At 60.4% G+C, this 121896-nt stretch overlaps 7 protein-coding genes and 1 non-coding gene across 24 annotated transcripts; 2 read left to right on the top strand and 6 right to left on the bottom strand.

Annotated features, from left to right (window-relative positions):
• The first annotated feature begins 4402 nt into the window (after positions 1-4402).
• On the top strand, positions 4403-11171 carry LOC105486320 (RNA polymerase II, I and III subunit E). Of its 4 annotated transcripts, none has more exons than XM_071086796.1 (8): positions 4403-4558; positions 5747-5921; positions 7920-8035; positions 8813-8893; positions 9342-9400; positions 9491-9569; positions 9899-9978; positions 10688-11171. In XM_071086796.1, the coding sequence occupies exons 1-7, from the start codon at positions 4502-4504 to the stop codon at positions 9962-9964; spliced, it is 633 nt and encodes a 210-aa protein (XP_070942897.1). In that variant the 5' UTR covers positions 4403-4501; the 3' UTR covers positions 9965-9978; positions 10688-11171. The 4 variants fall into 4 exon arrangements, with proteins under 4 accessions (XP_070942897.1, XP_011747458.1, XP_011747452.1 ...); XM_011749156.3 differs by having other exon boundaries at positions 10645-11171; XM_011749150.3 differs by having other exon boundaries at positions 9899-11171.
• A 2239-nt stretch (positions 11172-13410) lies between these two features.
• On the bottom strand, positions 13411-37850 carry LOC105486330 (Rho GTPase activating protein 45). Of its 3 annotated transcripts, none has more exons than XM_011749170.3 (23): positions 37647-37850; positions 35066-35396; positions 30233-30376; positions 29933-30017; positions 29777-29849; positions 29507-29573; positions 29281-29418; positions 29138-29202; positions 28823-28933; positions 28668-28748; positions 25263-25451; positions 23419-23556; positions 23141-23331; positions 22889-23007; positions 22722-22805; positions 22484-22588; positions 22207-22379; positions 21557-21745; positions 21333-21470; positions 20248-20474; positions 19962-20172; positions 18790-18898; positions 13411-14335 (listed from the first exon to the last, which is right to left on the bottom strand). In XM_011749170.3, exons 1-23 carry the CDS (start codon positions 37782-37784, stop codon positions 13995-13997), a joined length of 3447 nt encoding a protein of 1148 aa, XP_011747472.1. In that variant the 5' UTR covers positions 37785-37850; the 3' UTR covers positions 13411-13994. The 3 variants fall into 3 exon arrangements, with proteins under 3 accessions (XP_011747472.1, XP_011747480.1, XP_011747490.2); XM_011749178.3 differs by lacking the exon at positions 37647-37850 and adding an exon at positions 36309-36652; XM_011749188.3 differs by lacking the exon at positions 37647-37850 and adding an exon at positions 36130-36306.
• Positions 37851-38243: 393 nt separating this feature from the next.
• On the bottom strand, positions 38244-63818 carry LOC105487291 (ATP binding cassette subfamily A member 7). Of its 7 annotated transcripts, none has more exons than XM_071086791.1 (48): positions 63707-63818; positions 63173-63303; positions 62478-62680; positions 62302-62395; positions 61934-62075; positions 61730-61842; positions 61509-61591; positions 61081-61161; positions 60658-60868; positions 60436-60575; positions 60136-60252; positions 59533-59700; positions 59039-59268; positions 57871-58047; positions 57277-57499; positions 56923-57144; positions 56647-56848; positions 55345-55455; positions 54910-55081; positions 53409-53540; positions 53167-53306; positions 52884-53021; positions 52344-52528; positions 52184-52256; positions 51212-51414; positions 50903-50951; positions 50630-50734; positions 50393-50547; positions 50040-50164; positions 49856-49954; positions 49384-49638; positions 48802-48834; positions 48499-48676; positions 48242-48411; positions 47670-47847; positions 47325-47440; positions 46422-46566; positions 46211-46334; positions 45417-45546; positions 45224-45344; positions 45079-45141; positions 41872-41978; positions 41451-41592; positions 40118-40252; positions 39933-40036; positions 39541-39633; positions 38633-38873; positions 38244-38534 (listed from the first exon to the last, which is right to left on the bottom strand). In XM_071086791.1, the coding sequence occupies exons 3-48, from the start codon at positions 62541-62543 to the stop codon at positions 38379-38381; spliced, it is 6447 nt and encodes a 2148-aa protein (XP_070942892.1). In that variant the 5' UTR covers positions 62544-62680; positions 63173-63303; positions 63707-63818; the 3' UTR covers positions 38244-38378. The 7 variants fall into 7 exon arrangements, with proteins under 7 accessions (XP_070942892.1, XP_070942891.1, XP_070942894.1 ...); XM_071086790.1 differs by having other exon boundaries at positions 63164-63309; positions 63707-63806; XM_071086793.1 differs by having other exon boundaries at positions 62478-62550; positions 63164-63309; positions 63707-63806.
• A 1353-nt stretch (positions 63819-65171) lies between these two features.
• On the bottom strand, positions 65172-77028 carry LOC105486342 (calponin 2). Of its 2 annotated transcripts, none has more exons than XM_011749204.3 (7): positions 76840-77028; positions 72935-73056; positions 71514-71580; positions 71276-71413; positions 67500-67616; positions 67185-67331; positions 65172-66635 (listed from the first exon to the last, which is right to left on the bottom strand). In XM_011749204.3, the coding sequence occupies exons 1-7, from the start codon at positions 76900-76902 to the stop codon at positions 66360-66362; spliced, it is 930 nt and encodes a 309-aa protein (XP_011747506.2). In that variant the 5' UTR covers positions 76903-77028; the 3' UTR covers positions 65172-66359. The 2 variants fall into 2 exon arrangements, with proteins under 2 accessions (XP_011747506.2, XP_024649966.2); XM_024794198.2 differs by lacking the exon at positions 76840-77028 and adding an exon at positions 75194-75214.
• Positions 77029-81050: 4022 nt separating this feature from the next.
• On the bottom strand, positions 81051-81157 carry LOC112427620 (U6 spliceosomal RNA). Its single transcript, XR_003019316.1, has one exon. It is a non-coding gene; the product is annotated as a U6 spliceosomal RNA (small nuclear RNA).
• A 398-nt stretch (positions 81158-81555) lies between these two features.
• Positions 81556-92822, top strand: LOC105486354 (transmembrane protein 259). 2 transcript variants are annotated; one of them, XM_011749210.2, is made up of 11 exons: positions 81556-81908; positions 88073-88354; positions 89161-89260; positions 89915-90025; positions 90276-90398; positions 90470-90570; positions 90654-90711; positions 90789-90872; positions 90953-91085; positions 91265-91364; positions 91578-92822. In XM_011749210.2, exons 1-11 carry the CDS (start codon positions 81684-81686, stop codon positions 92121-92123), a joined length of 1863 nt encoding a protein of 620 aa, XP_011747512.1. In that variant the 5' UTR covers positions 81556-81683; the 3' UTR covers positions 92124-92822. The 2 variants fall into 2 exon arrangements, with proteins under 2 accessions (XP_011747512.1, XP_011747520.1); XM_011749218.2 differs by having other exon boundaries at positions 81629-81908; positions 90840-90872.
• A 48-nt stretch (positions 92823-92870) lies between these two features.
• LOC105487302 (glutamate ionotropic receptor NMDA type subunit 3B) lies at positions 92871-102958 on the bottom strand. 4 transcript variants are annotated; one of them, XM_071087122.1, is made up of 10 exons: positions 102469-102958; positions 99320-99912; positions 98048-98539; positions 97507-97703; positions 94714-94859; positions 94500-94615; positions 94180-94270; positions 93703-93867; positions 93558-93628; positions 92871-93300 (listed from the first exon to the last, which is right to left on the bottom strand). In XM_071087122.1, the coding sequence occupies exons 1-10, from the start codon at positions 102892-102894 to the stop codon at positions 92871-92873; spliced, it is 2727 nt and encodes a 908-aa protein (XP_070943223.1). In that variant the 5' UTR covers positions 102895-102958. The 4 variants fall into 4 exon arrangements, with proteins under 4 accessions (XP_070943223.1, XP_070943220.1, XP_070943221.1 ...); XM_071087119.1 differs by having other exon boundaries at positions 94180-94331; positions 97507-98539; XM_071087120.1 differs by lacking the exon at positions 93703-93867 and having other exon boundaries at positions 94180-94331; positions 97507-98539.
• A 5802-nt stretch (positions 102959-108760) lies between these two features.
• Positions 108761-118626, bottom strand: LOC105486367 (WD repeat domain 18). Its single transcript, XM_011749228.3, has 10 exons — positions 118384-118626; positions 116691-116801; positions 113119-113252; positions 112664-112805; positions 112051-112194; positions 111898-111962; positions 111698-111822; positions 111143-111309; positions 109252-109320; positions 108761-109105 (listed from the first exon to the last, which is right to left on the bottom strand). Exons 1-10 carry the CDS (start codon positions 118624-118626, stop codon positions 108974-108976), a joined length of 1332 nt encoding a protein of 443 aa, XP_011747530.2. The 3' UTR covers positions 108761-108973.
• Between the last annotated feature and the right edge of the window lie 3270 nt (positions 118627-121896).

Genomic DNA, 121896 nt, shown 5'->3' with positions numbered 1-121896 from the left:
ATGTCTGCTGGGCTAATCCCTGCTCAGTCCTCAGGCTGACTTGGCTGTCTGGTGGCATCACATAGCCACTCCCTCCCTCTGCCCCTAGACACCTTCCTCGCCGGGTTTCCAGGACACCTGGCAACCTCCTGCCCTTTATCCTATTTAAGGAGCACTTATGCAATGCTGGTGCCAGGCGCTGCTCTATGTACACTGCAATTATTAGCCAATGACCCTGAGAAGTGGGTGCTGTTCTTGTCCCTGTTTTTTTTTTTTTTTTTTTTTTTTCTTTTTTTTTGAGACAGAGTCTCACTCTGTCACCCAGGCTGGAGTGCAGTGGCCGGATCTCGGCTAACTGCAAGCTCAGCCTCCCGGGTTTACACCATTCTCCTGCCTCAGCCTCCCAAGTAGCTGGGGCTACAGGCACCCGCCACCACGCCCGGCTAATTTTTTTGTATTTTCAGTAGAGACGGGGTTACACCGTGTTCGCCAGGATGGTCTCGATCTCCTGACCTCGTGATCCGCCCGCCTCGGCCTCCCAAAGTGCTGGGATTACAGGCGTGAGCCACCGCGCCCGACCTCTTGTCTCTGTTTTACAAGGCAAGGGAGAGGGGAGGCACAGAGAGGTTGAGTAACCTGCCTGAGTTCACACAGCCAGGTCTGTAGCTCGGGGGCTGCTCCAGCGTCTGTCCTGAGTCTCCCCTCCTGCTGGTGCCTCCTCTCTTCTCCGGGCTTCTGAACACCAGCGGGGCTGGACTCACTCTCCCGGGCTCTACTCTGTTCCCAGGACGTGGTCCAGGCTCCCGGCTCTAATCTCCACCACGTGGCCACCCTGCCTGTACGTCCATCCCCCCAGACCTTGCCCTGAATTGCAGAGCTCACCTCGACCTCCACGCCTCCACCCTCCCACCCTCTTCCCACTCTGACAGGGACAGCTTTGTCCCCTCTTTGCCCTCTTTTTCTCGCCCTATGGCACCCTCCCCGCTCTGTGCTTGCCCCTACCCTAGTCGGAGCCACCCCAACCTGTGGCCAGTTCGCCTTCCCAGTCCCTCCCAGGTCTCTCGCTTCTGCCCTGGCTCCAGACAGTCATTTCCCAACACAGCAGCTCCAAACATTTTACCCTGACCAGCGAGGCCTCGTGGGACCTGCCCCACCTTGCCCTCTGACCTCCTCTCCTGCCCCTTCCCTGCCAGGAACACTCCAGGAGAGGCGCAGCCTCAGGGCCTCTGACCTGGCTGTGCTGTCTGCCTGATACAGCTATCCCCAGGCACCCCCAGGTTTCCTCCCTCTCCTCCTCTGGTTTTTGTTTTCTGTTTGTTTGTTTGGAGGCAGCGTCTCTGTGACCCAGACCGGAGTGCAGTGGCACAATCACAGCTCAATGCAACCTCGACCGCTGGGCTCTGGTGATCCTAGATCTTCCCACCTCAGCCTCCCGAGTAACTGAGACTACAGGTGCACCCACCATGCCCGGCTAATTTTTACATTTTTTTGTAGAAATAGGGTCTTCCTGGCCAGGTGTGGTGGCTCATGTCTGTTAATCCCAGCACTTTGGGAGGCCGAGGCAAACAGATCATCTGAGGTCAGGAGTTCGAGACCAGCCTGGCTAACACGGTGAAACCCCATCTCTACTAAAAATACAAAAAAATTAGCCAGGTGTGGTGGCTCACGCCTGTAATTCCAGCTACTCGGGAGGCCAACGCAGGAGAATCATTTAAACCCAGGAGGCAGAGGCTGCAGTGAGCCGAGATTATACCACTGTACTCCAACCTGGGTGACAGAGCGAGACTCGATCTCAAAAAAAAAAACAACTAAAAAAGAAATGGGGTCTTCCTATGTTGCCCAGGCTCGTCTCAAACTCCTGGCCTCAAGGTGAGAAAGAAAAGTTAGGTAGTTAGATAAGAAAGTTTGCACAAACCGGCCGGGCGCGGTGGCTCAAGCCTGTAATCCCAGCACTTTGGGAGGCCGAGATGGGCGGATCACGAGGTCAGGAGATCGAGACCATCCTGGCTAACACGGTGAAACCCTGTTCTACTAAAAATACAAAAAACTAGCCGGGCGAGGTGGCGGGCGCCTGTAGTCCCAGCTACTCAGGAGGCTGAGGCAGGAGAATGGCGTGAACCCAGGGGGCGTAGCTTGTAGTGAGCTGAGATCCGGCCACTGCACTCCAGCCTGGGCGACAGAGCGAGACTCCGTCTCAAAAAAAAAAAAAAAACAACAAAAAAAAAAACAAAAAAAAAACTGGAAAACTACAACAAAGGGATCCTTCCCACTCAGCCTCCCAAAGTGCTGGGATTACAGGTGTGAGCCACTGTGCCCAATGGGATTTTTTTTTTTTTTTTTTTTTTCTAGATGGAGACTTGCTCTGTCACCCAGGCTGGAGTGCAGTGGTGTGATCTCAGCTCACTGCAACCTCCGCCTCCTGGGTTCAAGCGATTCTCCTGCCTCAGCCTCCTGATTAGCCGGGACTACAGGTGACCACTGCCAAACCTGGCTAATTTTTGTATTTTTAGTAGAGACGAGGTTTCACCATGTTGGCCAAGCTGGTCTCGAACTCCTGACCTCATGATCTGCTCACCTCAGCCACCCAAAGTGCTGGGATTACAGGCATGAGCCACTACATCTAATGGGACTTTTGCTTGAATCTGTCCTCACTGTATTCCGTGACCTCCCCATTTGATACTACAGGTCTCTCCTTCTCCCCATGTCACTTAGCCTCTCTGCTCTGTCTTATTCCATAGCTTTGTCACTTTCTAACGTTGTTATTTATTTATTTATTATTATATATATTTTTTTTGAGAAAGAGTTTTGCCCTGTTGCCCAGGTTAGAGTGCAGTGATATGATCTTGGCTTACTGCAGACTCTGCCTGCCCGGGTTCAAGCGATTCTCCTGCCTCAGCCTCCCGAGTAGCTGGGATTACAGGTGCTCACCACCGCACCCAGCTAATTTTTGTAGTTTTTTTTTGGGGGGACGGAGTCTCGCTCTGTCGCCCAGGCTGGAGTGCAGTGGCCAGATCTCAGCTCATTGCAAGCTCCGCCTCCCGGGTTCATGCCATTCTCCTGCCTCAGCCTCCTGAGTAGCTGGGACTACAGGCGCCCGCCACCTCGCCCGGCTAGCTTTATGTATTTTTTAGTAGAGACGGGGTTTCACTGTGTTAGCCAGGATGGTCTTGATCTCCTGACCTCATGATCCGCCCATCTCGGCCTCCCAAAGTGCTGGGATTACAGGCTTGAGCCACCGCGCCTGGCCAATTTTTGTAGTTTTTAGTAGAGACAGGGTTTCACCATCTTGGCCAGGCTGGTCTCGAACTCCTGACCTCATGATCCACCCACCTTGGCCTCCCAAAGTGCTGGGATTACAGGCATGAGCCACTGCGCCTGTCCTATTTATTTATTTATTTATTTATTTATTTATTTATTGAGACAGAGTCTCACTCTGTGGCCCAGGCTGGAGTGCAGTGGCGCGATCTCGGCTCACTGCAACCTCCCCCTTCCAGGTTCACGAGATTCTCCTGCGTCAGCCTCCCGAGTAGCTGAGACTACGGGCACCTGGCCCAGCTAATTTTTTGTATTTTTAGTAGAGATCGGGTTTCACCGTGTTAGCCAGGATGGTCTCGATCTCCTGGTCTCGTGATCTGCCCACCTCAGCCTCCCAAAGTGCTCGGATTACAGGCATGAGCCACTGCGCCCAGTAACGTTATTTTACTAAATCCTGTCTCTGAATGCAAGGGATACCTGGCCTGTTTTTATTCACCATCACTGTAGGTTGCTGAGTAAATGCTGAATTAATGAATGCGTCACTGAGTCAGTGACTGATTGCCTTCACACAGCGAGTGCTGGGCTGGGATCCTCCGTGAATCTGGGGAGGTGAGGTTTGCAAAGACAGGACGGATCTGGGGTGGGGCGATACCCAGGCTAGGCTGGCACTCAGGGGAGAGAACAGAGGTGAAGGGACTTAAAAAGCACCTAGAGATATGCCTAGCTCTACCTAAGACTCTCAGTTAACCGCCTAAAGTAGGGACACTTTTTGCCATTGCACAGGTAGGGAAACTGAGGCCCAAGGGCATTAACCCTGACCTGGCCTGGAGCCAACAGAGGAAACCCTGTACAGTTTGATGCACAAATATGTATAGAGTTCCCACTAGGCTCCCCGACCGTCCCTAGGAGCCGAGCTGCCCCTTGACCCATTCCAGGCCTCAGTTTCCCCGCCCACACTTCGCCCCCGCCTCATGGGATTCTAAACTGTCGCCGCAACGTGGGAGTTGAACGGAAACTACAACTCCCAAGAGGCCGTGCAGCCAAAGACACACGAGAACTACGGAGGGAGAGTCTCGCGCAGCAAACTGCCGTTCTCGCAAGGCTCGGGCTGCCCTTGGCGCTGCCGATCCCGGAAGTTGCTGCATTCAGGCGTTCGCCGACGACAGCCCATCGCGGGGCGGGGTTACGTGTAGGGGGCCTGATTGGGAGTCGGCGCAGGCGCAGTCCGCGCGGGTTCTCGCAGGCAAAACGGGTGCGAGTGGCGGCGATGGACGACGAGGAGGAGACGTACCGGCTCTGGAAAATCCGCAAGACCATCATGCAGGTGAGCCGCGCGTGGTGTTGGGGGCGGGGGCGCGAGCAGCAGGTGCAGGGGCCCGAGGCGAGGTCGAGCTCGGCGTCTCCTCGTACTCCCGTCGCAGCAGCAGCGACGGAGGGCCCGGCCGACACGGGAGGCCCCGAGGCCGCCGGGGATCCCAGGCGCTGGGCCCGACCTGAGCCGGCAGCGGGGAAGGGAGGGGGTTTCGAGACGTCTGGGTGCGGGGCTTAGCGGTGGGCGGGCGGCTTGGGCTGGTGCGGCGCACATGGCGGCGAGAGGAGGAAGGTGCGAATGGGGACGGGGGGCGCCCCCAGACCCTGCCCCTCTCTGTGATTCAGCGTCGCCATTTGTCCTTGCGTCCTGAACCCCAGGGCGTCTCTCCGAGGCTGGCGGAGTTGGTGGTTGGGAAGCAGCAGGCGAGCTGGGGCTTTCGATGGGGACGTGGAGCCCGGAACCCGTGCCTCGGGGTCTGAGACAGATGGAGGCCACTGGGCCGACTCCGGTTTGGAAACTGGGCAAAGGTCTGAGGGCCTGCGGTTCAGGGTCCTCCCTCAGCCGTTGGGGCCGTTTGGGAGCTTTTGTTTTGTCTTGCTTCCCCACCCTATGCCCTTGTCTTTAGCGAAGCCCCCCGCAGCCTGATTCTCCTTCCTCCGGGCCGCAAACATTGTCAGCCTGAAGTCACATCTGTTTCGGTCCCTGTCTTTTTTTTTTTTTTTTTTTTTTTTTAAGAGACAAGCTCTCACTCTGTCGCCCAGGCTGCAGCGCAGTGGCGCAGTCATAGCTCACTGCATCCTTGAACTCCTGGCCTCAAGCAGCCCTCCTGCCTCGGCCTCCCTGAGCTCTGGGGTCGCGGACGTGACCCCCCACGCCCCGTCTTTGTCCCTGTCTTTAAGGTAGCTCTGCAAAGTGGTTTGGAGGGCTTTGCCCCCTGCCAGGTTCCTGTGAGGCTGGATAGACGGACGGTCTTGGTCACGGCTGGACACCTCTGCGAGCCTCTCGGGATCACGCTGGTCCCATCCTGTGGTGTGGGGCTGTGGGGGCCAGGATGGCTGTCATGGGGCACACAGCGAGTGTTCATTCCGTTTGCTGTTCACCTCTGTCCTCTGCAGCAGCCGCAGGTCTGACTTCTGGGTCACGAGCTCTGGCCGCCTTCCTGTCTCTGCCCTGGGGTCAGCTGGTTCTTTCTCTCTGCAGTTGTGCCACGACCGTGGCTACCTAGTGACCCAGGACGAGCTTGACCAGACACTGGAGGAGTTCAAAGCCCAATTTGGAGACAAGCCGAGTGAGGGGCGGCCGCGGCGCACTGACCTCACCGTGCTGGTGGCCCACAACGATGACCCCACCGACCAGATGTTTGTGTTCTTTCCAGGTGAGCAGCGCGTCCCTGGGGAGTTCTGGTGGAGCCGCCCGAGCACCTGCTGAGGAGCCGGCCGCTAGCACCCACCCCCTCCCGCCTCGTGCCCAGCGTTTGATCCTCTGCCCAATCTGGGAGGAAAACTTCCCCTCCTCTTCCTTGCTGTGGGCGATGCCGTGGACCTCTGACCCCTCTCATGCACAGCCTCTTTCTGGTTTCCCTCTCATCGGTCCCCTTTCTTCTGCCAACCAGGAGAGTCCCATGGACCTCCCTACTCACCTGCAGCCCCTCATGACCTTTGCCCTACCTGTGTTCCTTGGCTCCCCCATCCTGGCCGTTGGGTGCACTTCCAGCTTCTTGGCCTGGCCCAGGAGGGTCAGCGTGTGGGTCAGCGCAGCCTCCTTGTGAGCTGTGGCCCCTGTCTGCCCCAGCCCATTCCTCTGCACCCCATGCCGCCTCTGCCCTGTCAGCGTCCGCTACTCATCCCTCGAGGTTGTGCTCAGGCCGCTTTTCCCGGGACCCCTGGGACCCTCGGTTTCAGCACCTGCACCGTGGAAGTCTCCCCACCTGTCTGCCCCCCCAGGATGGCTCTAGCGCCCTCAGTGGTTGGGGGACTACCAGCGCCTAGGGACACAGCCGCGTGCCCAGAATTAATCAGTGGGGTGGACGGAGCGTGTCTGCCAAGCGGGTGATGCTACTGCTTTTTTTTTTTTGAAAGTCTCATTCTGTCACCCAGGCTGAAGTGCAGTGGTGCCATTTCGGCTCGCTGCAGCCTCCACCTCCTGAGTTCAAAATTCTCCTGCCTCAGCTTCCTGAGTAGCTGAGACTGCAGGCACCCACCGCCATACCTGGCTATTTTTTTTTTTGTGTATTTTTGGTAGAGATGGGGTTTCACCATGTTGGCCAGGCTGCTTTCAAACTCCTGACTTCAGGTGATCTGCCTGCCTCGGCCTCCCAAAGTGCTGGGATTACAGGCGTGAGCCACTGCGCCCGGTCTTCTTCTTCTTTTTTTTTTTGAGGCTGAGTCTCTCTCTGTCGCCCAGGCTGGAGGGCAGTGGCGCAATCTCGGCTCACTGCAACCTCCACCTCCTGGGTTGAAGCAATCCTCCCACCTCAGCCTCCCACAAAAAGCTAGGTTTACAGGCATACACCATCTCACCTGGCTACTTTTACTTTTTTTAGTAGTGTTTATTTATTTGTTTATTTGGTTTTTTGAGATGGAATCTCGCTCTGTCGCCCAGGTTAGAGTACAATGGCACAATCTTGGCTCACTGCATGCTCCTTCTCCCGGGTTCACGCCATTCTCCTGCCTTAGTCTCCAGAGTAGCTGGGACTACAGGTGCCCGCCACCACGCCCAGCTAATTTTTTGTATTTTTAGTAGAAACGGGGTTTCACCGTGTTAGCCAGGATGGTCTCGATCTCCTTACATTGTGATCCGCCTGCCTCAGCCTCCCAAAGTGCTGGGATTGCAGGTGTGAGCCACCGTGCCTGGCCAATTTTTTGTACTGTTAATAGAGATGGGATTTCACGATGTTGGCCAGGCTGGTTTCGAACTCCTGACCTCAAGCAATCCACCTGCCTCAGCCTCCCAAAGTGCTAGGGTTACCGGTGTGAGCCACTGCACCCGGCCTCAGGTGACGCTTCTTAAAGAGAGCATCCTGGGGTGTGAGATGTGCTTGTTGGACAGGTGGGTGCTGAGTCACCCCCCCCCCCCAGGACTGCCCGGGGTGGGAGCCTCTCAGAGTTGAAGGTCTCTGCCTCTCACTGGTCTCTGGGTGACTGAGGGGTGTCAGGCCCCCGTCCTTGTCTCTAGGTGAATGAGGTTTCAGCCCTTTCTTCCCCTGTCCTGGGATCCTGCAACTCAGGTCTCGTTTTGCAAACGTGGGAGCTGAGGTCTGAGCAGGAGAAGCGCCTGTGTGGAATGGGGCTGGAACCCAGGTGCTCTGTGGTCTGGGTGGGCGAAGGCCGGGAGGGCCCAGGGTGGTGCAGGCCAGCACATCTTCTGTCTGCAGAGGAGCCCAAGGTGGGCATCAAGACCATCAAGGTGTACTGCCAGCGCATGCAGGAGGAGAACATCACGCGTGCCCTCATCGTGGTGCAGCAGGGCATGACGCCCTCCGCCAAGCAGGTGGGCACCCCCCACCCCGCCCTTCCAGCCTCTCGCCCTCCCCAGCCTCCTCCCCCGAGCAGCGCCCACAGGCGGCTCACGTGCCTGGGGCCAGGCCCGTCAGGGTGCCCTGGAGGATGTGGCCCGGATGTCTGACAAGCCCTGCCCACCTCCCTTCCACCCCGTCCATGGCCCCACTGCTGAGCCCCAGCCCCACCCCAGGCACTGCCGTCCTCCCCTGGCGCTCGGGAGGGGCGTAAGGGCGGAGGGCGCTGTGCCTCTCTCGCCAGTGCCTGTGTGCCACCGCCCTCGGCCTGGCGCAGCTTGCGGGAGCCGGAGGTTCTTTGTCCTGAGCCAGTGTCCAGGGGGACATGCAGAGGAGGCCCGGCACGGGGCGTGTTCCCCGTCTGTGTATTGGACGCTCTTGAGCCAGGCTGCCGTGCTGTGATGGGCAGTCAGCAGAGCAGTTTAGTCCCTGGCCCACCGGCTGCGGGGTTCACGCAGTCACACCGAGCGGCACCCCGTGTGGGGAAGTGGCCACCCTGCAGCTCTGAGGGCCGCCCCTGGAGGCGTGTGACGGATGGAAACACGTCCGAGTTTCCACGGCCTCATCACTGCTCATGACAGAGGCCCTTGATGAGCAGAGAGGCTGGGGTGGGGCTGGCAGTGGGGTTTTCTGATTTATGACGTGGGGTGTGTTGGGGCACACGAGTAAGCTCTATGTAGCTTGAGGCAGGAAATGGGAGTTGGGGTTGTCTGGGCCCCTCCGGGCCGTGCCTGAGCGCCACTCTCTTCCAGTCCCTGGTCGACATGGCTCCCAAGTACATCCTGGAGCAGTTTCTGCAGCAGGAGCTGCTCATCAACATCACGGAGCACGAGGTGGGCGCCCGCCGTGGAGCCTGCGTGGGGCCGGCAGAGATGCAGGGTTTGCGGGTGGCCAGGAAGATGTGGGATCTGGGGCCCAGGGTGGGTGCTCCCGTTAGTGCGTGGAGAACAGGGGTTCTCAAAGGGTGGCCCGGGACCTGCAGCAGCCAAACTCGGGAGCTTCCTAGGAATGCAGATCCGCAGGCCCACCCCAGCCTGTAGAACAGGACTGTTGGGGGTGTGGAGGGAGCCTAGTGCTGCCGACATGGCAGGAGGGGTCCCAGCGGGAGGCGGCTGTGCCCTGCCCGTCTGCCTCAGAAGCCTGTGCAGCCGGGGTGCGGGGGTCGGGGGAGGGGGGTTCGGAGCTCTTGTCCATCTGGAGGCACAGGGGCTGTGGTGGCGCCTGGGAGCCGTGGGGTCTGGCCAGCCCTCGGTGATGCCTGGTGGCTTCCTCTCTCGGCAGCTGGTCCCTGAGCACGTCGTCATGACCAAGGAGGAGGTGACAGAGCTGCTGGCCCGATAGTATCCTTTCCAGCCCCTGTCCCTTGAGACTTCCACGTCCCCCTCCCCCTCCACAGCTCCGTCTGGCATTTTCCTGACCCTGCTTCCCAGTAAGCTCCGAGAGAACCAGCTGCCCAGGATCCAGGCGGGGGACCCTGTGGCGCGCTACTTTGGGATAAAGCGTGGGCAGGTGAGCCTTGCAGGAAGAAGGGGCCCTGGGGCTGCTTTGAGCTGACCACTCAGAGAAGGGGCTTCTCTTCCTCCGTGACAGCCCCGCCCCTCAACCCAGGGCCTAGAGGGGACCTCGAGACCACACCCCCAATCCCCCCCTCTTAAAGCCAGGGTTACTAGGCCCAGAGAAGAGCGTGACCCAGGTTCCCGGGGAGCGGGTCCTGCAGCCCAGGGTCAGCATTTTGGGCCCCTGCCGGCCATCCCCAGCCCGTGGGCTGCCCGCCTGCTGTCTGGTGACTGCAGTGAGGCCCCTCAGGCGTTCCCAGCCCCTGCTCTCTGTCTCTGCAGGTGGTGAAGATCATCCGGCCCAGCGAGACGGCGGGCAGGTACATCACCTACCGGCTGGTGCAGTAGCCACCGCCTGACAGGTGAGACAGCCAGAGGGACAGGCACTGAGGCGGGGGTGTCGTCCCCTCCAAGCTGTTCTCGCTTCGTCCAGCAGCAAACCCGTCCTAGCACCAGCCCAGCTGGGCCACCAGGCGCTCCCAGGACATCTCCAGCCCCCACCTGACTACGCGGGGCGTGCATGTCCCCCGCCACTGACCCACCTTAGAAGCGAGACACGGGCGGGTGTGCGGCGGGCCTTTCCAGAAGAGGATTTAGAAACCTGCCCGGAGAGCCCAGCGCTCGGAGAGGGGGGGCGGTTTCAGGCTACCCCTTCCCGGCGTGGGCACCTGGGGAGGGACTGGCCTGAGTCAGGAGCGGGACAGCCTTTGCTCATGTGAGAACCTCGCAGCTCCCCTGGACTCTGGTCCTGGCGAGGTGCTGTCCTGGCAGGCAGCCCCACTTCACACTCAGCCCAGGGGTGGGGCTCGGCCTGGTCTGAGGCTGGCACAGTTCCTTTGAGGTCAGAGCCACTGCCCACACCTGTGTGACTGCTGGGCACAAGTGAGCCGCCCAGCCTCTGCACTGTGGCCTGGGCCTCCTCCCGCCGGGCCTCCTGCACCTCCTTATCGCTCAGTAGTGGACGTTGGGCTGTCCTGGGCCGACTAGATCTGCCCCACTCGTGTGACCACCCTCCACTTCTTTCCCAGCCCCTAGAGGCAGACACATAGACAGTGACCCCCATCCCTGCAGGACGGACGCCCCTGCCCTGCCAGAGTCCAGCCCCCCAGCTCTCACGGCTGCTGCTTCTCTGGACTCCCCAAGGCAGGTGGCCTTCACCCAAGTTCTCCCGTCCTGGGGTGAGGCCCAGCCGGCCCCATTCACCTGTGGATTTGTGCAAGATGCAGCCTCAGAAGAGACAAAGCCCCTGAGGGAGGTCACCTGGGGGCAGTTGGTGCTGGGCCCCCTCTGTTGGGGGTTTGGGGTCCCGGTCTCCCACCAGCCACTGCTTCCTCCCGGGCTCTCAGCCTTCTACCCCTTGTCTTCCTTTCCTCGGGGGCCCTGATGCGTGGTGGCCCCCGCCCAGCCTCGGCTCCTTACTCCATTCATGGCTGTGCACACCCTTGAGCCACCAGGGTGTGAGATTCCAGCTCTGGAGTTTTCGGTTGTTGGAGGAGGTTGGATATTTTCAAACGTTAAAGATGTTTTGAGCAAATAAATTTACTTGATATGAAAACCAGGCCTACTGAAAAGGTATTTAGCAGGTGGCCTTGCGTCTCCCCAAGCACACGAGGTCGGCTTGGCAGGCGGTCCCTCCTGCTGGCATTCTCTGGCCCTGGCTTCGGAGGTCAGCGCCTCCCCAGGCCCTCACCCCGCCCTCCCACTTGTGCTCCTGAATCAGGCGTGAGCGTGTCTCCCTCCCTTCCCGTGAGGGTGTGGAGTTCTCTGGTGTGTGCAGCTGTGGTTTGCGGCCAGTTCCTCGTATAGACGTTTGGGATCTGGCTCTACTTCCCCCTTTGTCTGATTTCAGAAGGCCTCGCCTGCCCAAGTTTCACCCAGCTGCCTGTGTTTATTTCACAAGAGCTTTATGAGGATGTAATTCACCCTTGTGTGATCGGTGGTCTGCAGGGCTCCCGACGCCCAGGCCGGGGATGGCGCCATGCAGTCCCGCAGGGATCTTTAGGTTAAGTCTGATGGTGTGTGAGTGACAGGGACGGTGCTTCCCCTTCTCTCCAAATGTGTTTTCTTTTTTTTTTTTTTTTTTTTTTGAGACGGAGTCTCACGCTGTTGCCCAGGCTGGAGTGCAGTGGCGCGATCTCGGCTCACTGCAAGCTCCGCCTCCCGGGTTCCCTCCATTCTCCTGCCTCAGCCTCCTGAGTAGCTGGGACTACAGGCGCCCGCCACCGCGCCCGGCTGATTTTTTTTTGTATTTTTAGTAGAGACGGGGTTTCACTGTGGTCTCGGATCTCCTGACCTTGTGATCCGCCCGCCTCGGCCTCCCAAAGTGCTGGGATTACAGGCTTGAGCCACCGCGCCCGGCCTCTTTTTTTTTTTTTTGAGACGGAGTCTCGCTGTGTCTCCCAGGCTGGAGTACAGTGGCGTGATCTCGGCTCACTGCAAGCGCCGCCTCCCGGGTTCACGCCATTCTCCCGCCTCAGCCTCCCGAGTAGCTGGGACTACAGGCGCCCGCCGCCTCACCCGGCTAGTTTTTTGTGTTTTTTAGTAGAGACGGGGTTTCACCGTGTTAGCCAGGATGGTCTCGATCTCCTGACCTAGTGATCCGCCTGTCTCGGCCTCCCAAAGTGCTGGGATTACAGGCTTGAGCCACCGCGCCCGGGCCAGTTTTTTGTATTTTTAGTAGAGACGGGGTTTCACCGTGTTAGCCAGGATAGTCTCGATCTCCTGACCTCGTGATCCACCCGCCTTGGCCTCCCAAAGTGCTGGGATTACAGGCTTGAGCCACCGCGCCCGGCCTCCAAATGTGCTTTTTTCAAAATCGTTTCGGCCAAAGCAAGCCAGACACAAAAGGACAAACACTGATTTCACTCCTAGGAGGTCGCTAGAGTCGTCAGAGCCCGGAAGCAGGATGGGGGTGCCCGGGGCTGGGGACGGGGATGGGGACAGCGTGTGTCATGTGCACAGTCATAGTTTGGGAAGATGAGAACATTCTGGAGGCCGGGTGCGGTAGCTCACGCCTGTAATCCCAGCACTTTGGAGGCCGAGGTGGGCAGATCACTGGAGGTCAGGTGTTCTAGACCAGCCTGGCCAACATGGCAAAACCCTGTCTCTACTGAAAATACAAAAATTACCTGGGCGTGGTGGCTCATGCCTGTAATCCCAACTACTTGGGAGCTGAGGCAGGAGAATCTCTTGAACCCAGGAGGTGGAGGTTGCAGTGAGGCTCAAATAGGAGGATCGCTTGAGCTCGGGAGTTAAAAGACCAACCTGGGCAACACAGAGAAACCCCTCCCCTCTGCAAAAAACTTAAAAGATTACCTGGGCACAGTGGCTCACACCTGTAATCCCAACACTTTGGGAGGCTGAGGCGGGAGGATCATTTGAGGCCAGGAAGTCAAGGCTGCAGTGAGCTACGATTGTGCTACCATACTCCAGCTTGGGCCGCAGGGTTACACCCTGTCTCAAACAAAACGCAGTTCCACGGGCGTATGGGCCACGTTTTCAGTGCTTGGTGGCCACGTGGGGCTGGCGTGTGGAACCTCAGAGCTCAAGAACACGTCCGTCATCTGGAACGTTCTCCTGGACTGCCCTGGGCTGCAGGTGGACACGACATGGTCATTCGATGCCTGAGTGTCGGCACAGCCTGTCGTGAAGACCACCTGGGCTCCCACCTCGCGGGGCCCCGTGGCAGGGGGTTTCCCTTCCTCACATCTCCCCTGGGAGGAGGCCCAGGGCCACGCTGCGGGGCTACGTCCCCTCCCTGGCCCCTTCCAGGCTGGCAGCTGCCACAGAAAACACCCGATTAAAACCTTTATTTCAGCAAAATACACGTGCCTGTGAAAAGCTACACGGTGGCTTCCGAGAGGCCCCACCGTGTACCTAAGCCCCAGGTGGCCACACCTGGTGTTCTGGAAAAGGGAGTCTAGGGCCAGTATTGAGGCCCTGCCGTACTGCACCCTGGACACCGAACCAAACCCCAGCCTCCGCCCCCATCCACAGCTCCCAGAATGGTTTCCGGAGTCCCTGCAACAGACCTGTGAGAGGCGGGGCAGGGCCTGCCGTCCCTGTGATGACCGGGGCATGCGGTCAGCTCCCTCCATCCACACAGCCCTGTGGGCACCAGCACGGCCACCGCGACTTCACTAGACAGCAGTGTTCTCAGCTCAGCTGGGCCGGGGCGCGGGGGAGAGCGCAGGGCACACCCCGCGTCCCTTGTGCTCCTGGAAGCTTCCGGGAGGCGGCGCGTGCTGCCAGGACAACCAAGTCCAGGTGCTCTCAGCAGCGACTCCAGGACGGGACCCCAGGACGGCGCACAGAGCCCCCCTGGAGGGACAGGAGCAGGCGAGAGAGAAGCCACCTGTGGTCCCGGCCCCGCCCCAGCTCACACGAACTCAGGCCGCCTCTCCCTGCAGGAGCCCAGCGCGATCCGCCCGCCGCGGAGCCTCATGGTGGGCAGTGGGGCCTGCAGCACGTTGTTGGACTGGTTTGTGTTGAATCCTGAGAGCTGCCGGGCCGGGTCGTCCTCGTCCCCGTCCTCCCGGGCGGTGGCCTCCAGCTGCTCCTCGCTGCCGCTGTGGCTGCCAGAAGCCTCCTCCAGGCTGGCCTCACTCTGCTGCTGCTCCAGGAGGCTGAGGCGGCGCAGGGCACTGGCCTCCGATGACGACAGCAGCTCGGAGGCCTCCTCTAGGTCCGAGTCCGAGTCGTTGGACACAACTCGGGATTCTGAGACAGGGAGACAGAGATGGAGGAGAGGCAGAGATGGGGAGAGACAGATGCAGAAGAGACAGAGGAGAGGTGGGGAGAGAGACAGACAGGGAGAGAGATGGGGAGAGAGATGGAGGAGAGACAGATGGGGAGAGACAGATGGAGGAGAGACAGATGGAGGAGAGACAGATGGAGGAGAGACAGATGGGGAGAGAGATGGAGAGACAGATGGAGGAGAGGTGGGGAGAGACAGACGGGGAGAGACAGATGAAGAGACAGATGGGGAGAGAGATGGAGGAGAGAGATGGAGGAGAGACAGATGGGGAGAGACGGGGGAGAGACGGAGGAGAGACAGATGGAGGAGAGACAGATGGGGAGAGACAGATGGGGGGAGAGAGAGATGGGGAGAGATGGGGAGAGACAGATGGGGAGAGACAGATGGGGAGAGACAGATGGGGAGAGACAGATGGAGGAGAGACATGGAGGAGAGGTGGGGAGAGACAGACGGGGAGAGACAGATGAAGAGACAGATGGGGAGAGACAGGGAGAGAGATGGAGGAGAGAGAGATGGAGGAGAGAGAGATGGGGAGAGACAGATGGAGGAGAGAGAGATGGGGAGAGACAGATGGGGAGAGACAGATGGAGGAGAGAGAGATGGGGAGAGACAGATGGGGGGAGAGAGATGGGGAGAGAGAGATGGAGGAGAGACAGATGAGGAGAGACAGATGGGGAGAGACAGATGGGAAGAGACAGATGGGAAGAGACAGATGGGGAGAGAGAGATGGAGGAGAGAGAGATGGAGGAGAGAGAGATGGGGAGAGAGATGAGGAGAGACAGATGGGGAGAGACAGATGGAGGAGAAACAGATGGGGAGAGACAGGTGGAGGAGAGACAGATGGGGAGAGAGAGATGAGGAGAGAGAGATGGAGGAGAGAGATGGAGGAGAGAGAGATGGGGAGAGACGGAGAGACAGATGGGGGGAGAGAGACGGAGGGGGGAGAGAGACGGAGGGGGGAGAGAGACGGAGGGGGAGAGAGACGGAGGGGGGAGAGAGACGGAGGGGGGAGAGACGGAGGGGGGAGAGAGACGGAGGGGGGAGAGAGACGGGGGGGGAGAGAGACGGGGGGGGAGAGAGACGGGGGGGGAGAGAGACGGAGGGGGGAGAGAGACGGAGGGGGGAGAGAGACGGAGGGGGGAGAGAGACGGAGGGGGGAGAGAGACGGGGGGGGAGAGAGACGGGGGGGGAGAGAGACGGGGGGGGAGAGAGACGGAGGGGGGAGAGAGACGGAGGGGGGAGAGAGACGGAGGGGGGAGAGAGACGGAGGGGGGAGAGAGACGGAGGGGGGAGAGAGACGGAGGGGGGAGAGAGACGGAGGGGGGAGAGAGACGGAGGGGGGAGAGAGACGGAGGGGGGAGAGAGACGGAGGGGGGAGAGAGACGGAGGGGGGAGAGAGACGGAGGGGGGAGAGAGACGGAGGGGGGAGAGAGACGGAGGGGGGAGAGAGACGGAGGGGGGAGAGACGGAGGGGAGAGAGAGACGGGGGAGAGACGGGGAGAGAGAGATGGGGAGAGAGACGGGGAGAGAGACGGGAAAGAGAGAGAGACGTGGAGAGAGAGACGGGGGTGAGAGACGTGGAGAGAGAGACGGGGGTGAGAGATGGGGGGAGAGAGATGGGGAGACACGGAGGAGAGAGAGATGGGGGAGAGAGACGGGGGAGAGAGACGGGGGGGAGAGAGAGAGAGAGATGGGGGGAGAGAGAGATGGGGGGAGAGAGAGATGGGGGGAGAGAGAGATGGGGGGAGAGAGAGATGGGGGAGAGAGAGATGGGAGAGAGACATGGGGGGAGAGAGACATGGGGGGAGAGAGAGATGGGGGAGAGAGAGATGGGGAGAGAGAGAGATGGGGGGAGAGAGATGGGGGGAGAGAGATGGGGGGAGAGAGATGGGGGGAGAGAGATGGGGGAGAGAGAGATGGAGGAGAGAGAGATGGAGGAGAGAGAGATGGGGAGAGAGAGATGGGGAGAGACGGAGGAGAGAGAGATGGGGAGAGAGATGGAGGAGAGAGATGGGGACAGAGAGATGGAGGAGAGAGAGATGAGGAGAGATGGGGAGAGACAGATGGGGAGAGAGAGATGGGGGGAGAGATGGGGAGAGACAGATGGGGAGATGGAGAGAGAGATGTAGGAGAGAGATGGAGGGGAGAGAGACGGGGAGAGAGAGATGGAGGGGAGAGAGACGGGGAGAGAGAGATGGAGGGGAGAGAGAGAGATGGAGGAGAGAGAGAGATGGGGGAGAGAGAGATGGGGGGGAGAGAGATGGGGGGGAGAGAGATGGGGGAGAGAGAGATGGGGGGAGGGAGAGAGATGGGGGAGAGAGGTGGGGGGAGAGAGATGGGGGAGAGAGAGATGGGGGGAGAGAGAGATGGGGGGGAGAGAGAGATGGGGGAGAGAGAGAGATGGGGGAGAGAGAGATGGGGGGGAGAGAGATGGGGGGGAGAGAGATGGGGGAGAGAGAGATGGGGGGAGGGAGAGAGATGGGGGAGAGAGGTGGGGGGAGAGAGATGGGGGAGAGAGAGATGGGGGGAGAGAGAGATGGGGGAGAGAGAGATGGGAGAGAGAGATGGGGGAGAGAGATGGGGGCAGAGAGAGAGATGGGGGCAGAGAGAGAGATGGGGGCAGAGAGAGAGATGGGGGCAGAGAGAGAGATGGGGCGAGAGAGAGAGAGATGGGGCGAGAGAGAGAGAGATGGGGGAGAGAGAGAGAGATGGAGGGGAAGAGAGAGAGAGAGAGATGGAGGGGAAGAGAGAGAGAGAGATGGAGGGGAAGAGAGAGAGAGAGATGGAGGGGGGAGAGAGAGATGGAGGGGGGAGAGAGATGGAGAGGGGAGAGAGAGAGATGGAGGGGGGAGAGAGAGAGATGGAGGGGGGAGAGAGAGAGACGGAGGGGAGAGAGAGAGAGATGGGGGAGAGAGAGAGAGATGGGGGAGAGAGAGAGAGATGGGGAGAGAGAGAGAGATGGGGGGAGAGAGAGAGAGATGGGGGAGAGAGAGAGAGATGGGGGAGAGAGAGAGATGGGGGGAGAGAGAGATGGGGGGAGAGAGGGGGAATAGAGAGATGGGGGAGAGAGGGGGAATAGAGAGATGGAGGAGAGAGAGATGGGGAGAGACAGATGGGGAGAGACGGAGGAGAGAGAGATGGAGGAGAGAGAGATGGGGAGAGAGATGGGGAGAGAGAGATGGGGAGAGACAGATGGAGGAGAGACAGATGGGGGAGACAGATGGGGGAGAGATGAGAGAGACAAGGGGAGGGACAGAGAGAGAGGACAGGGAGTGAGGAGGAGGAGAAGAGAGATGGGGAAGAGACAGAGATGGAGGAGGAAAGGAGAGAGGGGTGTTGACAGAGTCTGGCTCTGTGTCCCCACCTAAACCTCATCTTGTAGCTCCCCTAATTCCCACGTGTTGTGGGAGGGACCTGGCGGGAGATGGCTGAATCGTGGAGGAGAGTCTTTCTGGGCTGCTCTCGTGATAGTGAATGGTTTTCACAAGATCTGATGGTCTAAAAAGTAGAGTTTCCCGACACAAGCTCTCCCTTTGCCTGCCACCACCCATGCAAGACGTGACTCGCTCCTTGTTTTCCGCCACGATTGTGAGGCCTTCCCACCTACATGAACTGTAACTCCACTAAACCTCTTTTGTAAATTGCCCAGCCTCAGGTATTTCTCTCTTTTTGAGACCAGAGTCTCGCTCTGTTGCCCAGGCTGGAACGCAGTGGCACGATCTCAGCTCACCGCAACCTCTGCCTCCCCGGTTCAAGCGATTCTCCTGCCTCAGCCTCCTGAGTAGCTGGGATTCCAGGCACCTGTCACCACACCCGGCTAATTTTTGTATTTTTAGTAGAAACCGGGTTTCACCATGTTGGTCAGGCTGGTCTCAAACTCCTGACCTCAAGTGATCCACCTGCCTCGGCCTCCCGAAGTGCTGGGATTACAGACGTGAGGCACCGCGTCTGGCCTCAGGTGTTGATCAGCAGTGTGAAAACAGACTAATACAGAGGTACCGTAACTAGATGCGGCACTCAGGGCTGGCTGCCTCTGACAGGTGGCGCCAGCCCCACCTGAGTCAAACCCCCAGCCCCGTGCCCTTCTCTAGAAAATGAGGCTGCTGCAGGAAAGGCACTTAGCCTGGCCAGGTGCCTGGTGCACCTGGAGCCTTACACAGCGTCAGCCGCACGTTCACATTACCGGTTTCTGAGTGCGGGGTAGGCGCCTCAAAAGGCACTGCCTTGCCTCTGTTTGCAGCTGGTTAAAAGAAAATGAACGAGTAGCTCACAGGTGTGGTCTCCGTGGCAGACAAAATCCACAGAACGTGCTGCGCCGTGGACCCTGCCACGTGTGCACAACTAGGTCATGGCACCTGCGCCCACGGGTGGCACACGCCGGCCTCCCTTGGGGCTGTTCGGGCAGCCACTCACTCACCTCTGCACCCGTCCTCCGCAGCCTCCTGCAGGGGGTACACCACCCCCTCGCCCGCCTCCAGGTACGGCACCTGGATGACCACCTCAGCTCGCTGGCTGGATGACTCGTCCTGCAAGGGCAGAAAGGAAGTCAGGGAGGGGCCAGGGCTCCATTTTCCATGTTACAAATTAACAAACACACCACACAACCCCTAACAGCTACTGACACCCGCTGCTGCCCAGGCTGTGACCACACTGGCCATTCCCACAAGGAACATGGGATGGGAATTTCTGAAATTCCGCTCCTCTTGCCACCCACGGCTGCTCCTGTCCCCATCTGTGGTTTCTCCCGAGAGCTTCAAGAGCACAGGACGGAAAGGCCATACCCAGCACAGACACCGTCAGAGCTGTGGGCCCCACTGTCCTGAGACCACACCCCAGGCGGTCTGTCCTCAGCCAAGAGCAAACCCGGGAAACTGCACCCACTAAACGCCCAGAGAAGATGGATTGAAAAAATACGAGAGGCCGGGCGCGGTGGCTCACACCTGTAATCCCAGCACTTCAAGAGGCCAAGGCGGGGTGTGGATCACTTGAGGTCAGGAATTCGAGACCAGCCTGGCCAAAAAAGTGAAACCCCATCTCTGTTAAAAATACAAAAATTAGCCGGGCATGGTGGCGGGCGCCTATAGTCTCAGCTACTCGGGAGGCTGAGGCAGGAGAATCGCTTGAACCTGGGCAGCGGAGATTGTGGTGGGCTGAGATCGCCCCATTGCACTCCAGCCTGGGCAACAGAAGCGAAACCACAACTCCTAGACAGAAAACTCTGAAGCAGGGGATTGACCTCGCAGCAGAGTGCAGTGGCAGCTCGGGTGGCTGTGGACACAGGGGCTAGCGTGCTGCTTGTGGCTGCAGGCAGCACCGGGGTGGGAAACGGGGAAGGTGAGGCCCAATGCCAGCCCCAAGGGAGAGTGGAGGGGCCGCCGCAGAGCCTTTGCACCTCTGCCAGATTCAGTGCAGACTTCGCGCAGTTCTTTGCATGAAAGACAAAAAGACACAGGCCTCTCGAAGTACCCCGTCCAAACCAAATTATCTCCCTGTGGTTCCTTGGGCTTCATCCCACAACGACTGTCCCCAGCAGCGCCCCCTGCTCCCCAAGCCCCGAGTGGACAGCCCTGGTCAGGCCCACACCCTCACCTGGTCCCCGGGGGTCTCCTCTGGCTCCTCCTCGAAGACCAGCCCGTAGTGGACGATGAGAGTCTCGATGACGCGGGCCTGGTGGGGGTAATCCACCAGGGAGGAGAGGGACACGGTGGCCTCGGTGGGCCGTGGCCGAAGCAGCGTGGGCCCGAACACGATGCCCAGGTTCCCAGGGGTCATCTTGTTGTCCTGCTCCACCTCCACGATCCTGCGGGGCGGGCAGGGCCAGGTGCTGAGCGGCTCCCGGGACCCCGAGCCCTCCACCCCATATGCCGGGCCTCACCTGCGTAGGTGCCGCAGCAGGTACTGCAGCGAGGCCCGGTTCTCGAGCGGCAGGTCCCGCAGGAGCTCCCGCAGCCGACCTGCCATGGCCACCATCACTGCCTCGCTCTCCGAGCCGTCCTGACGACCCCGGGACGCCGCCTTGGCCTCGGCCTCTGCCTTCAGGCTGTCCTTAGCCAGCCCCACGAGCTCGTGGTAGAGGCGGAAGGAAATGAGCGGCTCGGGAAGCTGTGCGGTATCAAGGGTCAGCAGGTGTTGGGCCTGGCCCAGCCCCCACGCGTGCCTACCACGTGCGCAGCCTCAGCCCCACCCCCACCAAGCACTGGTCACGCCCCACCGAGCTCGGGTTCTACCCAGAGCAGCCTCAGTCCCTTTTCTCGCTCTGGCCACGCCCGCCACGCCCACCCCGCCCTGCAGGTACCCCAAAAAGCTCAGGCTCTACTCAGCAGTCTGACCCCTTCCCCACCACCTGAGAAGTGCTGGTCCTACTCCCATCCCAGCCCAGCTCCGCCCTTCCCCAGACGCGACCACGCCCCTAACCCCAGCCCCGCCCTTCCCCGGCCATGACCACGCCCCTAGCCCCAGCCCCGCCCCTGCCAAGCCCTAGTCACACTCACCCTGCCCCAGCCTCACCCCACCAAGCCCAGGCCCCACCCCCAGCCCTGCACTTGTCTAGCCTCAGCCCCTTCCCTAGCCTCATACGGGTCCCTGCCAAGCACTGGACACGCCCATCCTGCTCTGGCCACGCCCCACCGAGCCCCGGCCCCGCCCCAGTACAGCGTCAGGTGTGCTTCTGCTGTGGCCACACCCCTGCCACGTGCTGACCAAGCCCCACCTGGCCCCTCCTGTCCCTGTCCGTGCCCCGACACAGAACTGCCACGTCCAGCTCCTACCATGACCACGACCCCAGCCTCAGCAGTGCCCCGCCAGGCACTGTCCCGCCCCCCTGTCCCGCCCACCAAGCCCCGCGTTGCGCCAGTCCTGCTCCAGCTCAGTCCTGTTCCAGCTCCAGCACCCCCACCCCACCTCCTCCTGCCTGGCTACGCCCCTTCCAGGCTCCGCTTGGCCACCTCCGGTGGGTCTCACCTGGCGCAGGTAGAGCTTGAGAACGTTGCTGATGTCGTGGGGCGAGGCCTGCGACAGCTCGACCAGCTCCTTGCCGTTCTCGAAGGCCTGGCACAGCTTCTCCACGCGCGTCTTTACCCCATTGACCCGGTAGATGCCCTGCGGGAGCCCAGAGGTGGGGAGGCCTGTCAGCCTCGGCCCACGCCCGCCTCCCCACTGGGAGCCGCCTCCACCCCCCACCTTACCTTGGTGCGCAGCGCCCGCCGCTCGATCTCGCAGACGCACTTCTTGACAATGAAGGGCACGCCGTCGGGGGCGCTGCGGGCCGCCTGGCTGAAGTCCTGGCCGAACAGCTGTAGGCGGCCCTGCAGCTTCTTGTGCCCGCACTGTATGGCCAGCGTCTCCAGACATTTCTTGTGGCAGGCCAGGCAGCACTGGGGGCGGCCAGAGTGAGTGAGCCAAGCCCCGGGACGCCCAGCCCAGGGCAGCCCCCAGCGGCTCCACCCCACCTCCCCGGGGCCGCTCACAGTCCCCCACACGGCAGCTTCTGTAAACACAAGCTGGACAGTGGCTCCTGGCTTCCACCCCAGGGGTGATCCCGCCTGCCTGCCGCTCCAGCCTCCTCTCCTTCCCGCCCCTTGGTTTTCTGGCCACAGCTCCAAGGCCTTTGCCCTCCAGGTCTTCTGGCCACAGCCCCAGGGCTCTTCACACTCCAGGTCTACCCCCTGCAGGCCTCGCTGCCTCAGAGCCAACACTGCCCCCCAAACCTAAAAGGGCCCACCCCACCCCTCCATTCGCCTCCTTCCAAAGGCGCCTGACTGCTCCCTGCTCCGGGCCAGACCTTCCCAAGGGCACCCCAAAGGCTCCCAGCTGTCCGTCGGGGCGTCCCACTCACCTCCTCGCACTCAGCACCCTGGAAGTAGACGTAGCTGTTGCACTCGCGGCACTTGGCGGGTGTACGGAGCTTCCGGAGCCGGTGAGTACGGGCCGCCTTGGACAGCCCCTCGTGGCGGAACGGCCCACTGGGCACGGCCACCGGCAACTCAGGGGTCATGCCGTTGAGGTCAGCTGCGGGCAGCACAGGTGGCCGGTGTCACCAAGGCAGGTCAGGGCCAGGCCCCTGGACTGTGTCCAACCCCCCTCTCTCTCCAGCCCCGTCAGGGGACCCTCACCCTGCTCAAAGGCTGAAGCCCCAGCTCCACCCTCCGGGTCCACCAGCTCCTCTGTGGACGACATAGTGCCACTGGATGATGTCCGCTCGAACTTCTTAAAGTCCCCTGGGCGGGAATCAGGGCCATTCAGACTCCCCGAGCCGGGGGGGGTGCCCTCCATCACCCGTGGTGCGTGAAGCCCTGAGGCCCAGGAGAGGCAGCAGCTCCACCCCCCAGCCCGCCAGAGAGCCTCCGTCACCTGTGCCAGGGCCGGTGTCCAGCCCACTGTCCGAGTCTGAGATTGTGAGCGGCCATGACTTGTGAACCTGGTGTCCTCGCCCGGCTGGAGAAAGAGGCGTCCCTGGTGAAGGGCCAGGGTGGACCGCAGGGAGCCAGCATCCGCCCGGGGCCCGGCCGGACACTCACCCCGGCGCTCCTTGGCAGGTGCGCCCTCAATGCCTTCCTCTGGGGGGCTGCCGGCAGCCTCCGGCCCCGCCACATCACTCACGTTGAAGCTGCTCTTCCGGGCACGCAGGACGGGGGACCTGGTGAAATAAACCCGGAGGAGGGGCGGTGATGGGGGGCAAAGCAGCTTCATCTTCACGCCCCCGATGGAGGGAAGCCCGGCTCCCAGGCAGGGCCCTGTGCGCCGGGGACCGGGCAGCTGGGTGGCCGTACCAGGCGTTGGCGGAGACGTGGGGCTCGAAGTCGTAGTGCACATCGGGCTCCTGGTCCCGCTGCAGCTGGCGCACGTGCGAGGCGTACTGCTGGCCCGGGTCGTACAGCTTGCTGCTCTCACACAGCATCTGGAAGTGCACGGGCAGCGGCGCCGTCTGCATATGCATCATCTGATAGTAGGAGATGGTGGCCTGCGGGTGGCACCCGAGAACAGCGGGGTCAGGAGGAGGCGGCCCGGTCCGCCATCGCCGCCCAGGCGGCCGGAGCACCCCACGCACCGACTTGATGGTCTGGTCGCTCTGCCGGATGACCTCCTGGATTTGCCGCAGCGCTGTCACCTTGGTATCCTCCAGCTCCTGCTTCTGCGTCTTCGCATCCGCCACGCAGGTGCGGTAGGTGGCCATAGCTTCCTCTGCCTGCGGTGGGGGCCGGGCACACAGAGGGAGGCCTCAGCCTGGGGTGCAGGACTCAGAAACCTCAGGGAGGCCGGGCTCAAGCCTGTCACCCCAGCGCCTCCGGAGGCCACAGTAGGAGACTTGAGGCCAGGGGTTCGAGACCAGCCTGAACAACATGGTGAGACCTGCCCCCCACCATCTTTTTTTTTTTTTTTTTTTTTTTGAGACGAAATCTTGGTCTGTAGCCCAGGCTGAAGAGCAGTGGCGTGATCTCAGATCACTGCAACCTCCACCTCCCGGGTTCAAGCGATTCTCCTGCCTCAGCCTCCCGAATAACTGGGATTACCGATGCCCCCTCTCACCCACCATGCCCGGCTAATTTTTTGTGATTTTAGTAGAGAGATGGGGTTTCGCCATTTTGGCCAGGCTGGTCTCGAACTCCTGACCTCATATGATCTGCCCGTCTCAGCCTCCCAAAGGGCTGGGTTTTCAGGTGTGAGCCACCACGCCCAGCCTTAGACCCCATCTCCATAAAAAAATTTTTATTTTTTGAGACGGGGTCTCACTCTGTCACCCAGGCTGGAGTGCAGTGGCACGATCTCGGCTCACTGCAAGCTCCGCCTCCCGGGTTCACGCTATTCTCCTGCCTCAGCCTCCCGAGTAGCTGGGACTACAGGCGCCCACCACTATGCCCGGCTAATTTTTTGTATTTTTAGTAGAGATGGGGTTTCACCGTGTTAGCCAGGATGGTCTCAATCTCCTAACCTCGTGATCCACCCGCCTCGGCCTCCCAAAGTGCTGGGATTACAGGCGTGAGCCACAGTGCCCGGCCCCCAGCTAATTTTTAAAAAATTCTTGGCCAGGTGCAGTGGCTCACGCCTGTAATCCCAGCACTTTGGGAGGCCGAGGCGGGTGGATCACGAGGTCAGGAGATTGAGACCATCCTGGCTAACACGGTGAAACCCCATCTCTACTAAAAATACAAAAACAAATTAGCCGGGCGTGGTGGCGGGCACCTGTAGTCCCAGCTACTTGGGAGGCTGAGGCAGGAGAATGGTGTGAACCTGGGAGACGGAGCTTGCAGTGAGCCGAGATTATGCCACTGCACTCCAGCCTGGGCAACAGAGCGAGACTCCGTCTCAAAAAAAAAAAAAAAAAAAAAAAAAAGTAGCTGGACCTGGTGGCAGGTGCCTGTAATCTCAGCTACTCAGGTGGCTGAGGCAGAAAATTGTGTGAACCTGGGAGGTGGATGTTGCAGTGAGCCGAGATCTCCCCACTGCACTCCAGCCTGGGCAACAGAACGAGACTTTGTCTCAAAAAAGCAAACCAGCTGGGCACAGTGGCTCACACCTGTAATCCCAGCACTTTAGGAGGCCGAGATGGGCGGATCATGAGGTAAGGAGATCGAGACCATCCTAACACAGTGAAACCCCATCTCTACTAAAAATACAAAACAATTAGCCAGGCATGATGGCGGGCACCTGTAGTCCCAGCTACTCGGGAGGCTGAGGCAGGAGAATGGTGTGAACCGGGGAAGCGGAGCTTGCAGTGAGCTGAGATCACGCCGCTGCACTCCAGCCTGGGCAACAGAGTGAGACTCCGTCTCAAAACAACAAACAAAAAAACCCCACAAAACCAAAAGCAAAGGACTGGAAGTGGTAAATGTCACATCAAGCATTGGATCTCCTCCTCCAGGGCCCTCCAGCCCCGCCTCCACCCTCCGTCACCTTGTTCTTGGCCTCCTCCTCCAGCCGCCGCCGCTTGTCCAGCGTTTTGGTGACTGTGCTGCCCGCTCCCAGAGTGGTGCCAGCCTGCTCCTCCTCTGCCTTGGCCACGAGGAAGCGAGCCTTGTCGTGGTCCTCGCAGCGCTGCGTGTAACCCTGCTTGGCCTTGCGCAGGTTAGACTCCGCCTCTTGCTGTGGGTGTGGGAGCCCGGAGGCCAGTTTCAACCCCATCCTCGGATGGGACTCAGTCTCCCCAGCTCCTCTCTTCCTCCCCACCCCCATTTCTCTCACCAAGACCCCATGGCCCAGCTGGGCACGCAGAGGGCCCTGCACAATCGGCAATGGAAGAACAGGAGGAGTGGCCGGGCGCGGTGGCTCACACCTGTAATCCCAGCACTTTGGGAGGCTGAGGCAGGCGGATCACTTGAGGTCAGGAGTTTGAGACCAGCCTGGCCGCCATAGTGAAACCCCATATCTACCCAAAATATAAAAAATTAGCCGGGCGTTGTGGTGCACACCTGTAATCCCAGCTACTCGGGAGGCTGAGGCACAAGAACGGCGAATAGCTTGAACCCAGGAGGCAAGGGTGGCAGTGAGCCGAGATTGCACCACTGCGCTCCAGCCTGGGCAACAGAGATTCCAGCTCAAAAAAAAAAGAACGGGAGGAGGCACCCGCAACAGGACCCTCGGAGAAATGAGTGTCCTGTGTGCCCACTCTGCAGCCTGGGAAGCTGAGGCACAGCTAAGCTCTGAACAGAGGCTCAAATGGCAGCTCTGCAGACGCCGACACCAACCCCCACGGGAACAGGCCAGCGTCTCCAAGCTCTGTTGCTTTCACTTCCCTCCTCACAGATGAGAACAGAGAAGCCGCCCAGGCAGGAAGCCAGGCGCCCACAGGAAGAGTACTTAGTCAAAAACCTGTGGGCTTGGGGGCCACACCTCACAACCTGCACCACCAGATTCACATATAAACAAACGAACTCATCCAATTACTAGGAGAAGGCCAGGTGCTATGGCTCACACCTGTAATGCCACTGCTTTGGGAGGCAGAGGCAGGAGGATCGCTTGAGGCCAGGAGTTCGAGACCAGCCTGGCCAACATAGTGAGACCCCATCTCTACAAAAAAATAAAAAAATTTAGCCAGACGTGGTGGCGCACACCTGTGGTCCTACCCACTCGAGACCAGCCTGGCCAACATGATGAAACCCCGTCTCTACCAAAAATATAAAAATTAGCCGAGCACGATGCCTTACACCTATAATTCCAGCACTTTGGAAGGCCGAGGTGGGCAGAACTCCTGAGGTCAGGAGTTCAAGACCAGCCTGGCCAAGGTAGCGAAACCCCATCTCTACTAAAAACACGCCAGGCGTGGTGGCAGACGCCTGTAATCCCAGGTACTTGGGAGGCTGAGGCAGAAGAATCGCTTGAGCCCGGGAGATGGAGGTTGCAGTGAGCCGAGATCGAGCCACTGCACTCCAGCCTGGGTAACAGAGTGAGACTGTCTCAAAAAAAAAAAAAAAAAAAGGCCGGGCGCGGTGGCTCAAGCCTGTAATCCCAGCACTTTGGGAGGCCGAGACGGGCGGATCACGAGGTCAGGAGATTGAGACCATCCTGGCTAACACAGTGAAACCTCGTCTCTACTAAAAAAAAAAATACAAAAAACTAGCCGGGCGAGGTGGCGGGCGCCTGTAGTCCCAGCTACTTGGGAGGCTGAGGCAGGAGAATGGCGCAAACCCGGGAGGCGGAGCTTGCAGTGAGCTGAGATCCTGCCACTGCACTCCAGCCTGGGCGACAGAGCAAGACTCTGTCTCAACAACAACAACAACAACAACAAAATTCCTGCTACTAACAATCACAGGTTTCTACCTGGCAAAACAGGCCACAAGTAAAAATCAAAAGTCAAATAGTAAATTGTGGGAGGGTAATCGGGGGAGTCTAAAACTCACATGATTAAGGCCTAAGTTCTCTAGTATGTAAAAAGCTCTGACAAATCAATAAGAAGCCACTGTCCAATGCCAAGTAAGCAAAGGATAAGCACTGAGGGTTCATGGAACAGGAAAAGCACTGCTGTGGCCTGAGAGGGCAGCTCATACACGCACGGCCCTTGACCCAGCAGTTCTATTTTGGGCACTGATCCCAGATAAACCCTCAGGCATCCTTGAGACAGGGGCACAAGCTTGTCATAGCAATGGTGTGTGTAACAGCAACAGCTCAGCCACTCCCAAAACGTCCATGGAATAACCTACTCAATCTCCCCAGCTGAGCCCTGCACAGCCAAAAAAAGGGGTTCCAGCTGCTTCATGCTGACTGATATGGGGTGAGCCTCTCTATACGGAGGTGAGGATAAAAACCAGAGGCAGAACAGGGCATGAGGTAAGCTGTCCTCGCGTGTACAAAAGAGGGCAGATCCGTGTTTGCTGGTATGTGCTGGAAGGAGCTAGGAGGCTGCGTCTCACCGCAGACCCTGTTAACACAGCTAAAAAGCAAACAAAACCTGGGCAACATAGTGAGCATACAAAAAATGCAAAAAAATGAACTGGGTGTGATGGCCGCTGCCTATAGACCCAGGAACTTAGGAGGCTGAGGTGGGAGGATCATTGGAGCCCAAGAAGTCAAGTCTGCAGTGAGGTATGATTGCGTCACTGCAGTCCAGCCTGGGTGACAGAGCGAGACCCTATCTCAAAACAAAGAAGGAAAGAAACAAAAAGGCACTGGTGTCTTTGAAATAACCCAAAAGCGAAGTGGGAAGAGAATACAGGCAGGAAGCCGAGTGGGGTGACTCAAGTCTGTAATCCCGGCACTTTGGGAGGCCGACGCGGGTGGATCAACTGACGTCAGTAGTTCGAGACCAGCCTGACCACTATGATGAAACCCCGTCTCTACTAAAAATACAAAAATTAGCCAGGTGTGGTGCTGTGCTTCTGTAATCCCAGCTACTCGGGAGGCTGAGACAGGAGAATCGTTTGAACCAGGGAGATGGAGGTTGCAGCGAAAGCCGAGATGGTGCCACTGCACTCCAGCCTGCAGCCTGGGCGACAGAGCGAGGCTCCGCTAAAAAATAAAAATAAAAAAAAGTACAGGCAGGAGCATGGAGCTTCTCCAGTTCTGAGAGACCATGAGTCTCCCTCCAACCCGGAGACCTGCTGTTTACAACTGAGGTAGGCACGGCTTCTCCCCATTTCTGCAGGGACAGCAGTGAGCGCCGGTCCTTCCAGGCAGAGCTGGGGGTGGTGGGGCTGGAGCATCTCCGACCCGGTTTGGGGCTCAACCTGCAAGGCCGCGCATGCGCAGGAGGCCGGGGTTTGTGCAGCGCTCACCGCAGGGTCCCCGCTATGGGGCTGGGGTTGGGACTGCGCCTGCGCCGAGACCCGCTGCCCGCCCCCGTCCGCCCCCTCCCGCCCGCCTCACCAGCTTCCTCTGGGCGCGGTGCCAGGCCTCCTTGATCTCCTTCCTGCGCTTCTCGTGTTCAAGCCGCCGCAGGGTCAGGGGCTGGGGCGAGACGGGCTGTGAGTGGGTACCCTGGTGACGCCCCGGCCCAGCCTGCCCATCCAGGCACCACGCACCTGCATGAAGGTCTGGGTCTGCAAGGTGCCCACCGCCTGCACCATGCCGTGGCCGAACTCCAGGTCCTGCTCCAGGGCCAGCGAGTAGATGGACAGGAGTGGCATGTGGGGCTGTGGGTGGGGCACCGGGTCACTGGGTGGAGAGGGATGGAGGCAGGGCGGCCCCAGCACCCCCAGCCACCACCTCCCTGTCCCTGCAGCCACCCCCGTTAATGTAGAGGGGAAGCCCTGCTCTTGGTCCCTGGGTCCTTGAAATGGGGCTGAGACTCACACGCGGGCCCAGGGACCCCCGCCCCGTGCCCGCGGGGCCCCCACCTCTTGCATGACGCTCTGTCTGCAGTTGTGACAGATCTTCTGCAGTCCCTTGGCAAACTCCATCTCTGCCGGCCGGGGAGGGGTGTGAGATGCTGGGACAAGGCCTTCCTCCAGACCCACCCTGCAGGGACCCCAGCTCTCACCCAGCGTCGTCCGCTTCTCCAGATAGCTGATGAGGTCCTTCATGTACTTGGCCATGTTCTTGGCATACAGGAGCGCGGCATCCACGCCCCCCTCACAGCGCTGCAGCAGCACGTCCACCTCCTCGGCGGGCAGGCAGCCTGCAGGGAACGCAGGCCTGCTCAGCCTGGCCCGACCCCGGCAATGGCTCACCCCTCAAATGCCTGCCTGTGCTGTGTGAGGGCTTACCGGCATCACAGTCGTCAAGGCCGGGAGGGGTACCCTCACTGCCCGGTCCGTACAGGCTTTCCATGGACTGTAGGATGGAGACGCAGGTGAGACCAGCACCATGCGGGGCCCTGCGCAGTGCCCACCTTTCAGGGGACGGTTGCTGCCCCCCGGACACAGAGGGAAACCGAGGCACACAGGGGCAGCAGGGTGACTGGCTGGGCCCTGCAGACCTGAACCCGGCTGGCCTCCAGAAGCTGGACACAGGTGGCCCCGGCCCACTCCACTCACCTGGCTCGAGTCCCCAGGAGGCACTGCTAGGAGGGTGCTGCTGTCCACTTCACCCATGAGGAACTCGGACACTCTGCAGGACCAGCGGGGTCACCATCGAGAGACACCCGGGCCCCCCACGCTCCCTTGCTCTGACCCACAGGCTCCCGCACTCACGTGCTACTGAAGGCCACAGCAATCGTCTCCAGGGCCTTCTCAAACTCTTGTTTCTCCAGATCATTGTTGCTCTCGTAATGGAAGGCTGGGAAGCAGAGATAAGGGCAAGGAGGTGGGCCCACTCTGGGAGGTGACCATCCCTGCAAGAACTGACCAGAGCCCTCAACCCAGTGGGAACAGCAGGGAGCTGTTGTGCCTGTCAAACTCCTATGCATCCTTCAAAACCCACTTCAAACATGCCCTCCTCCAGGATGCCCTTCCAGGAAGAGAGCCCTCGAAGCCCTGTTCCAGCAGGCTGACCTTTGACCTTGGCAATGAGGGTGCCGGCTGCCGTGAGCGTCTCCACGGTGTTCAGCAGCGGGTACTTGGAGATGATCTGACGCATGACACGCAGGGCCTCACCCAGGCACTCGTGGGCCAGCGGGCGGCGGGCCTCAAGGAGGTCTGCTGGGCAGAGTCGGAGTGAGCAGTGGGGTGGGGCCTGGTCCCGGGGAAAGTCTGTCCACCTCCTCCCTCTTCAGAGTTCCTGTTCCCAGATGGGGAAACTGAGGCAGAGGTGGGAGAGGGCAGATGCCTGGGGCTCATTTCGAGACTGCGGGGAGAGCACTGTCCCTCCCTGGGCTACTGGCCACATCAGCAAAGGCCAGACCTTGGCCTAGGCACTCTGTGCTGCTCAGAACACGCTTTTCCTGTCCCTCCAGAAAGCAAACTGCCTCTTGTCCTTCAAGCTACAGTCCTGCAGCCCCTTCCTCCATGCAGCCCACCAGGCCCCTTCCCTGCCCTAACCCCTCAGGACTGCTAATAGCCCTGTCCAGGTCTCTCTCTGCCCTTGCTACCTGGGTGAGGAAACTGAGGCATAGAGAGGAGAAGTCATTTCTCAACAGTCACACAGCTTTTCCATCTACACTTAGCTCTAAAGGCATGAGAACGCCAGGCAGAGGAATGCTGCCTGGCTTTATCTCCAGGGCAATAGGGAGCCACAGAAGGTGTTAGAGCAGAAGAGGGTGGTGGAACCTGGCTTTAACTGCCCTCCTCAGCCAGGAGCAGTGGCTTACACCTGTGACCCCAGCACTTTGGAAGGCTGAGCCCAGGAATTCAAGACCAGCCTGGGCAATACAGTGAGACCCTATCTCTGTAAGAAATAAAATAAATAACAAGGCCAGACATGGTGGCTCAAGTCTGTAATCCCAGCACTTTGGGAGGCCGAGACGGGTGGATCACGAGGTCAGGAGATTGAGACCATCCTGGCTAACACGGTGAAACCCCGTCTCTACTAAAAATACAAAAAACTAGCCAGGCTAGGTGGTGGGGGCCTGTAGTCCCAGCTACTCAGGAGGCTGAGGCAGTAGAATGGCATAAACCCGGGAGGCGGAGCTTGCAGTAAGCCGAGATCTGGCCACTGCACTCCATCCTGGGGGACAGAATGAGACTCCATCTCAAAAAAAAAAAAAAAAAAAAAAAAAAAAAAAAAAAGAAATAAAATAAATAACAAAAAGGTAAATGCCCTTATCGAACGTTCTCAAACGGAAGAAGAAAAAAGCAGAGAGGGCCAAGCATGGTGGCTCACACCTGTAATCCCAGCACTTAGGGTGGCCGAGACAGGCAGATCACTTGAGGTCAGGAGTTCGAGACCATCCTGGCCAACATGGTGAAACCCCATCTCTACTAAAAATACAAAAATTAGCGGCGTGGTGGTGCGCCCCTGTAATCCTGGCTTACTTGGGAGGCTGAGGCAGGAGAATCGCTTGAACTCGGGAGGTGGAGGTTGCAGTGAACTGAGATCGCGCCACTGCACTCCGGGCCTGGGTGACACTCCTCCATCTCAGAAAAGAAGTAAAGGAAAGGGAAAATAAAGAAAGAAAAGAAGGAAAAAAGCAGAGGGTATAGGCGAAACATGGAGAGCCAGGCACACACCATGTAGTGAAAACAAACCCACGGAATTCGTACGAGGGGAAAGGTGCCAGAGAGGACAGAGACCAGTGGGAGGGGCAGTTTTGACACTTGACTGTACCGCTCAGAGAATGCCCCAAATACAAAGTGAAATCTGAAAAAAATAACTGCCCCGTCTCTTTCGGCACCAAAGACCCCAGGTGAACGTCACCTCCGGGAAGAGACCGCCCGAGTCACCCGCCAGAGATTCCCCACTGGCCGCCGCCGCGCATGAGACCCAGCACCGGAGCACGTCTTCGCTGCTGGATGCGGCGGACTCCGGGAATGGGACTGGGGCTCCAGGAGCTCGGGGAAGCCGCTGGGAGGCCCCGGCCACGCCCCTTCCCGGGATCTTTCTGCCCCGCGCCCGCCACTCCGCGCGCGCGGCCCGGGCCTGCGCCCCCGCTGTCCCCGCGCCGCCCCCACCCAGGAAGCCAGCGGCCGGCACGACCCCTGCGCAGCGCAGGGATGCCCAGGTGCGCACGGCCCGGCCAGGCGCGCGGCAGCCGCTGCTCCCCCACCGCGGGCGGCAAACGGCCCAAGCGCCACGTGCTCCCGTACGTGCTTGGGGACCCCGCACCCCGCACCTGTCCCCTCACCTCGGGGACCCGCCCGGCAGCGCACGGGGCCCTCGTCCAGCGCCGGGTGCGCCGTCCCGCAGATACACATGGCGCAGCCGTCGGGGCGCGGAGACCGCGAGCGCGTGGGGCCTGGCGGCTGACCGATGGGGGTCTCCGGTGGCCAAACCGGCTCCGGCCGGTCCGGTGGCCCCGCCCCCGCGAGAGAAACCCCGCCCTGGCGTCCCCTTCGCCCCAGTCAGGGTCCTTCCTTACCCGCAGAGCTTCGAGGTGGGGAGGGTCGAGGACGGGCAGGGAAACTGAGGCCCAGACCTGAAGCCCGGGAACGAGGAAGCCCGGGAAAAGTCGGGGTGACCCCGGGCCGCCCGCACCGTCCATGTGGGCCCCCTCCTAGCTGCCTGCACGCGGGTTCCCAAGCTGTGGGGTGGACCCCACAACCATCGCTGCAGGCAGGTGGCCCCATTTTATAGACAAGTCACCTGACACCTAGAGAGGGAATGGGCTCGCCAGGGTCTCAGCAGCTGAGAAGCATCGGGACTAGAGCCCACATCCTAGTGGCCAGGGTCTCCTCTGGCCTGGGGCGGCCCCAAGACGCACAGAAGGCGCCCCCAGCCGGGTACGGTGGATCAGGCCTGTTATCCCAGCACTTTGGGAGGCGGAGCCGGGAGAATGGTTTTAACTCTGGAGTTCTAGACCAGCCTGCGCAACATCGGGAGACCCCGCTCTCTACAAAAAGTACAAAAATTGGCCGGGCGCAGTGGCTCACGCCTGTAATCCTGGCACTTTGGGAGGCCGAGGTGGGTGGATCACTTGAGGTCAGGAGTTCAAGACCAGCGTGGTCAACATGGTGAAACCCCCTCTCTACTAAAAAAAAAAAAAAAAAAAAAGCTGGGCATGGTGGCACTCGCCTGTAATCCCAGCTACTCGGGAGGCTGAGGCAGAAGAATCACTTGAACCCAGGAGGTGGAGGTTGCATTGAGCTGAGATCTCACCACTGCACTCCAGCCTGAGTGACAAAGTGAGACTCTGTCTCACACACACACACACAAAAATCCAGGCGCGGTGGCTCATGCCTGCTGTAATCCCAGCATTCTGGGAGGCTGAGGCGGGCGGATCATGAGGTCAGGAGTTAGAGACCAATCTGGCCAATATGGTGAAACCCCGTCTCTACTAAAAATACAAAAATTAGCTGGGTGTGGTGGCGCACACCTGTAGCCCCAGCTACTTGGGATCCTGAGGCAGAAGAGTCACTTGAACCCAGGAGGCAGAGGTTGCAGTGAGCCAAGATTAACGCCACTGCACTCCAGCCTGGGCAACAGAGTAAGACTCCATCTCACCATCTCAAAAACAATAAAATAAAATAAGCCAGGTACAGTGGCTCATGCCTGTAGTCTCAAGTACTCAGGAGGCAGAGGTGGGAGGTTGGCTTGAGCCCAGGAGTTCGAGGCTACAGTGAGCCTCGATCACACCACTGCACTCCAGCCTGGGCAACAGAGCAAGACCCTGTATCAATCAATCAATCAATCAATCAATAAATAAAAAGAAAAGAAAAAAAGAAATTGTCCCACCCTGGCTGGCCCAGTTCGGACCTCCTGCAGGAGCCTGGGAGCTCAGCCCCGCCCAGGCCAGGCCTCCAAGGAAGCGCCAGGATCGGAAAGGAACCGAGATTAGGGTTTCCCCAGGAAACCAGCCTAGTCCCCGCCCATGGGACCAGATAACCCAGGGGCTCCCACTCCTCCCAGCGGGGACCGGGCCTTCCCCAACTAGCGCCCTGAAGGTGCAGAGGCCACTCCAACACTTGAGGTCCAGTCCTGGCTCTGCCCTGCACTGGCTGGGTGAGCCGGGGGTGAGGGCCTCACTAGAGACTCAGTTTCGTCATCTGTAAAATGGGCGCCTGCCTGGTGCAGATCAGAGCGCCTGGCATGACCCTTGCACTGTGGTTTCTAGGAGGAGCCGGGAGCTGAAGGCAGCACATGAGGTGCCCGCCTGGGCTGCCAGGGACAAACAGGAAGCAGATGAAAATAACTCGGCAGGAAGCAGGGCTGTCAGCGGCCGCGTGGAGGAGAAAACGGAACTGCCGGCCTGCAGGCCTCTGGGTCCCAGCACCTCCAGCCGCCTGATGCCCCCATCCTACCCCTCGCTGTGCCTCCTGAATCTCTTTCCATCCAGACCTCAGCCAACCCCCAGTTTGCTTCGTTCCAAGACACAGATCTGCCCCCATCTGTCCTGTGCTCTAACATCTTCTATAGCTCCCCATTGCCCTTCTGCCTGGCCTTGTCATGCCTTCATCCTACACCAGCGGCACCCCACACCTTGGCCTCCAAATGCATTCTCTGTTTCCATGTTTCTGAGCCCGTGCATGGGACATTTCCTCTGCCTTTCCCTCCTAATTGCCATCAGATCCTTTAAAATAAATAAATAAATTGGGCACCCTCCTGAGCCAGTGTACACTCAGAGACTCCCCCCACCAAACTCCTACACATCCCTCAAAGCCTTAGCTGTCATGGCCTCTTCCACATAGCCCTCCCTGCCATTCCCTTCTGAGCCTCCCCAAGTCCCTCCTTCCATCCTCCCTTGGGTCTGGCTCTGTCTTCCACCCAGGCCTCCGTGTCCCCATGGCTCTCACCGTCATGCAACACACACTCCTTAAGTTTCTCAAGGCCCTCAGCGAAGCGGGCCACGTCGGCCAGCAGATGGGAGATGTCCTCGACGCCGTCTGGGCCGGCGCCCTCGGTAGGCTGCTCGCCCGGGCTGGCAGCTGTCAGCGGGCTCCGGTGGCTCCGGCCCAGTGTCCAGGAGGCGGCACCCGACAGTGGGAAACCAGCTGCACTGGCGTGGCGGCTCAGACTGGTAGGCCGCTTGAGGGTGCCTGTGGCCTTGGCGCTGGAGGACCCAGTGGATGGCTCCAGGCTTGGTCCAGGGAACACGGCATCAACTCCATCCTTCCTGGGCAGCTCCTTGGACAGGTCCAAGGGGAGCTCGTTAAACGGATTTTCCGGCCTGGACACTGCCTCAGTTTCCCCAGAAATTAAATGGGGCTATGGAGGGCCATCGTCACCCCGACCCCATAGGGGTCAAAGGCCAGAGGTCACAGGGCCGAGATTTGGTAGCGTACCCCCCCCACCTGTTACCCAACATCCTCTTCCCTAGAGCTTTCACAAACAACGGTCCCTACCCAAACCACAGCCGGGGCGGGGCCTGCGGGGAGGCGCGGGAGGGGGGGTCCCCACTTCCTGGTGGGGGTGGGGAGGGTCCTCAGCCCTTCAAGCCCCCCTCAGGCTCCTACAACGCAGCTACTTTGAGTGAAGACACTTCTATGTCTGTACCTCTAAAGGTCCATGGACCCCCAGAGCCTATGGACAGCCCCAGGCCTGTAGACATCCCAGATCCCCCAAGCTTTGTAGACCCCCAGCTTTGCAGACACCCCAGGTCTGGAGACACTCCCCAGCCCTTGAACCTGGTGGATCCCTTTAGAGGATCTGCTGCCCGGTCAAACATCAACCCAATGGCCAGGCCACAGCCCTCCCATCTCAACGGCTCCCAGAGCCCCCAGATAGCCTAAGCCCCCAACCTGCAGCGGCCCAAACCCAACATTGTCCCAACTCGGCACCTTCCCTTCCTGCTCCCTGGGCCCCGCGGCCAGCCCTGGATGGAGTGGAGGGAGGCGGCCACTACTCCCAGGGTCCCTACCGTGAGCTGAATGCCGGGGTCCCGGCCTCTCTGCTGTGGCCCCCGCCGTCCCGCCCGGTAGGGGCTGTAACTGGCACAAGCCCCGAGCCGCTGCCCCAGCATGGGCCCCGAGTACAGGGCGGGTCCCTGTCCCCCTGCGGCCGGTGTCAGCTCCAGGTCTGCGCCCGGGCTCCACTCACCCCCGAGGGCTGCGGGCTGGGGCTTCCCGCGCGGTTCTTTTTCGAGATGGAAGGGGTTTTCATGAGATCTCGTTTCTTCCTGGAGAACATGATGGGGCCCAGGCCGGGAGCCCGAGGGGGCGGGCTGGTTCCGGCGGGCTGGGGGTCTCAGCGCTGCAGCTCCCGGCGCTGGCCGCTTCGGGACCACATTGTCGACGGCCACCCCCTCCCCAGCTGTCAGGCCCACGTGACAGGCCCGGCCGTCACTGGCGGGCCCTCCCCGCAACAGGAAAAGGCTTCGGGGAGGCGGCGACGCGGCCTCGCCCCCGACCCTTCCAGGCCTCAGCCTGCAGCTCTGCGGAGTGGGCGCGAAGGTGAGGTCGCAGGCCCCGCCCCCAGCCCCGGGCCGCGCCCCCCGCTTCCGCTTTCGGGAGCTCGGAGCCGCGCGGCTCGCGGGGTGGGACGCGGAGCCCCTGCCTGACGCTGTGGCCCTCGGCGGGCACAGGGCGGCCGCCTGCAGGGCGCTGACCCTCACTCCCGGACGCGACTGGGCGTGCACAGACACGTGTGCACGATGACACGCAGAGACCCGGACCTCCACGCGCACTCAGACGCCACCAAGCTCCGGGAGCCTCGCCCTCAGACCCCAGACACATGCACAGGCCGAAGCTGCGCCCCTACAGCCCCCTTTTCCCTGAAGGCAAGCCCCCGCTCCACCTCCTCCCCTGCAGACCCTAGGGTGTGGCCGGGCCCCAGCAGGGCGGGGCAGAGTAGAGTCACCCCCATCACCCGCCCTGCATCCCTGGGAGGTGGGCCAGGTCGAGGACAGGCGGGGAAACTGAGGCCCAGAACCGAAGCCCTGGGTGCAAAGACTTCCAGGAATAGTCAGAACAGTTCACCCGGCCCTGTCCTTGTGGGCCCCGGCGTCAACCCGCTCCTAGGCTGCCTGCACAGGGGTTCCCAAGCTGTAGTGTGGACCCCACCATCATCAGAATATGCTGAGGACACCTGGTTACCTCTCAGCAGCCCTGTGGGCCGTATCATGTTGCCCCAGATCTCAGCACTGCCCTTAGCTAAGGTCCCCAGCCCCGCCTCCCTTGCTGCATTCCAGTGGCTCCGGACCACCGGACGTGCTGGGCAGCAGGACGCAGGCACCCGTTGCTGATAACAGCCTGAGGCGGCATTGGCCAAGAGCTGGGGCAACTGCAGGCATACAGATCCCAGCCTCCTACCTTCCCCCAACCCCCATCCCCTAGTATGAACTCTCTCCCCTCCCCAAGTCTCCCTGCTGTCCCCTTCCACAACCCCACTCCCAATCCCAAAACCCCAACCTCTTTCCCAAACCCCATTCCCACCTACCTCGGGTGGGAGGGGCAGATCTCTGGGGCACAGGACATGAAGGCCACAGCCCCTTGCTCCAAGTTCAGCTCTCCAGGCCTGGGTCCAGGTGCAAACCCAGCCTAGCAGACCCTTGAGAACTCTTTGCCCCCGACTCATGGCTCTGAGGGCTGGGATCAGGGGGTGAGGGTCAGCTGAATGTCGGATGGGCTTCTGGCCCGGCCAGGAGGCGTGTGCTCCGGGACAGTGGGCTCCTCTAAGCTTCCCAGGACATTCCTGAGCCCTGACCTCATCCCCACTTCATGGCCAGGCACTTACAGGTACCGCCCTTAGGCGCCAGCCCCACGTGGGCATGCAAGGACCTGGGGATGGTGACCAGGCCCTTATGAGACCCGCACTCGGATCCCCAACTCCTGGGCTGGCCACAGAGGCATTTACAGCTGGGGTCCAGTTAGCTGTAGACACACTCACACCTGTGTCCTACGAATCGTCACTTGGCCTATACAGGCACACTCAGCTTGCAAGGGGCCAGCCATATCCACACACATGTGCAGGCAGCTGTGTGGACATGTGTGCAACCTGGTGCAAGAACACACATGCACATGGTTTCACCACCACTGCTTCTCTCCAGCCTTCTCTTTATTTTCTCCAGGGCACCAGCCCCTCTGCCAGCCTAAGTCCAGGGCGCCTGGGCACTCTACCCTGCCCTTGCCATTCCCAGGGCCTCCCCGCGGCCCTGCAGGGGAGGGAGGCTCAGAGCACAGTCTCCTCAGTGCTAGGGTCATCGAGAAACTGGCTGATGCGTTTGGGGCGCTGCAGGCCTGGCGCGGGGTCCACTCCCACTCCTGCCTCCTTGTGCTCCTCTGCGTCCTCATCCTTCCCCTGGTCCTCGGAGAAGTACAAGAATACCTGGCGGTGGGCGGTCCAGAGGGGACAAGAGGGGCGGTCAGCCCACAGGCCTGGCCCCCAGCCTGCCTCCCCCAGCCCGACCCCGGCGCCGTGATCACCTCCTCCAGCATCGTCTGGCTCACAGAAAAGTCCTCCACGCCGTGCTCTGCGCCGTGCACCGCCAGCACTCCAAAGACGCGCGCCAGGGCGCAGCGCCCTCCCGGCGGCAGCTGGAAGCGCAGGCGGCATCCGTGTGCCTCGCGCAGCTCCGCCCCAGGGAACTCGGCCGCCACGAAGGCCGCTGCCGGCTGGGACCTCTCGGCGGGAACCCGCAGGGTCAGTGTGTGGCCGGCCGCGAATCTGCAGTGAGTGGGGCCAGGGCTACCGGATAGTGCCTTTCCCAGGTCCCACCTCAGCTCAGCTCACCCTCCAGCCCCTACTACTCTCCGGCCCCGCCCCATCCTTGTACCTATGTTAGTGATCAAGTGGTCCTCCCACCTCAGTCCCCCCACCCCCACCCGCGTAGCTGAGACCACAGGCACATATCGCCATGTCCAGCTAATTAATTTTTTATAGAGATGGGGTCTCCCTAGGTTGCCCAGGCTGCTCTCGAAGCTATCACTCCACTTGACTCTTCTTTCGGACACTCCTCTTTTGCCTTTGCACCCTACCCCCGCCCACACAATAAATACCCCCACCCACTTTCCTATGGCCCCACCCAATAACCGGCCCTCCCCTAACTCCACCCATCAACCCACCCTCACCTCTCCAGGCTGCACCTGCTCCAGCGCACACCTGGTTATGCCTTCTGAATCCACCCAGAGCCCCCCGCTCCTGGTCCTGCACGCCGAGCACACCCCAGCCTGTCTCGCCCCCTCAGTCACCCCTGCAGGACAATCTAAAGCCCTGGCCATCTCTCCAGTCGAAGCCAAACTTTCCTCACCTGGCCCTACGTCTGGCCTCTCCCCTGAGCCCACCTACGTGCCCACCCTCACCCCACACCTTCCTGGAGGCCCCGCTCGCTCACCTGCCCTTGAGATGTTGCGGGCTGCCCAGGCAGCAGAACCGCCCATTCACCATGATGGCCAGGCGTGAGCAGAGCGCTTCACACTCCTCCATGCTGTCGGGACCCGGCACCACGAGCTCTGTTGAGGCCTGGGCCACCTGTGCCTGGCGCCACACTGCCTGCTTCCCCGGGCCTGGACCACTCTTCCGGTGTGGACGTCTCCCCACCCTTCCCCAGAGCGTTCTCATCCTGGCGCCGCGTCCCACCTCTGTGTGTCCTTACACCACGCGTCCTGGCGCCCTCGCCCCACCAGGGCCAGGACCCCCCCATCCCCTGTGGCCTTGTGTTTTGGGGATCTCTCTCCAGGCCTGGATCGCCTTAACCACAGCCCAGGACACCCGCGCCCGGCGCACCTGTGGGAGGTGAGCATCACTGAACGGCCCTCCCGCACCACGGCCAAAAGGCTGTTCCAGAGGAAGCGCCGTGCGCTGGGGTCCATGCCTGTGGTCGGCTCGTCCTGGGCAGCATGGAAAATCCCATAAGCAAGGCCCCGCCTCTGTCGCGGGCCCTACCCCACCCCGGCACCTCCCCCACGCACCAGAAACACCATGGCTGGGTCCCCAACCAGTGCCACGGCCGTCGCCAGCTTGCGTTTGTTCCCTCCGCTGTAGTTGCCTGCAGGCCGGTCTGCGTACCATGAGAGTCCCAGGCGCGCTAGGCCCGAGCCAGCAGTCTGTGGGGTGGGGCCAAAGTGGGCATGGGACTCATATTGATGACTAAGGGGCAGGGCCACAGTGTGGCGGGGCCAGCACTGAGTGTGGAGCAGGGGCACAGTGGGCATGGGGCAGGGCAAATGTGAGAATGGGACAGAGCCATAGTGTGGTGGGGGCAGCGTGAGTGTGGGGTGGGGCCTTGGTGTGGGTGGAGCTGGGATGGGTATGGAGCTGGGCCATGGAATGGGTGGATCCAACATGGGTATGGGGTGGGGCCATGGTGTGATGAAGGCAGCATGGGTATGGGCGGGGCCATGGTGTGGGTGGAGCCAGCATGAGTATGGGGCTGGTCCATGGTGTGGGTGGAGCTGGAATGGGTATGGAGCTGGGCCATGGTGTGGGTGGAGCCAGCATGAGTATGGGGCGGGTCCATGGTGTGGGTGGAGCTGGGATGGGTATGGAGCTGGGCCATGGAATGGGTGGAGCCAGCATGGGTATGGGGCGGGGCCATGGTGTGGGTGGAGCCCACATGGCTATGGGATAGAGCCATAGTGTGGGTGGAGCCAGCATGAATACGGGGTGGGGCCATGGTGTGGGTGGAGCCAGCATGAGATGGGGCAGGGCCATGGTATGGGTGGAGCCAGCATGAGTGTGGGGCGGGTCCATGGTGTGGGTGGAGTCAACATGTGTATCGGCGGGGCCATGGTGTGGGTGGAGCCAGCAGGGGTATGGGGCCGGGCCAGAGAGGGCATGGGATGGGAAAGGCTGAGAGTGGGGCAGGCCAGGGCAAAGCCAGGACCCCCGGGCAGATAGAAGAGACAGTGAAAGGGCTGCAAACTGGGAACGGCCAGAGTGAGAAGCTGACGGTGAACCCAGCGAGAAAGGTGCGAAGCCCTAGGGGTGAGGCGGAAGAGGAGCAAGTGGGCAGGGCCACAGCAGGAAGACTCAGGGAGAGAGGGGCTACGTGCAGCGGAAGAAAGGGTAGGTGGATCAATGAGAATGTCGGAACTTGGTGGGGCGGGACAAAGAAGCGGGCTAGCCAAATCCCTATTGGACCAGGATGGGTGACAGAGGCATAAGGGAAAGAAGCACGATCTGGGGGCAGGGACACGGGTGGAGCCAAGGCGAGAGTGTGCAGGATTGGGCCAGGCTTTAGGGGCACGGCCTGAGTCGGATGGGCCCTGGGAGGTGAGAGCAGTGGAGGCAGAGTGGGCTCACCTGGGCAAGCTGGGTCTCCGGGACACCGCGCAGGCGCGCAAACAGCTCCAGGTGCTCACGGCCCGTCAGCAGCTCAAAGATGGCATCGGATTGAGGGCAGTAGCCCATGCTGAGGTGTGCAGCACTGGGTTCCTGGGCCACGCTGGGGTGGGGATGCAGGGGGCTCAGAGAGCTGGCTAGTCCCTGACAATACTGTTGGCTAACACAGGGGTCTCAGGGCCCACCCATCCAGGGCCACGATGGTAAGGGACAAGGGTGTCTCAGGGCCTGGTCCGCGTGTGGGATGTAGGGGTGCACGCGTCCCAGAGACCATGCAGGTGTGGGGCCATGAGCCCAGTCCATGCACGGGAGGTGGAGGGATGGGGAACAAGGACGTCAGGGCCAACCCTGCCCCACCCCGACCCTACCCGGTGCCCCTCACCTGTGGCCTGCCAGCACAGCCTCGCCCCCGCTGGCCAATGTGTCCCCAGTCACTATGCGAAACGTGGACGTTTTCCCTGCTCCGTTCACGCCCAGCAGTCCAAAACACTGCAGGGATGCCCACAGATGGTACTCAGTGAGGCCTCAGGCCCTGGTTCCAGCACCTCTGATTTCTTTTTTTCTGAGACCAAGTTTTGCTCTTGTTTCCCAGGCTGGAGTGCAGTGGTGCAAGCTTGGCTCACTGCAACCTCCGCCTCCCGGGTTCAAGCAGTTCTCCTGCTTCAGCCTCCCAGGTAGCTGGGGCTTCAGGCATGCACCACCACGCCCAGCTAATTTTTGTATTTTTTTTTTTAGTAGAGATGGGGTTTCACCATGTTGGCTAGTATGGTCTTGATCTCTTGACCTCGTGATCCGCCTGCCTCGGCCTCCTAAAGTGCTGGGATTACAGGCGTGAGCCACCGCGCCCGGCCTCTTTTTTTCTTTTCGTTTTTTTATGAGACGTAGTCTTGCTTTGTCACCCAGGCTGAAGGGCAATGGCCCGATCTCGGCTCACTGCAACCTCCATCTCCTGGGTTCAAGCAATTCTCCTGTCTCAGGCTCCGGAGTAGCTGGGACTACAGTAGTACACCACCAAGCCCAGCTAATTTTTTGTATTTTTTAGTAGAGATGGGGTTTTGGCGTGTTGACCAGGCTGGTCTCGAACTCCTGATCTCAAGTGATCCTCCCACCTTGGCCTTCCAAAGTGCTAGGGTTACAGGTGTGAGCCACCATGCCCGGCCTCAGCACCTCTGATTTCTGAGTGTCCACATGGAGGGCCGTGTTTGGGGCCCCAGGGGAGCTGGGCAGATATTGGGGTATGTAGCGAGGCATAAAGCTGTCACTTAGCAGGGAATGGCTTTTGGCACACAGTGGGTCCCCCATAAAAGCCGTATGCAGCAAGTGTTCAACAAATATCAGGGCATGAGCTTTCCATATGTTTCCTGGCATACTGTGTGTACTTAGGCTGGGTACACAGTCAGCCCAAGGTGGAGAGGTTGGCCAGCACACAGTAGGGGCTTAGTAACGATATACTGTCGGCCAGGCCTGGTGGCTCACACCTGTAACCTCAGCACTTTGGGAAGCCAAGGCGGGCAGATCACCTGAGGTCAGGAGTTCAAGATCAGCCTGGCCAATATGGTGAAACCCTATCTGTACTGAAAATACAAAAAGTAGCCGGGTGTGGTGGCGCATACCTGTAATCCCAGCTACTCAGGAGGCTGAGGCAGGAGAATTGCCTGAACCCGGGAGGCAGAGGTTGCAGTGAGCTGAGATCACACCATTGCACTCCAGCCTGGGTGGCAGAGCGAGACTTTGTCTCAAAAAAAAAAAAAAAAAAAAAAAAAAACGCCAGGTGTGGTGGCTCACACCTGTGATCCCAGCACTTTGGGAGGCCAAGGTGGGTGGATCATTTGAGGTCGAGTGCAAGACCAGCCTGGCCAACATGGTGAAACCCCGTCTCTACTAAAAATACAAAAATTAGCTGGGCATGGTGGTGTGTGCCTGTGGTCCCAGCTACTCGGGAGGCTGAGGCTGGAAAATTGCTTGAACCCGGGAGGCAGAGGTTACAGTGAGCCAAGATTGCGCCATGGCACACCAGGCTGGGTGACAGCAAGACTCCATCTCAAAAGAAATATATATATATTATATATATATATAAATTCCTATTTATATTTATATTTTTATATATCTATAAATCCCATATATATACACACACACACACATACTGCAATGTGTGCTAACAAACAGCACTTGTTTGCAGATGTATACCAGCCCTAGTAGGTGGCCAATAAGTGGCACACAGCAAATAAATTTGCACATAGTTCAAGGGTGCTTGAATGTGAACTGGTACAAAGCAGGTGCCTGATCAATGTTGGCTGTGACAAGTGCTTGATATAGATGTGTATATAACAGGGGTCCAGTAAATTCTATTGGTATTTGATAAACGTTGATGGACACAAAAGTATTCAGTACACCTCTTTAGTGAGCACAGTGTGTGTTTAATAGATGTAAGCAGGCAGTAGGTGCTTAATGAGGTTTTGCTGGCTCAAAATAAAAGCACAGACCAGGCGCGGTGGCTCACACCTGTAATCCCAGCACTGTGGGAGGCTGAGGTGGGCAGATCACGAGGTCAGGAGATCGAGACCATCCTGGCTAACACGATGAAACCCCGTCTCTACTAAAAAATACAAAAAACTAGCCGGGCGGCCAGGCGCGGTGGCTCAAGCCTGTAATCCCAGCACTTTGGGAGGCCGAGACAGGCGGATCACGAGGTCAGGAGATCGAGACCATCCTGGCTAACACGGTGAAACCCCGTCTCTACTAAAAAATACAAAAAACTAGCCAGGCGAGGTGGCGGGCGCCTGTAGTCCCAGCTACTCGGGAGGCTGAGGCAGGAGAATGGTCTAAACCCGGGAGGCGGAGCTTGCAGTGAGCTGAGATCCGGCCACTGCACCCCAGCCTGGGCGACAGAGCAAGACTCTGTCTCAAAAAAAAAAAAAAAAAAAAAAACTAGCCGGGCGAGGTGGCGGGCGCCTGTAGTCCCAGCTACTTGGGAGGCTGAGGCAGGAGAATGGCGTAAACCCGGGAGGCGGAGCTTGCAATGAGCTGAGATCCAGCCACTGCACTCCAGCCTGGGCGACAGAGCGAGCCTCTGTCTCTAAAAAAAAAAAAAAAAAAGGCCAGGCGCAGTGGCTCATGCCTGTAATCCTAGCACTTTGGGAGGCCAAGGTGGGCGGATCACGAGGTCAGAAGATCGAGACCATCCTGGCTAACACAGTGAAAACCCGTCTCTACTAAAAATACAAAAATCAGCCGGGCGTGGTGGTGGGCGCCTGTAGTCCCAGCTACTTGGGAGGCTGAGGCAGGAGAATGCCATGAACCCAGGAGGTGGAGCTTGCAGTGAGCCGAGATGGTGCCACTGCACTCCAGCCTGGGCGACAGAGAGAGACTACGTCTCAAAAAAATAAATAAAATAAAATAAAATAAAATAAAAATAGGAGCACAAATATTGGCACACAGTAGGTGCCCAATAAAAGGTGGTGGATGCACAGTAGTTGCTCAATAAAGGGCCGTGGGCACATAGTAGGTGTTCAGTAAAGGATGATGGGGAGGGCACTCAGTAGGGCAGCCTCTCACTTTCCCTGCACCAGGCCTCCACCCCTGGACTCACCTCACCAGGGGGGATCCCCAGGCACAAACGGTCAACAGCTGGCATCCTCTGCCCATGGTATACCTGGAAGAGTGCAGGTCCTTCAGAAAGGTGAGTGGGCCAGTGGGAGCCCCCCCAACCCAGCAGTCAACCTGGCCACACCTACCTTGGTCAAGTTCCTCAGCACCAACACATCTCCCTGGGTGGCTCCTTGGACCACCCGCTCCCGTTCACGGGCTACATCTTCATCCTCCAATCCCAGGGGTGGCAGGGACCTCACCTTGGGTCTGGGGACAGAACATATGTGGGCCTAAAGTAGGTCCTTGGCCCCTGCCACCCTCTCTGTAGACCTGACTAACTGTGGCAGGAGTTGGCTTCGGTGCTGCAGCAGCAGTGTGAAGAGAAGGAAGACGGGCCCCTGTATCACCATGGCCAAGAGGTTCTTGCCGACCACCTCCCAGCGCAGGGGTGACTGGAACTGCCTGTCTCCTGTGGATATAGAAAAGAGGGACTGGGTCCATGAGAGTCTTGGTTTCTGGCCCCTTCACCGTCCATGTCACTCTGGATTCTTAAGGGAAAGGAGCACAAATTGGATAGGCCACTCAGCTGGAGTCTAATTGGCATAGAAAACAGAAGTTTTATCACCTTCCTTAATTAGAGGCTTAGGCCTCTTGTGATGTAATCTAAGACAGAATTAACTTTATATGGCTGCTTTCTTTTTTTTTTTTGAGATCGATTCTCGCTGTGTCGCCCAGGCTGGAGTGCATGGGCGCGATCTTGGCTCACTGCAAGCTCCGACTCCCGGGTTCATGCCATTCTCCCGCCTCAGCCTCTGAGTAGCTGGGACTACAGGTGCGCACCACCACACCCGGCTAATTTTTTGTATTTTTAGTAGAGACGGGGTTTCACCGTGTTAGCCAGAGTAGTCTCGATCTCCTGACCTTGTGATCCGCCCCCCTCAGCCTTCCAAAGTGCTGGGATTACAATATGGCTGCTTTCTTGTACCTCCAACTTGGCCCAATCTTGCGGCCACCTAAGAATCCTGGCTGTCTCCCTGGCGGGGCTGTTTGTCTCCACTGTGTATAATTAACTCTAGGTCTCCAAGGGTGCTAGCTATCTGTAGCCATGGCCCCATCTGACAGGAAGTTCTCACCCAAGCGCTCAAAGGCATCAGCCATGGCCTGGTTCCGCACCATGTCGATAAGCCCCCGGCCCAAGCAGAAGTGGGGGAAGATAAGGAAGACCTGTTTCAAGATCCGGCTCACCTCCTGCAGTTTCTGCTCAAGGGCAGCAAGAGGGATGTTGGTTAGGGGCTGAGTCCAACAACCCAACCCAGCCCAAGCCCCAGCCTCATGGTGCCCCACCTGATCAGAGAAGAGCTCAAGCACAAAGGTGGCCATACTTCCATTGATGCCAATAAAGAGGTTTATGCAGGTGAGTACCACATAGGCCGTGCTGGGCACGGAGAAGAAGAAGGAGGCTGGGTACATGAGCGGTGTGATCGACCAGCTGAAGGGACAATAGGAGTCACTGGAGTAACTACTCAGACTGAGAAGCCCAGAGAGGAATAAAAATCTCCATTCCCATCTTCTCTGCCTTAGACCTCGACATTTTCACCCAAAGCACATTTCTGTTTTTTTTTTTTCTTTCTCTTTCTCTCTTTCTATTTTTTAATTTTTTGAGATTGAGTCTCACTCTTTCGCCCAGGCTGGAGTGCAGTGGTGCAATCTTGGCTTGCTGCAAGCTCTGCCACCTGGGTTCACGCCATTCTCCTGCCTCAGCCTCCCGAGTAGCTGGGACTATAGGTGCAGGCCACCACGCCTGGCTAATTTTTTTATATTTTTAGTAGAGACGGGGTTTCACCATGTTAGCCAGGATAGTCTCCATCTCCTGACCTTGTGATTTGCCTGCCTTGGCCTTCCAAAGTACTGGGATTACAGGCGTGAGCCACTGTGCCCAGCCCTTTCTTCCTTTTTAGAGAAAAGGCTCTCTATGTTGCCCTCCTGACCTCAAGCAGTCCTCCTGCCTCAGCCTCCCAAAGTGCTGGGATTACAGGCGTGGGCTGCCTTAGACCTCTATTAATATGAGTCAGGACAAGATGAGCTTTTAAGGCCACCTTGGCACACCACTGAATTGAATCACACATGGTATCACCCCAGACCTCCATATCCTCTCCTTGGGAGCTGCTGTAGAGTTCTCTCAGCAGCATTGATGGGGAAGGCAGTAAGGGGCAGTAAGAATAGGCCCTGAGGGACTGGGGTCCTCACCCATACAGTAGTAGCAACAGCAGGAGAGCAGGCAGGTTGGCAGGGGCCACATATGCCCTCTGCTGGAAGGCCAGAAAGATGAGCACCACGATGCACGCTGGCACCAAATAGTTACACTGCATTGGAGATGGCAGTTACCTTTATCAGTGTGAAGGGGTGGGGACTACCACCCTCAGCCCTATTCCCACCCTGACCTCCTTGCTTTTTGAGAAGGAGGACACAAAGTCTCCCACAATCCTTAAGACTTTACCCAGGCCATCTTGGACAAGCCCCTGCCTAGAAGGGGCCAGACAGGGCAGTGGCAAGCAGTGGCTGGGCCCCCACCCATCCAAGCAGCCCCCGCACCATGTCCCAGAGAAAGTTGCCTAGCCAGTAGAGGGTGGGGGACAGGCCCCCCATGAGCTGCAGGTGCTTGGCTCGGGTGACTCGCTCCTCAATGAGGACAAGAGTGAAGCTGGCTGGGACGAAGGACATGGCAAAGACCACACAGATGGAGACGAGGACATCCACCGAGGAGGCCATCCTGGAGGTGAGGACATGAGGGCTATTGTAGGGTGAGGGCGCATGGGTTGCTCAGAGCAGAGCTGAACACGCCATTGATGGGACAAAGGTCTATGGGGCAGTCAGCAGTGGCAGAGATGGTGGGGGCAATTTAGGGATGACAGTGCCTGGGATTTGGCAGCAGAGGTTGTACAGGTCTCAAGACAGGATAAAGGTTGGTGGGACGAGGATGTGTTGGGGAGGCTGGGGCCCGTGGAGCCTGAGGAGGTCCCATTTCCCTGGTTTAGGGAGCAGAGGAACAGTTTCTGTCCCCCATTTATAAAGCAAGAGTATGTCAGGGTTCAAATCCAGTTCCCACCACCTCAAACGACAGAGAAACGGAGAAAGGGTAGGACATGAAGGGTGGAGGGACTCACAGTGCGGCCTCAGACAGCTGCTCCTTGGTGAGGTTCAAGGGGTGGTTGAGTGTGGTGATGCTGTGGGTGTGGCGGGCCGAGCCTGGGGGCAGGTGAGCACGTAGGAGTGCGTTGTTGGCTCGGTTGACAAAGGCCACCATGGAGTGCCAACCTTTGTTGTTGAACCAGATCTGGGTGGGGGTCAAGGTCATAGGGTCAGGAAAATGGGGTTGGACCTTGCTGTGACAGGACACCCACCTGTCACCCCCAGTTCCCACCTTGAGGCTGTCCTGAGAATCCAGGCTGTGAGTCCAGGCTGTGAGGTTATTCAGGACACGGTCGAGGGCCCCGCCAGGCAAGGGGCTCAGCAGCGCCCACAACTCCTCCACTGAGTGGCCCAACTCTTGGCCCGAGGGCAGGCTTGGGTCTCGGCCCCCCAGCGAGAATCCTCCATACCTATGAGGCCATGCAGGCAGGGAAGGGGAGCTGAGGGCCCGGGGGCTGGGAGAGCTCCCAGGGGGCAGGCAGAGGGCACGGGAGTGGAACTGGGGCAGGGGACCCCAAGCTAGACCCCTCCTCACCTGACCTCATTCACCCACTTCTTAGTCTTCAGGCTGTGGGAGAGACGGACAGAGACACAGGCAGAGACAGGGATGTGGGACAGAGAGAAACGGTGAGAGGGGCCTGCAGAGTCAAGGGTGAGACAAAAAGAGAAAAGAAGGCCAGGCGCGGTGGCTCCCGCCTGTAATCCCAGCACTTGGGGAGGCCAAGGCAGGTGGATCATCTGAGGTCAGGAGTTCGAGACCAGCCTGGCAACACGGTGAAACCCTGTCTCTACTAAAAATGCAAAAATTAGCCAGGTGCACTGGCACATGCCTGCAGTCCCAGCTACTTGGGAGGCTGAGGCAGGAGAATTGCTTGAACCTGGGAGGTGGAGGTTGCAGTGAGCTGCGATCACGCCTCTGCACTCCAGCCTGGGTGACAGAGGGAGACTCCATCTCAAAAAAAAAAAAAAGAGGAGAGGAGGGCACACAGGACCCCCAGCCCAGAGCCCCAGGCTGGGCATCCAACCTCTCCTCCACCTCCCCCAGTACCACACCAGCCCTACCAACCCAAGGACCCACGCTATAGCCAGGGAAACTGAGTCCCGGGGCATGGCTCACCCCTGGCGCACCAGGCGCGGGTAGGTCTTCACCAGGAAGTCGGATAGGTTCCGGCCCGTCAGGTTCTGAATCACTTCCCCAGAGCTGCTCACTGCCTGTGGCGGAGGGGGACCACCAGCTGCAGCCGGGCAGTCGGGCAACAGGCGCCGGGCGCCGGGCCGGCTACACTGGCAGTCTGGGGAAGGAGACTCTGGGGTCCAGTTGCCACTGGCCAAGACCTTGGCCACTTCAGCAGGAACTTCTGGCGCCGAGAACCTGCAGACAATGGGCTGTGCACACTCAGGGGCCCGGCAGGGTCAAGGTGCGGGACTGTGAGCACCCAGCTTCTGGGGGCTCCTGGAGACACAGAGGCTCCCAGCTCCCAGGTGGGCACAGGGGATGCTTCGGGTGCCCCCTGAGGCCCCTTGGCCAGGGACGAGATGGGAAAACAGGCCAGAGAGGGGCAAGGTCCAGGCCAACGAGATGCCGTCACCTGTTGGAGCTATTCTGCACGGAGGGCTCCTCCAGTCCTGCCTCCTGCAGCAGTGCCTCGAGCAGCCGGGCACGTCCAGGGTCCCCCGGGGCGTCCTCGCTGTGTGTGAGGGGAGATGGAGGGTCAGGGCTGTACCCCCAGATCCTTAGTCTTCCTGCCACCAGCCCCTTCCTTCTGCACCCACCTGAAGAAAGACACCTGAGCACCGTACATGGTGGGACTGAGCCGCAGAGCCGGGTAGTGCCCGAAAGGAGGCACGATGAGGCTGAACACAAGGGCCAGGCCCACAAAGAGGGCAGGCAGCACGATCTGGGGGACCAGCCCATCAGCTGCTGCTTCCACCCACCTTCCAGGCTTGCTTGCCCCTGTCCCTGCTCATGCTCTACAACCACCCATGGCTCCCCAGTGCCCTCAGTAAATGTGCTCTGGGTTGGGAATACACACGAGGGTAAGGGTTTGAATTAGGCCACTGAGTGGATGGCCAGGGTAGGGAACTCAGGGACTCCCATGCGACTCCCTGGTGCTGGCCCCCCTCACCTGCGCAAACAGGCCGCGGCGGCTGCGGCGGGCAAGCAGAAAGCGCTTGAGAAGCAGGGCCTGGAGCTGCTGGCGGGTCAGTGCCCAGCCCTGTACCCGGCCCACGGTGTCTGGCCCAGAGCCCTGCAGGGCCTGGGTCTCTGGGGCTGACCCAGCTGTGAGGGATGAGAGGGTCAGTGCTCACGCTGCTATGGGTGGGGGGCTGGGAGAACCACAGGGCCACTGGGGAGGACTTACCTGGCTCCCCATTCTCCAGCACTGTCTCTTCCGGTGGCATCTTGAGCCGCAGGGTCACATCTAGGCCAGCAATGCTGGAGCACGGGTGCTGCCCACAGCTGCCATCTGCAGGGCCATTGGGGTCAGGGTCAAAGTTGAAGATCACAGATCGGGGGATCAGAAATCAGGCATAGGGGTAAACGCTATGCCTTGGACCAGACTAAGCCAGGGATGGGAACTTGGTTTCAGTCCCACTCTGGATCGGGGTCAGGGGTCAGGGAGCTGCGGCCGCACCCTCTGTATTTGTGTCCGCAGCATAGTCCTCCACCACCTTCAGGAAGATCTGGGGAGACAAGCGGGGGGCTCAGAGCCTGGACACCCACAGGGGGAACTGGGGGCTTATGAGCCCCCCACCCCTCCTACACCATGGGTCCCCCGGACCTTCCCAAGGGACATCTGAGCCACCAGAGCTCCTCATGTGCCATGCCTCCTCCCTGAATGTCCTTGCTGCTCATAAACACACTGCTATTCATCCTTCAAAACACCACCTCCTCCAGGCAGCCCTCCTTCTGGCCCCACCTCACCAGCACCCAGGCCTCACACCTCCTCGAGGCTGGTGTCGGAGATCCCGTAGCCAGTGAGGCTCAGCTCTGCCAGTCGCGTGTCTAGCTCTTGGAAGAGTGTGGCGAAGCTGCCGTCATGGGCACCCGTGTAGGGCAGCACCAGCACCAGTTCGTGTGGCAGCTCCTCCACCAGCCGTGTCCCGGGCACCCAGTGCTGCACCAGGGCCAGCAGCTGAGGAGTGCCTGTGTGGACAGAGGGGTGCTTCAGAGAGCCCCAGCTCACGCCCCACCCCAGTCTCCCTGCGGAAGAGGCATTGGTGACCTGTGAGGGGACTGTCCCTGCAGGCAGAGATCAAGGTTAAGAACTTAGGCCAGGTGCAGTGGCTCACACCTGTAATCCCCACACTTTGGAGGCTGAGATAGGGGGATCACTTGAGGTCAGGAGTTTGAGACCAGCTTGACCAACATGGTGAAACCCCATTTCTACCAATAATACAAAAATTAGCCAGGCATGGTGGCACCCACCTGTAACTCCAGCTACTCGGGAGGCTAAGGCAGGAGAAATGCTTGAACCCAGGAGGCAGAGGTTGCAGTGAGCCGAGATCACACCACTGCACTCCAGCCTGGGCAACAGAGCAAGACTCAAAAACAAACAAAAAAAGAACTTGAGGGCAGCGCTGGACCTAGGGTAGGACGTTGGGGTAGGTTTGTCTCTGGGCTCAGCCCTGGTTGGGTTAAAGGTGGGGTCAGTGTTCAAATTCATCTCACGGTTCAGGCTCAGCCCAGGGATGGGGGACATCGGCTCAGGTCTGCAACTGCCCTCCTCCTCTTCCTCCCCCTCGTCCTCCTCCCACTCCCCCTCCCTCTCCTCCTCCTTCTCCCTCATCTTCCTCCTCCTCCTCCTTCCCCCCTCCTCCCCCTCTTCTTCCTCCCCCTCCCCCTCCTTCTCCTCAAATTAAGGCACAACCACCCCACTGCCCACCTGCTCTGGGTCTCCCACCCCGGCCCTCACCGACTCTGCTGCCCTGGCTGCTGTTCTTCTTTTCCTGCCCGGTGTCCATGCTGCCCTCCATGTCAGTGTCAGCCTGCGGGCAGAGAGGCACCAAGTAACTTGGCCTTCAGGGCTGAACAGAGTCCTGGAGGTCAGGGGTCAGGAGAAGGCTGGTCCCCACCTTCTCACTGGTGGTCAGGGGCAGGCGGGCCTTCACTAGCGTCAGGTAGTAGCCGGAGCCCAGTTGACGACGCAGGAAGAGTGGGGAGCCACAGCAGCACAAGCGACCCCCCGCTACCACAGCCACACGGTCTCCCAGCAGCTCCGCCTCATCCAGGTGGTGGGTGGAGAGGATCAGTGTGCGACCTAGGCATGGGGGACCAACCCACAACTACCATCAGGCCACCGGGTCTTTGCCCGAGCTGGGGCCTCTGCCAGGAGTTGTCTGCCCCATGAAGCAAACTCCTATTCATCCCTCAAAACCTCATCCCCAGAACCTCCTTGTCAGAAACCTTTCCTGGCCCCTTAGGCAGAATCCAGGGGAACCTCTGGCTACCCCCAACTCTTACTGTCTTGGTATTTGAGCAGCAGCCCCTAAATGCCATAGCAAGAAGTGGGGTCCATATGTAGCAAACTCCTACTCATTCCTCAAAACCCCATCCCCAGCACTTCCTTGTCAGAAACCTTTTCTGGCCCCTCAAGCAGAATCCCCAGCTCTGACCTTCTCGGTATTTGAGCAGCAGCTCCCAAATGCCGCGGCGGGAAGCAGGATCCACACCAGCTGTAGGCTCATCCAGGAAAACAACTTGGGAGCCGCCCACAAAGGCAATGGCCACAGACAGCTTCCGTTGCATCCCACCTGGTAGAGATGGGGAAGGGACCTCAGTGTGTTGCACCCAGCCTTGGGCAGGGCTGCCTACTCACATGGACCTCAACACCTGGCTTCCCCCAGCCCCCCTCCCTGTGAGATTCCCCCAGCCCCCCTCCCTAGGGATTGGGCTCACCAGAGAGGTGGCGAGTCTGCACACTCTGCTTGGAGACCAGCCCCACGTCCTGCAGCAGACGGTGCTGCTCGGGACCCACCGCAGCAGCACTCAGACCCTTCAGCCGCCCATAGAACCAGATGTGCTCGCCCACGGTCAGCCTGTGGCCAGTGCACAGAGCAGAGTGACCCACGTGGCAGGCAGAGTCCCAGAGGGCGTCCAGCCCCTTCCCACCACTGCACTCTGGGCCTGCCGAGACGCACATGTCAAACAACACGTTGTACTGGGGACAGATGCCCAGGTGGGGCCGGATGGCGGTCATGCTGGAGCGGACGTCGTGGCCCAGGATGAACGCAGAGCCCCCACTGGGTGGGAAGAGACCACTCAAGATGGACCTGTGGGCAGAGGGGTCTCAGAGCAGCCCCCTTCACAGAGTGCGACAACAGTTACAGAGCGCCTATTTTTACTTTTAAATTTTTTTTTTTTTTGAGACGGAGTCTCTATCTGTCATCCAGGCTGGAGTGCAGTGGGGTGATCTCGGCTCACTGCAAGCTCCGCCTCCCGGGTTCACGCCGTTCTCCTGCCTCACCCTCCTGAGTAGCTGGGACTACAGGCACCTGCCACCACGCCCGGCTAATTTTTTTTGTATTTTAGTAGAGACGGGGTTTCACCGTGTTAGCCGGGATGTTCTCGATCTCCTTACCTCCTGATCCGCCCACCTGAGCCTCCCAAAGTGCTGGGATTACAGGTGTGAGCCACTGCGCAGGCCTGGCCTCTTTTAGAACTTTCTGGCCAGGCGCGGTGGCTCAAGCCTGTAATCCCAGCACTTTGGGAGGCCGAGACGGGCGGATCACGAGTTCAGGAGATCGAGACCACCCTGGCTAACACGGTGAAACCCCGTCTCTACTAAAAATACGAAAACTTAGCCGGGCGTGGTGGCGGGCGCCTGTAGTCCCAGCTACTCGGGAGACTGAGGCAGGAGAATGGTGTGAACCCGGGAGGCGGAGCTTGCAGTGAGCTGAGATCTGGCCACTGCACTCCAGCCTGGGTGACAGAGCGAGACTCCGTCTCAAAAAAAAAAAAAAAACTTTCTAAGAAAATTTTTTTTTTTTTTTTTTTTTTTTTTGAGGTGGAGTCTAGCTCTGTCCCCCAGGCTGGAGTGCAGTGGCGCGATCTCGGCTCACTGCAGGCTCCGCCTCCCAGGTTCACGCCATCCTCCTGCCTCAGCCTCCTGAGTAGCTGGGACTACAGGCGCCCGCCACCTCGCCCGGCTAATTTTTTGCATTTTTAGTAGAGATGGGGTTTCACCGTGTTAGCCAGGATAGTCTCGATCTCCTGACCTCGTGATCCGCCCGCCTCGGCCTCCCAAAGTGCTGGGATTACAGGTGTGAGCCACCGCGCCCGGCCACAGAGCACCTATTAAATGCTACATCCAAAACCCTGTGATAGCCTCATTTTTATTTATTTGTTTATTTTTATTTTTTTGAGACAGAGTCTTGCTCTGTTGCCCAGGCTGGAGTGCAACAGCACAGTCTTGGCTCACTGCAACCTCCGCCTCCTGGGTTCAAGTGATTCTCCTGCCTCAGCCTCCCGAGTAGCTGGGATTACAGGCACGCACCACCACACCTGGCTTATTTTTGTATTTTTAGTAGAGATGGGGTTTCTCTCCCATTCGGGTGTATGGGAACCTTCTGATCCCTTTCCCATTGAATGGCTAGAGAAGCTGAGGCCCAAGGGAAGGGAAGGAGTGGTGGGGGCACTCACAGTGTCGTGGTCTTGCCGGCCCCGTTGTGGCCCAGGAAGGCGGTGATGTGGCCCTGGTAGAAGTCCAGGCTGAGTCCCCGCAGGGCTGGCTGCGGGCTGCCAGCAAAGTGCTTCTCCAGGCCGCGAACGGAGACCCCAGGACTCAGGCCAGGCGGTGCCTCCTCCACCAGCACTGCAGAGACGGGATGGACTCAGCCATGGAGGTCATGGGTGTCCCGGTGCCTGCAAGTCCCTTAGAGCTAGGCTGTGGAATCCGGGACCTGCTGGGCTGGGGCCTATAAAAGTTGGGGGAGCTTGGGGACTGCAGTGTGTTCAGGGCAGGCGTGAGGGTTGGGGTGTCCAGGTCATTGACATTGGCATCTGTGGAATCTCGTTTTGCGGGCAGAACTGGGCATCTAAGTGGGAAACCAGCTATTAAGCCTTGTAGGGCCTCACCCTTTGGGTCCAGCTGCATGGGGCACGGGGCTGGACTCTTGGGGGGCCGAGGTCCACACCAGTAGCTCCTCCGAAATGGAAAATTCCATGGTTCAGGGATCCCATACTGGCCTGGGGGGAGGGGCACTGGTTATCACTTAGCCCACCCCCCGGAATGTACTAGTTTTTTTTTTTTTTTTTTTTTTGAGACGGAGTCTCGCTCTGTCCCCAGGCTGGAGTGCAGTAGCACGATTTCCGCTCACTGCAAGCTCTGCCTCCCGGGTTCACACCACTCTCCTGCCTCAGCCTCCTGAGTAGCTGGGACTACAGGCACCCGCCACCATGCCTGGCCAGTTTTTTGTAGAGACGGGGTTTCACCGTGTTAGCCAGGATGGTCTCCATCTCCTGACCTCGTGATCTGCCTGCCTCGGCCTCCCCAAAGTGCTGGGATAACAGGCGTGAGCCACCGCGTCCAGCCTTTTTTTTTTTTTTGAGACTGAGTTTCACTCTTGTTGCCCAGGCTGGAGTGTAGTGGCTCGATCTTGACTCACCACAACCTCCACCTCCCAGGTTCAAGCAATTCTCCTGCCTCAGCCTTCCTGAGTAGGTGGGATTACAGGCATGCGCCACCACGCCTGGCTAATTTTGTATTTTTAGTAGAGATGGGGCTTCTCCATGTTGGTCAGGCTGGTCTCAAAATCCCAACCTCAGGTGATCCACCTGCCTCAGCCTCCCAAAGTGCTGGGATTACAGGCGTGAGCCACCGCACCTGTCCCAGTTTTTTTTTTTTTTTTTTTTTTTTTTTTAGCAGATGGGGGTCTCATTCTGTCGCCCAGGCTGGTACGATCATGGCTTACTGCAGTCGGGACCTCCTAGGCTCAAGTGATCCTCCCACCTCATCCTTCCAAGTAGCTGGGACTACAGGTGTGTGCCACCACGCCCAGCTAACTTTTTGTAGAGATGGAGTCTCACTATGTTGCCCAGCCTGGTCTCAAACTCCTGGACTCAAGCGATCCTCCCGCCTCGGCCTCCCAAAGTGCTGGTATTACAAGTGTGAGCTACAGTGCCCAGCGACTGTGCCAGCTTCTGGCCACACACCTGGAATCAGGGCGTCCAGGTGTAGGGGCTAAGAAACCCCACCCACCACCTGCCTCAGGCCGCACCCCTCCAGTGCAGCCACCTGCATGCCTGTGCCAGGAAGCCCCGCCTTCTCTCCAAGGGAATAAGTCTCTCGGTACCAAACGGCCTGGAGGTCATGCCCCTAGCCCATCCTCCCGCAAAGCAGGTGCGACTTGGCCCAGAGCCCCGTGCCCTACGGCCCACCTGGGCACACAGCTTCCAGGTACCAGGTGGCGAGGCTGTAGAGCGCCGCGTCCAGCAGCAGAAGGCCAGAGACCTGGGCCAGGCTGAAGACATCTGCTGTGGGCTGGGTGCCCACGTTGTGCCACTGCGCGCCCTCGCCCTGCTCCTCCAGCAGCGCCAGGCTCTCGCAGCCGAAGCCGAAGGCCACGGGCGACAGCAGGCTCTGCAGAAAAGCGGGCGGTCAGTAAGCGGCCGAGGCGGGGGGCGTCCCCCACCCACGCCCGACCGGGCTCTCACCGCGGCCACGCGGCCACCCGCCGGCAGCCGGTCCCGCCAAGCCACGCACAGCACGTAGGGCAGATAGAGGGAGAAGTAGGCCAGGCCGCCGCAGGCCGCAGCCAGGTTGGCGCGGGAGAAGAAGGCGCTGAGCAGGAAGCTCTGGGTCACCGTGGCCACGGCGAAGGCCGCCAAGAACAGGAAGACCACGCCCGGGTGGCTGTAGGGGAGGATGTCCCCCAGCTGTGGGAGGCGATGGGAGCTCAGGTCCAGCTCCTGGATTGGCCCGGGGGGCGCGCACCCACGCGGGGCAGCTTCTGCCTGCCACCCTCCTGCGCACTCATTCTGCAACTGGGCAGGCCGACGCGCGCCCACCTTGAGCACCAGAACCAGCAGCGCGGCGCTGAGCAGGAAGGGCCCGAGGCAGCTGAGGAACCAGCCGAGCCAGAGCACCCCGCGGCTGAGCCCCATGGCGCGCATGGTGTCCCGCAGCCGTGTCTCCTTCTCCCGCACCACGGCCTTCACCGTCAGCGTCACGGAGTAGATCCAGGCCAGCGTCAGGAAGAGCGGCAGCGACCGGCTCAGCACACGCAGGAACCTGGGGTGGGGACGGCTGGGGTGGAGGCCAGAGACCCTCCGCAGACTGCCCCACTCCCCCCACCATCTGGCACGACTGGTTCGTGTCCCGGGATCTCAAGACGGGAAGATTCGCCTCCCTGTTCCTTGGACCCTGATCCAGCCAGCCTCGGGCTCCCAGGCATCAGTGCAGGCCAAGCTCTCCCTGTGCCGGGAGACCCCAGACCCTCAGAGTCCCCTGCTCCTCCCGCTGTAGCAGGTCACGTGGAGTGGTGTAAAGGTGCCAACTTCGCAGCCTGGACCGCAGAAAGGTTCCCAACAGAGCCTGGGCTCACCCCTACACCCGGGACCTTCCCGCCGCGGGGGACAGCGGGGAGGGGTGCCAGAGCTCACACGTCATCCACATAGCACGGATAGGGCATCTGCTGCAGGTAGAGGCCGGCCCGGGGGACGGCGCCGCTGAGCACGCGGACGGCTGCGCGCTCCACCAGGTCCTGCAGGTACACGAAGCCGCCCCACACGTAGCGCAGGTCGGTCAAGGGGTCCGCAGCTGGGCCAGGGTCCCAAAACCTGCGAGAGGGGTATGGTGGCAGGTTGTAGGGAAGGGCTAGAAACTCTCAGGGCCCCGCCCTGAATAACTTTTTTTTCTGAGACTGGGTCTTGCCCTGTCGCCCAGGCTGGAGTGAAGAGCTGCGATCATAGCTCACTGCAGCCGTGACCTCCCGGGATCAAGTGATCCTCCCACCTCAGCCGCCCAAGTCGCCTGGCTAATTTTATTTATTTATTTATTTATTTATTTGAGACGGACTCTCGCTCTATCGCCCAGGCTGGAGTGCAGTGCGGCCATCTCGGCTCACTGCAACCTCTGCCTCCCGGGTTCAAGGGATTCTCCTGCCTCAGCCTCCCGTGTAGCTGGGACTACAGGTGTGTGCTACCACGCCCGGCTAATTTTATGTATTTTTTAGTAGAGATGGGGTTTCACCGTATTACTCAGGATGGTCTCGATCTCCTGACCTCGTGATCCTCCCGCCTCGGCCTCCCAAAGTGCTGGGATCACAGACGTGAGCCACCACGCCCGGCCCATGGTGGCTAATTTTTAAAGACATTTTTCTTGAGGTTGGTGGGGGTGGTGGAGGGCGGGGGCCTCACTGTATTGCCCGGGCTAGTCTCGAACACCTGTCCTCGAGAGATTCTCCCACCTTGGCCTCCCAAAGTTCTGAGATGACAGGCGGGATCTACTGTGCTCAGCACCCGGTGCAATTTCAGCTCCACCCTTATTCCAGGGGTGTAATGATACACTTGGCTCCGCCCACCATTGCCCTCAACCTATACCTGCTCTAATCTTATCCCAGGCCCATGGCCACGCCCCTCATGCACCTAGGCCCCGCCTATCACGGGCCCCTATTGGTCTAAGGAACCCTGGGCTCTGGCTACTATACCGCTGTTGATACAGCCCAGATCCTGTCTATCATGGTCTCCAATAGGCTGAATGCTGCCTGGCCTCACCCACCACGCTCTTGGCCCCGCCCAGTCCCTCCTCCTCCCCCCCCCCTCGCCTGACCTGTCCCTGATCTTATTGGTCCTGGTGACCACGTCAATGTCCATGCGGATTTTGATGCGCACGTGACCCGGGCCTAGGTCTGGGGTTGGGTGTTCAGTGGGGTCTGAAGAATCCTCAGGTCCCAAGAAGACGACGCCGGCCCAGAATCGATGTTCCGCGAGCAGTTGCAGGGCCCGCGACACCAGGGCTGCCTCTGAGGGTGCCGCCTCCAGCTTGTCCAAGGACAGGCACTGTGGGATGCGGGGTGAGTCCTAGGCGCTGGGGTCTGCCTGCCTCCTAGACCACTCCGCTGCTCCCCCTGGACCTCGGGGCTGTGCCATGTTTTCCCCTTATAGGCCCAGTGTGGGGCCGGCTCCCTCCTGAGATCTCTGCAAATCCCAGGCTCTTACTAAGGCCGGGCCCGCCTCCCTCTCCCTGGGAACACCAGGGTGGGAACCCCAGGGTGGGCCCTGCCTCCACGCTGAAACAGACCCCGCAGGTGGACGGCCCCTCACCTCCGCCACTCGGCCCAGCGTGCCCACCAGGCGCCCCACATCAGCATGTGCCTCCTGCCAGCTGTAGCCACCGCTCCCAGGGTCCAGGAAGGATCGCAGGGCCTCCATGCGCTCCTGGCCTCCAGGCGTGGGCTGCCTTCTTCCTTCGTCCTGCATTTGCAGGAGCCGCTGGGGGGCGCAGGTGAAAGTGAGAGTCTGGATCGGGCGCAGTGGCTCATGCCTGTAATCCCAGCACTTTGGGAGGCCAAGGTGGGCGGATCACTTGAGGCCAGGAGTTCCAGACCAGCCTGGCCAACATGGTCTCTACTAAAAATACAAAAATTAGCTGGGAGCGTTGGCACATGCCTGTGATCCCAGCTACTTGTGAGGCTGAAGCAGGAGAATTGCTTGAATCCGGGAGGTGGAGGTTGCAGTGAGCCAAGATCTCGCCACTGCAGTCCAGCCTGGGCAACAGAGCGAGACTCCATCTCTTTAAAAAAAAAAAAAAAAAAAACACCACCAACACCAAAGTGGGGTCTGCATGGAGCCCGCCTTCCCATCCACCGGGCCCGTCTGCCCTCTCCACCAGGGAGCCACATCTCGCCTCCCCCGCCCCGCACACACCTGCAGCATGGCCACATTGGAACTGTCGTTCATGAAGGTGAAGATCCGGGGTCCCAGCACCTCCCACACCTCCTGGACATCCCTCAGCAGGGCCAGCTCCTCAAAGGTCCGGTTCACCTGCGGACAGCACCCCCTCCACTAATGATCCTTCACACGTGCTGATCTCCTTCCATCAGCTAACTCCTACTTCTTCAAACCCAGTTTCCATGACCCTCTGGCCTGGCTCTGAGCCACTGGACTGAGTGTACTGGATAGGCTCTGGCTGCCACCCTCCCGCCCCAGCATCCAGGCTACCCCCACCTGGGCCATGAGCTTCCGGGTAAAAGGTGTATCTGGTGCAAACAGCAGCTTCCCCAGGATCAGAGGCTTCAGGCGTCTCCAGAGCAGGCGGGACAGCGGATGGTTGTCCAGGGCTCCAATCAGCTCTGAGCAGGCGGGGCCTGGGATGGAGGTGCCATGAGGCCCTGCCCCCATGTCCACCGCTCCACTTCCCAGGAGGGGAAACCAAGGTCAGTCACTCACTCAGGCTGCTGTCCGGCAGGGCTGATTCTGGCTCCTGTCTCACCAGCTCCATCAGGTCACTAGCCTCATACCAGTTGAGGGAGGGGCCCACTGTGCTGCTAGGTCCCCTGGCACTGCAGAGGGCCTCAGACAGCAACTCCAGGGGCCCACCAGTCCCTCGGGGTCTGTGCAGCAGTGCCTGAAGCTCCACCAGGCTAGGCAGCGCCAGGATCTAGAGAGAGGTCACCAGACGGAGCTGGCAGCGATCCCAACTTCAAGCCCTAACCAGGGCAGGGCACTGGGTCAGGGGCAGCCTCTCCCTCTCTTGCTAATTCTCCTGAAGACCCACCCAAGAGAAGTGTCCGGGCTGCCCGAGACCCTCCCGGTGCAGGCTGCCCGCCAACGTTGCCTGCATGGGGGTTGAGGATGGGTGGGGCCTCGTACCTCCTGGGCCAGGTCCTCAGCTGCCTCCAACAAGCTCTGCAAGGGCTCCTGGGCTTGGCCCAGTGCCAACCCCAGGGATTCCTGGGGAGAAAGACCACAAGGGTGACAATGACTTTGAGCGCTCACTAGGGGTCCAGCGCTCTGGCCAGTTCCCAGGCAGACCATACTATCATAGCCCTCACTTTACAAATAGGGAAACTGAGGCTCTGAGAGACACAGGGACTCATTCGAGATCTCACAGACAAGTCTTCATCACCGGGTCAGACACACTCTGTCTGGGCCCAGACAGGACAAGGAGTATCACTGCAGGCACCAGGGACAGCCTGGATGCCTGGAACGGGAGGTCCTTGGCCTGGGGTGGTGCAGTGCCAGGACATTCCCAGTGCAGTGTCCCAGGAAGTCAGCGCGGTCCCGTCCCCACGCCCTACCGTGCGCAGCAATGACGTCAGCAGCTCCGCGACGTCCAACATAGGTGGTTCCAGTGGAGACTGCTTGGTTGGTTGAGGCCGGGCTGGGGGAGGAGCACACAGGAGCATGGGGCTGGGGGGACGGTGGCCTGAGGCACCCACCCCCACCCTGTGCCCATTTCATGGCCGGGCAAGTCGAGGCTCAGAGCTCAGCCCTGCCAGAGGCCCCCCGGCCTCCTCACCTGTGCTGGGTGCAGCCCTCAGCATGGCGATCAGCTTCCCCAGGCCAGCCAGCGTCCTGTGGGCATTGGCCCCTCCCAGCACAGTGCGGGCATCGGCTAGCAGCCGGGAGACCCTGGGGACAGAGAGAGGGCAGGAGGCAGGGTTCCGGCAGGCACTGCAGCCCCTCGTTTGCAGGCTGGCCACACCCACTGCCTCTGGCTCACAGGGAATTGTTGAAGTTGCTCAGACGCCCGGGCTCCTCGCCCAGTGTCAGCTGTGGGAAGCAGGTGTTGTTCATGTTACAGATGAGACCCTGGAGCCAGGGCACGGTGCCCGCCGATGGCAGTGGCTTGTTGGGGAAGTGGCCTGCGGGGAGATGCCCGGTGCTGAGGCCCCGTGGACTCTGTCTGACTCCACCCCCATCGGGTCGCCCGGCACTGCTTGTATGCCTCCAGCGACGGAGAGCTCACTCCCATGCCATGTATTGGCGGTCTGGTGAAGGCTCCCTGACATGCACTGGGGATCCCTGTGCTCGGGGGACCCGTCTGCCTTCCCCTACACAGGCAAAGTGCCTGGCCGCTGGGGGGCTCACATTCATGGTGCTCCAGGGGCGGGTGGGAGTGGCGAACAGCCACCAGGATGAAGAAGAGGAAGAGAGGCCACAGCAATTCGACCAGAAGCTGGACCTGGGGGAGAATAGGTGGGAGATGGTGGGGGACAGTAGGGGCTGCCGGCCCACCCGGCCCTGGCCGCACACCGGGGTGTTACCGGCTGTCTCCGGCGATACATGGAATTCTTCCAGAGCAGCAACATCAGCTGTGTCCAGAAGGCCATGGTGAGACTGGGCGGGGGATGGGACAGAGAGGTCAGGACAACGGTCGGGCTGAAGACGTGCGATGCAGCTGTGGGCAACTCTCTGCCCTTCTCTGAACCTCATTCCTCTATCCCACAGCGCAGCGTTCCTGGAAGCTCTGATTAGAGTCAGGCGAACACTAGTCACTTGATAAAGGGACTCCGCTACCCCCAGGGGTGGAGTAAACCAATGGGAGCTCCACCCGCAGCCGTCCTCGCATCTCATTGGCTGCCAGGACTGTCGCTCTGCGTAGAGCTGACAGTTGGGGACTTAAAGACCATCCTCTAATCCTCCAGGGACCGAGTTTGGGCTTAGCGCTGTCGTCACCAGGCTGCACCGCAAGCCTCACCTGGAAGCCTCTTCCAGGTCCTGACCCCCAGCCTCCTGCCTGGCCCAGCCCAGGCAAGGGTTCCTTTCCCCTCACTGTTCTCCAAAAATAACAGCGACAAATATTGGCAGCGCTGGACATTTCACACGCCCAGAGGAAGTGCTAGATATCACCCCACTCTACAGAAGTGGAAACCGAGGCCCAAGAGAAAAAACGCAGGCACCCAGAGAGGCAGTCGCACAGCTGGAGACACGACCCCAGCTCTGCCCACACCTTATGTACCATGATCGCTCAGAAGGACCGCAGGAGCCAGGGGAAGAGTCAGGCGAAGGGGCTGGGATAGAGACTCCCGGAGCCAGCGATTCCTGATCTCTTTACAATGGGCCGGTTCACCGCTGACACAGATGGAGAATCTGAAGCTGACAGAGGGCAGGAAGTTGCTAAAGGTGACCGGGCCGGAGCTGGGACCTCGGACCCAGACCCTTACGCCAGGATTCTTTCCTTTACATCAAGCGGGACTTAGGATCTGGGGGAGCGGCCTCAGTTTCTCCATTTGTAAAATAAGGCAAGGGAGAGTGCAGTTCTAACGGGCCGGGGGCTGCAGGTGTGTGATTGGCAAAGGCCCTCTTAAGAGTCCTAGATGTCCGATGGCCTCCTTGAGAATTAGTGGTCAATTCAGCCGCCCTCAACACTCACCGGAAGGAAAGGAAGGGTCAGAGACTGGACCCCCTAATTCCCAGGGAACGTGCATCCCTCCCGGCCCCAACCCCGCATTCTCGAGTCTCGGGGTTTCCTCCCTCTCCGAGTCCTTCTCACCGTTCCAGGGGCTCCCCAGCTCTTGCCGCCTTCCCCCTGCCCAGCAGCAGGCAGGGAGCGCGGCGCCCTTACTTAAGCCAAGTGCCCCGAGCTTCCCCGCGCAGTTAGCAGCGCCGGGCCACGCCCTTGCCTCTGCACGCTGCTATTGGGCGGCCTGCCCGTCACTCACGGGACGGCTCCGTCGGAGCTGCGCGAGCCGAGGGAGGAGGCGGGATCACAGAAGGGCCTTGCTGAGCCGGGTTTCTTAAAGGGACCGCGCGGTTCTTGCTGCATCACCGTAGGGTGGCGGGGTGCCCGGCTGGTCCCAGGCGGACCGGCCTCCGGGAAAGAGGCTGAGCTGTCTTTGGGGAGCCAGGCTGCCTCCCCACGTTGCATAGCCGGCTGCAATACCGCAGCTCCGGATTGCAGGAGTTCCCTCTGTCCCTGCTGTCCCCGGGGCTGGCCAGGCTCTAGTCTAGTCCAGACTCTGGGACTCTACTTGTCCATCTGCAAAGTGGGGGTTCCACTAGAATCATTCGTTCGTTCATTCATTCCACGAACGCTTCTCGGTTTCTGCAGTTGGACAAGGCGATGGCAGAAGGAGGGGGGCCAACATTCTAGAGGCTCAGGTCATAATGGGTTACCCTGATCTTGAGGAAAACCCGTTTCCCACTCTGGAAGAGGAGTTTATTTCACAGGCTGGAGGTGAAGCTGAAATGGGAGTGTGTGGGTCCACAGCTTTGAAAGCGCTGGGGGGCCGGGCGCGGTGGCTCAAGCCTGTAATCCCAGCACTTTGGGAGGCCGAGACGGGCGGATCACGAGGTCAGCAGATCGAGACCATCCTGGCTGACACGGTGAAACCCCGTCTCTACTAAAAAATACAAAAAACTAGCCGGGCGAGGTGGCGGGCGCCTGTAGTTCCAGCTACTTGGGAGGCTGAGGCAGGAGAATGGCGTGAACCCGGGAGGCGGGGCTTGCAGTGAGCTGAGATCCGGCCACTGCACTCCAGCCTGGGTGGCAGAGCGAGACTCCGTCTCAAAAAAAAAAAAAAAAAAAAAAAAAAAAAAAAAAAAAAAAAAAAAAAAGAAAGCGCTGGGGAGAGTGAGAAGCGCGGGGAGGGCTCCCCCGGCGGAGGGCGGTGGCACTGCCGTTGGGGCTTTGGGGATAAATAGGAGTTCGCTAGCGGGGAGACATCCAGGCTGAGGCCAGGAGGCTTGCGCTGTGAGGCAGGGTGCAGCCGGACCGCATCGAGAGCCTTTGAGGCAACTGCCTCCTCTCCAACTGGCCAGGAAGCCCAGCCTCTCCCTCTACCCCAAGTCCCGGCCCTTCAAATCATTCATTCCACCCAGACTCACCTGTGGCTTCAGCTTTTACTCCTCCTCCCAGTGGTGAACTGGACATTTTCCCTTGATCCCTCCATCCCCCAAGACCCCCCCTCTACCCACAAAAGCATCAAAGCAAAACACGCCCTCATCGACGCCAACTCTCTCAGCCACTTTCTCTTCTTACAAACAGAGGTTTTATTGTGTTTGGTCCACAATCGTATTTCACATTATCTCATGGAGCAGGGCCCCTGGGTGGGGGTCCCTGTGCAGTACTTGGCGGGGCGTGTGGCCGGGGGAAGATGGAGCAGTATAGCTTGTCGAGACCAGAAAGGAGGAGGGCTGGGGGCTCCTTAAAACCTACTGAGGGGCCGGGCATGGTGACTCACACCTATAATCTCAGCACTTGGGGAGGCCGAGGCGGGTGGATCACATCTGAGGCCAGGAGTTCGAGACCAGCCTGGCCAACATAGAGAAACCCCGTCTCTACTAAAAACACAAAAATTAGCCGGGCGTGGTGGAGCACCTGCAGTCCCAGCTACTGCAGGTAGCTCCACCTGCAGTAGGAGGCTGAGGCTGGAGAATCGCTTGAGCCCGGGAGGTGGAGGTGCAGTGAGCCAAGATTGCGCTACTGCACTCTAGCCTAGGTGACAGCCACAACTAAAACAAAACCTACTGAGGCCAGAGTGGGTTGGGGGGCGGGTAGCATGGAGAGGGGATCAGGCTTAGCCCAACAACTCAGAATTTCACTTCCTCGTACAGCCTTCACTTTCCCCACCTGGCCCTGGGGCAGGTCTGAGGATCTGAGGTCTGTTGGTCCTGGAGAAATCCAGTCACTCGGGAGCTGGAGATACTTAGCATCATGGCCGGGCCCCCTTTCCCAGGTGACTGATTTCCCAGCACCTTCTCCACTGTCCCTGCCCCATTCCTCAGGAATAAAAAGCAAAATGTATTTTTCTTTTGTGAATACTTCCTGAAACTTACAGAGAAACCACAAACTGCTCAGCTGACAAAAGGGGGAAGAGGCGAGGCAACCAGAAACCTTTGGGAACCAGTTAGTCTCTTCTCCCCAGCACAGCCTGAACGTGCCAGCAGGGACCCTCGCCCTACACGCCCTACATGTATCGGGATATGGCCTTGACCTCCCTCCCCCACAGCCCGGTGGCTCAGCCCTGCGAAGGCCCAAGGCAAAGGGGAAAAAAGCTCTGCTGCCTGATCCCACACTGCCACTCACAGACCCTCGGTTGATTGGCAGCACTGAACCGGCTAAGAAAAAAAACAAAGATGAAAACACAGAAAAACCCAAAAACCCAGACGGGGAGATGATGTGGGAAGGGAGCGTGCTGGGAGCCTCAGTAGCCGGCCTCCTCCTGGTAGTAAGGGGGATATTCAGGGACCTCCCCTGGGTCCGGGCAGTCGCCGGCGCCTGAGGGAGCCCCATCGGCCACTGTGCCTTGTGGGCAATACTTGGGGTCATATATCTGTCGGCCCAGGCCAAAGACCTGGCCGCTCTGGTTGGCGCCCTGCGTGTAGCCCATCTGCAGGGACATGGAGGAGTTGTCACACTTATCGGTTCCCAGCTTGGTGTCATAGATGTGCCGCCGCGTCCCGGGAGCCGTCATGCCCACCTAGAAAGGAAGGAAGGGTGGAGCAGGTCACGGTGGAGAGGAGGGGACCTTCACTGGGTGCAGTGGCTCACGCCTGTAATCCCAGCATTTTGGGGGACCACCTGAGCCCAGAGCAGAGGATGCAGTGACCCGAGATTGCACCACTGCGCTCCCGCCTGGATAACAGAGTGAGATCTTGTCTCAAAATAAATACATAAATAAAATAAAGATAAATAAAATAAATAATAATAATAAATAATAAATAAATAAAATAAATAAATAAAGATTAAAAAAAAAAAAAAAGAATTGGGTGGACCTTTGGGTAGTCCTTAAGGGAAAATGAGACAGGGTGAGGTAGTAACTTCCCCAGGCACCCACAGCCAGGTGGAAACGACAGAGGTTGAAATCCAAGGCAGAGACAGAGAGCAGGGAGGGAAGCCAGAGGTGGTCCAGGGAAGGGGCTGAGACCAAGAGCCTGGAGGGAAGCCAGAGGTGGCCTCGGGGAGGGGCCGAGACCACAGATTATGGAGGGACAGGGAGAGGAGTCTGGGGCACCCGGGCGAGCCCCACCTGGCTCGCACACTTGTTTGTGCCCATCTGGAGGCTGATGGTCGAGTGGTCCATGGGGGGCAGGATATGGTTCTTGGGGTCATAGAGATGCCTCCTCGTGCCGTACGCGGTCATGCCCGACTGGCTGGCGCATTTGTTGGTGCCCATCTGCAGGGAGGTTTGCGGGAGAGGTCAGACTGCACCCAACAAGTTTCCAGTCCCTCCCCAAACCTGAGGGAGCACAGGGCTCCACGTCGCCGTCCCCCAACGCCGCTGTCCCCAACACCGTCATCCCCCAATGCTGTGGTCCCTGGGGCTGGGGGAGCTGTCACCCACCTGCAGCCCGATGACACACTGGCCGGCCTTCATGGTGGCATCATCGAAATTCCGCTCCTGCTTCTCCGAGTACTTGACGCCAATGTCCACCCCGCTCTGCAGCCCCTTAGTCTTGGCCTGGGTGAGGGAAAAGGGCCGGGAGTACCAGGAGAGGGCAGCCAGGGACCCTAGATCCAGGCCCTGATGGCGGCACAGAGACCAGGCCACAGCTTGTCCCCTCCGCCTGCCGCGCAGAGCCCCTCAGGCATGTTTTGAGGGTGTCTGGGACTCCACACACTCCACACATCCATCATACAACTGTTTCAGTTTTTTATTTTATTTTATTATTTTTATTTTATTTTATTTTATTTTGAGACGGAGTCTCGCTCTGTCGTCACCCAGGCTGGAGTGCAGTGGGGCAATCTCGGCCCACTACAAGCTCCGCCTCCCGGGTTCATGCCATTCTCCTTTCTCAGCCTCCCGAATAGCTGGGACTACAGACGCCCACCACCATGTCAAGATAATTTTTTTTGTATTTTTTTTAGTAGAGACGGGATTTCACCGTCTTAGCCAGGACGATCTCCATCTCCTGACCTCGTGATCTGCCCGCCTCAGCCTCCCAAAGCGCTGGGATTACAGGCGTGAGCCACCGCGCCCGGCCCTTTTTTTTTTTTTTTGAGATGGAGTCTGGCTCTGTCACCCAGGCTGGAGTGCAGTGGCGCAATCTCGGCTCACTGCAAACTCTTCCTCCTGGATTCAAGCGATTCTCCTGCCTCAGCCTCTCAAGTAGCTAGAATTACAGGCGCCCGCCACCACGCCCAGCTAATTTTTGTATTTTTAGTAGAGACGGGGTTTCACCATGATGCCAGGCTGGTCTTGAACTCCTGGCCTCAAGTCATCCGCCTGCCTCAGCCTCCGAAAGTGCTGGGATTACAGGCGTGCGCCACCGCGTCCGGCCCACGGGGCTGTTTCATCCCAGTGTCCCTCGCTTTAGGCAACAGCTCAGGTTTCCAGGGCTCAGGCCAAGAATTGTGGGCATGGGGAGGCGGTTTTCACCTTCTCTCTCTCACCTTCTACCACCTGCTCCTACCCAATGCCCGGGCACCCTGGCCAGGCCGCTGGCACTGCCCTTCACTGGGATGCCTGCACCCAACTCCTCCCTGACCACTATTCCCCATGTGAGGTTACCAGGCAGCCACGGGGGCTTCTGAAAACACCATTCGGAGTAGTTATCCCAGGAGAAAACCAGCTCCCTTCCCCGTTCCTCTAACAGCCCAAGCCAGTTCCAATGTCGAGACCTTACTGGTCCTTCTGCGCGAGACACCGTCCCGCCCACACTCCCGGACTGCCCCAGACACCGTCCCGCCCACGCTCCGGGACTGCCCCAGACACCGCGTCCCACCCACACTCCCGGACTGCCCCAGACACCGTCCCACCCACACTCCCGGACTGCCCCAGACACCGTCCCACCCACACTCCCGGACTGCCCCAGACACCGTCCCGCCCACACTCCCGGACTGCCCCAGACACCGCGTCCCGCCCGCGCTCCCGGACTGCCCCAGACACCGCGTCCCACCCACGCTCCCGGACTGCCCCAGACACCGCGTCCCACCCACGCTCCCGGACTGCCCCAGACACCGTCCCACCCACGCTCCCGGACTGCCCCAGACACCGCGTCCCGCCCACGCTCCCGGACTGCCCCAGACACCGCGTCCCGCCCACACTCCCGGACTGCCCCAGACACCGTCCCACCCACACTCCCGGACTGCCCCAGACACCGTCCCGCCCACGCTCCCGGACTGCCCCAGACACCGCGTCCCACCCACACTCCCGGACTGCCCCAGACACCGCGTCCCGCCCACACTCCCGGACTGCCCCAGACACCGTCCCGCCCACACTCCCGGACTGCCCCAGACACCGTCCCGCCCACGCTCCCCGACTGCCCCAGACACCGTCCCGCCCACGCTCGCGGTCTACACCAGACACCGTCCCACCCACGCTCCCGGACTGCCCCAGACACCGCGTCCCACCCACGCTCGCGGTCTACACCAGACACCGTCCCACCCACGCTCCCGGACTGCCCCAGACACCGTCCCACCCACGCTCGCGGTCTACACCAGACACCGTCCCACCCACACTCCCGGACTGCCCCAGACACCGCGTCCCGCCCACGCTCCCGGACTGCCCCAGACACCGCGTCCCGCCCACGCTCCCGGACAGCCCCAGACACCGCGTCCCGCCCACGCTCCCGGACAGCCCCAGACACCGCGTCCCGCCCACACTCCCGGACTGCCCCAGACACCGCGTCCCGCCCACGCTCGCGGTCTACACCAGACACCGTCCCGCCCACGCTCCCGGACTGCCCCAGACACCGTCCCGCCCACGCTCCCGGACTGCCCCAGACACCGTCCCACCCACGCTCCCCGACTGCCCCAGACACCGTCCCGCCCACACTCCCGGACTGCCCCAGACACCGCGTCCCGCCCACGCTCCCGGACTGCCCCAGACACCGTCCCGCCCACGCTCCCGGACTGCCCCAGACACCGTCCCGCCCACGCTCCCCGACTGCCCCAGACACCGTCCCGCCCACGCTCCCGGACTGCCCCAGACACCGCGTCCCGCCCACGCTCCCGGACTGCCCCAGACACCGCGTCCCGCCCACGCTCCCGGACTGCCCCAGACACCGCGTCCCGCCCACGCTCCCGGACTGCCCCAGACACCGCGTCCCGCCCACGCTCCCGGACTGCCCCAGACACCGCGTCCCGCCCACGCTCCCGGACTGCCCCAGCCACCGTGTCCCGCCCACGCTCCCGGGCCGCACCAGCCACCGTGTCCCACCCACGCTCCCAGACTGCACCAGACACCGTCCCACCCACCCTCCTGGTCTGGGCTTGAGGGTCACTAGATGCTCAACATTGGTCTAATTCTTCTCCTTAAGGCATTTCTCCCAGTTTACAGCTTATTTATTACTTTTGGTATTATTATTTTTTGAGAGAGTCTTGCTCTGTTGCCCAGGCTGGAGGGCAGTGGTGCGGTCAGAGCTCACTGCAACCTCTAACTCCTCAGCTCAACCTCCCGAGGAGCTGGGATTACAGGCGCGTGCCACAACACCCAGCTAATTTTTGTATTCCTAGTAGAGACGAGGTTTCACCATGTTGGCCAGAATGGTCTCGAACTCCTGAGCTCAAGTGATCCTCCCACCTCGGCCTCCCAAAGTCCTGGGAATACAGGTGTGAGCCACCACGCCTGGCCAGAGCTTACATATAATAAGAGCTTACATAATAAAATGCTGTATTCACTTTTGCATGCCTCCCCCATCAGACTGAACTCCATAAAGGTGTAGACCATGTCTTTCCTGTTCACCAAGGAATCCGAAGTGCCTGGCACCTTGCGGATGCTCAGAAATATTTGCAAACGAGGCCGGGCTCGGTGGCTCATGCCTATAATCCCAGCACTTTGGGAGGCTGAGGTGGGCGGATCACCAGGTCAAGAGTTCAAGACCAGCCTGGCCAGCATGGTGAAACCCAATCTCTACTAAAGATACAACCATTAGCCGGGCGTGGTGGCAGGTGCCTGTAATCCCAGCTAATTGGGAGGCTGAGGCAGGAGGATCGCTTGAACCTGGGAGGCGGAGGTTGTTGCAGTGAGCTGAGATCACACCACTGCACTCCACCCTGAGTGACAGAGCGAGACTCCGTTTCAAAAACAAACAAAAATTTGCAAACACGTGAATGCAACAGCTACATCCACCCCGCTGTGTGACTCTGGGCAGGTGGCTGCCCCTCTCTGGGCCTCACCTTCCCCGCCAGGGCGAGAAGAGACACCTGCACCTGTGTCATGTTCCCACTCTCAAACAGGTCGTTGGCCTCGAACAGGTCCACGGGGTTCATGCCGTAGCTGACCATGGCCTTGATGAAGTTGGACAGGTTTTCTAGCTGGGAGGAGGCAGGAGAGGGACGGTGAGTGGGCCTCAGTCTCCCCACCTGTTAGATGGGCCCCCAGCACCATCCCTACTCCGCCCCACCAGCCCCTCACCTGGTGCCAGTTCTGCATGGAGCGGTTGATCTTGGGGACGGAGCCCGGCTGTAGCTTGTTCATGAGTCTGGAGGGCACAATATGGGGTAGGGGGAACAGAAACCTCCATGAACAATGAATAATCGTGAAGGCCCGATGCTGATCTCAGCCAAGCTCACGCCTTCCAGGGCAAACTCACTGCCTCTCCCCGGGACTCAGTTTCCACTCCTTTTTTTTTTTTTTCTTTTTTTTGAGACTGAGTCTGGCTCTATCACCCAGGCTGGAGTGCAATGACGCTATCTAGGCTCACTGCCACCTCCACCTCCCGGGTTCAAGTGATTCTCCTGCCTCAGCCTCCCAAGTAGCTGGGATTACAGGCACCCGCCACCACGCCCAGCTAATTTTTGCATTTTTAGTAGAGACAGGGTTTCCCTATGTTGTCCAGGCTGGTCTCGAACTCCTGACCTCGTGATCCATCCACCTCAGCATCCCAAAGTGCTTGGATTACAAGCGTGAGCCACCATCCTGGGCCTCAGGTTTCCACTTTATAAAGTAATCTTTGGCTGGGTTTGGTGGCTCAGGCCTGTAATCTCAGCACTTTGGAAGGCCAAGGCAGGCAGATCACGTGAGGTCGGGAATTCAAGACCAGCCTGGCCAACATGGCGAAACTCTGTCTCTACTAAAAATACAAAAAAAAATTAGCCAGGCGTGGTGGCAGTCGCCTGTAATCCCAGCTACTCGGGAGGCTGAGGCAGGAGAATCACTTGAACTTGGGAGGCAGAGGTTGCAGTGAGCCGAGATCGTGTCATTGCATTCCAGCCTGGATGACAGAGTGAGACCCCATCTCAAAAAAATTTTTTTTTTAAATTTATTTAGCCACCACGCCCAGCTAGCTTTCTTTTTTTTTTTTTCCTTGAGACGGAGTCTTACTCTGTTGCCCGGGCTGGAGTACAATGGCACGATCTCAGCTCACGACAACCTCCACCTCCCGGGTTCAAGCAATTCTCCTGCCTCAGCCTCCCGAGTAGCTGGGACTACAGGCGCATGCCACCACGCCCGGCTAATTTTTTTTGTATTTTTAGGAGAGACAGGGTTGTGCCGTGCTGGGCAGGCTGGTCTCGAACTCCTGACCTCGAGATCCACCCGCCTCGGCCTCCCAAAGTGCTGGGATTACAGGTGCGAGCTGCCGCGCCTGGCCCCCCCAAAATTTCTTAATTAAAAAAAGAAAAGAGTGAGAAAAACCAAGATTCGGCCGGGCGCGGTGGCTCACGCCTGTAATCCCAGCTCTCAGGGAGGCAGAGGCGGGAGGATAGCTTGAGCCCAGGAGTTCAAGACCTGCCTGGGTAATATAGCGAGACCCCGTTCTCCACAAAAAGGAAAAAAAAAAAAAAAAACCAAGATTCGTTAAGTGTGAGACAGCCCGTGTCCCTGCGTGTACTCACGTGCATAAGATAGTTCCGTCCTTCAGGCCTTTCTGGAAGTCGGGGCCGATGGAGAGGCCGGTGAGTCCCTCGATCCAGGTGCGGAGCTCTGCCTCCTTCTGGGGGTCATATTTGGACAGGAGCTGGTGGAGCAAAGGGCACGAGACTGAGCTGGGGTGGGGGCACCCCGGGCAGGAGTCCCCCAGAAGCTCTGGACAGGTTGGGGCGGGGACTCCAGGGCAACAGGAGACAGAGGGGCCTGGAGGTTCCCCCTCACCACACCCACACAGATCCTCCCTTTTCCCATCATTAGGGGCACCCCAGCCACTGCAGGCGGGCACAGATAAACCACCCTGCAAGCCGGCGGACAACCGTCTCAGCACTCACTGATATACATCAGCTCTAATCCACTCTGGGTGTAGGACACACCTGGCCGGATCTGCCCCCGCGCCCTGCCTTCTCACCTCCCCGCTACATCACACATGACATTTACCACTTCAACCACCTGAAAGTATACCATTTAGCAGCTTTTCGTACGTTTGCAATGTTGTGCAATCACCACCTCTTTTTTCTTTTTTTTTTTGAGACAGTCTCGCTCTGTTGCCTAGGCTAGAGTGCAGTGGCGCGATCTCGGCTCATCGCAAGCTCCGCCTTCCGGGTTTCAAACGATTTTTCTGCCTCAGCCTCCTGAGTAGCTGGGATTACAGGTGCGAGCCACCATGCCTGATTAATTTTTTTATTTTTAGTAGAGACGAGATTCTCACCATGTTGGCCAGGCTGGTCTCGAATTCCTGACCTCGTGATCCGCCCACCTCAGCCTCCCAAAGTGCTGGGATTACAGGCATGAGCCACCGCGCCAGGACCGGATCCTGCTTCTTAGCAACTCCCGAAGAAGTTGCCCCGGAGGCTGACCACCTCTGATCACACACCTGGCTCCTTGCCACCGACTCCCTGCCACCTTCCTCCACCCGGCCATTCTAGTTTTCTTGGCCTTCAGTGCTCTGAGACACCGCCATGGGGGAATGGGCTGTGTGCTCCTGGGCAGAGGGTGTGCACCGGTGGGGACCTTGAGCGTCCCTATCCAGCCAGTAGTGACCGCGGAGACAGCACTGAGGCAGACGGCAAAGCATATAGGGGACCATAAGCACAGGGGCAAGTTGTGTAGTGGGAGCAGGAGATAAAGGCTGGAGGGAAAATAAAGTAGGGTTGGGGCCAGGCATGGTGGCTCACACCTATAATCCCAGCACTTTGGGAGGCCAAGGCGGGTGGATCATCTGAGGTCAGGAGTTCAAGACCAGCCTAGACCACATGGTGAAATCCTGTCCCTACTAAAAACAAAAATGAGCTGGGCATGGTGGTGTGCACCTACAGTCCCAGCTACTCGGGAGGCCGAGGCAGGAAAATTGCTTGAACCCGGGAGGTGGAGGAGGCAGTGAGCCGAGATCGGGGTACTTCACTCCAGTCTGGAAAAGAGTGAGCCTCTATCTTAAAAAAAAAAAGAAAGGAAGGAGGGAGGGAGGAAGGGATCGAGGGAAGGATCAAATCAAATCCCTCTCCTTGCTCTGCACCCCAACTCCCCAGGTTCCCACGAACAGTTCCCTTCAGCCTCTGCTTCCTCATCTCTTCCTGAATCTTTTGTGTAGGATTCCCTGACCTGGACCTGCCTGGAATTATTGGGTAGGGTCCCCTGACCTGGACCTGTGTGGAAAGAGCCGTAGCCAGAGGAGGCAAAGGCGGGGAGGCCCCCACAAACCAGCTCACAGCCCCATCCAGCTGGGCTTCCCATGCCTGGAGGTTAGCCCCGCCCAGCCGGCAACCTTGATCCCGAGGAATGAGAACAGGCAGCTGCTGGGTACTCAGCCCTGCCTTGCCCAGTTGCACCACATCTCTGCTGGCTCAGGGGCCCAGGGGTCCCTGGCAGAGGCGCCTGGCCTGGCCCCGCCCCCAGCGGCCGCCGTCCCTCCCCCCACCCCCGCCCCCCACTGCCCGCCTGCCGCCTTTCCCGCACATTCCTGTTCACCACAAACTGCCAGGAATGCACGCTGCCTCCCCGGCTAAATCTGAACCAGCTGTTCCCAGCGGGTCCGGACCCCCAAGCCGGGATGCAAGGCGCAGACACGGTGGATCCGAGCCGCCTCCGTGCCATCCTGCCAGGCGTAAACTGAGCCACGGTGGGAGCGGGGGAGAAAGAGAGCGGGTGTAAAGCAGGTGTGAGCGGAAGCCAGGGGGAAGCTGGTGTCTAATTGGGATGCGACCCTTCCGTGACCCTGGCAAGCTCACCCTCCAAAGAGACAGACTGAGGGTTGCGCGGGGAGCCTGTGAAGCAGCTGTTGCCAGCCTCTGCCCTCACCCCCGCCAGGGCAGGTATCGACCTGCCCCCACCCCGCCCATCTCCGGAAGCCGCCCCACCCTCCTGTACCCTCTCCTACTTCCGCAGGCCCAGCAGGTACTGGGTTTCGGTCCTGGCCCTGCCACTTGCGGGCTGTGTGGCCCTGGGCAGCTGGAACGTCTCTGAGGTCCCCAAGGACACTGGTACCCTTAGCCGGCTGTGTGCGAGGTGCAGCAGGGTGCCCACCCCACTACACGCGGGGCTCTGTGACTGCAGGGTGCACATGGCCCCTTGAAGGAGGAGTCGTGAGCCCCGGGCTTGGCACCCTGGTTCAGGCCTCCGCTGTCCCAACCCTCAGTCTCCCTTTTTGGCCAAGAGCTGGTCTGAAGTCTTGGAGGGGCTCACAGCGGGAGAAGCAGGAATTCTCCCTCCAGTCTGTGGGCCCTGGAGTCCCGCCGGGGCAGGTGGGCTATCGGGACTGGCAGGGCCGGTGCCCTCAGGAGCGTGCAGAGGCAGGTTCCCCTGCAGAAGCCAGCTGTAAGGACACCTTCCCAGGTGCCCAGTGGGCGTTGGGGGAGGGGGTGGGCGGGGACGACACCCCCCTCCATCTGAAGGTCCTGGAGGGTCAGGTCCCGGAGGGTCAGGTCCCCGGTCCTCTCTGTGGATCTGGCATCACAGCCCCCGCCCCCACTTTCCCTAGGAATCCTGTCCAGGACCCTGCTGTGTGACCCTGCGAAGCATCTGGCCTTGTCTGAGCCAGAACCACAAGTGCTTTCTTAAAAAGTGTCTCCCGGAGCCCTGGCCTTTTTTTTTTTTTTTTTTTAAATTATAGAGACAGGGTTTCACAGTGTTGCCCAGACTGGGCTCAAGCCATCCACCCAGCTCCGCCTCCCAAAGTTCCGGGATTACAGGCGTGAGCCACCGCGACCTGCCAGGCCCCAGCTCTTGCTTCCAGGTTACAAAACCCCACACATCTTAGGGCCACCTTCAGAGAACCTCTTTGTTATCCGTTTAAATTAGTCAGATGGGGACAAAGTGAACATGCAAAGCAGCTACCACTCTCCCTGCAGGACACCCCCAAGGTGTCCCAGAGGCCAGGAAATTCCTGTGTGTGGGGGTAACACTTCTCAAAAACCACTCGGCCCGCCCCTTCCCCTCCCAAAGCTGAGAGGACCCAAAAGCAGAAGTGTGGCCAGGAGATGACAGGGTTGCTGGGGTCCCCCCCAGATCCCCAGAGCGTTGTGGGCCCTTGAACGGACCTGCTCCAAGGTTGAGAGGGTGCCAGGGCCTTCACACGTGGGGGTCCTGGGGCCATGGCGAGGGAAGGACGTCAGACCCCACGACCCCTAGATGTTGGGGGATGAATGGGGTCATTCTTCCCCCAGAATCTCAGACCTGGCTGCTCCCCTAGATTCGCGGGAGCCTCGGGGGTGCCCGCAGACATCCCCCCTCCAGACGTCAGTGAGAACAAGGGCCCCTCCGCCCCGGGTCTCCAAGCTCCCTGCCCGGGAGGTGCTGGGGGGCCTGGGGGCTCCTGCAGAGGTCCGAGCGTGCGACGGCCGCGCTGTGGGGGAAGAAGGGGGCGCCCCTCACTCACCCGGTTCTTGACCTCGGCCGACAGCCCATACGAGGGGCCCTTGTTGAACTGCGTGGAGCTCATGGCTGGCTGGCGGCGGCGGGACGGGGCCGGACGGGACGGGACGGGACGGGACCGCCGGGCGGGCGCGGGGTTGGGACGCGCTGGGCTCCGCGCGCCACGCCCCCGCCGCTGATTGGCCCGGAGCGCAAATGTCCTTATAAGGCCTGGAGGCGCCGAATTCCTGCGGCCGCGGACTTCCTGAGCCCCCTCGGTCGCCCCCGGACCCCCGCCCGGGCACAGCACCCCCGTCACCAGAGGCCCGGAGGGGCGCTCGCCCGCTTTGACGCCACGGGAAACTGAGGCAGGGAGGGACCAAGGCCGCCCGGACGTGGCGCTCCTGCCGGCTCCCTGCTCAGAGCTCCTGGGCGGCTCTCCCTCTTTCTCCGTCTCCGACTCCTCTTCTGCCACACAGGGGAGGGGAGAAGGCTTCCTTTGGGGCAGGAATGAGGGCCTCTCTGCCACTTAGAGGCGTCTAACCCCTTCCCAGGGAGCTCTACTAGCTGGGAGGTGGACTAGGGAACCAGGCCAGGAGAAGGGGCCTTTGGAGCTGGGGCTTTGATGGATGAGTAGGAGTTTGTTAGTCCAAAAGAGAAAAGGATTCTTACTGGGTGCGGTAGCTTGCACCTGGAGTTCTAGCTACTTGGGAAGCTGAGGCCGAAGGGAGAGGATCCGTTGAGGCCAGGAGGTCGAGGCTGGAGTGAGTTATCACAACGTTGCGCTCCAGCAGCCTGGGCAACGGAGCAAGAGCCTGTCTTTAAAAATCAATAAAAAAAAATAAAAATAAAAATAAAACAATCAATAAATAAGACCGGGCGCGGTGGCTCACGCCTGTAATGCCAGCACTTTGGGGGGCCGAGGCGGGTGGATCACGAGGTCAGGAGATCGAGACCATCCTGGCTAACGTGGTGACACCCCGTCTCTACAAAAAATACAAAAGAATTAGCCGGGCGCGGTGGCCGGTGCCTGTAATCCCAGCTACTCGGGAGGCTGAGGCAGGAGAATGGTGAAACCGGGAGGTGGCGGCCGGGCGCGGTGGCTCAAGCCTGTAATCCCAGCACTTTGGGAGGCCGAGACGGGCGGATCACGAGGTCAGGGGATCGAGACCATCCGGGCTAACATGGTGAAACTCCGTCTCTACTAAAAAAATACAAAAAAATTAGCCGGGCGAGGTGGCGGGCGCCTGTAGTCCCAGCTACTCGGGAGGCTGAGGCAGGAGAATGGCGGGAACCCGGGAGGCGGAGCTTGCAGTGAGCTGAGATCCGGCCACTGCACTCCAGCCTGGCGACAGAGCGAGACTCAGTCTCAAAAAAAAAAAAAAAAAAAAGAAACCGGGAGGCGGAGCTTGCAGTGAGTTGAGATGGCGCCATTCACTCCAGCCTGGGCGACAGACTCTGTCTCAAAAATAATAAATAAATAAATAAATAAATAAAAATAAATATAAAAATCCGGGTGGTTCATGCATGTAATCCCAGCAATCCCAACCTGGGAGGCCGAGGCAGGCAGATCACTTGAGGTCAGGAGTTCCAGACCAGCTTGACTAATATGGCGAAACTCCGTCTCTACTAAAAAAACAAAAATTAGTTGGGCATGGGGGCGCATGCCTGTAATGCCAGCTACTGAGGAGGCTGAGGTGGGAGGAATGACTTGAACCCAGGAGGCGGAGGTTGTAGTAAGCCGAGATTGCGCCACTGCACTCCAGCCTGGGCGACACAGTGACACTCCATCTCAAAAACTAATAATAATAAATTATTAAAAATTTTCCGGTACAGCTGGGCTTGGTGGCTCACGCCTGTAATCCCAGCACTTTGGGAGGCCGAGGCGGGCGGATCACAAGGTCAGGAGATCGAGACCATCCTGACTAACACGGTGAAACCCCGTCTCTACTAAAAAAAAATACAAAAAATTAGCTGGGCGAGGTGGCGGGCGCCTGTAGTTCCAGCTACTCGGGAGGCTGAGGCAGGGGAATGGCGTGAACCTGGGAGGCGGAGCTTGCAGTGAGCCGAGATTGTGCCACTCACTCCAGCCTGGGCAACAGAGCGAGACTCTGTCTCAGAAAAAAAAAAAAAAAAAAAAAGTTTCTGGTACAGTCTCCTGTCAGGCAGTGCCGGCTCTCAGGAGACCTTAGCTCTGGCCCAACCCATGCCCAGGAAGACAGAGCTGGCACAGGCTGACCCCCAACCCGGATTCCCTGTATGAGCCGGCACAAGCGGACCCCCACACCCTGTTTCGCTATATGAGCAAGTACAGGACAGAATGAGAGGCTTGGGGCTGGAGGAACATGGAGGGAGAGTTGGGGCTCTGTTGGAGGAATCAAGGAAAGCTGCATGTAAGAGGAGGCAAGGGAGATGGGGTTTTGAAGCATGAGTAGGAATTTGACACATTTTATTTTCTTTTATTTTTAGTAGAAATGGGATTTGGCCATGTTGGCCAGGCTGGTCTCAAACCCCTGACCTCAGGTGATCCACCCGCCTCAGCCTCCCAAAGTGCTGCGATTACAGGCGTGAGCCACTGCACCTAGCCGACGAATCTCATTTTAGATTAGTGCTGACCATTTCTGTTATTTTGAGACAAAGGAAATTTGTAATGTGGCACTGTCTACTACTGTAGCCACTGGCCACGGGGCCGCCGAGCACTGGAAGTGTGGCTGGTGCCATCAGGGAAGCAAATACATTATTTTATTTTATTTTATTTATTTTATTTTATTGAGACAGAGTCTCTCTCTCTGTCACCCAGGCTGGAGTGCAGTGGCACGATCTCGGCTCAACTACAAGCTCTGCCTCCCAGGTTCACGCCATTCTCCTGCCTCAGCCTCCCGAGTAGACTCCCGAGTACAGGCGCCTGCCACCACGCCCAGCTAATTTTTTACAATGTTTTAGTAGAGACGGGGTTTCACCCTGTTATCCAGGATGTTCTTGATCTCCTGACCTCAAAAAATGTTTTAAAAAATTAGCTGAGAATGATGATGCATGCCTGTAATCCCAGCTACTTGGGAGGCTGAGGTGGGAGGATTGCTTGAGCCCAGGAGGTGGAGGCTGCAGTGAGCCATGATCATATCCCTACACTCCAGCTTGGGTGACTGAGTGAGACCTTGTCTCTAAAAAATAAAAATTAACAGGTCAGGCGCCATGGCTCACGCCTGTAATCCTAGCACTTTGGGAGGCCGAGACAGGCGGATCACGAGGTCAGCAGATCGAGACCATCCTGGCTAACACAGTGAAACCCCTTCTCTGCCAGGTGGGGTGGCTCACGACTGTAACCCCAGCACTTTGGGAGGCCGAGGCAGGTGGATCACGAGGTCAGGAGTTCAATACCAACCTGGCCAAGATGGTGAAACCCTGTCTCTACTAAAAATATAAAACAATTAGCTGGGCGTGGTGGCGGGCGCCCGTAATCCCAGCTATTCAGGAGGCTGAGGCCGAGAATTGCTTGAACCCAAGAGGCGGAGGTTGCAGTGAGCCAAGATCACGCCACTGCACTCCAGCCTGGGCGGCAGTGAGACTCTGTGTCAAAACAAACAAAAACCAAAACTTTTTTTTGGGTGGGCTTGGTGGGTCACACCTGTAATCCCAGCACTTTGGGAGGCTGACGCTGGCAGATTGCTTGAGCTCAAGAGTTCAGACCATAGGCAACATGGATCTACAAAAAACCCTGTCTAGACCGGGCGTTGTGGCTCATTCCTGTAATCCCAGCACTTTGGGAGGCTGAGGCGGGCAGATCACCTAAGGTTGGGAGTTCGAGACCAGCCTCACCAACATGGAGCAACCCAGTCTCTACCAAAAATACAAAATGAGCTGGGCGCGGTGGCGCATGCCTGTAATCCCAGCTACTTGGGAGGCTGAGGCAGGAGAATCGCTTGAACCCGGGAGGCGGAGGTTGCAGAGAGCCGAGATCGCGCTTCTGCACTCCAGCCTGGGTGACGGAGCGAGAATCCGTCTCAAACAAAAAAACCCCAAAAACAGAAACCATAGTATCCTCTTATGTAGGCAGGAGGGACTCAATACGTGCCCCTGAAGAGCATTTACTTACTGTTGCCCGAGGGCTACAGGGGCGGGTGCTTGAGTGGGGACGGCCAGATTGTCCTATCGCCAACCTCTGGTGCCAGGGGAGATGGACATCGGGGAGTCCGGGGAAGGGAAGCAAAACGAGCTGACCAGCTGCGGACTATAAGCAAAAATATGGAACGCTTCACGAATTTGCGTGTCATCCTTGCGCAGGGGCCATGCTAATCTTCTCTGTATCGTTCCAATTTTAGTATATGTGCTGCCGAAGCGAGCACGACTCGAACGTTCCAGCTACGGCTATTTAAAGGCCTTCAAACTAATTACCTTACAGTTAGGAGAACTTATGGTCAGTCTTATGCTTAGCATAACTTCCTAAAGTTGTATATTGCCAAATAAATTCTCTGCTTGCACTTACTTTGAGTGTCTTCCGTCACGCAAAATCCCATATCTTATCAAAATTTTACCGTCTTATACTGGCCTCCTAGACGCGGTGGATTGTGGGTGCAATATGCAAAAGAGGTGGGCCGGATGTAGCCTCGCCCCCTGGCGCAGGCCAGGGCGGGGAGGAAGCTTCCCCGGGCGGCCGCTGGTATCCCAGCGTTCCCTGCAGGCGCAGGGGGGCCGCTCTTGCCCGGCTTGGCGACTCGCTAGCGTCAGCAGGGCCGCAGCAGGACGAGGAGGCGGAAGATGGCGGCAGCGGCCGGGCGGCCGTAAGGAGCGCGGCGGCGGTAAGGGCGGCCGATGGCGGCCGGGAGGCGCCCTCGGACACCTGCGGGCCGTTAGGGCGCGACGCTGGGCGGCATGTCGGAGCACGCGGCGCCCGGAGCTCCGGGGCCCGGGCCCAACGGCGGCGGCGGCGGCCCGGCCCCTGCGCGCGGGCCTCGCACCCCCAACCTCAACCCCAACCCCCTCATCAACGTGCGCGACCGGCTGTTCCACGCGCTGTTCTTCAAGATGGCTGTCACCTATTCGCGGCTCTTCCCGCCCGCCTTCCGCCGTCTCTTCGAGTTCTTCGTGTTGCTCAAGGTGACCGCGGCGCCGACCCCCGACCCTTGACCCCAGCGCCCGGCCTGACCCCCATGTCTGCGACCTGCGACTGCGGCCCCTGGCCTCGCTGGGGACACCGAGCGCCACCCTGCACCCCCAGGCCTAGATCCGACCCTACCGGTTAGGGTCCTCCCTCGCGACCTCTGACCCTGGGATTGGCCAGGGACACCGTCTCGTGACCCCATCCCGCCCGGGGACGTACACCCGGGAGGGCCGGTTGCCACTGCACTAGAAGCCGCTGTTCTCTGGAAACCTCCATCTCAGCCCCCTCCAGGGACCATCCTGTCCCCGGCGACCGCCTTTCCCCGGTCCCTATCTACCCAGGCTTGGAGCCCGGTCCTGGCCTGCGACGGAGCACCTCCCGCCCTTTGACCCCTGACTCTACCGCCTGTGACCCTCAGTCCCGAGGCCTCTTTCCACTCCCCGTGTGCTGGCCCAGAACCCAGTCTGACCCAGGGCTCCCTTGGACCAGCCCCAGCCCTGGAAGTCCACTCCCCACTCTTCCTCCTGGTGGGTCTCTCTCCCTCCTTGTCGGCTTCCACCTGCCCCCACCTCGTTCCCCTCTCCTGAGCCTCAGGGGAATGTGACTTAGCTGAGGTCACCTCCCTAGGGTTAGAGGCAAAGTCACCGGCAGCAGCGTTCCAGCCCATCCCCGGCCTCCTCCGCTTGGTCCCCACCCCCTTCCTGACCCAGGAGTTCAGGTCTGTCTCCCGTGCCTCCTGTATGAGGCACCGACCTCTGCGTCTTGGCCTCTGTCCCCCTCCTGCCCTTCTCAGATGGCACAGAGGTCTCAGCCGTGCAGGACTGGCCTGAGTCCCTCTGAGAAGGAGTCTGTCTTGGGTGACAGGAGGGGCTCAGCAGCAGGTGCAGCCCCTCAGAAAACAAGTTGGCCGGGGTCCTGGACCACCTGGGGAAATGGAGACATGGCCGTTTTTGTTTTGCATCAGAACACCGCAGTGCTGGGGCTTGGGGGGTGCTGAACTTGCGCCGTGAGCTTTTTGGAGCTAGTCTGCAGAGAGGGGGCTGACGCTGGCGGGCCAGGCCTGTTGGTCAGGAGCCGGCTGCTCTTTTGGGCTCAGCAGGTGGAGCTGGAGCTTGGCCGTCCTGCAGACCTGCGTGTGGGTCCCAGCCTACCGCCGCCTCAAGGGAGGCCCCTTAGCCTCCAGATCTGTGGCCTCCCCAGGCCAGAGCTCAGCCCGTCATCCTTCCCACCGTCTTCCTCCCTGCAGCCCCCCAGAGTGGCGTGGTTGCCTCTGGGCATCTGAGCAGGACTGTGAAGGGTTACTCGGGCAGGCGGCCTTTCCCTGCTCTGGGGTCCACAGACGGGACCTGAAACTGTGGACGGAGGCTGGTCTGTGGACGTGGGTTTTCCTTCCATGGAGTAGCCTGGGTCCAGGATGGAGCCACTCTGTCCTTAGCTTTGTGGAGGATGTGTGCTGGGTGCCGGGCCAGGTGCCCCTGACAGAGCTCAGCCTCCCTGGGAGGTGCATCCCTGTTGCCTGGGCTTCCGTCCCACCACGTCCCAGTTTGGAAAGGGATCAAGCCTACCCAACTCTATCTCCAGGCAGGTACCACTCACAGGTGGTCAGATGGGGCTGGGCCAGAGCTGGAGGTCCCCCCTCTCCTGTGGAGGGTGGAGATTCTGGGGAGGTTCTTAGTGCCCCCCATCCCTCCTCTCTCAGCAGGGGGCTCTGGGCTGCGAGATCTCTGGGTGGTTAATTTTTTTTTTTTTTTTTTTTTTTGAGATGGAGTCTTGCTCTGTCGCCCAGGCTGGAATGCAGTGGCTCAATCTCGGCTCACTGCAACCTCCACCTCCTGGGTTCCAGCAATTCTTCTGCCTCAGCCTCCCGAGTAGCTGGGACTACAGGCGCCTGCCACCACAACCAGCTACTTTTTTTGTATTTTTGGTAGACATGGGTTTTGCCATGTTGGCCAGGCTGGTCTCAAAACTGATTTCAGGCGACCCGCCCACCTTGGCCTCCAGAAATGCTGGGATTACAGGTGTGAGCCCCCGTGCCCGGCCTGGGTGGGGAAATCGGTTCGTTGTGAATTCTCCACCAGGTAATCTGGTGGTTCAGAATCTGACCTTGCCGCCTTCACTTTTACTTATCTGCAAAGTGCAGGCTAGGACTGGCTCTCAGAGGCTGCCTTGAATTCCAGAAGGCTCTTCTGCTTCCTGCCCACCCGGCTTCCGGGGCTCTCCCTGCAGAGAGCCAGGTCCTCCCTGGTGCGGTCCCTTCAAGGTTTCTTCATTCTGTGGCCCCTGTGCTGCTGAGCTCCCAGCCCTGAGCTGGCATGGAGCCCCCCGGCCCTCCCCCATGCCTGGGTGGCTTCACGAAATGCCAGGAGCTCCCAGCCCTGAGCCAGCACGAGGCCCCTCAGCCCCTCACCCTTGCCTGGGTGGTTTTAGGAAATGCCAGGCAGTACCAGGTGCTGGGGAGAGAAGAGGCGGCAGGGGCCTGTGTTCCAGAGGCCCTGGGGAGACCTCCCTCCAGCCTCAGCACCCACCTCTGCTGGCCTTCATGTCCCCGAAGCCAGTGTGGCAGATACCGTCCATCCTCGGGTGCTGTCACTGGGTGCCCGCACCTGTGCAGTTGGGCTCCGGACCCAGGTGACCACTGAGTGGATGCCCACAGGGTGAAGGGGGTCTCGACTCAGCGCACTGGACATGGGCAAGGGCCCACCCCTAGCCACGGGGAGTAACGGGGCTCCTCTGGTGGGGTCGTTGTGAGGATGAAAGACAAGGTATATGAGACCCCAGGGGCCGTGCTCGGAATGGGGGACCTGTCACATTGAGGCCACTTTGTGAGGCTGCGGTAGAAGGAGAGGACCCCGTGGCCTGGAGGCCGGAAGCACCCCAGGTGGACAAAGGGGAGCCCCAGGTAGCGTTTCCTGGCCGGGGCTGAGGGCTCTGTGCCCCACCTGAGGAGGAGAGTGTGGCTCTGCAGGCTTGTCTGTCAGTCTGTGGGTCGCTCAAATACCCAGAGAGGGAGCAGGCTGCTCCTGGCCCTCCAGGTCTGTGGGGAGACAGGAAGGGAGAGGCCCACCGGGTGGCTGAGTGTTCGGGTGCCCTGGGAGCCGTGGCCAGAACATCCAGGAAGCTTCCTGGTGTGGTGAGCACAGCCCCGGGCTGGGGGAGGAGCTCCTGTGGGTGCAGCGGTGTGTGGGCTGACCCGGAGGAAGAAAGGGCCATAGGGGTGGGGTGACTCCTGTCGGGGGTGGGCAGGGCCTCCTGCCACAGCCAGTGGGACGGGGCAGGCTGTCTAGGCAGCTGGAGGGCGTGTGGGAAGGCGCTGGGGCTGGAGCAGGTGGGCAGCTGCTGGGGAGCTGGAGTCAGGGACAGGGCCATGGAGTGTGGGGTCTGTACCACCCAAGACGTGCCAGTGGCTGAGCCAGGCTGCGGGCGGAGGGTGGCCAGGGGCCCGTGGGAGCATTTGCAGTTGAGATCCCTGGGGAGGGCTGCTGTGGGTGTGGACGAGGCTGCCTGGGCGTGTGGTGCCAGGCCGGGCCAGGTGAGGTGTCTGCTGCAAGGTGGCTGATGACAGGTCTTGGGGAGGAGGACCCGGGACTCAAGATGAGCCTATGTCTGGCTGGGCGGTGCCTGCTCCTTGTTTTGTGGTGGGAGATTGTGGAGGAGCTGAGGCTTTGGTGGGAGCAGGCCTCGTCCAGTGGAGCAGATTCCTGGTCAGGCTGTCAGGGAAGAAGGACCGTGGTGGGCCCGGGCTGGGGGTTCCTGAGCCCGGTCAGCACGGAGCACCTGATGGGGCAGAGACAGTGACATCTGAGTCATAGCATCTGGGGGACTTGGCGTCTTCCACTGGAGTGTGTGCACATTGTGTGAAGACACTGGCATCCTCTCATCATGTCTGCTGTCTTCATAGGACAGGTCACTCACACCCTTCCTCAGGGCGACCCCAGGCGCTGCTCTTCTCTGTGGGGCCTTAAGTATGCAGCCTGGCACTGCCCCGGCCCCTCCCTCCTGGCCATGTGACCTCAGCAGGTCCAGGTCTGTCAGGAACTCTGCGTCAGTTCCTCATCTATAAACCAGGGATGGTAACAGCTGTGCGTCCCTTGGGAAGCGTTGGGCAGCCCCGACCTCGGCCCACTGTGTGTCAGCACTTTTTGGAACATCTTGGCACAGGGTCCATAGCTGTCCTGGGCACAGCTCCTGCTGGACGTCTGGGCCTGGAAGGCTGAGCATGGCCACCAGCGCATCCACTGTGGGCCTGGCCGGCCCCTCTCTCCTGAGGGTGCTGAGCCGAGGGACTGCTGGGTCAGCGTCTCTGACCGTGACCCACCACTGGGCCCAGCCTCTGTGGCTCCTGTCCCCAGATGCCATATGGGGGAAGTCCTAGGCTTTGAAGGCATCTCAGGCTCCAGGGCTGCCCACCGTTCATACTGCCCTCCCTGCCTCCCCCAGGACACAGGGGAACCCTCCCCAGCAGAGGGCCCTGCCCCCTCCTCCCGCCCACCACCCATTTGTAGCTTCGGCATCTGTGGGCGGGGACCTGAATTCGTAGTGGTCAGGGTTCTGCTGTCGCCTGTTTCTGCTTCAATCTCAGTGCTGTGCGAATTTCCATCCCCTGCACTCCTTTGGCTGTAAGGACTGGAAATGCAGTTCAGATCAGCCCAGGGGTTCTCCAGCTCCTGGACCTGGCGAGTGTGATGGGGCGAGCCCAGCTGCAGGTGCGGCTGGACCCAGGGCTTCATCTATGCTCAGACTCAGGGCCTCCCTCAGGTCACAGCACTGCGGCCGGGCCAGCAGTGGGTTGCTTTGCTGGGTCTGCAGAGGGCTCTGGAGAGGAGGCCCAGCTCCCTGTGGGAAGAGTTGAGGCTCCTGCTGGTCTTGCCCATGGCTCTGCGGCCACAGGTGGCTCACTGCGCCCCGGGCCTCGGTGCACCTGCCAGCAGGTCAGGGAGGGGTCCTGTGCTGCAGGCCTCTCTGGCTTGTGGTTTTGAGTCTGGTCAATTTTTCCCTGAGAGTCTGGGGTTCCATGCGGCCGTGGGCACCCCCTTGGCCCAGCTGGGTCCTCAGTTTCCCAGATCGGGGCAGCAGGTGGACGTGACCCTCACCAGGTTCGGGGGGTGATGCCTAGACCTCAGGTTGGGAGGTACAGTGGGCAGCCAAGCTGCCAGATGATGAGGTGGGCAGGTGGAAGAGGGGCTGCCCTGAACTGCCCCTAGAGGGCCCCCTCTGAGTTGTGCCTGCAGCATGCTGGGGCGTGGGCTCCCCAGGCCCTGTGGACGTTGGGGTGGGGCCGTCCTTGGCACTGCTGGGTGCTGAGCAGCATCCCTTGCCTCATCCACTCCATGCCGGGAGCTCCCCTAGTTGTGACAACCACAGATGTCCCCAGCATCCCCTGGGCAGGAGCCCCCAGGTGAGAGCTGCTGCCACCCCAGTTCATAGACTGTGCCTTGGGGGGCACGACAGCCTGGCCCTGCCGTGGAGGGCCACTGTCTCCCCAGCAGCTGCGGCTGGCCCCGCCAGGCCTGGGAGGGGTGCACAGGGCGCCCCGTCAGGTGAGAGAAGCTATTTTTAGCTGGTGAGATCAGGGGAGTGCTGGGGACACAGTGGAAGGTGAGGCAGGAAGCAGCAGGATGGGCTGTGGAGGCCTGTGCCGGTCTTTCGTAGGCAGTGGGCCCAGCTGGTGGCCCCTGGGTGGCGGCAGCACTCAGGCTGCTCCTTGCAGGGCGGGAGCTGTTGGCTGGCAGAGAGGCCTGGTGTGCTCCACTTGGTGGGTCTGAGTCCAGCCTCGTCTCTTCCTTGGTTCGGGGGGGTCCTGTGCACATCTGAGAGGGCCCCAGGCTGCTGGCTTCATCCGGCTCACCCCTGAGGAGGTGCGGGGCAGTCACAGGCCTTGCCTAAGCCCTGGGGGCCTGTCAGAGCCAGGCCACAGGTGGTAGAGCCCTTCCAGGGTTGGAGTGGGGTGTCCCCGGGATCCTCAGTCACTTGGGCTGCGTGAGGGGTTGGCCAGGTGCGGTCAGTGTGGGAGGGACCCAGGGTCCTCAGAGCCCAATTCGGCTTCTGGGGGTTCCTTCCTTTCCCCTGTCCTGGGCAGCCTAGCGCGCCCCACCATGTAGGACCTCAGGTGTCGGCTGCAGCGGGTCCTGGGGCAGCCCACTGACTGCCGGCCGTCCCCCAGGCCCTGTTTGTGCTCTTCGTCCTGGCCTACATCCATATCGTCTTCTCCCGCTCGCCCATCAACTGCCTGGAGCATGTGCGTGACAAGTGGCCTCGCGAGGGCATCCTGCGTGTGGAGGTGCGGCACAACTCGAGCCGCGCGCCCGTCTTCCTGCAGTTCTGTGACGGCGGAGGCTCCGGGAGCTTCCCGGGCCTGGCCATGGAGCCAGGCAGTAGCCTGGACGTGGAAGACGAGGAGGAGGAGGAGCTGACCATGGAGATGTTTGGGAACAGCTCCATCAAGGTGAGCCAGGACTGGGCTCAGCCGCGGCAGAGGCCGGTGCCCCATAAATGCTCGTGGCTGAAGGGGCAGTTCCTGACACAGACAGGATGTTGGGGTTCTTGACTTTCAGGGACCTGGCATGCAGACAGGCCTGCCATGGCTTTTGGTGGCCTGGGGGCTCTGAAGCCAAACCCTCCACCTGTCTCCCTGCTGGAGGCCTGGGCTGGGCAGACTCCAGCCTTCAAGAGTCCAGCTGTCCCGGGAGGGGATTGGCTGGGCCTGGGGGTGCGGTGGGCAGGAATAGCTGAGGGGCCTGGGGGCTGGGAGGTGAGAGCTCTGGGCCCATCCTCACCGTGCTGAGGTCCCCCGATGCCTGCAGAGGTGCTGGGTGCCTGGTCAGCTTGTGGTGGCCTCGGGCACTGGTGGGACCAGGTGGCTGTGTTGGGCCCCACGGCCTGGTGGGAGATCTTTTTGCTTCAGCAGTCAGGGTTTGGGGTCCCACCTATTCCCACAAAGCCAACCCCAAGAGTTTGAGCGTTTGGCCAGAGCATAATAGACCCCTCCATGGGGCCCACTGTCTGTGGCTGGCCCTTCCCCAGCTTCAGGACTCAGACCCACGCTTGGAGATGGCCTCCAGCAGGGCAGGCTTGGTGTTGAGGTGGGATCCCGGCTGAGGCAGAGGCACGTGCAGTCCACCCTGGCCTGGTCGGTGATGGGGCAGAGGCTGAGGCACCCAGCCTCTTCCTGTCAGCAGGACTGCATCCTCAGGCCAGGTCCTCACAGCCTGGGCTGGCGCTGCTGACGCCCTGGTCCCTGGTCGCCCACAGTTTGAGCTGGACATCGAGCCCAAGGTGTTCAAGCCGCCGAGTAGCACAGAGGCCCTGAATGACAGCCAGGAGTTCCCCTTCCCCGAGACGCCCACCAAAGGTAGGCCACCCACCAAAGGTGTGCTGCCTCACAGGGCTGCCCCAGCCATTGGGTGCCGGGGCGCAGGTGGGGTCCCTCCGAACATCCCCAGCCTGCTGGCCACATGCCCTGGACCATTCAGGGCAGCTCCGTGCCTCGACTTCCCCATCTGTCAGCATACGAGGCTGTGGGGACACCCTAGGGCCTGGGGTAACTGGCTCAGCTCATCCTCTCTGGGACCCTCTTGTGAACGGCAACTTGGAGGGGATGGGCCCCTTTGGCTGTGAGCTCGGAGTTCCGGCTGGCTGTGCTCAGGGAAGCCCCTGCCCCTGCCCATCTGGCAGCAGCAGGCGGTCTATCCAGAGGGCCGCGGCCTCTGAAGTGTTGGGGGTGTGCTGACAGGCCTCCAGGGCAGAGGGGCAGCCCTGCACCCAGCCAGCCCCAGCCAGGGACAGGGGCCACGGGAGCAGCCTGGGCAGCCTCTGAAGCACACAGGGCGGGACACCAGTGTGGGTGGGCACCATCCCGAGTGTCCATGTCGGGTCCTCCCAGCACCCACCGGGGGCCCAGGACTCAGCAGGTCTCACCCTCTGCCCCTCAACACCTGCCTCGCCTGGAGGCAGTGGTGGGGGATGGGGCGGGGGGCATTGACCTGCCCCTGGTTCTGCCCCGCAGTGTGGCCACAGGACGAATACATCGTGGAGTACTCGCTGGAGTATGGCTTCCTGCGCCTGTCGCCGGCCACCCGCCAGCGTCTGAGTATCCCTGTCATGGTGGTCACCCTGGGTGAGTCTGAGCTGCTGGGCTGGGGGAGCTCCATGGCGGAGCCTCTCCTCCTCCCTGGGGTCTCCTCCTGCAGGTGCGGGGCTGGGGGCTGTGCAGGAAGCACGGGGGTCTGCGCCACCCCAGGCGCGCTTCCCACGGCTGGGTTCCTGAGCGGTTTCCTAAGAACGGGCAGGGCCGGGAGGCAGGTGGGGCCTCAGCGATGGAACCAGCTGGGGCAGGGCTCCCGGCTCCCTGATCCACCCGCCCGCAGACCCCACGCGGGACCAGTGCTTTGGGGACCGCTTCAGCCGCCTGCTGCTGGATGAGTTTCTGGGCTACGACGACATCCTCATGTCCAGCGTGAAGGGCCTGGCGGAGAACGAGGAGAACAAGGGTGAGGCACGCCCTGGGCGGAGGTTGCGAGGCGCAGGTTGCGGCCGGCGCTCACGGCCCTCTCCGCTGCAGGCTTCCTGCGGAACGTGGTGTCCGGCGAGCACTACCGCTTCGTGAGCATGTGGATGGCGCGCACGTCCTACCTGGCCGCCTTCGTCATCATGGTCATCTTCGTGAGTGCCTCGGGGCGGGCGCGGGCGCTGGCGGGGCGGGAGCCAAGCAGCCCCTCACAGCCCCTCCCGCGCGCCCCCTGCAGACGCTGAGCGTGTCCATGCTGCTGCGGTACTCGCACCACCAGATCTTCGTCTTCATCGGTGAGTGGCCCGCCGGCGCGGGGCGGGGCGGGCGTCCTCCAGGCCCTCACCGGGCGCCTGCCGCCCTGTGCCCGCAGTGGACCTGCTGCAGATGCTGGAGATGAACATGGCCATCGCCTTCCCCGCAGCGCCCCTGCTGACCGTCATCCTGGCCCTCGTCGGTGAGGACCCCACCCGGCCTCCCCCGCCCTGCGCCGCACCCCACCCCGCCCGCTCCAATCGGCGCCGCCTCTCCCCGCAGGGATGGAGGCCATCATGTCCGAGTTCTTCAACGACACCACCACCGCCTTCTACATCATCCTCATCGTGTGGCTCGCGGACCAGTACGATGCCATCTGCTGCCACACCAGCACCAGCAAGCGGCACTGGCTGCGGTGAGCGCGGCGCGGGGGCAGGATGGAGAGGGTGCTGGTGGGCAGGGGTCGGGGGCTGATAGAGGGAGGGGTGTTGGAGCAGGGGACGGGGGGGGGGGGAACCCCAGGGGCGTGGCCTGGCCGGGTGGGACCTGCGGTGGGGCGGGGCAGCCCCGACGCCCTCACACCCCGCCCCGCAGGTTCTTCTATCTCTACCACTTCGCCTTCTATGCCTACCACTACCGCTTCAATGGGCAGTACAGCAGCCTGGCCCTGGTCACCTCCTGGCTCTTCATCCAGGTGAGGCCCAGGCGGCAAGCAGGGGGCGGGCCAGCCGTGCCTTTCCAAGCGGGAGAGGCCGCAGCCCGGGAAGAAGCCCTGCAGGGTGGGCCCAGGCGGGCAGAGGCAGCGGATGGTCCTGGGAAGAAGCCCTGCGGGGTGGGCTGCCCTCTGGGAGCAGTGGCTGGGCGGAGCAGGGGCGGCCCGTCCTGACTCCCGCCCGCCCTCCCGCAGCATTCCATGATCTACTTCTTCCACCACTACGAGCTGCCCGCCATCCTGCAGCAGGTCCGCATCCAGGAGATGCTGCTGCAGGCACCACCACTGGGCCCTGGGACCCCCACGGTGCTGCCCGATGACATGAACAACAACTCGGGCGCCCCGGCTACCGCCCCGGACTCTGCCAGCCAGCCCCCCGCCCTGGGCCCCGTCTCGCCTGGTGCCGGAGGGAGTCCCGGGCCTGTGGCCACGGCGCCCAGCTCCCTGGTGGCCGCAGCAGCCTCAGTGGCAGCAGCTGCTGGTGGTGACCTGGGCTGGATGGCAGAGACCGCTGCCATCATCACAGACGCCTCCTTCCTGTCTGGCCTGAGCGCCTCCCTCCTGGAGCGGCGTCCAGCCAGCCCACTGGTCCCTGCTGGGGGCCTCCCTAACGCCCCTCAGGACAGTGTCCCCACGAGTGACTCCGCAGCTTCCGACACAACTCCCCTGGCAGCTGCAGTGGGCGGGCCTAGCCCGGCCTCCATGGCCCCAACAGAGGTGCCCTTGGAGGCTGGGTCCTGAGCCGCACAGCTGAGCCGCCTCTGACCCCTGCTGGCTGGGCCTGACCTTCTGGAGCCTGTGGGGGCTGGGGAGTCGCCACCTCCTTCCTCTGGGACTGCCCAGCCTGTGTTGGGGGCTTTCAGGGTGTCATGGGGTTTGCCCGGAAGGCGGGCTTCCCTCCCCGTGGTGTGAGGTTGTGCCCGAGGCTTGTACCCGATAGTGAGCTGTTTGAGCTGGCCAGCAAAGAGAGGGGGTGGGGTTCCGTGGAAGGTTCTGGAGGGGGCTTAGTGAAAGGTCTGTAATGAACCGTCTTGAGGATGGAGTGGGGTCCCATGGTGCAGGTCTCTGAGCAAAGCGGAGGTGTGGAGGAGAGGCCGGGATGGATCGGGGCCTTGGACCCTAGCGCTGTCCCTTCCGGCCTCAGCCCGGCTCTGCCTGGTGCTCCCTGCAGTGCCTTCTCCATGGCCCGGCCCTCCCCGCGTGTGCACCAGGCCTGGGCTTCCCAGGAGAGTAGAGCTTGTGCCTCGGGCATAGGGACGTGGGGTGCAGGTGCCAACATCAGCAGCCAGGGCTGTGGGCCAGCCCCACTCGGGGTGGAGTGGGCCGGGGGCCAAACCAGTTACTCGGAGAGGAATGCGGAGGAGCGCTCATTCCATTCTATTTAATTGCAGTGTACAAAATTGTGTTTGTATATAGAATAAACTGTCTGTTGACAGCGGCCCACTGCGCTATGTGTGTGTCTTGAGCCCAAAGGGCCTGGCTGCCACCTTACTCGCGGCTCCGCCGTTGGCCAGAGTGTGGTGGGTCCTCCCCGGGGGCCGCTGAGGCCTGAAGCAGGCGCAGAGGCCGGTGGCGTGCGCTGTCCCCGAGCTGTGCCAGGAGCTCGCCGCGCCGCACCAGGGCCTGGCGGAGCCGCTCGCGCGCTATCTCGATGCACCGCTCCAGCTCCTGCAGCTCCCCAGGCTGCGGGGCTCCCGTGGGCCTTGCAGCGGGCGGGCGGCCGTTGGAGCACAGCCAGACGGGGCTCTCTCGCGGGGCATCCTCCGCCTCTGCGTCCGCTTGGGGCGCCACAACCACGGCGGGCTCCAGCAGGAAGCGCACGCGGCGCTCCTTGTCCACGACCCGGCGCTCCCGTTTCCAGCCCTCTGGAGCCACTGGCAGGCCCTGCTGCTGCTGCTGCTGCTCCACCTCGGGGCCGCTGGGGACGGAACCGGCCTGGTCAGTGTCTGCCGGGGCAGCCGTCTCGCGCCCTCGGCCTCTGCAGGGGCCGCTGAGGGCAGAGGATGGCCGATAGGCACAACCAGGGAGCTGCGGTGTGCACAGAGCCGTCCGGGGGTGGGCGGGGGACCTGCGCGAACCTCCTGCACCCCGCGGCCGGCTTCGGGGCGAGCTGGTGAGGTGAGTCTGGGTCGTCCTGGGATGTGGTCCGCCCCGATCACCACTTATACCACTTACCTGGGCTCCGCCTCTGCCGTTCCGTCCTTCGACCCCTCTGGCGGCTCCGTGTTGAGGGCGCGGTGGATTTTCTAAAACCCCAGTCAGACACGGTTGGCGAGGAGGCGGGGGTGGTGGGGCCGCCCGCCGCCCGCCCGGTCCCCACCTGGCTGGTGTGCAGCCAGTACTGCAGCCTGCTCCCCCTGCGGATGCGCGGCAGTGCCAGGCGGAAGAAGGCGTGCTCGCCCAGCGAGCTGAGCAGAGCGCTGCCCAGGCCCAGGCACAGCAACACGAAGAGGCCCGAGAAGTGATAGATGCTCATCTGCAGGGTCTGGGGGCAGCACAGCAGGAGCCCCTCACGGTCACGTAATGGCAGGCCCCTGGGGAGCCTTGAACTGGGGGAGAACAGTTTGGGCCAGAGAGAGGGGTCTGGGGCAGTGGAGCCAGGCTGGGAGGCAGGGACTCCATGGCTGGGGGAGTGAGGTTTCATGGAGGAGCGGGCACTGGAACTGGGGTTTTGTAGGGCGAATAGAAGTGCACAGAAGGGGACAAACGCATATCTGGGGAATGAGCACGGGGTTGGTCACCTCAGACAAGGCCCAGGGCCCCCCACCCCCACCCTCTGTCCTGGGCCCTGCCCCACCTCTGTAACCGCGAAGACCCGCTTGCCGCAAGGCACCATCTTGTACCACTTGTCGTGGAGGAGGTCAATGAAGCCAGAGGACTTGTAGCGGCTGATGAACTCGGACAGGTTGGAGGTGAGCGGTGAGTTCTGGGGCAGTCCGATCCCATAGCCTGGGGGCGCGGGGCCGGGCAGTGGGGCCAGGTGGGACTGCCCCAGGGGAACTCTGCCCGCACACGTGAGACTTCACCTCTTCCCACCTCAAACCCTCCGTGGCTCCCCACTGCCCCCAGGAGGTCCCCAGAGACCCCGGCGCCCCGCCCCGCCCAGGTGCCCCTCACCCTCGATGGCGAAGGGCTTGCCCACGGTCAGCAGTTTGCAGTCGGCGTCGATGGAGACCTCGTAGTCCAGGAGCGACTTGTCCATAATGAAGGCGTTGAGCTTGGGGGGGTCGCTCCTGCGGGGGCCGGGAGCGGGGTCAGCCGTCGCCCCGCCCATGCCCCGCCCATTCCCCGCCCCCGCCCCGCCCCCTCCCCACCCTGCGCCCGAGCTCACGTGAGCATGGCCACGCCGTGGGGCGTGGTGGGCGCACTGTGGCGCCGCATGTGCGCGTGCATCTCGGGGAAGCTCTTCTTGATGTACGCCTCCGCGCTGCTCTCCCACACGGTGCCGACGCGGAAGCCCTGAGCCGGGTGGTGCAGCTGCGCGGGGGACCCCGTCAGCGCTTCTGCCTGCCCCTCGGGACTCCTGACCATTGAGGGACGCGCCCTTCTCCGGGGTGGGGCCGTCCTGGGCACTGCAGGGCGCTGAGGCTGCATTCCTGGCCTCCAGCCACTCCATGCCCAGGGCACACCCCAGGCGTGACAACCACAGCTGTCTCCAGACAGACACTGTCCAGGGTCCCCTGGGGCCGGGGGGCACGATCAACCCGAGTGGAGACCCTCTGTTCTAAACGCCGGCAGGTCCATCGCCACCCGGACCTCGCCCTGGGTTCGACGCCTATCCTACCACCTCCTCTGCCTCTCCCCTCGGGGTCCTACGGGAGCCCCACTCTAACATATCCGTGACCTCACTCCTGATCTGCCCCCACTCTGGCTCTTCACACCCTCGGCGGAGGCAGCTCTGTCCTCACTGCTTCTGACACCCTGTTTCTCCGAAAACCCTGGGGACTCCACCCTCAGCACGCTGCTCACCCCTCCACGGCTCCCACCCAGACTGGGGTCCAGTATTGAACCCAGCCTCCTTCCCCATCATCCTCCTGGACCAGCCCAGGCCCCTCCGCGGGTCCTCCCCGCACCATCCTTGGTCTGTTCTCCCTACAGCTGCCAGGGTAACCTGGTGCAGACCTCTCATAAGAAGGTGGGTCTGGCTGCTGAGGTCACACCCGCCAAGGCCTCCCCACGGGACTCCAGCACCACCAAAAACCCAAACTTGGATCCCATCGTGCCTTTAGGTCAGCAGCATCTGATGGATCTTTCCGGATGATGAAAACGCTGTGTCTATGCTTGGCTGTGCAGCGTTTACATTGGAAGAGCTGCCGACCCGACAGCATGGCATCTACGCTTTACTACCGTTTCACAGGGAATACCAGGGGCTGGGGAGCAGGCCAGGCACCCCCAGGGGACACCACTGGGCAGATCCAAAGGTTAAGAGACACTACAGGGGCCGGGCGCGGTGGCTCAAGCCTGTAATCCCAACACTTTGGGAGGCCGAGACGGGCGAATCACGAGGTCAGAAGATCGAGACCATCCTGGCTGACACGGTGAAACCCCGTCTCTACCAAAAAATACAAAAAAAAACTAGCCGGGCGAGGTGGCGGGCGCCTGTAGTCCCAGCTACTTGGGAGGCTGAGGCAGGAGAATGGCGGGAACCCGGGAGGCGGAGCTTGCAGTGAGCTGAGATCCGGCCACTGCACTCCAGCCTGGGCGGCAGAGCGAGACTCCGTCTCAAAAAAAAAAAAAAAAAAAAAAAAAGAGACACTACAGGGCAGAAAACCCAATCACGGTGGCTCACACCTAATCCCAGCACTGTGGGAGGCTGAGGCAGGAGAATCGCTTGAACCTGGGAGGTGGAGCTTGTGGTGAGCTGAGATCGCGCCACTGCACTCCAGCTCTGGGCAAGACTGAGACTCCGTCTCAAAAAAAAAATAAATAAGACAATAGGACCAGGTGTGGTGGCTCACTCGTGTAATCCCAACACTTGGGAGGCTGAAGCAGGAGGATCACAAGGTCAGGAGCTTGAGACCAGCCTGGCCAACATGGTGAAACCATGTTTCTACTAAAAATACAAAAGCCAGGCATGGTGGCGGGCACCTGTAATCCCGGCTACTTGGGAGGTTGAGGCAGGAGAATCGCTTGAGCCCAGAAGGCAGAGGTTGCAGTGAGCTGAGGTCGTGCCACTGCACTCCAGCCTGGGCGACAGAGCAAGATCTGTCTCAAAAAAAGAAAAGAAAATAAAAATAGGCTCAGTGTAGCGGCTCACGCCTATAATCCCAGCACTTTGGGAGGTCAAAGTGGGAGAATTGCTTGAGCCCTGGCATTTGAGACCAGCCTGAACAACATAGCCAGACCCCCATCTCTGTGGTTTTTGTTTTTGTTTTTGTTTTAGACGGAGTCTTGCTCTGTTGCCCAGGCTGGAGTGCAGTGGCATGATCTCAGCTCACTGCAAGCTCCGCCTCCCGGGTTCACACCATTCTCCTGCCTCAGCCTCCCCAGTAGCTGGGACTACAGGTGCCCGCTACCACGCCCGGCTGGTTTTTTGTATTTTTAGTAGAACAGGGTTTCACCGTGTTAGCCAGGATGGTCTCGATCTCCTGACCTCGTGATCTGCCCGCCTCAGCTTCCCAAAGTGCTGGGATTACAGGCATGAGCCACCGCGTCCAGCTGTTTTTTATTTTTTGAGACGGAGTCTTGCTCAATCACCCAGGCTGGAGTGCAGTGGCGCCATCTTGACTCACCACAACCTCTGCCTCCTGGGTTCAAGTGATTCTCCTGCCTCAGCCTCCCGAGTAGCTGGGATTACAGATGTCCGCCCCCATGCTCAGTCAATTCTTTGCATTTTTTAGTAAAGATGGGATTTCACCATGTTGGCCAGGCTGGTCTGGAACTCCTGACCTCAGGTGATCTGCCCGCCTTGGTCTCACAAAGTGCTGAGAGTACAGGCATGCATGAGCCACCGTGCCCGGCCATTTTTCTTTAAATACATTAATTAATTGAATAAATGTCTCTTGGGACAGAGTTGGCCTAGTGGACATCCTCCATGCCCAACTGACCACCCCTGTCCCATGCAGCCCAACCCGGGGCCCCCGCTACCCCCCGAGGCCACCCCCAGCCCCCCGAGGCCGCCCACCTTGGGGTCGTGGATCCCCGACAGCTCCTCGAAGGTCTTGTCCCCAACCATGACGGCAGCCAGGTTGGCCGTGTAGCTGGACAGCACCAGCAGGCAGAAGATGGCCCAGAGATTCATGAGCAGGCGGCCCGTGGGACACTTGGGCGTCTTGCTGGACACGGTGCGTCCGAAGAGGATGGCGTAGCAGAGGTTGAGGGCTGAGGAGTAGGAGAAGACGGTGCTGCGGTTGCGGCCACGCGGCGTGAGGCCGTAGGGGCTGCGCCACTCGTACAGAGTGAGGAAGAGTGCGGTGAGGTGCAGGGCCGCAAAGACGCCCAGCCACATGGACCAGTGCAGGGGCCACATAAAGGCACTGATGGGTGAGGCCGTGTCCCGTGCCCGCACCATGATGCCCAGGCTGGTGGAGAAGAAGGGACTGGTGAAGTCCACCACCTGTGAGCGGGCGGAGTTGATGCTGAAGCTGGTGACCGCCATGTGGGCCCGGCCGGCCAGCAGGTCCCCGACCAGGCCGGTCCAGCGGCCGTCCCGCAGGGCGCCGTACTTGCCATCACCCACGATGTACAGCTCGAAGTCGAAGGGCGTGTCCTCCGCCAGCCGCTCCAGCAGGTCAATGCAGTAGCCGTAGCAGCACTTGCGTAGGGCGCGGGGCACTGAGCCATTGGCCAGCGCGGCGAACAGTGCGTCCAGGGTGGCCGAGTCGTTGGTGCTGGGGTCCAGGCACAGCTGCCCTGCGGGGCACTGCCCGTCTTCGTCCGGATCACGGGCAAACACAAATGGGTGTTCCACCAGCGTTACCACACGCAGCCTGGGCCGGGCCTGGGCACCCAGCGGGGGTGGGGGCCTTGCAGCGGCACCCCCGGGTTCCAAGTCCAGCTGGCCGTCCCGCCAGCTGCCCACCGTGGCCCAGGCCGGGGCACCCCGTGGGTCCCGGCGCAGGCTCCACACCTTAAAGTGACGAGACATGTGTACCTGGGAGCTGCCTGTCACCCACACGGGGCCCGTGCGGCCCTGGAAGGACGTGTTGGCCAGGAACCTAGGGACAGGGCGGGGGAGATGTCAGGTGTCAAAGTTCAGACCCCTCCATTCCCTCACCCCTGCCCAGCACATGCCCAATTCCCACTGGGCACCCCGTCCATATCATGAGGACAAATGTGGACACTCCTGGTGCACCCAAGCCTAACCCCTTGATGCCAGGGCATCCATGCCCGGATGCCGTGGCTGTACCCCCACCCTACATACGCCATGCCTGACGTCAGTGACGGACACATAAGTGCCCAGCTGGGGTCACCTGTTTCTAGGAGTTGTTCATTCTCAGGAACTGCCCCAGGGCTCGGCCAGAGACCCGTTCCCTCCCTCCTAGGTCAGCTCATTGTCTCCCTGAGATAGTTCCCCAGGTGGGCACTGCCTCTGTGGACCTAAGACATCTATCAGCAAAGCATCCTGACTGTGTGTGTTTGAGAGAGGGTCTCTGTCGCCCAGGCTGGACTGCAGTGGTGCGGTCTCAGCTCACTGCAGCCTGGACTTCCCAGGCTCAAGTGATTCTCTCACCTCAGCCTCCTGAGTAGCTGGAACTACAGGTGTGTGCCACCACGCCTGGCTAATTTTTTTTTTGGTAGAGATGGGGTTTCACCATGTTGGCCAGGCTGGTCTCGAACTCCTGACCTCAAGTGATCCGCCCGCCTCGGCCTCCCGAAGTGCTGGGATTACAGGCGTGAGCCATCGCGCCCGGCCTCATGTTGCCTTTTGTGATCCATGGGCAGCGCAGACTCTGTGGCCCGGACACCCTCCTAAGGGAAGCGGGGTCCCCACTCACCGTGCCAAGAAGCGCCCGGGAGACTCAGGGCCGGCCGGCTGCAGGTCCCCGCAGTTGACTGCGGTGGGGAGGAGGGCACGCTCTGGCTGCACCTTGGCTGCACTGCCCAGCGCCCGGGCCACCAGCTGCACGGTGTCATGGATGGCAGCCTCCAGCGGGGGTCGTGCCACCTCGCCCAGCGCCAGCAGCCCTGGCGGCAGCCCTGCGGTAGGCAGGGCCTTGGGTGGCAGTGGCGTCCCCAACAGCCAGTGGGGGCCGGGAGGTACGGCCTCCAGCACCCGACGGGCACGGGCAACGTCGCAGCCGAGGAGGACCGCCGCGGGTACTGGTGCTTCACCCCCCACTGGTGCCCCCATCGGGGCCAGGCGTGCCCGCAGTCCTGCATCTCCCGTGTCCCGCTGGCTTAGGTCCAGGACCAGCTGTGGGGCCCGGCCAGCCCGGCTTGTCCAGAGGGCCACCAGGTCTCCGGGGTCCCGGGTGCGGCACAGGGCCAGGCCGACGTCTTCCCAGGCGTGCGCCTGCAGCACCGCCACCAGCACATCCAGCAGTGTCTCCAGGGGGCTGGCCCAGTGCAGCTGCAGGTGGAATGGGTTCTGGGAGAGGGGCGGCCACAGTTAGGGTTGACGACCTCCACCCCCACAAAGCGCTTCCCAATCCAGCAGTGGGTGATCCGTAAGTAGATGCCAGCTGCATGGCTATACCTCCCTTCCACCTCCCCCCAGCCCCAGCCCTGCTCTAAACACTTCCATGGCTCCCCATCACCATCCCCACAAAGCTCAGCCTCCCAGCCTCTCTTGGCTCCAGCTACCCTTGTCATGGGCCCACTTGGTGTTTGTGTGTGTGTGTGTGTGTGTGTGTGTGTGTGTGTGTGTGTGTGTGTTGCATGTGCCGTTCCCCAGATGGAATACCTTTCTCCCTGTATGCCCACCAACTCCTATACATCCTTCAAAACCCAAACACATTGCTCCTCCTCTATTCGGACTTCTCCATCCTCCAGGCAGAGCCTAGGCTCCAGCTTGGAACTCCTCCAGCCTCAGGTCCCTTCCTGATTCCTTTATAGTCCTGACCTCACGTGGCACCTACCTGCCTGGGAACCCCTCTAGGGCCAAGAGCCATGGCCCATAAAGGTGAGCCCAGTGATGGCCTTGTGTTTAGGGCCAAACCAGGTAGCTTCCCCTAGCAGCCTTTTCACACATTACTGCCCCATGCCAGGCACATGGAGGGCTGAGGGGCCCCTTTGTGCCCAGTGCCATCCAGGAAGTTCTCCTGGATTTTTTTTTTTTTTTTTTTTTTTTTTTTTTTTTTGAGATGGAGTCTTGCTCTGTCACCCAGGCTGGAGTGCAATGGCGTGATCTTGGCTCACTGCAAGCTCCATCTCCCGGGTTCACACCATTCTCTTGCCTCAGCCTCCCGAGTAGCTGGGACTACAGGCGCCCGCCACCTCGCCCGGCTCTTTTTTTTTTTTTTTTTTTTGTATTTTTAGTAAAGACGGGGTTTCACCGTGTTCACCAGGATGGTCTTGATCGCCTGACCTCATGATCCGCCTGCCTTGGCCTCCCAAAGTGCTGGGATTACAGGCGTGAGCCACTGTACCCAGCCTGTATATATATTATATATAAAATATATATATATATATATTTTTTTTTTCTTGTAGACAGTGCTGGGTTGTTGCCCAGGCTGGAGTGCAGTAGTGCGATCACCGCTCATTGCAACCTCTGCCTCCCAGGCTCAAGTGATCCTCCCACCTGAATCTCCTGAGTAGCTGGGATTACAGGCGCCCACCACTGCGCCCAGCTGATTTTTGTAATTGTAGAGATGGGGTCTCGCCAAATTGCCCAGGCTGATCTCAAACTCCTGAGCTCAAGTTTTCCTCCCACCTCGGCCTCCCAAAGTGCTGGGATTCCAGGCGCCAGCCACCACGTCCGGCCCTGGATTTAACTTAGTGCATTTAAGGTGGGAGAGCTTTGCCAGTCCCCTCGGGTGGGCAGGGCGCTTCCCAGGGTGGAAGCAGGGTGCCCAGCGCCGGAGGATGGGCTTGGGATGCGGCTCAGTCCCCAGGGGGCCAAGCCAGTCCCTAAGACGCTGGGTCGGTCCCACGCCCCGGCCTGCAGCGGTGCAGCTCCTGGCGGCGGCAGCAGAGGGCGCCCCAGGCCTGGGTTTGAGACCCGCGTCTCCCAGCAGCCCTAGGGTGGTGGGGGACAGGGGTCCCCTGGACACCTGCAGAGCTGGGTTAAGAGACTCCCCCTCTAGCGTCAGGGTCTCCCTCCCTGAGGAGAGGGAGGGGCTGCAGGGGCTCCTGCGCGGGTTGGGAAGGAGGGGCAGCTGGGCATAGAGCTCAGCCAGGCCCCATGTCCGGAGTTGGGACTTCCTTGCTAGGCGATGGAAGGGGGTTTATTATCTGGGGTGCAGTGAGCCCTGCCGGGGGGAACAACAGGGTCCCCAGAACCCAGTCAACAGCCCTTCTCTTCTAATTCCGTTTGCTCCCGGGATCTGGGCCTGGGATGGGATCAGAAGAGAGGAACTTGAAGGCTGCCTGGGGTGGGGGGTGGGGTGGGAGGTGGGGTGGGAGGTGAGGTGGGGTGGGGGGTGGGAATGGAGTTGGGGTTGGAATGGCAGGGGTTGCTCTGGGATCTTGGAGGCCTCTGGGAGGGGAAGGGGAGAATTATGGAAGGAGGGAGATCCAGACCTGCAGACCCCGAAACTGCACCCCTAGAGTGAGGAGGGAGACCGCCTGTCCTCCAGCCAGCCCCCCAGAGCCGGGTGGGGACCAGGAGGTCCCAGGGACCAGGGAAGGGTCTGTGGGCAAGGAGGGAAGGGGCCTGGGCAAGGAAGGGGCAGAGGCCACAGTGGCGGGGTCTCCACTAGGGCGCTGGGAAGGGGTCTGCAGGGGCGTTCCAGGGGCGTCCCTGGGGCTCTCAACGCCGCGTCTAGGTCCCTGCCCCTGGGTCTCTGCCTCTGGGTTCCGGTTTCTTTGCTCCGAGGACACCCGGGTTTTCCCCATCTCTGAGCCCTGGGGCCCGTCTAGCGTCCCGGGATCCCCCTTCCCTGCCTACGTAGTCCCGGCACCCGCATCCTGACTCCGGGTGTGCCCAGGGCTTCCTCCCGCCCCCCCGGGTCCCCCACGTCCTGACTCCGCGCGTCCCGCGTACCGGGGCTCCGAGGGGCGCGCGCGCTTCCCGCCGCAGCAGGCTGAGCACGGGGGTCTCGGTGGCGGCCGCCAGGAAGTGCAGCTGCAGCAGCTCGGGCCGAGCCTCGGGAAAGGCGAGCAGGGCCGCCACGCCGGGAGGCGCCAGAGCCTGGCACAGGCCGTGGGCCAGAGAGGCGGGGTCGCGGGCGGGGGGCGCAGCGACCACCAGCTCCAAGCTCAGGTTGTGCGGCAGCCGCGGCGCCAGGGCTGCCCGGGCCAGGGCGGCGCGGGCGCGGGCGCGGGCGAGAGGCGCGCGGGGCAGGAGGGCGCCCAGGCGCACGGAGCCCCCCAGGCGCGCCAGGACGCCGCACGGCTGCGGGTGGCCCCCCGCGGACCCCGGCCCCAGCGCCAGCGCCAGGCCCAGACACAGCGCCCGCACAAACTCCATCGCAAAGTTGTCGGCGCCGCTCGCCGCGGGGCTCAGCCGCCCGGACCACGGCACGGGAGGAGGGACCCGGCCAGGTTCCGACGCTCCTTCTGCACCCCGCCCGGGCCGCCTCGGGGTTCCCAGCAACCGCGCGGGGGAAGTGGGACGCGCCTTGTCCGGAGTGGGCCGGGGGGGGCGGGAATAGAGCCTCCCAGTGGTTGCTTGCGGGCCTCGGCGGTGACACTTGGCGGGGGCTGGGGACGCCTAACCACTGCCCATCCCTGCTCTGATTCAGGCCTCAGATGGAATGGAGGTGCCAGGAAAGGACTCTGCGCTTTAAAATTGGCCCCGACTTGCCAGGCGCGGTGGTTCACACCTGTCATCCCAGCACTTTGGGAGGCCGAGCGGATCACGAGGTCAGGAGTTCGAGACCAGCCTGGCCAACATGGTGAAACCCCGTCTCTATTAAAAATACAAAAATCATCCGGGCGTGGCGTCCCGCACCTGTAGTCCCAGCTATTCGGGAGGCTGAGGCAAGAGAATTGCCTGAACCCGGGAGGCGGAGCTTGCAGTGAGCTGAGATCGCACCACTACACTCCAGCCTGGGCGACAGAGCGAGACTCCGTCTCAAAAAAAATAAATAAAATAAAATAAAATAAAATAACAAAATAAAATTGGCCCGGACACCCACCCCGTTCCTCTCCAGGATCCCTGACCTCTTCCACCAATGTCGACCATTGCTCAGGCAGGGAAGTTGAGGCCCAGGAAGGGTCATGCTTGTCTCCCACATCCAGGAAGTGGTCAGTTTCTAACCAGGCCAGCCCAGGGGTGTGTTCTAACATCCAGTGCACCCTGGGGAAACTGAGGCAGGCATAGATGATGGGAACCTATAGAGTAGATCTGCCCTCCAGCAGTGAGCAGGCAACTTGGGCCACAGAACTCCTCTTCACCCTTCAAAACCCAGTTCCAAATGTCCTGCCCTGAAAAACGTTCCCTACTTGCCACTGAGAAAATGCAGGAAGCACCACTCCCTGCCCCATTTAAGTCCTGCTGCTACCCACCCCCAACCCCCACACATTTCCGTAACAGCCTACCAAGTTTTTGTTCATTTTCTTCTTATTTAGTGACCATCTCTTCCACTCAGCTCTGGGAGGGTCAGGGTGGGTCTGGCTTGGCAGCTGCTCTGTCTCACACTGGCACACACTAGGCACTCTATAATTGCTTGTGGTTTGAGCAACCGCCCAGACAAGGATGCTTGTTCACATTCCCCTCCTCCAGTGCTCTAGAACCTTCCATAGCTCCCCACTGTCTACCAGTCCCCAAGCCTGTCTATGTCCTCTGGGCCTCGGGGGGTCCTTCTGGGGCCCTGGCATCCCACAGGCCCCTGATAGACGGGGGCCGACTGCATCTGTCTATCCATCTAGCAGAGGACCTCCTCTCTTCCTCCCTGCCCGGACATTCCTCGTCCCATCCTCCCAGCGGTGTCTTCCCAGATCCCGCAGGGCAGCAGAGCAGCCGCTGTGCTGGGAACATTCAGCTCTAGGGACATTCAGCTCTAATGAATGGATCTACACTCCGGTGATTTTCTTCACACACACACACACACACACACACTCCAACCTCATCTCCTTTTGGAGCCAACGTTCCCGAGGGAGGAAAAAAATCCTCCATGAAATGAATAAAATGCCAAGTGCCAGCCGGTAAAATGAATTGGATTTTGAGACGACTGGGGAGAGAGGGAGGGACGGCTCAGTTCCAGGAACCCGCAGGCCACCCTCTCCAGCCCCCTGGCCAGGTGTCCCCAGGAGCAGGACAAGGGATCCTCTCCCTGGGTCTGCGAGAGGTGCTGGGTCCTGGTGTCCTCAGGGACGACTGGGGCCCCGCCCCTCCCTGGGTTCAGCTCCTTCTGAGGAGCAAGAGTTCCTAGGGGCAGAGACTGTGTCTGTCCTCCTGGAACTCCCCTTGTGCCCTGCCTCAGTTTCCCCATCTGTATATGGCAACATGGGCATTCCTACTCCCAGCTGCCATGTGAACAAGTGGACACGTGGAAGATACTTTTGAAAAATCTTTTATTGTGGTAAAAGTCATAACGTGAAATTTGCCATCTTAACCATTTCTAGGTACACAGTTCGGCCACGTTCAGCACACTCATTGCTATGTAGCCCTCACCGCCCTCCTCTCCAGAACTTTCTCATCTTCCCAAACAGAAACTGTCCCCAAGGAACACTGACTCCCCGTCCCCTCCCCAGCCCTGCCGCCTCCCATCCTCCTTTCTGTCTCTGTGAATCTGAAGACTCTACGGACCTCCTAGGAGTGGAATCAGACAGGTCGTGTCCTTCTGTGTCTGGCGTCTCTCACTGAGCGTGACATCCTCAAGGTGCACCCATACTCTGCCCTGTGTCCGAGCCTCACTTTTATTTTTATTTTTTTGAGACTGCATCTGGCTCTGTTGCCCAGGCTGGAGTGAGGCTGAGTGCAGCTCACTGCAGCCTCAACCACATGGGCTCAAGCGATCCTCCTGCCTTGACTTCCCAAGTAGCCGGGACCACAGGCACACACCACACCTGGCTAAGATTTACATTTTTTATAGAGATGGGGTTTTGTAGAGATGTTACCCAGGCTGGTCTCAAACTCCTGTGCTCAAGTGATTATCCTGCCTCAGCCTCCCACAGTGCTGGATTACTGGGTGAGCCACTGCACCGGGCTTTCTCATTCCTTTTCAAGGCTGAATAATATTCCACTGTGCAGAGGACCACGTTGTGCTGACCCTCCAACCGCTGGTGGACACTTGGTTCCCTCCCATTTTTTTTTTTTGAGACGAAGTCTTGCTCTGTTATCTGGGCTGGAGTGCAGTGGGGCGATCTCGGCTCACTGCAACCTCCACCTCCCAGGTTCAAGCAATTCTGCCTTAGGCTCCTAAGTAGCTGGGATTACAGGTGCGTGCCACAACACCTGGCTAAGTTTTGTATTTTTAGTAGAGAGGAGGTTTCACCATGTTGGCCAGGCTGGTCTCCTGACCTCAGGTGATCCGCCGGCCTCGGCCTCCCACAATGCTGGGATGACAGGGATGAGCCATGGCGCCTGGCCTTACCCCACTGTTTGGCTATGGGGATGGAGCTGTTGTGAGTTGTGTGTGTGGATCACTTCAAAACCCCGCTCTCATTCTCTTGGGTATATGCCCAGAAGTGGACTCGCTGGGTCCAACCTTAATGCTGTTTAATGTTGTTTTTTGAGACGGAGTCTCGCTCTGTCGCCCAGGCTGGAGTGCAGGGGCACGATCTCAGCTCACTGCAAGCTATGACTCCCGGGTTCACGCCATTCTTCTGCCTCAGCCTCCCGAGTAGTTGGGACTACAGGCGCCGCCACCACGCCCGGCTTTTTTTTTTTTTTTTTTTTTTTGTATTTTTAGTAGAGACAGAGTTTCACCATGTTAGCCAGGATGGTCTCAATCTCCTAACCTCATGATCCACCTTGGCCTCCCAAAGTGCTGGGATCACAGGTGTGAGCCACTGCGCCCAGACAATGCTGTTTAATTTTTTAAGAACCTGACAGAGGCCGGGCGTGGTCTTTTCACAGACTCTTTTCACAGTGGATGCCCCATTTCACGTCCGCACCAGGGCACGGGAGGGCTGTGGCTTCTCCACCTCCTCGCCCACGAGGTTCTCTGCTCTCAGCTTTGCTGGCAGCTGTCCCGGCGGTGCGCAGGTGCACCTCGCTGTGATCTGCAGAGTCAAGCCCTGCCAGCTGCCAGGTCACCTGTGCACACCGGCATCCCCTCTCGTCAAGGCTTGGCCTCCCCAGTCCCCGCACCCGTACCTCTGAGAATCTGTGGGGTCTCCAGGGGGGACTGAACAAATGGCGTCTCCACTGTTTCCACTGTACCCAGCCTGTCAATTACAACGCAGGGTGGAACCTCGGTGCCTGAGCACGTCTGGACACTCTGGGCCGAGAGTGATGAGGGTGCAGGAGGGGGTGTGGGGAGGCACCAAGGGGGCCTGTGTCCAAGGACCAGGCATGCAGGGGGAACATGGAGGGAAACGCAGGGACTGAGGCGTCAGCTCCCGCCCAGCTCCCGGAGGGTCCCGGCAGGCCCACTGGGGGATGCCCCCTTTCTGGACACAAGAACATCGAGTCGAGTCCGACCGAGCCAGGTGTCGCCCATCTGAGGCTACCAGGTGATTTTAGGTTCCGATGGGGGTGGGGTGGCCGGGCCCTGCCCCTCGGTGAACTCTAACCCTGTTCTGCAGCCTGCGGAGAGGGCAGCCGACCTCAGCCCCAGCCCCGGACGGCCGTGTGGTGCAGGCAGCTGCGCAGTGGCCTGTATGTTCGTACCTGGCTCACCTTGGGCTCTTGGAGCGGCTGTGGCCAAGTGGCCAAGTCCAGCCCCTAGGGGCTGCGGGCAACCATCCCTCTACAGCTGTGCACACCCTCACCCCAGCCCTGGCACCAGCCACAGGATTGTGCGGATACCCCGAGTTGGTGGCTGGGGGTCCTGATTGGTGCTGGTGGGGGAGCTTTGGGAGGTGGTTGTGGGGGGGGCAGGGCCGTGGGAATGGCCCCAGGGGAGCAGTACGGACCCAGAGAGATCAGCCAACCCTAAGGGACCCTCAGCTGCCTCACCCCAAACCTTCGTGCTCCCCACAGGCAGGACCCAGCCTTGCAGGCCAGCAGGGTGAGCGGTTCATGACGGGACAGGCACAAGCAGGGTGTGCGCCCAGGGGGAAGGGACCCTCGAGAGGCTCTCAGGGCTGTGAGCAGCCAAGGTGGATGTCAGTACCAGGAGAGGGCCCAGCTGCCCTGACGCAGTATGACCAGGCCGCCAGCCGAGAGGGCTCAGAGCCCCGTGGAGGGGACAAGAACACAAATTAGCCAAAAAGCATGAACTCAGCGCTGGCAGCTGGCTCCAAGCTGCAGTCATTACCACGCCCGTTAAATCACACGGATTTTCTGGATCGTTAGGCAGGACTGTCAGTCAGGGGCAGCTTTCTGGAAGGTTCTGGGCTTCTGGGCTGGGCTCCAGGCACTGGCTGGCAGCATCCCCAGGGCGGAAGGGCCCGGCCTCCCTCAAGCCCTTGATATCCACAAGCACCGCCTGTGGTGTGGCCAACGGGCAACCCCCTCTGGGGACTGGCTCAGATCGGGACACCACGCCCAGACCTGCCCCTGACCCATCTGGTGGTCCCAGGCTGCAGTGGCCACCTTTGCTGGGTGGGGCAAGCCGCCTCTGCCTGGGGAGGCCAGGGCACCTTTTGCCCAGAGAACCGCCCTGGGGTGGGGTTTGGGCGGCTTTGGCTGGGCCCTGGGGAAGCCAGCAGGGGCCCCAAGGCACCTGAGGGAGGCACTGGGAGGAGCCTGTGCTCCAAGGCCCCGCCCACACCAGCTCCCTCCTCCTGCCTGGTCTGGAGCCCTGGGTTCCCACCGGGACCAGCCACCCCCAAAACCCTCCCTGAGAGCTGGGCCCTGCACCCAGCGAAACCCCTCAACCCTGGCAGCTGGATCCACCCCCAAACGTCCCCCGGCCCGTCTCTCTACACCAAGCCACCTCCCTTTGGGACCCCACAGGGCTGTCTCCACTCAGACCCCCTGCACAGCAGACCAGAGGGGCCTGGCCTCCTGGTTCCTTCAACCCCACCACCCTGGCCCAGTGCCTTCTCGAGAAGGCGCGGCCATGCAAAGGCCCTTGGGCAATAGAGCAGAGTCAGAACTGCAGCTGCTCGGGGCTGCGTCCTAAAGCCGTTCCTGCCAAGCCTAGCGTGGTTGAGGTCTCTACCTCCGGATGGAGGGTGCCGAGTGGGGCTGGGGTTCTGAGCTGGGCCGAGCAGCAGAGTGGAGCTGCGATGCGCCCAGCACCAGGCCACACCCGGACACAAGGAGGCAGGAGAGGAGAAGCCTTTCATCCTCTTTTGTTAAAAACAGGCTAGCACCAATGTGACGCGTGCCACGAGACACCAAGACCGCCCAGTCACAGAGGAAAAGCCCAAACACGACGCAGAACTGGGGAGAGTCCAGGCCTGGGCTGGTGGGGGCCACACCCGTGGGCTCCGGTTGCTGGGAGGCATGGGGCTCAGGCCTGGGCGCCTTGGGCCCGGGTCTCTGGGCCTCACTTGGCCGGCCGCGTGATGAAGCGCGTGGAGAAGTCGAACAGGTCCCGGTTGATCTTGCGCAGGTTGCGCACCTCGTCCTCCAGCTCCGTGACACGGACCCGCAGCTGGTCCTGGCCACCAAGCACGCTCTGCGGTAGGAGTCGGGGTCAGAGGGCGGAAGTGGCCTGGGGTGCGCTGAAGTGGGGGCCACTGGCCAGGACTGACCCAGTCTCAGGCCCCGCCCAGCCTGAGGCCGCCCCTCCCGAGGCCCCGCCCAACCCGAGGCCCTGCCCACCTTCTCCATGGTGCTGCACAGGACGGCCTGCAGCTGCTCCGTGCGGTCCAGGTAGCTGGGCTCTGAACCCTGCAACACGGTGGGCCGCATGACCTCGGGCTGTGTCCTGTCACACACCACACGCTTTGCCCATCCCACCCCCGATATCGTGGGCAGCCACTCAGTCAGGGAGGGGCCACCGTGACGCCCACAGACAGAAGGGGAGACTGAGGCAGGGGCATTCATCTCCCTCGAGTCTGCAGATGACCACCCTGACCCTGGCTATGCAGCCATCACCCAGCGCCTCAGATCCTCCACGACTGCGCCCAAGGATGGGGCTGGGGATATGGGTGCAGATGACCACACCACACACAGGGGGCCTGGGTCAGGCCTGGAAGGACCCGCGTTCCCAGGGAAGGTTCTGGGACACAGGGCCGGACGAGGGCCTCACAGACAGTGACCACCTCCAGCCATGGGGAGAGCCCAGCCAGTCCAGTGAGGCCACTGCCCTGGGCAGAGGGACCAGTCGCTGGGGGGGTCGGAGGTCGGGAACCCGCCTCCTGGACGCTGTGTGTTGGGCCCCAGCAGCGCCTGTGGGACAGGCCGACATTCCAGTCAGTGTCAGCTGTATTGCAACAAGCTGGCAGCCATCGCAGGAGGAAGGGAGCCAGGTGGGGCGCCCAGGAAAAGGTGGTGGCATTACCGGAGGGTGTGGCCTGGCCCCTTCTGGAATCTCACTGTGGCCAGCTGGGTGGGGTTCTGGGGAGGGCACTTGGCTGGGTAGGAATCGTGGGAGCCGCCGCTGCCCTGGGAGGAGGCAGTGTCCGGGCAGGTACCCTAGCGGGGAGCTGGCTCCGTGCCACTGCAGGCCTGTTTTCACTCCGAAGGTTCCAGCACTTTCTGAACACAAAGGCGCGCCCCCCTTTTGCCCATGCTGTTAGCAGCCAGTCCAGCCTGTGCTCCTGGCCTCCTTCGGTCTGAGGGGCCTGCGGATGCCCAGACGGTGGGGGTCCCTTGCCTGCCCGCCCCGAGCCCACTGGTAGATGTGGGAAGACAGAGCGTCACTCCATCCATCAGTCAGCGTGGACAAGGGAGATAACGGCATCTCCTGGTGCAGGGTCTGTCAGGCTGTTGGGCACCCTCCAGATAAAAAAATCAATCTGTACTCAGGTGAGAAGAGGGCGCGTGGGGACAAGTGCCAAGCGCCAGAGCCCAGCGAGGGACACAGACAGTGACGTGAGACACCAAGGACGCAGGCAGCTCCCTGAAGGTTGGGGAGTGGGGCGGAAACACGCTGGGAAGCCTCCCCAGGCTCAAGGACCCCCCCAGCCCCCACCCCAGCCAACCATACTGGCTTCTGTGAGGTTCCTGGGGCTGGGGTGGGAAGGAGCCTACCCTAGCACCTGCACAGAGCAGGGGGTGGTGCAGAGCTGCAGGGGTGAGGATGTGACTGTGGTCAGGCAGAGGCCGCCCCGAACCCACGTGGGAGCCACATGCAGCCATCAGGGCCCCAACCGCTCCCTGCCCTGCACGGCTGCTCCCGCACCTTCCGCAGCCCAGATGTGAAACTTTTGCCCCTCGCAGCCCGAAATATGGGGCATTAGCCCTTTGCAGAAAGACCTAGCTGACCATCAGATCTCCAGCGCGCGAAGGCTGGCGTGTGGGGCGCACAGTTCGGCCCTGCTGGCCGGGGGACGAGGGGTGGTTAACTTATCAGAGCCTCTGGGTCCACACCCAGAGTGGGCAGAGGGCCCTCCGAGCATCACCATCCCGCTCACAGGATGTGCCCTCCAGTGCTGGGCTTGGGGGAAACCGCCGCACGGGTGCCAGGACTGAGGGAGCGAAGGAGCCCACGGCCTGCGGGGTCTTCTGAGACCAAAGGGCAGTGGGGGTTCCCTGCTGGGGGCCGTACCTGCTGGTGGAGGCCCAGGCGCAGGGTGAGGCCCCCGTGGCGCGGCTCGTCCCCGTGCTCGGCGCCCAGCAGGTGCTTGTTGAAGTGGGGCAGCGGCAGGCTGGGCCTGAAGTCTGAGCTCAGCATGCTGACGGGCGCCAGTAGGATGGTGGCGTTGGTGACTGGGCCTGGGGGGTGCGGTGGTCAGGCCCCACCCCACAGCAAGCCAGGTTCCGCCCCATCCACGGCAGTCTCCGCCCCCAGCCATTCCCTGCCCCATCCCAGCCACGCCCCGCCCCATCCCTGCCAGGCCCCGCCTCACAACAAGCCAGGTTTCGCCCCATCCAGGGCAGTCTCCGCCCCCAGCCAGACCCCGCCCCATACCTGACAGGTTCCGCCCCATCCAGGGAAGTCTCCGCCCCCAATTAGTCCCCGCCCCATTCCTGCGAGGCCCCTAGCCAGTCCCCACCCCACAGCAAGCCAGTCCCGCCCACAGTCAAGCCAAGCCCCTTTTCCCCTTGGATCTCCTCCCCGCCCCCTGCACGCTGGCCGCAGGCTCAGCAGAGGCGCGCCCACCTTTGAGGGCCAACGTCCGGATGCACTGCTTGCTCTGCACATCCCAGAGGCGCACGGTCTCGTCGTGGGAGCCCGAGAGCAGCACGCTGCCGTCAGTAGACACCGACAGGCAGGTCACCTGGTTCCTAGACAGACAGGCAGGGGTCAGGCGCCAGACAGGACGTGCTCGGGAGCCCCCCGCCCCGTTCCCACGTCCCCACCTGTGCCCTTTGAAGACCTTCCCGGCGTCCTGCTCTGGCTGGAAGTTCCTCTCCCTCTGTCCGGGCTGCGAAGGCCGAGACGGCTGTGAGCCACAGGCCCGATGCCCTCAGTCCCAGGGCAGGGTGCAGCCCACAGACCGCCGCCGCACTCACCCAGGTGAAGAGATCGACCTGGAAGATGGAGCCCTCGCTGCCGCCGCAGAACATGTGGTGCTCAGCCAGGTCCATGGTCACCGCCATGATGGACACATCAAAGAGGACGGAGAGGAGTAGCTCCCCCGAGGAGACCTCCCACAGCTGCGGGCGGGCAAAGGGCGTGGGGCTCGGCCTGGCGCGGGGGAACTTGAGGACCCCGTGGGAACAGGGGCATCAGGGAGGTCAGGCGTCGGCTGTCCTCTGGCCCTAGGGCTTGGGACTTTGGGTGAAAGCCGTCACCATGTGGGTCTTGCTGAAACGGAGCTTGGTCTCGGGCTGATGACCCCTGGGTCTCCCTCCCAGGACCACTGGCCACGACTGAAACGTAGTGATGCCCTTCGATTCCCCAGGCTTGGCCAGGGAGCCGGACCAGAAATGGTGAATGAGTGGGAATTTCCAGGCTGGCAGACCTCCCTGGACGTCCTTGGGCTCAGAGTACCAGGGGATTAAAAGCTGTCTGAAGTCCTGACAGCAGGGAGGGGGAGGAGGCGATCCCTGCATTCCTGGCTGAGGACTTGCGGCTGCCGGGCTCTGCTCATGGACCGCGGTGGGGGGGTGGGGGCGGCTGTACCTTCACCGTCTGGTCCAGTGAGGAGGTGGCCACCCGGGCCAGGGGGCCCCCAAAGCCGCAGTGCAGGTCCGTGATGGGGAGCGTGTGGTGAGACCAGACGTGCCGGGGCGCCGGGATCCTGGAGGGGTCGGCCTGCAGCACGCTGGGCCGGGTGAGGCGGGTACTCAGCAGGCGGGGACCGGAGGGAACAAGGCAGTCCACGCCTCCAGCACCCACCTCACGCACACACCTGCCTCCACTCAGCAGCCTGGCCCGCCTCACCTGAGTAAACTCCAGGCTGGGTCCCCACGGCCCGCAGGACAAACCAGACCCCAGCGTGGGCAGCCAGGACCCCTGGGATGATCACTCTGTCCTCTGCACTCCAGCCCCCAAGAGAAGCCCCTTCCCACCAGGGGCCTGGGCCCCTCCTCTCCCTGCCCGAGCCCAGGTGCAGGCCCGGGTGTGCGAGGCACTACCTGCAGAGGCTCCAAGCCAGTACCAGGCAGTCCTTGCCCCCTGAGATGAAGTGGCTGCTGTCCCCTGTGAACTGCAGGCAGGAGACGTCCTGGTAATGTCGACTCAGGATGACCAGAAGGTTCCCGGTGGAGACCTGTGAGGGGCAGAGGGCACCCAGGTCACGGGAGGAAAGGGCGGGCTGCAGCCCGGGGAACCCCATGACCACACGGCCATGGCCACACTGTCGCGCCCCTGCCTGGGCTGGGTGGGCACCTGTTCCCGCCTCGTCCCCGCCTGCGTGACCGCCCAGGAGGGGGGCAAGTCTCCTGCCCTTCCCTGCTGCCTCAGGGAGGTGCCGGTCCCGTGAGCCGGGCCCCAGGGAAGGCACGGGCTTCCTGCGCAGGCCCTGTAGGAACGGCTGCACTCGGGAGCTGTAGGCAGCTCCCACCACTCAGCCGAAGTCGCTTCTGGGCAGGCTGTGGTGGCCTGACCGGGGGTGGGGGCAGGAAGCCCGGCAGCTTGTCTGAGGAAGAGGACAGGGAGCCCTTTCCAGGTCGCCTGGCGAGGGCTGAGATCTCTGGTTGGGGTTGTGGGTTGAATCGTGTGTTTCCCCCAAAAGCTTGTTAAAGTCCGGACCTGGAATTTGTGAATGGCCTTCTTTGGACGCAGTGTCTCTGCACATATAATAAGTTAAGATGAGGTGGTTCTGGAGCGAGGGCCTCCATCCCGTGTGTCCCGGTTGTGGTGAGCTGAGAGAAGTGCAAACACGCAGGGGGCTCCACGTGGCAGCAGAGGCAGGGGAGAGTCACCCACAAGCCAAGGGCACCAAGGGGCGCTGGCTACCACCGGAGAGGTGGGGAGGCTCCTCCTGGGGCCTCCAGGGGCAGCGTGGCTCTGCGGACACCTTGATTTAGGACTTCTGGCCTCCAGGATGGGGGCCGAGTTTCTGCTGTCGAAAGCCCCTGTGCGTGGTGCTTTCTTGGGGCAGGCAGGGCCTGTTGAGCCCAGATTTGACAGGCCATGCCCTCTCTGGGCCTCAGTTTCCTCGCATGCAAAACCCAGGGTGGCCGGGGAGGGTTAAATGGCACTGGATGAAGCAGGGTCCAGGTCAGCCCCAAACCACAGATGGCAGTTCTGGTGAGCACCACTGCCCGGGGCCGGTACACACAGGGCAGCATCAGAGAATCAGTGCCTCCTGGGAGGTCCCTGTCCCCGTGGCATGGGAGAGGCAGACCAGCCCCCGCCCCACAGCCCCGGCTCTCAGGTTTCCAGCCCACTCCTGACTCACCACTCACACACCCGCCATGCACACAGAGAATAGGAGGAGGATATCAACCGTGGCAGGGGGCACAGTGGAGGCAGTCCGGCCTGAGCTCCAGCTGAGCATGTGGGGCACCCCCTTGTGGTCACAGCTCATGCCGGTCAGAAACTCTCCAGGAGGGCCAGCCACAGTGGCTCACACCCGTCATCTCAACACTTTGGGAGGCGGAGGAGGGCGGATGACCTGAGGCCAGGAGTTCCAAACCAGCCTGACCAACATGGCAAAACTCTGTCTCTACTAAAAATACAAAAATTAGCCAGGCATGGTGGCAGGTGCCTGTAATCCCAGCTACTCGGGAGGACTGAGACAGGAGAATCACTTTAACTCAGGAGTCTGAGGTTGCAGTGAGCTGAGATCGAGCCACCACACTCCAGCCCGAGCAACAGAGCAAGACTCCATCTCAAAAAAAATTAAAAAAAAAAAAGGAGGAAGCTAGGGGAGCAGGGGTCTGGTAGTGGGTGCCACCCAGCACACTGTCCCCAGCCAAGAACAGGAAGGGGTCCCACCTAAGACATCCCCCATGGGGTGATGATACATTTAATTCCTACCCACATACCCTTCTGCCCCAGACTGACAGCCACCAGGGTCAGGAGGTGTATCGTGAGGGGTGACTTGTGAGCTACTGCCTCCCTGCCTCAGTTTCTCTCTCAGCAACAGCATCCCAGTTTCAAAATCATGGACTGATATTTAAAAGCCTTGGGATGCCAGGCATGGTGGCACATGCCTATAATCCCAGCTACCTGGGAGGATTGCTTGAGTCCAGGAGTTCAAGACCAGCTACGGCAATGTAGTGAGACCCCATCTCAAAAATAAGTTTAAAAATTACATACATATACACGTGTCCTGGGGGTGAGATAATGATGCCTCCTGTCATTCCTGTGCTCCCCGCCACCTCACCCCCCCGTCTTTTTTTGAGACAAGGTCTTGCTCTGTCATCCAGGCTGGAGTGCAGTGGTACGATCTCAGCTCACTGCAGCCTTTGCCTCCCGGATTCAAGTGATTCTCATGCCTCAGCCTCCCAAAAAGCTGGGATTATAGGTGTATGGCACCATGCCCAGCTAATTTTTGTATATTTTGGAGATACGGGTTTTCACCATGTTACCCAGGCTGGTCTTGAACTCCTGGCCTCAAGTGATCTGCCCATCTCAGCCTCCCAAAGTGCTGGGATTCCAGGTGTGAGCCACCATGCCCATCCCCCTGGTGGCCTTTGTATCTCTCAGAGAATCCTCATGCCCACCCAGCCCTCTCAGTTCTCTGAGCAGCCCACTGGGGGAGGCAAGGACAAGGTCAGAAGGGCAGAAACATGGTTACCTTTGGGTCTTCTGGCTCCAAATCTCGTACTGTCTGCCCTGCTCTGTGTGGGTTTGAGGGCAGGTCTCCCCCCAGATACAATGAACCATGTGTAACAACACAGCCAATGATCTAACACAGCAGCTACGATATGGGCCAAATCCCAAGAGGCCTGGCTCTGTGAATGAAGTCTCCCGGCACCACCCACTCACTCACACATCATCCAGGGCTGCTTCCCCTAACCAGGGCGGAGCTGAGAGGCTGACCTAAATGCAAAGCCTGAACAGTTTGCTCTGTCTCACCGCGAGAGCACGGCAGGATCTGGGCTGTGAGTGTGTCTAGGGGTTGCTGTCACCTAGTTGCTCCAGCGGGAAGAAAAAGGAGGCACTGGCTGGGCACAGTGGCTCACACCTATAATCCCAGTACTTTGGGAGGCCAAGCCGGGTGGATCACGCGAGGTCAGGAGTTCGAGACCAGCCTGACCAACTTGTGAAACCCTGTCTCTACTAAATACAAACAAATTAGCCAGGTGTGGTGGCGGGCGCCTGTAATCCCAGCTACTCAGGAGGCTGAGGCAGGACAATAGCTTGAACCCGGGAGGCAGAGGTTGCAGTGATTACTGGCATGAGCCACTGCACCCAGCCCTTTATAACTGTCAAGTTACAAGTGCCAGGTGCTGCCCCCTGCCTGGAAGAGATGCCCGCTAGCTCTGGAAGATGCTGCGGTGTGTGTGTGCTGAGGACTGGGCTGCACCGGGCTCTATCCAAGCACTCAAGGCAGGATTAGGGCCACTTTGGGATTCGCAAGAGTCTCGAGGGGACCTGGAGAAAGGAGGCAGCAGGGTGAAGCTTAGGCTGTGACCCCTGAGCAGTCACCCATCGCAGGGCCCCAGGCCGCATGGTCTTTCGCTGGTGCCCTGCAGGCAAGGCTCAGATGGGCTGAGATGTCGTGTGGGAAACCCTCACGCTTTGCGCCTCTTACCTCCCACAGGTGGATGCTTTCTGCAACTCCTGCCAGGACGTAGAGACCGTTGGGTGACGCAGTCAGACAGGTGACAGGCCCAGGGCACATGATCTTCTGCTGGAGCTGGTCCTATGGATGCACAATCAGCCTCGTGAGCCCCGTGCAGGACACGGGAGCCCCTACAGCAGCGGAAGGCGAGGGGAGGGGACGCCTGGGCAGTGGTTAAGAGCACCAGGGAGAGGAGTCGGGAGCAGGGTGGTTTGAGCAAATGCATGGTCCAGCGAGCAAGTGTTCGCCCCTGCAAGAGGCTTCCAGGCTGGAGATGGTAGATAAGAGGAGGCTGGTGCTTCCTCTGAGGGCCAGAGGGACCCTGGCTGGGAGGAACACAGGAACAAAACAAAGAGGGTCTAGAAGGACACTGGGGTCCAAGAGCCCAGTAGGCTTGTGCACCGATTCTTCTATCCATAATGTCCAACCTAAGACCCCAAGCCTCAGCTTCCTCCTCTTTAAAATGGGAAAACTCGGCCAGGCGTGGTGGCTCATGCCTGTAATCCCAGCATTTTTGGGAGGCTGAGGTGGGTGGATCACTTGAGTTTAGGAGTTCGAGACCAGTCTGGCTAACATGGTGAAACCCTGCCTCTATAAAAAATACAAAAACTAGCTAGGTGTGGTGGTTGGTGCGGGTCTGTAGTCCCAGCTACTCAGGAGGCTGAGGTCTGAGAATCGCTTGAACCCTGGAGGCGGAGGCTGCAGTGAGCCAAGATCGCACCACTGCACTCCAGCCTGGGAGACAGAGTGAGACCCTGTCTCAAAAATAAAAGAAAATGGGAAAAATTTATGAGTTGTGCGTGGACTCCATCAGGCAATGCCAGAGCACAGAACCAGTCCCAAGAGATCTCAGTGTGCGCACAGGGGAAGCCAGTAGCTTCAGGGACTGGCTGCATTTTGGGCTTGAGGGTAGAGGGGAAACGGTGGGCGACGGTGAGTATCTGTTTCTTTATTGGAGGGATAAACGCATGAGTCTCCTACGCCACTCCTTCATGGGGGACTCCCCCAGATCTCGGTCCTTCTCCCTCTTCCTGCAGAACCACAACATCCACAGAGCTCACAGTCTCCTTTTTTTTTTTTTTTTTTTTTTTTCTTTTTTTTTTTTGAGACGGAATCTCACTCTGTCGCCCAGGCTGGAGTGCAGTGGTACGATCTCGGCTCACTGCAAGCTCTGACTCCCAGATTCAAGCCGTTCTGCCGCCTCAGTCTCCCGAGTAGCTGGGGCTACAGGCGCCCGCCACCATGCCCGGCTAATTTTTTGTATTTCTAGTACAGACGGGGTTTCACCGTGTTAGCCAGGGTGGCCTCGATTTCCTGACCTCGCGATCCGTATAGTCTCCTTTTAATCAAATTTCGCGCGCCAAGAACTCGTGCATGCGCAATTGCCCCAGGGGACCCCCGGAGCGTCTCCATTCCCCCACTGCCCCCACGGCAGCCTAAGCCGGAGCCCCGCGCGTGCGCAGAGCGGCCTAACAGGTCGCGCATCTCTCCCCAAAGCCCCCAGACCCGCGCATGCGCAGAGCGCCCGAACGGAGACCTCCGCGCCCCACGCCAATTCCGACTCAGGGTGCACGCGGCCCCCGCCAACCCATCCCCCGACTGTAGCCTCGGGCGCCCCGTGACCCCCGCAGCCAAGCCCAGCAGCGAGCCCGCACCGCCGCACCTTCCGCTGCAGCTCCCAGGCGCTGATGTAGTTCTTGCCCAGCTGCGCCGCCAGCAGATACTCGCCATTGAGCAGCGCCAGGCCGTGGGGTCCCGCCTGGCCGCCGCGGTAGGTGAGCAGGTTGGCGCCCGAGTGCAGTTCCCACACGATGCAGCTCCACATCGGGGCTGCCGAATCCGTACACACGGCCACCTCCATGGGCGCCGCCATCTTGCCTTCCCCACCGCCCCGGACGTGCGTCATCATCAGCGAGACGCGGACGACTGCGCCACGCGGGCCAGAGCGGCGCACCCGCGGCTCCAGCGGGTGGCCGACCCGCGCATGCGCCCGTGCCTCGGAGCGGGGGCTTCCCTGTGAGATGGGATTTCCCGCTTACCTGAGACTCGAGGGTCGCGCGGCCCGATTAGAGATCTGAAGAGGCGACTTCTTCCAAGGCCCGGGGTCTCCGGCGATCAGTTAGTAGGTCTAGAGCCGGGGTAGTAGACTTGGCCTTTTCCTCCTGGGGGTTTTTGGCCAAGTGACTCGACCTCTTGGATTCACGTATTTTTAAATGTTCAAATAATAAAGTTCCGACCTCATTGCACATTGCACATAAAAGAGGAGCGCACACCCAACAACCTGGTTAGTTGGCGATGAATACATTGGAATTCACTGCTTCCTTATTTATTTATTTTTGTAGAGCCAGGGTCTCACTGTCCTGCCCAGGCTGGCCTCGAACTCCTGAGCTCAAGTGATCCTCCCCACTTGGCCTCCCAAAGTGCTGATTACAGGCGTGAGTCACCGCGCCCGGCCCAGTGCTTTCTTATTGGTCCATATTTGCCTCCCCCTTGACCCCTCTTTAGGGGCCCCAGCATCTAAATTATTAGTCGGATAACTTGGTATAGGTCAAACAAGTCGCCAGTTCTGTCTGAGCCAAGCAGGGTCTAACCTCATGGCACGGCTGCACGTCGCGGGCCATGTCTGAAAATGGCATTAAGAAAAAAAAGGGGCTGGGCGCGGTGGCTCAAGCCTGTAATCCCAGCACTTTGGGAGGCCGAGGCAGGCGGATCACGAGGTCAGGAGATCGAGACCATCCTGGCTAACATGGTGAAACCCCGTCTCTACTAAAAATACAAAAAATTAGCCGGGCGTGGTGGCGGGCGCCTGTAGTCCCAGCTACTTGGGAGGCTGAGGCAGGAGAATGACATGAACCCGGGAGGCGGAGCTTGCAGTGAGCTGAGATCCGGCCACTGCACTCCAGCCTGGGCGACAGAGCGAGATTCCGTCTCAAAAAAAAAAAAAAGGAAAAAAGGCCGGGCACTTTGGCTCAGGCCTGTAATCCCAGCACTCTGGGAGGCCGAGGTGGGTGGATCACCTGAGATCGGGAGTTCGAGACCAGCCTGGCCAACATGGTGAAACCCCGTCTTTACAAAAAGTACACAAATTAGCCGGGCGTGGTAGGAGGCTGAGGCAGGAGAACCACTTGAAGCCGGGAGGCGGAGGTTTCAGTGAGCTGAGATCCCGCCACTGCACTCCAGCCTGGGCAAATGATACTCTGTCTCAAAGAAAAAAAATTAAATATTATTTATTTAAATATATATCTAATAGAGATGGGGGGGGGTCTCACTATGTTGTTCAGGCTGGTCTCGAACACCTGGGCTCAAGCCTTGACCTCTTAAACCGCTGGGATTACAGGCTTCAGCCACAACGTCTGGTCTAAAAACAGTTTCATTTATTTATTTATTTATTTATTTTGAGACGGAGTCTCGCTGTGTCTCCCAGGCTGGAGTGCAGTGGCGTGATCTCGGCTCACTGCAAGCTCCGCCTCCCGGGTTCACGCCATTCTCCCGCCTCAGCCTCCCAAGTAGCTGGGACTACAGGCGCCCGCCACCACGCCCGGCTAGTTTTTTGTATTTTTAGTAGAGACGGGGTTTCACCATGTTAGCCAGGATAGTCTCGATCTCCTGACATCGTGATCCACCCGCCTCGGCCTCCCAAAGTGCTGGGATTACAGGCTTGAGCCACCGCGCCCGGCCTAAAAACAGTTTCAAAATGTGGAATTAGGGCTGGGCGCGGTGGCTCAAGCCTGTAATCTCAGCACTTTGGGAGGCCGAGGCAGGCGGATCATGAGGTCGGGAGATCGAGACCATCCTGGCTAACACGGTGAAACCCCATCTCTACTAAAAATACAAAAAAATTAGCCGGGTGTGGTGGCAGGTTCCTGTAATCCCGGCTACTCGGGAGGCTGAGGCAGGAGAATTGCTTGAACCCAGGAGGCGGAGGTTGCAGTGAGCCGAGATCACTGCACTCCAGCCTGGGCGACAGAGCGAGATTCTGTCCAAAAAAAAAAAAAAGTGGAATTAGTTGCCAACCCCCTTAAAAAGGGAGCATTCGTCTAAAAGTTGGGATTTCCGCCCGGGGTTTGTAGCTGTCCTGGGCCGTGTGTCCTGGAGCAGCAAGAGGCAGGGGCCGGATGCTGGATGCGGGGTGCGGTCCCCGGAGGCGGTGCGACCCCTGGCCCGCGGCTCCAGGCAGAGGGCACGGCCCGGGCAGGAGGCTGGCGCCAGAGCGTAGGCGCCGCAGCTCCGCTGGCCGCCAGGTGGCAGGCGCGAGCCACCGACCCGGGGCCCAGGCCACAGGCAGGGCGGCCCCGGGGACCCGCCTGGTTGGCAGGAGGGGCCGTTTGAGCCGGGAGCCAACGACCCCCAGAGAACCGTGTGCCGGGCAGGCCCGTGCGAAGGCCCTGGGGCAGGACCACGGAGCGGGGCCGGTTCGTGCAGGGCCTTGTGAGCGAGGCCTGGATTTCATTTTATCCTGGAAGGGAGGGAGGGAGTCCAATCCCAGGACCTGCTGTGCCTCCAGAGTTTCCTCCAACCTCATTTTATTTTCTGCATTTATTTTGCGATAGAGTCTTGCTCTGTGGCCCAGGCTGGAGTGCAGTGGCGCGATCTCGGCTCACTGCTACCTCCGCCTCCCGGGTTCAAGTGATTCTCCTGCCTCAGCCTCCCTAGCTGGGATTACAGGCGCCTGCCACCACGCCTGGCTAAGTTTTGTATTTTTTAGTAGAGATGGGGTTTCACCATGTTGGCCAGGCTGGTCTCAAACTCCTGGCCTCAGATGATCCGCCCGTCTCTGCCTGCCAAAGTGTGGGATTACAGGCGTGAACTACTGTGGCCGGCCTCCAACATTATTTAAAAATTGGCGGGGCGCGGTGGCTCATGCCTGCAATCCCAGCACTTTGGGAGGCCGAGGTGGGTGGATCACGAGATCAAGATCACCCTGGCTAACAAGGTGAAACTCGCTACTAAAAATACGAAAATTATCTGGGTGTGGCGGCACATGCCTGTAATCCCAGATACTTGGGAGGCTGAGGTAGGAGAATCATGCAATCATGGTTCACTGTAGGCTCAAATTCCTGGGCTCAAGCCATCCTCCCACCTCAGCTTCCCGAGTAGCTGGAACCATAGGCACCGCACTCAACTAATTTTGTGCTTTTGTTTTTCTGCAGAGACAGGGTCTTGCTTTGTTGCCCAG

Source organism: Macaca nemestrina, chromosome 20 (assembly GCF_043159975.1).
Source record: "Macaca nemestrina isolate mMacNem1 chromosome 20, mMacNem.hap1, whole genome shotgun sequence".
NCBI lineage: Eukaryota > Metazoa > Chordata > Mammalia > Primates > Cercopithecidae > Macaca > Macaca nemestrina.
This window is presented reverse-complemented; position numbering and strand designations above follow the sequence as displayed.

What these genes read in the sequence shown, in the direction of transcription:
- LOC105486367 (XM_011749228.3), bottom strand. Translation starts at nt 118,626, where the DNA reads ATGACGCACGTCCGGGGCGGTGGGGAAGGCAAGATGGCGGCGCCCATG. An exon ending in CCTGGGAGCTGCAGCGGAAG is followed by an intron (nt 116,802 to 118,383) that starts GTGCGGCGGTGC and finishes GTGCATCCATAG; the next exon opens with GACCAGCTCCAGCAGAAGAT. An exon ending in GCCTGGGCCTCCACCAGCAG is followed by an intron (nt 109,321 to 111,142) that starts GTACGGCCCCCA and finishes ACCGTGTTGCAG; the next exon opens with GGTTCAGAGCCCAGCTACCT.
- LOC105486354 (XM_011749210.2), top strand. Translation starts at nt 81,684, where the DNA reads ATGTCGGAGCACGCGGCGCCCGGAGCTCCGGGGCCCGGGCCCAACGGC. An exon ending in CCCCGAGACGCCCACCAAAG is followed by an intron (nt 89,261 to 89,914) that starts GTAGGCCACCCA and finishes TCTGCCCCGCAG; the next exon opens with TGTGGCCACAGGACGAATAC. An exon ending in CCTCCTGGCTCTTCATCCAG is followed by an intron (nt 91,365 to 91,577) that starts GTGAGGCCCAGG and finishes GCCCTCCCGCAG; the next exon opens with CATTCCATGATCTACTTCTT.
- LOC105487291 (XM_071086791.1), bottom strand. Translation starts at nt 62,543, where the DNA reads ATGGCCTTCTGGACACAGCTGATGTTGCTGCTCTGGAAGAATTCCATG. An exon ending in ACCAATAAGATCAGGGACAG is followed by an intron (nt 58,048 to 59,038) that starts GTCAGGCGAGGG and finishes CCCCTCTCGCAG; the next exon opens with GTTTTGGGACCCTGGCCCAG. An exon ending in TGATGCCTTTGAGCGCTTGG is followed by an intron (nt 45,547 to 46,210) that starts GTGAGAACTTCC and finishes CTATATCCACAG; the next exon opens with GAGACAGGCAGTTCCAGTCA.
- LOC105486320 (XM_071086796.1), top strand. Translation starts at nt 4,502, where the DNA reads ATGGACGACGAGGAGGAGACGTACCGGCTCTGGAAAATCCGCAAGACC. An exon ending in GATGTTTGTGTTCTTTCCAG is followed by an intron (nt 5,922 to 7,919) that starts GTGAGCAGCGCG and finishes TTCTGTCTGCAG; the next exon opens with AGGAGCCCAAGGTGGGCATC. An exon ending in ACAGAGCTGCTGGCCCGATA is followed by an intron (nt 9,401 to 9,490) that starts GTATCCTTTCCA and finishes CCTGCTTCCCAG; the next exon opens with TAAGCTCCGAGAGAACCAGC.
- LOC105487302 (XM_071087119.1), bottom strand. Translation starts at nt 102,894, where the DNA reads ATGGAGTTTGTGCGGGCGCTGTGTCTGGGCCTGGCGCTGGCGCTGGGG. An exon ending in CCCGGGCGCTTCTTGGCACG is followed by an intron (nt 98,540 to 99,319) that starts GTGAGTGGGGAC and finishes CCCTGTCCCTAG; the next exon opens with GTTCCTGGCCAACACGTCCT. An exon ending in CGGGGATCCACGACCCCAAG is followed by an intron (nt 94,860 to 97,506) that starts GTGGGCGGCCTC and finishes TCCCCCGCGCAG; the next exon opens with CTGCACCACCCGGCTCAGGG.
- LOC105486342 (XM_011749204.3), bottom strand. Translation starts at nt 76,902, where the DNA reads ATGAGCTCCACGCAGTTCAACAAGGGCCCCTCGTATGGGCTGTCGGCC. An exon ending in CGGCCGAGGTCAAGAACCGG is followed by an intron (nt 73,057 to 76,839) that starts GTGAGTGAGGGG and finishes TTGCTCCACCAG; the next exon opens with CTCCTGTCCAAATATGACCC. An exon ending in CCATGCAGAACTGGCACCAG is followed by an intron (nt 71,414 to 71,513) that starts GTGAGGGGCTGG and finishes GCCTCCTCCCAG; the next exon opens with CTAGAAAACCTGTCCAACTT.
- LOC105486330 (XM_011749170.3), bottom strand. Translation starts at nt 37,784, where the DNA reads ATGAGTCGGGGGCAAAGAGTTCTCAAGGGTCTGCTAGGCTGGGTTTGC. An exon ending in GGAGTGTGTGTTGCATGACG is followed by an intron (nt 30,377 to 35,065) that starts GTGAGAGCCATG and finishes TCTGCCCAGCAG; the next exon opens with ACCTCCTTGAGGCCCGCCGC. An exon ending in ACCTGCCAAGGAGCGCCGGG is followed by an intron (nt 22,806 to 22,888) that starts GTGAGTGTCCGG and finishes CTCTTTCTCCAG; the next exon opens with CCGGGCGAGGACACCAGGTT.